Source organism: Pteronotus mesoamericanus, unplaced genomic scaffold, assembly GCF_021234165.1.
Source record: "Pteronotus mesoamericanus isolate MK-2021 breed Mesoamerican mustached bat unplaced genomic scaffold, CSHL_Meso_final scaffold_31, whole genome shotgun sequence".
NCBI lineage: Eukaryota > Metazoa > Chordata > Mammalia > Chiroptera > Mormoopidae > Pteronotus > Pteronotus mesoamericanus.
The window spans coordinates 22,852,052-22,996,230 of NW_026555312.1; the positions used below are offsets into that span (position 1 = coordinate 22,852,052).

The 144,179-nt window shown below is 40.0% G+C and overlaps 2 protein-coding genes across 4 annotated transcripts; both read left to right on the forward strand.

Annotated features, from left to right (window-relative positions):
- The first annotated feature begins 919 nt into the window (after positions 1-919).
- On the forward strand, positions 920-40,605 carry DSP (desmoplakin). Of its 2 annotated transcripts, none has more exons than XM_054591930.1 (24): positions 920-1,308; positions 12,838-12,940; positions 14,630-14,778; positions 15,494-15,668; positions 19,081-19,209; positions 20,130-20,180; positions 21,019-21,180; positions 21,767-21,871; positions 22,963-23,058; positions 23,350-23,475; positions 24,003-24,155; positions 25,140-25,294; positions 26,128-26,254; positions 26,860-27,061; positions 27,324-27,550; positions 28,238-28,404; positions 28,843-28,981; positions 29,547-29,740; positions 30,771-30,933; positions 31,423-31,506; positions 31,945-32,052; positions 32,635-32,733; positions 33,499-35,793; positions 36,947-40,605. In XM_054591930.1, the coding sequence occupies exons 1-24, from the start codon at positions 1,109-1,111 to the stop codon at positions 40,178-40,180; spliced, it is 8,643 nt and encodes a 2,880-aa protein (XP_054447905.1). In that variant the 5' UTR covers positions 920-1,108; the 3' UTR covers positions 40,181-40,605. The 2 variants fall into 2 exon arrangements, with proteins under 2 accessions (XP_054447905.1, XP_054447906.1); XM_054591931.1 differs by having other exon boundaries at positions 33,499-33,996.
- A 3,505-nt stretch (positions 40,606-44,110) lies between these two features.
- SNRNP48 (small nuclear ribonucleoprotein U11/U12 subunit 48) lies at positions 44,111-79,176 on the forward strand. 2 transcript variants are annotated; one of them, XM_054591933.1, is made up of 10 exons: positions 44,111-44,297; positions 46,468-46,581; positions 46,840-46,900; positions 47,752-47,826; positions 54,266-54,454; positions 54,893-55,014; positions 65,021-65,109; positions 65,453-65,617; positions 73,871-73,936; positions 78,418-79,176. In XM_054591933.1, exons 1-9 carry the CDS (start codon positions 44,142-44,144, stop codon positions 73,917-73,919), a joined length of 1,020 nt encoding a protein of 339 aa, XP_054447908.1. In that variant the 5' UTR covers positions 44,111-44,141; the 3' UTR covers positions 73,920-73,936; positions 78,418-79,176. The 2 variants fall into 2 exon arrangements, with proteins under 2 accessions (XP_054447908.1, XP_054447907.1); XM_054591932.1 differs by lacking the exon at positions 78,418-79,176 and having other exon boundaries at positions 73,871-77,083.
- Positions 79,177-144,179: the final 65,003 nt, after the last annotated feature.

A 144,179-nucleotide genomic window follows, 5' to 3' on the forward strand; every position in this document is an offset into this window, starting at 1 on the left:
ACGGCTCAGTCGAGGGAGAAGGTGCTCAAGGAAGTGCGAGACAGCTTTCCCACGGTTCCTCTACAAAATTTGGAAACTGGATCTAAAGGTGGAAGTCTTTGAAATTTCCAGTTTTCAATGACCACAAACGGGCAAAATGAAAAGAATTGCAATTTATATTTTCATGTTACTCCATAAAAATGGGGCATAGTGTTTCTATCTTTATGCCGAAGAAATTATTTGTTTATGGTGACATCTGCTCCGCAAAGTGGTAGTTCTGTGTAAAAAATCGTTTTATATGTCGGCAATTTTCTGGATTACTGGAAAAAAGAAAACTGAAAAAAAGCCCCCCAACAAAACCTCATCACCCAAAGCACTCTCCTCAATCATGTTTCTAGTCAAAACTTGGTTGGCACCGTTTCCAGAGATGAACAAAAGTAAATGTTTAATAAGAAAGTGTCCAAATGAACGTTCCTTACTTTTCATCTTATTTCCGCCTTGGGGACCGTAATATCGTCCAAAGCAAGGGCCGCGCTCTCTGGCCACTGCAGCCGGAGCGCTGCGCGCAGCGGCCCTTCAAATCGCACCCCGGGTAGCCGCGCCCTGGGCTCTCGAGGGTCTGGGGAACCCCGCCTCTCCTGGTGTTACTCAGGCCTCGGTGGCGCAGGGCGGAGCTGCGGGCCAGCAGGTGGGGAGGGGCGGCACCGCGCGTCGGGGACACCTGCGGGGGAGGGGGGAGGAGCGGCGGCCGTACCCCGCCCTGGAAAGAAACGGGCCAGGTGTGGCTCGGCGCCGGGTGCCAGCGGGGAGGAGACTCGCGCCCCACCGACCAACACCAACACCCAGCCGCGATCCGGCTCCTGTGCGCCCTTGCCGCCCTCCGAACCACAGCTCTTCCTCCCGCTCCGTCTCCCCGCCTTTCGCCGTCGCCAGCGTCGGTTCTCCGCCCGCCGCGCCACGCTTGCAGCGGCCGGAACGGCCCCGGTGGAGAGGGGCTTCCTCGCGACACTTCTGCCTCCCCACTCTAGTCTCCGGTTTTTGGCCTTTCATTTGAAGTCCTCCGCCCTTTCCGAGCCGGTCACCCTCGCTTATGCCTTGGCGCTGAGCGGCTCTCTGAGTGACCGCCAACATGAGCTGCAACGGAGGATCCCACCCGCGGATCAACACGCTGGGCCGTATGACCCGTGCGGAGTCCGGCCCTGACCTGCGCTACGAGATGACCTGCGGCGGCGGCGGCGGCGGCGGAGGCGGCGGCGGCGGCGGGGGCACCAGCAGGACGTTCTACTCCCGACGCTACACGGTCTACGACCAGAACTCGGACGGCTACGGGTGGGTATCGGAGCGCGCGGCGCACGCGGGGCTCCGGAGTCGGGCAGCGGGGTCTCCACACTCCCTTAGCAGAATCAATCCCGGCCCGTTGGGAAAAAGAGGAACAGTTCTCTCCGGACGTAGGAGGACACCCAGGTCCAGAAAGAGGAAAGTCTGTTTGCCCGAGGCCATGAAAGCATTTCCTGTTCTCTCTGGGGCAGGACCCAGGCGGCCGGACGCCAGCTGCGCGGCGCGTATCGCAGTGGGTGTGTGCGAGCGGGGACTCCCTCCAGCCTTTGTCCCTTACCGGACCCGGAGACCAGCCAGCGAGGGGTTCGGGCAGGGCGCGGTGGGCCGGGCTGTGGGGGTCTCGGCTGCTTCCAGGACTGTCCCTGGAAGGGCCAGCGCGGGCTGGCATCCCCTTTGTCCCGTCCGGCAGGTGGGGGGCGGAGGTGGGCAAGGCCGGCGGGGCGGCGACCACAAAACCCAACTTCTCTAACTGTAACCGAAGTAAAACGGCAAAGGGACGAGGGCTCCGGCCTCTGCAGTGGCCAGGGTCGGACTCGGCGCTCAGCTGCGTCTACTGGCTCATCACAAATTCCTGGTCACTCTGAGACTGCGTCCGCAGCCCCACGGCTTTTGTGTGGCGGTTGCGGGTCCGGGAGGCGCAGGGTCCCGCCCTCGCCCTCCTCGGCTGCTCCAGCGAAGCTGCCCGGCGGGGGCTGCCACCTGGCCTTTGGGTCGCAGCTCCGCGGGGAGGCGCTGGTCCCCGCTCAGTCAGCCGCACGGCAGCCCGGGCCGGAGAGCGCACCTGTAGCCCGCGTTTGAGTCCTTTGTTTCCCTCTTTTTACAAAGCATCCAAGAACGATCTCCTTGTCTTGGTCGCGGCGCTGGGTCCTGCACCTTTAGCCGGCGTGGGAGGGCGCCGCGTCCCACCTTTGCCCGGGGGCGACGTTGGGGGCAGCCTAGTCCAAGGTACCTCAGAGAGGCCCACTGGGAAGACGGGGTCCGTTTCTGGGGGTCATCGAGGACACCGACAGAGGGAGTCACTTGAGTGGGTGGAGGAAGATAATGAACCTGCATTTCCCGTGTCCCGGGTACTGGGCTCTGGATGCCCCTGTGAGCCGGGAGAATTTGCACTCCGCACCCTCCCCTACTCTTGCAAACTTCTAGTCCGCACGCCCTTCCGGCGTAGGGCTTTCGGGAAAGCCGCCTGATTTCCAGAACAGATTTTACCCTGCTTTGTGGCCTCAGGCTGGGGAGGAACAACCTGAATACACTTCAGGGGGGTTTTGTTTGGCCAACAGTTTTGAAGGCAGGGACGATTCGAGTTGCTGCCTGTTTTCTGCTTAGATTTATTTATTTACTTAACTCACTTATTTTTCCTGGAGCATCTTGGTAATTTATTTTGCGAGCTGTGAGTAAAGAATTGTCTCCATCTTGAGCTCTTTTTTTCTGAGCAGAATGCACCTGGGGATTTCCAGGAATAAAGTGCCAAGCAATAGGGAGAACGAGGAGAAACTTTTTCCATTTTCACTGTGGTTTTTAAGAATTTTTAAAAATTCGGCCAGCCATTTAAATCTGAAACTTTACTTTTCCCTCCCTGTGTTCCAGAATTTGGAAAGTACGTTTTTAATATTCGCAGATTTAAAGCCAACTCAGAATTCTTTTTTGCGGCATTTTATGAACCAAGGGGTTTTTTTTGTGTGTGTGTTTTTTTCTTTTAATATGCCTCTGTTATCCTAGAGTCCTTATTTTTAAAATTGAAAATAAACATTACTCTTAATTGAAATGTTACTTCCTTGGCTTCTTGTAGAAGAAACTGGTAGTTAATAGACTGGCTAAATAACTGTATAAACATATGTCGTTTATACAGATTCTTCACTGAAATATTAAATTTTGGGGAGTTTCCACGTTTTCTCATAGTATAGCGTCATTTTTTGTGTTCGGTTTTTCCAACCTAACGGCCGTTTATAAACCTGTCAAGTTCTACGTCTCTGAGAAGGGCAGACAGACCTAACGTGGAGATGGGTGTTTTTCTGCCTACTGATGTTATCAGCCTGAGCAGCCTGGCATCGGCCTAGGGCACTGGAGTCCGCAGGCGGTGGGTCATTATTTCGCGATCAGGTCGTGGAGTGTCCCCAGCCTGTCCGGCCTGCCCCGCTGCTACCGATCTTTGTGGAACTGAAGAATTAGCATATTACAGATTTGCCTGGAAATGCTAATTTCTGCTTTTAAAAATAGTGGCGACTGACAGAAGAGACAGGCCATGCCCCCGCGCCTGTTTTCCTGGAGGTTTTGTGGTTTCCTGCAGAGGGATTTGTTTGTCCATGGCATGTGCTTTGTGGAAGTAGGATGCCACCTGTGACCCCCTGCCCTCTGCTAAATGAATGATGATTGAAAATTTAATAAGTGCTTTTCTGTCTAAATGTGTTTCTAAATAAAGGTGTTTTGTTTTTAAAACACAAAACCAGCATGAAAACTACCAGGTGAATTTGAACTCATTTATTTTTAAAAATTGCTATTTTAATGGTTGAATTCGATTGGTGATTTTTGAAACAGTCGGTGTTTCTATTTAGCCCTTCCCTAGTAAACTAATTTGAGTGTGTAGAGAGCTTGATTCTTATTTTTTCAATTGAAATGACTTCGAAACATCTTTGCTTTGTCCTTTACATTAGTAACACTTGTCAATTTTTAGGACAGTATTATATCTAACTTGTAATGCTCCCTTCTTCCCTAACCTGTCTTTTGTGTCTTTATTTTAGGCTAGATGGAATTTGCCTCTACTTTATTTAACTTCTCTGCTCTACTTAATATTTTAAAGTTTGGTAAATATTATATGCTTGATAACATAATAGGTATATTTTTGAAAATATAAACTTTTGGATTTTTCTGGTCTAGGATGTTGCATTAATATTTTCAATTAAGGCAGAATTACTCCAGTTTTATTCCTATAGTTCAAAGAAATGAAAACTCTGTAGTGAAGTTTGGTGGCCGAGTGACAAAGCCCCTGCTGATCAAAGTGTGATTTTAAGGGATTAAAATCTGAATCATTAAGCATCAGAAATATGTGGTTATAATGCTACTGCTTTTCTCCAGAACTCATCACTTCAAAATCAAAATGCACATGATCACTTTTTGATATATATTTGAAGTTTGTTTTAAACTGCCTTTTAAAAGAAGCCTGTATTTTTTTTTCATGAAATAAACAGGTATATTTGCATTAAATTGGCATCAGAGGGAATACTAAGTAGTACAGAATCCTTACTTTTCCACTTTAGAGACAAGGAGATTAAGACTTGCCCCCAATCCCAGTCCACTGTTGGCGGAGTGGACTCGAGAACCCAAGGCCCCTCCTCTGTGCCCTCCTGTCATCTTGTGCCCTTAGAGAGTGTTCCTTGTGTATTGGACTGGACAGTCCTGTACTTACACAATGAAAGCATCTCAATTCCATTTCTTCATTCAGCAGGTATTTCCAGAACATCTGCTGTGTGTTGGGTGTCGGGGAATTTCAAAGCTGAAAATACGAAGGCTTCTTGAAAGGAGCGCATGCTCTTTAAAGGAAAATAGATACACAGTACTATAATATAAAAGGATAAGGGACAAGAAGGGTATAAATGACTCAGAGGCTTCATAAGGAAATAAGATAACATCTGTATAAGACTTTAGTAAGATTTCCTAAAGAAAAGTGGTGTTGAATTGGACTTTGGAGTATTTATTTCAGCTGGTAAAGGTGGGTGGACAGAGAGCATTCCAGGGGGAGAGAAGAGCTTGAGAACAGTCAGAGAGGTGGGAAACCAGAAGCAAAGTCAAGGCCTATGGAGTGATGTCTTTTCTGAGCATTCACTGTACTTGGGGAAGACTTAAGGAGGAAGGGTTGGTTGGGACCAGAGCCTGAGACACCTTGACTTTATGGTGGGAAATTTAGATAGGCAGAGGGGAGCCATTGCAGATTTTCATCGAAGCCAGTGAAAGTCTCCTGCATTGAAAAAAAAAAAAAGATGGTCATAAGTGAGCTTTTGGACTGTGTCTGTGGTCGCAGTGGGCAAGGTGGTATGAAGTGAGTGGAGCCTGCAGGAGGGAGTTGGCTTAAGGAAGCAGTTAGAGCAGTGAAGGAGGGAGGTGATAAAAGTCTGATCAGAGTTTGGTGGCAGTGGGTCAGGAAAGCAGATATTGCTAGGTGGAGTGGCAGTTTCAGCTAAGACAAGGTGTGACAGGCATAGAAGAATCTGAGGAAACATGCTGAGAGGTGGGTGATTTATAGAATCGACTTTCTAAATATATTTCTGGGAAATGATTGCAAAGTAAGATTCAGTTCAGTTTAATATGTGACAAATAACATTTACATGGTTATTAAGTTTGAGTAAGTTAGATATTTTATAAGAATATCAGATCAGTGGTTAATAATAGTTACTATCACCTGGCAAACACTTCTATGATGTACCAGGTATATTGTGTATTTATCTCAGGCCTCATGACAAACTTCCCATTTTACAGATGGCAAACTGAGTTCAAGCAGTTAAATGACTTGACCTTGGTCACACAGTGATTGAGCTGCATTGGAATTCAGGGTACCACAATGACTCAAGAAAAAAATCGAATTATCAATCGGTAGTGATTAGCATTCGTCTTTTCTGCTTGTAAACTCTTCTGAGTTTTTACTTCTTTTTAATTTGTTGCATTTCTGTGAACTGTTTATCCCATAACCATGGTGTTCTTTCATTAATATTCTTGCGGAGTTGCCATCTGCTTAGGAAAACGCAGTATGATGCTGTGCTAAGGCAACTAGTTGTTCGTCAGATCTACAAAACAGCTTTCAACAGTCATTAATTTTTTCTCTAAATATGGGCATAATTCATTGTTGTTCAGGTGATTGAAATGTCTTGGGAAAGAAGAAAAACTGCTGATGCCCCTAATGCCTCAATGCTGACTTCTTAGGGTGGAGCAAAGGAGGGCTCGGGTGTGACTTGAAGAGTCCAACTCAGTTCCCTGCTAACCAGTCTTTCCAGAAGAGGCGGTTCTAGAAGAGTGCTTCTTCAGTCTGCAGACATCAGTGCTTGGAGCACTGCCCCACCCTTTGTCTTTCTCTGTCTCTCTCTTACACTCGTGGGAAAGTAGTCAGGTGTGGTTCTGATGTTGATGTCATTGGCCCACAGACCCCAAGATTAAGCGAGCCACTCATTGGAAGCAACGTCCTGTAAAATGCTAGTGCAGCCCAAGTTACATTTTGGGCTGGAAGGGTCCAGGACCTTCAAAGACCTTATGAATGTGAAATCTACATTTCATGAAATTGACCACAGGTTAGGAAGAGGTCTAAGTTTTTGCTTGGAATTAAAAATTTGGACATGTAAACCTAATGTCCCTTGCTTCGCTGGCACTTGAAAAAAATTTTTAGAAAGTAGTTGACTTCTTGATGGATAATCTGATAACTTGTAAATGATTATTTTTAGAACTCAGAATGAATTTAAGTTTTCATATAAAGAAGTAATTCAAAATAGAAATCCCCATTTTGACATTGAATTTCTAAGGATCAAATATTCATATGTCATTCCTGCTTAATGAAAGAAAGGAACCCATCTTTTTCTGGATTTTCTTATCCCTTCAGTAAGTTTCTTTCATGTTCTTAAAATATATCATTCTTTCTGAATTGTCTTAAACTATTATTTTCAGGTCTTGTAGGTAATTTTAGGAACCTCTGCAATGTCTTATGCTTAATACTTAATCCATTTCTCTCTCTCTGCTTCTCAGTCCTCCCCCAATTTGCTGCTGGATATCCCTAAAATTATAAACTGTGGCAAAAGTTACAAAATGAAAAAGCAAAATGAAATCTGAGAACCACATCATAGCAGCAGCAGCAGCAGCAGCAGCAGTAGCAGCCGCCGTCACATGAGAGCTAGCTTGCAGTGAGGGTTCCGTTTTTTGCTGGGCACACATTAGTGGCTCAAGCATCAGGGCAACAGCAGGAGGTGGGTGTGCCTCCATGTTGCAGATGCAGAAACTCCAAGCCCAGTGAGTCTAGCTTGCTCTGTGTCAGACTGTACAACTGGAAGTGGCCGAGCAGGGAGTGGACTCCCAAGTCTGCCTTTCTCTTTTTGAAGTTAATGGTATGTGCTAAGTCAGCTTCCCACCCCTCCCCCACCCCATCCATCAAAAACAGTGCAAAAATAATAAACATGGAAAGGAAATGGACTTTTATTACAGTCCTGATTCCAAAGTTCCTGGGTGAGGACAAAATGAAGGATCAGAGGAGGACCTGTTTTAAAATTTATAGGAAAAAAAAACACCCCACCCTTTTTTGCTTATTGTCAGATTGAGAGTAGATGTGCTACCTGATTGAGCTTTGGAAATTGGGGTAATGAGGTGGGTGGTAACATCCTCATTATCAGTCTTTTACTTGACTTTGTTTTTTTTTTTTTCCCTACTTTACTAAACTAAACAAACATGCAATAAGTACCTTCTGTGTGCAAACTCTGTGTTGTTAGGTGCAGTCAGGAGCTGAAGGTGTGGGACTAAGATGTGGGACTTCAGTCTCCAGGAGTGGGGAATACAGGTGTGTAAATAACTGGCAGAAGGAGGGCAGAGGTGAGCGTGGGAAAGCTGAACAGAGGAGGCAGCATTTGCTCTGTAACTTCTGGAGGACAGTAGAGCGTTTAGTGCTCTTTGGAGCTGGGGTATTGTCCTTAAATAAAGAAGTAAGAATTTTTTTTTACAGATATCACATTTTTTTCTTTATACTTAAGATTCCGTAAAGAAACTCAAAATAATATATGTGAAAATGCTTTGAAAATTAAAAAGAGCTAAGCAAAGTGGTTTTAAGATCAATATTAATGCATTACATAATTATCACATTTTCAACAAATATTTATTGAGCTTTTCCAAGGATATTGTTTCATGAACCTGAATATAAAAGACGTAAGACACCGTTTTCTGGCACATGTGTGGGACCCTATGTTGATGAATGAACAAAAGAAAGACCAGAGATAGAGGCAAAGATAAAGGTAGAAGGAGGGAAAGGGGGACAGAAAGAGGTAGAGATGGAGGAAGGGAAAGAAGGAAGAAGAAATCCAATGGGACAGAAAGTATATACAAAAAGAAATACAGGGTTAGGTGGTATGGACCAAGAGTCTTATGAACAGAATAGATTATTATAAAATTACTTTTATAAAACAAGGAGACTAGTTATTATCATTTAAAAATATTTTTACCTTGTAATACTGCTTGCCTCTCTTCAAAATAATTATTTTTTTCATTCATAATATTCTTAGCAACAAGTGTTACACTAGTGCCTTAAGATAGCCGATTTTAGAGTCCTTTTTAAGAAAAGAGTGTTATGTAGAGGTGGTAAAATAAAACACAAAGCTCTGTAATATTGTTCACACATTCATGGGCTTCATCTTTGGATTTAAATCCAGAACGTGTTTTTCTTTTAGCCACTGGTGAAGGGATCTTTGAGCAAGCTGCTGGAAACATTACTTGTTTAAACAAGTTTTAGAAGGAACTTTAAAAAAGTTTGTGCAGGCAGGTTCTTTGTAGTATGAATCATTTGTCTTTGTGAGTTTGAAGGTAAAACAGAATTTGAGAAAGGTTAAAAACTTTTAAGAACTAACATTTTTTTTTTTTTGAGGACAACTATTAATTTTAGTTTGGAAGTCAATAGTTTTTTATTGATTTGGCCCAAATGGATTTTTCTTTTTCTTTTCTTTTAACATGACATCTTTTATCTTCCGTGTCACTGAAATGGGATTTAAAAGCTGAACTTAGAGCTTGTTAGTTGAAGTCTAATGTAGTTTAAAATCTCTGCACCTGTATGTACCAATATTGAAAATTTCTTTAAGGCTAGGGGTTTTTAAAATCCTTATATACTTATTCAATAAGTAAATTTATTTAAAATTATTTTTTCACACATGATAAGATTTTGCATTTTCCCAAAGTGCATTCATTATATGAATTGAAGTGGAAACTTATTACCATTGGACAGAACATGCTTTTGTATTATTTTCAAAGGAGAAATGAGTTTGGTGATTTTATAAAAATAGAGTTACAGAAAGCATGAGCTAGGGAAATCTTAGATACCACCCAGCCTAACAGATGGAAAACCAAGGTCTAGAAAATTCCTAAGATTAAAAAAAATCTATCTAAAATTGTTGTGTGGTCGATAAAGAACAGGATTTGACTTAAAAAATTTTCACACAATTAAAAAAAAAATACATGCATTCCCACAGCAAGCTCTGCTGGCTGTCACACTGGAGAATCCAGCTCTGCGCAGTGTTCAGTATTTGATGCTGGGTTGACAGAACGGGCCAAAACTCTTTCTATCTGCACTTACTCCTTGATTTGAATATAGCCAGTTCTGTGTGGATTCTTCCCTGGACTGAGCCAGCAAACTGAAATGTAAAGGTAGATTTTCTTTTCCCCAGTCATTAAACCTCAGGGCCTGAGTCTCCCTCCCTCCATTTCACTTTGATGGACTGAGTTCTTCAAAAGGTTCCCTTTTTCACCTAGGTCTGCCTCCAAAGAGTGTCCTTAGCCACACTCAAGCGGAAGTGAGAATCTTACAGATGAAAGATAGGAGAGGTAAATCTTGCTTTAAGGACCAGACGCAGATTGAAAAGTTATGTATAAGATGAGATTTGATTAGTCAGATCATACTTTCCTGTAGACAAATAGCAATGCCAAAGATTCTTCATTATTTGAACACTTTAACTTTTTCATTCTTTGACCCTTCAAGGGATTAGATGTTTATAAATTCCTCTTTCCTACATAGTTGTTACCCTATTTACTAAAATGTTAAGCAAAACTCATAGGATTTTAGTGGACATCAGGGGCCTGTATGATAAACACATACAAGTCCTTTAGTAAAGCATGGTGAATTCTTTTTAGTGTTAACAGCATTAGAAGTTCCCTGTTGTTTTTTTTGTTTGTTTGTTTGTTTTTTAAGTTCAGATGTCCAAAGGTAAGGGGAAGCAGATAAGGTGACTTATCTTAATAGAGATGTCAACTTCTCTCTCTAGAAGTAGGTATGCCTTCTGAAAGTAGGAGGGAACTACCCCCCAACCCCCCAAAATGCAAACTGTTTTCAGCCAACATTGAATTGTCTCATCTTTCTTTTTCCTGGATGCAGTTAATTTCTAAGCTTCCTATAACTAACTACTCTAGAAGTTGGGTAAAAAGAAGCTGGTGCGTTTTATATTTTGTTGTCAAATGAATTTACTCATAGACTGACCTTAAAAATACACTTTGGTATATTCATTCACAGCTGAGTTTGGCCTTTCTGTTTTTTTAAGTACATTTTTATTTTGGAATAATTTTAAATTTATATAAAAGTTGCAAAGATGCCAGAGAGTTCTCATATACTGCTCACTCAGTTTCTCCCTGTGCCTTTGCCTAAAAGCTCGGTGTGTGACAGTTTTTACAATAGCACACATTATTAAACCATTTAAGAAACTTGGACTTTCTAATGCTAAGAGATAGCTCTTTCACTTACCATATTTTGCCATGTATAATGCGTAACTACGGTTTTGTGTACATTATACGCAGGATTATTATACCCATGATGTGTAATCGTTATACCCATGTATAATGGGCATCCTTATTTCTTTCTCAAAAATTTGGGCAAAATTGCTCATGATACATCGCAAAATGCAGTATATCCTAGGGATTAGTATTCTTTATGGGAATTACCCTCTGAACCAAATAGCTGAACAGAATTACTAAATATTTCAGAATAAAGGAACTCTCATCTCCCTTCAATAAAAGAAAATAAATGTAATTACACAGGACCTTCCTAATCCCTTTTCCATCCTAGGGTTCTAAATGAGGTTTCTGTATTTCTGAATTTCTTTTCTCTCTTTTACAATAAGTACATGTTGGAAAGTGTTCTAAGTCAGTTGGAATTTTGCGCAAGTTTAGACTACTGATGCAGTCCTGTTTGTATCTCAGCAGGACAAGCAATGTGCCAGATTTCCTGTGGAGTTCTGAGTGGAAGAAAGGCTGACTGCATTCAGGAGGGGTGTGGGGACCTGGTTTTGATAGGTGGGCAGTGCAGGCGGCTCATTGCCTGGGCCTGCCTGGGGGAACCATGTCATCACCTGGGAGTGGTTTCCAGGGAAAGCTTGGTTCCTCACCCACATAAATTCAGCTAGTGCTGGCTTGTTGGGCAGGCTCACTTGCATGGAGGGACCATAAACGGGTGGCAGAGAGGCAGAGAGAGAGTCCGTGCTCCCCAGTGTGGAAATGCCACAGAGTCAGGCCTGGTGGGAGAAGTTCCCTGCTTTCTTGTGATTCTACCCCATCTATGCATAGTACAGCCTGTGTTTTTCAAACCTTTTTTTAAAAAAAATGGTATGTTCTTTCTATAAACACTTACAGACACCCCACCCACCCCTGACATAGACACAGGCACAAACATACATAAGAGACAGTCTGGTAAACAGTCATCAATCAGTTTTATCTGCAGGGGACCTGGCCCAAGAGCTAGGTGGCTCTGGGGTCCCATGAAGGACTCAGGCTTCATGGAGCCCATTGGTGAGACCTTTTCCTGATCATTACACAGTAATTTAATATGCTAAATCTCTCTTAAACTAACTGTAGTAGGCTGTGCTGTGGCTTAATGTATCCTGGCAAATTAAAAAGTAAGACTGTGTTATTATATCTTGCTCTTTTTATTTATATCTGGAGCAAATTAAATTCCTGTAATTGTTTTCTTTAAAATATGGAACATCTACAACATTCTTCTTAAACACCACTGTTGTGTTAAGGTTTTTGTCATATGTCTTCCAGAAAAGGGCTTCAGTTGAAATGTGCATGAGGATGAGCATCACTGTAGAGAAAAATATTCTAGGATCATCTTGAAAGGAAAAGTGGCTTGTTTTTGCATTAAAGGTGTTTAAATGCCCATCACTTTCTTCATACCATTATTTGTTTAACATTATTTTCTTTCTCTGTGGTTGCAGAAATAGTTCTGTCAAATAAGCTTTATTCTTTCTCCTACTTTTTTCCTTAGCCAGACTGGCCAGTATCACCTTTACGCTGTGAGGGACTTGGGGGCTGGGCAATGTGCTTGGGTGAAGCAAGGGCTGTATTATATAAGCTGCTAGAAATGTGTTTTTACAGCTCAAAAGAATATTTCTGGATTGGATCTTGGACATGGAAAAAAAAACTTGGTGTGAAAGTCATTATTGGGCTAATAAGTAAAACGTGAAAAAGTTCCATAGGGTAGAAACTAGTATTCAATCCATTTTAAATGTTCTGATTTGAGAATTATACTGTGGTTATATAATTGAATGTCTTTATTCTTAGGAAATACATGCTGAAGTGTTTTGGTTAAAGGGCCACAGTTATTCTCAAATAGTTAAGAAAAAATGTATAAATGCATTTACATACAGAGAAGGGGATAAAGGCAACTGGGCAGATGTTAACAGTTGGGGAATCTGGGCTAAGAGGGGACTACAGGAGTGTTTTTTCCTCATTTTTGCAACTTTTCTGAAAGTTTGAAATTATTTCAGAATAGGGAAAAAATTCATGCCTGCTTCTTTGTGTTTGTCTCATTAGTCAAACTGGAACGATGTCCAGGCAGCAGAACCAGAACACCATCCAGGAGCTTCTGCAGAACTGCGCGGATTGCCTGATGCGGGCTGAGCTGATTGTGCAGCCGGTAGGCCTTCTCGTTCTCAAGTATCACCCACGCCCGATTTTGTTCTCGTTTCACTTATACGCTCACTGCCCTCACCTATGCGTCCTTACTCCCTGCCTTCCTTCACTTAGTGTTTGGAGATTATCTTTTCAAAACAGACTAGATAGGGATGTACATCTTCTTAAACTACTTGTAACGTTGGTTTAACAATGGGAACCAGTTTTCACACAATTTTTTTCAACAGATGTTTACCTTGCAGATTACAACAAGCTGTTGGAATTGCAACACTCTTGTCATTTATTTTGAAATACTTTCTTTTCCTAGAAATGCTTTATGTCACTGGATTGTGATGTATACCATCAATTTAGTACTTTTTTTCAGGAAAAAATTACCATATTTTAAGAACAATTCTATTTGAGAAACAAAAAAATATGGAAAAATAAGCAATTGAAAATTGAGTAAAAAATGGTAGCATTTATGAAAGCCTCATGATAATTTCTTGACACTACTGAGAGAGCTTAGGATCTCATTTACACAGGCTTAGAAATGTCTTTTCTGTTTAAAGTTTTTATTTCAAAAGACTGTAGCATTCACATTTGCTCTGAGTTTGCTAAAACCAGACTAGAGAATGATGGGGTTATGGCTACTTTTTTTTATCCCGCCCCTAATTTATTGTATCTCTTTAGTCTCCTTGATGCTGACATTAATGGACGGGTCAAATCTGAAATCTGACTCATTGCAAAGTACCCCTGTTAAATAAAAAGAAGGATTTTAATCAAATGAATTTATGTATTCTGTTTGGAGACTATCTTAATGTTCTAATTTCTTAATTTTAGATATTGTGTAGGTTCTTATTCTGGTTTGTTAACTTTAACCCATGTAAAAAGATATTTGAGGCTCAGAAAACCAGCTGTATTTTAGTTCTGGTTATTTCAAGTCTCTGATTTGAAACAAAGTCCTCTAAATGTTCACATGATTCCTTTACATAAAGCTAAACATGATGCACTGGTGATTTCATGTTAAACACGTACACACCCAGTCCTGAGTGAATATTTGTAGTGGCTCTGGATATATTTTACATGTAGCTCCACACATTTACATGGCATTATATTTTCAGTTTATTTTTACTTACCTGCACTGAAGTGCAATGATGTCAGGGAAATGTACCATATTCACCAACATTTCTGTTTAGAGAAGTAAGTGGCATTTGGCTGAAGTCAAATGAAAGCAGTAATTCTAAAATTCTAGAGAAAGCTCACATATGGGACTGAAATAATTATAAATTCACAAGAAGTTGTAAAAATAGTACAGAGCCGTCTTGGGTTCCCATCACCCAGCTTCCTCCAAAGGTGAAGCTGGGTGATACATCTCACATAATTAATGTGTCATCAAAACAAGGAAATTAATTGTCCCAACATAGTGAATTAGATACTTATCTTTTTAAGAACTGAAAAATTATTTTCTCATAAGATGCAGGAAAAGCTCAGTTTGTGTGTAAAAGACCTTGGCCAGTATAATGGTATAGTATTCCTTCCACAGTAATATTCCCATTAGGTGAGAGTTCTGTGTAAATATGAATGATAGGCATTTAAGATACAGAAGAAGGGGAAAGATAAGCATTTGGTAAATAAACTTTTAAAAACCTGGTGAAAATTTAAAATACAGTCCACAAATTTTGGCTAGTGGACCTCCCTTTATTCTCTCTTTCAGGAATTGAAATACGGAGATGGAATACAGCTAGCTCGGAGCAGAGAACTGGAGGAGTATTTTGCTCAGGCCAGTGATCAGATGGAAATTACTGATAGCTTGATCAGAGAGATGCGGCAGATGGGTCAGCCTTGTGATGCTTATCAAAAAAGGTACTCCCCAGTTAGCGCCAATGTGGGAGAATGTCATATACCCAGTTACACTCAATCCCACAACCCAGTCCCTTGAGGGAAACACAGATACTCACAAGGTCCAGCTCGCTTACTTGGCACTTTGCAGCTTTATGTCTCTCTACTACAAGTTGACTTAAACCATTACCTTCATCTTTTGTGGACTCACAAAGCTGCCATGACAATTGAACAGACCTGCCCAAAGGAGCGGCTTATTTTGAAGGGTTCAGCTTGTTATGTTAACTGTAAGGCCTCGGGCCCAGCATCTGTCTTGTAAGAGTGTAATATCAAGTCAAACTCAATTTTGTTTAATGAAAACAAAATTGAGAATCTTTGAGTTGGAACTGCAGTTTAAAGCAGAAATGTGCAGTTTGATTTTGTTCACATTGCACCTGGAGTTTTGCTCTGAAATTCCCAGGGTAAAATTTCAAGAGAAAGCAAAAGGTGCGGCCACGCTAGGCAAAGCCAGCAGCACGTTCTATGATGCTTCAGGCTTTGAGCTTTGTAATATTTAAGTTTTTTGTGTGTGACTCAGAGTCACATAATGTGGTAAAGAAAAATATTTTTCAGAGAAAACATTTGTGACATCTCTACTGACACAAGATACCAGGAGACTCAGGAAAGGGGAAATTTACTCAGCACATGTTTTCACGGGCCGTTTTCTCATGCTGGTGTAATTGTTTTCCTTGCCTTTTAGACTGCTGCAGCTTCAGGAGCAAATGCGCGCCCTGTATAAAGCCATCAGTGTCCCTCGAGTCCGAAGGGCCAGCTCCAAGGGTGGCGGAGGGTACACCTGTCAGAGTGGCTCCGGGTGGGATGAGTTCACCAAGCGTGTCACCAGCGAATGTCTGGGGTGGATAAGGCAGCAGAGGGTAAGTAAGCAGCTTCCAGAGGGACAGGGCTGGTTCTCAAACATTCCAGGTCTGTGTTTGCCAGGTGTATGGAACAGGCAGGGTCGGCCCAGTGGTCAGGAACACAAAGCATGTCCTGGACCTCAGCTAGCAGGTCAGCTAGCAGCTAACTTACTGTTTTTGGAATTGTCCTCATATACAGTTTGAAAGTGGGCTTCTATTTTGAAATGAATGGAACTTGTTAGTTTCCTCCCCCCTTGTATTGCATAGAGAATCAGCCTCATTGCTTTATAATCATACTTTATCACACAGTTAATATTTAACAGGTATAATTTAAGTAGTAGATTTTGACTATCTACCTCTTACTGGCACAATAGCAAAATCTGTTGTGGGTCTTTATGTGCTAAAAAACTTCACTGTTCTACTTCAGTGGCAATTGATCCCGTCTGTGTTATTGATAGGTATTTAAAAAAAGAATGTTGTGAAAGTGCATTTAAAATGTTAACCAATTTGGAGGAGCTGGAAACATGCTAAAACAGGATATTCTGGTTGGGGCTCATTGGTTGCTTACCTTATATTTTTGAAGTGTCAGCTGTCTTGTGCAATCATTACGTCACTGGTGTGGGAGTTAAGTAATGACAAGAGGAGCATGGGTTGAGCCTTTCCCTAGAACCAGAGTTTCTGCAGAGTATTTGTCAATGTTAATTACTGTTTTGTTGTTTTATGTAGTAATTATGCGGTGTAATGAACAGGTGGCAGTAGAAATATGCTATAATCATGTAGATGGGAATTTAATCATGAAAACCCGACACTAATGAACCATCCTTGTCCTGAGAAGGTGCCTATGTCAGAATGATAAGTTGTGGAGAGATCATTTGTTTTGCAATATGGTTGTGGTTGTAAGAAATACTGGTTATTTATTTATTTATTTTAAATAAAGATTTTATTTATTTATTTTCAGAGAGAGGGGGAGGGAGGAGAAAGAGAGGGAGAGAAACATCAATGTGCCAGTGTGCAAGAGATACATTGATTGGTTGCCTCTTGCATGCCCCCTACTGGAGACCTGGTCTGCAGCCCAGGCATGTGCCCTGATGGGGAATTGAACCAGTGGCCTGTTGGTTCGCAGGCCAACACTCAGTCCACTGAGTCACGCAAGCCTGGGCTGAAATGCTGGTTTTATCATTTATTCTTACACCAGTTGAGCAGTGGTCCTAAAGTTTCTTGAGGAGTTAAAAAATTTTCTATGTGTATTTTCCTAAGTTGTGAGAGCGTATAGAAGTAAACATTCATTCCTTCAATCAACTTTTTCTCCCATTTATTATAAGAACTATATAGCACTATTACAGAAGGTAGGCTAAAAGTAAGTTATTAATCCCAGGTACCTAAATACAAACCTTTTTGCATGTTTTCAAATTCCCTTCTAATCTTTTTTTTTCAGTCAAGGTATAATTGACATGCAATATTGTATGAGTTTCAGATGTACAACATAGTGATTCAACATTTGTACACATTGTGAAATTCCTTTCTAATCTCCAAACATATTTTTAAAAAGCATTTATAAGTGTTGGTACCATGCTAGAAATCGAGAGTTCAAATATTCCATAGTCCTGAAAATGAATATTATTGAAGAAAACAAAATATACACATCCAAATGTCTAGTTTCTATGCAGAGCAGAGTGGGATTAAATACTATATTTGAGGAGTTACAGTGAACTCCTGCTCAGCTAGGACTGGGGAAGGGGGTGGTGCTTCAGTACCTGTGGAATGGAGACGTCAAAGGAAGGCCTGATCGGGCTTGAACTGCATCTTAAAGATCAGGGATGTTAGGTTAAACAGCCTTTGAACCAAATTATGAAACGCCAAATTCCCTAATTTCTTTTTAGTATCATAGTTATGTAAAATGACAACTCAGATTTTGTCATTTTTTGTACTCATGTTGCGTGTAGCTTTGTAAGAATTTCTTTGTAGTAAAGGCTCAACATTTTAAAATTTGGAAAATGGCATCATCACATGAACTCAGTTTTCTGTTGTGTTGGGGGCATTATCTAACAGTTGATGAGTGATGCTTTTCAGATCAGGTGGCCCCTATGGTTTCAAAAGAACTATGCAGTTTTATCACTTAGTGCTGGTTTGCTCTGGGATTCTTTTGGGCCCCTTTCTTATCCCTTCTTCCCCGAAGCATAGCTTGCATTCTTCCTCTGTTCCCGGGAGACTATGAGCTGCAGGGCCAGCTGATAAGAGAGCAATGTCCCCAGCAGCACAGTCACACATCCCCTGTGCCAGGTTTTTGTTTTGTTTCCCTGACTTCTGTTTCTGTTGATAGACCAGTCAGATACTATACATGTGGATGGTAATGAGGGGCTTGAGCGGGAGCCTGGCCATCTTCTTAATGTCCCAGTGCACTCACCTGTTTCTGTTAAAGCCGAAATGAGCTGTGGGAGAAAAGGGTCAAAGTCCTGGGTACATTTCAGTTGTCTGACTCTGAAATGGCTCCCCTTTTTGAAAGCCTGCCAAGTACATCAGAACATGGATGTGACTTAGAACAATATGTGTTATGTTCTTGCTGTAATATGAGACTGGAGTGTTTGCCCTTGGCATGTCTTGGAGATGACACAGGTGATTTGGAAATTTACATGAGCTCGTGCAAAAGAAAGAGCAGATGATAGTCTTGCCACAGCATATTTGTGGAATAACGCGTGTGATTCTTACTATGAGGCATTCTTAAATTTAAAGTAGTGGAGACAAAATAGGAAGTTAGATTTAATTTTTAAAAAGTTAATGTAAGTCCACAATTTCAGTGTTGCCAAATTAATCGAAGTTCAGGCACTGCATTTATGTTGTAACTTCTCTTTGAAATGGGCCATAGGAAGTTTTGCATGCTGAAAGGTAATAGTAAATGCTGGATTTAAAGAGTCAACAATTATATTAATCAAAACAATTTAAAGAAAAACAACAAGAGTACTTTTAGATTAGCTATGTAACTTGGGAAGTACTATATGATTGTTTCTGATGCCCATTTAAAAATGACTGACAATAGAAACTTACCAGTATTTTATACTATATGTTAGGTATAGCAAGTAGGTATGTCCACACACTGTACACATACATACCCATGCCACTTGCATGTGCACATGTAGGTTTTTCGTCTTCAGTGGACATGATTTAGGCTTCAAGAATCCATTTCTGAATCTCCTCTCAGCCCATCTTGGGCTGCGGTCACACAAGTTGAAGCGAGTTTTTGGCAACCCCCATTAACTGTTTGGAAATCCCAAGCCTTTAAAATATTTTTTTTGGCTTCAGCATTGAGTATTTACATCTTCAGTTGGATGTAAACGAAGGTGTGCATGTCTCTGGTACTCTGACCCCTAATGCGGTAGGTAAGATATGTCAGATGCACGGGATCAGAAACGAAGGCCTCTCTCTCCCTCGGCAGGCGGATATGGACTTGCTGTCCTGGGGCATGGACCCGACCTCGGTGGAGCAGAGCATCAACAGCCACAGGAGCACCCACAATGCCATTGAAGAATACCACTGGCATCTGGACAAAATTAAAGCTGACTTGGTACTTTGAAGTGTTTCATTTTAGAGTCTCCAAAAAGCATAGTGAAGGATTGTGTAACTACTTGGTCCCAGGCAGTTTTGTCTGAGACATTAGTCTGTGATTACTTTTCCAAATGACAGGAAATTTTTAAAAGTCCCAATTTTTAAATGGGGAAGTGGAATTCAATAGATCTACTGCAGATTATGTTAACACTGGGGTGGCGGGGGAGGGGGGCGGGGAGCAGTTAAACAAAAGGCTAAGGGCATACACTCATTTGTGTGTAGTTTGTAAATGAGTATTTTGGGGGTGGTAGTTCTTTTCTGCAGAACTCAGAGCATCACTTCAAACAGAAAATCCGACAGTCATAGCATTTTATGTCCTTGGTGGATTCTTTTCTATGTGGTAATTAAAATGTATCTCTACTGGGGACAATTAGGTCTCATCCTGATACATTTCCTTTGCTGAAAAGATTGACTTGAAGCTGGGTGGAGAATAACAACATAAAATATAAAATATTCATCTAATTTTAAGGACTCAGTTTCCTCCCAGATTTCTAGATTTTTTTTTTTTTTTAAACTCAGAACTACTCATCTTCCTTCTTCTGACTTGCTTTTTTGCCCTACTTTTGTCCCCTTGACTATCTGACCAATTTTCCCTAAGACCTAGGGAGTCCTAAATCATATTTTCAAACTTTCACAATTTTGTAACAAGTGATCCTGTAAGTGGCAGTGATCAGGCCTTTCCTTGTGGAGATGGAACCACCAGGCCAGTGAGGGTTTGCTTTCAGACCCAGAGGGGAAAGGTGAAATATTTCCTGGGAAAAACAGTCTTTCTCTCGAAGGGTGTAAAATACTGACAAAAAGGAGGTTTAGAGGGGCTGCTGTTTCTCTGCAAAACCACAAGGGGAATGAAATAATTTTCTGCTGTTTGTCACCTTCTAGCGCGAGAAATCTGCCATCTACCAATTGGAGGGGGAGTATGAAAACCTGCTGGTAAGCTGACTTATTTCTGAAGTCTCCACGTTCAGTTCAGTTCAGCTCCATAACTGTGGAGTGCCTCCTTGGGGTAAGGCACCTGCTAGGTGTTCCGCCTGATGACTTTGCAAGTACCTGGAAGTATGCTTAGGGGCCCGGAGGTGCTAAAAAGATGTTTTTCTGAAGACAGTACTGAGTGCTGGTCTATTTGCAAGTTAAGTGTCACATCAATAGCACTTGTTAAATACTTGCAGTTAAAGCAATAAAGCTTTTCCACTTGTGAATTACAGTCTTTTTATAAGGTAGAGATTTACCAGACCATATTGTGATAAACTCTGAATCAATTACTTGACTTAAAAGAAGAAATATTTGAATTCTTCTGCCTATTTGTATTATGCCATCTTTACTTTTTCAATATTTTCTTACTGACAGTGCTACTTTTTAAATAATGTAGCTACTAGTGACACAACAGTTTCCTATTAGGTGTGGGATTTGACAGATGGCATACTGAATTTTTGGGGCATGGGAGAGAGCAGAGAAAGCTTGCTTTATCTTTTTAAGAATCCCATTTCCCCCTTTACAGTCTAAAACTAATTACTGAACTCAAACATCAGTACCTGTATCAAGACTCTTCCGGATTAGGCTGTTTCACTGAATCTAAAATTGCTCCCTTGTTTACTGTAAGTTTGGATGAGTCCTATACCAGGTGGTCAGTGAATGCAAGAGGTTAACATTTTACTGATTCTAGTGCTTTTTTTGGTAAAAGGGACCATATGGGTATATCTGTGAAATCTTCAGAGAATACCTTTAATCTGCATATTGTTATCCTAATGCTGCTTTTGAACGTCCTGTGCAGAAAGCATCCTCTGAGAGAATGGAACACCTGCGACAGCTGCAGAACATCATCCTGGCCGCGTACCGAGAGATCATGTGGATCAATGACTGTGAGGAGGAGGAGCTGCTCTATGACTGGAGTGACAAGAACACCAACATCGCTCAGAAACAAGAGGCCTTCTCTGTAAGCTTGCTGCCCTCCCCCCTCAGTATTTGTAGATGCTTGTCTTGAAGCTGTTGCTTTAGAAGCCTAGGAGTTGGGGGTCAATGGACTTGTAGTAATTTATCTGCCAGTTGTAATTCAGCCAATATTAGAATGGTCATGAAAAACCAACCAGCATCAGCCACATACTGGATGATCTCAAATATCCTTTTCGGTTTTGAAAATGCTACGACTTGTTTTTTAAATAAATTTTTTTTCCAATGTTTATTTTTTATTAATCTTGGAGGGTGAGGAAAGAAAGTGAAAAACATTAAATTCTTGTTCCACTTATTTATCCAATCATTGGTTGCTTCTTGTATGTGCCTTGACTGGGGATCAAACCCACAACCTTGGCATATCAGGATGATACTATAACTAACTGAGCTACTTGATCAGGGCCAAAAAAAAAAAAAAAAAAAGAGGGGTAGGATTCTTGAGGAAAACATAACAAGATTCTTTGGTATTGTCCAGTTCCCAAATACAGTTTTGTATTTAACATCCAATGATGGAAATTCTGGAAGGCCAATAGTGGCTTACTCTGAAGGATTTGTTTTTCTTTCATTCACAGATACGCATGAGTCAACTGGAAGTTAAAGAAAAGGAGCTCAATAAGCTTAAACAAGAGAGTGACCAACTTGTTCTCAATCAGCATCCAGCTTCAGACAAAATTGAGGTAGGCTTCATGAGATCTACTTTTTTATTAGGAAAAAAGGGAAACTTTTCATAAAGTAAGCCTGTACAAATGAGTGATTCTCACCCATCACAAAGCCATGACAAGTTTATTTTATATTTTGGGATCAATACCCTAGACCAGGGCTTGACAGTCTTTTTCTGGAAAGAACTAAATAGTATTTTAGGTTTGCTGGCCATCTGGTCTCTGTTGAAATTATTTAACCCTGCCATTGCAGTGTGAAAACAACAATAGCAATATGTAAATGAGTGAGTGTGACCATGTTCCAGTAAGACTTTATGTATAAACGCAGGCCAGTGGGCCAGATGTGGCCCTTGGGGCTGTAGTTTGCTGACCTCTGTCTTAGGCTGCCATTTGTTAGCTGTGCATTAGCTATTGGCACTGGTATGATGACATTGGTTGTTAAAAAAATGTAAACATTTCCATATCAGTTGGGAAGAGTCATTGCCTTAAGCCCCTCAAGCCCTCCTCATGGGTGCCTTGGACCTTCCTGTGATCTAGGAACAGGCCTTGGTGCATTGGGGGATCCCTGTTCCAGTACTGTCCCCCAGTGTCTATCCTTTTTTTTTTTTTTTTTTTTAAAGATTTTATTTATTTGTTTTTAGAGAGAGGGGAAGAGAGGAAGAAAGAGAGGGAAACATAAATGCGTGGTTGCCTTTCATATGCCCCCTACTGGGGACCTGGCCCACAACCAGGCATACACCCTGATTGGGAATCGAACTGGTGACCCTTTGGTTTGTAGGCCAACACTCAATCCACTGAGCCACACCAGCCAGGGCCCCCAGAGTCTGTTCTGATTGGTCAGTAACTATCTCCTTTGGGTGAATATTTTAAGTAATATGCCTCATGGTATCTATTTGTTAAAACTGGTTTTAAAAATTTAGTTTCTACCATACTAAAAGTTTCCTGTTGGAAAATTATGTTTTTTAATGTTTGGGGGAAAATTTGCTTGATTTGGAATTAAATAAAAAATATTTCATAGATTCATTCAGGCTCACATATCTATTGAAAAATAGATGCCTGCCTCTATATGGCTGAGTGGTGGTGAGACAGCTGATGTTTTCTTGTTTCAGGCATACATGGATACTCTTCAGACACAGTGGAGCTGGATTCTTCAGATCACCAAATGCATCGATGTTCATCTAAAAGAAAATGCTGCCTACTTTCAGGTTTTTATACTTAGTAATAATTTATTTGTCTTTTAGGTCTTAATTCCTTATCTTTTAAATGTTTTTAAAAGTATTGAAAACAACCTTCAAAGTATTGCCTCAGTACGATTTTTTGGTTTTTAGTTTAGAGGAACATAGATTGGTAGGTTAATATATTTTCTGCTCTAATCTTTTCTTTAGCCACCTATCAAAGAGACTCTTAGGGAAGATAGTCCTTGAAATAAAAATAGTAGATGATATTGCCTATTGAGTTGCTTTTCATTGACACAAGATCACTCTTATTCTTTATAGTTTTTTGAAGAGGCCCAATCGACGGAAGCCTACCTGAAGGGTCTTCAAGACTCCATCAGGAAGAAGTACCCTTGTGACAAGAATATGCCCCTGCAGCGCCTGTTGGACCAGATCAAGGACCTAGAGGTATCATCTCCGACCCAGGCCCTTGGCAGCCTTACACAGGGGAGATAAAATGCCCCCACCTGACGCGGCACAGGCTGCTGATTGGCATTGTTGTATAGACAATGTATGCCCAAAGCTCACACAAGCATCTTATTCATCTCTCTGTGGCTTTTCTCAAAATAAATTTATTTACAGGCTCATCTATTGTTGAAAATTGCTTTTGCTAAAGTAATTACTATTGTTCACAATGAATAGAGAGAATAACATGAAAATTCCTTTGGAAAAGCATACTTCAAGTTTTATCAATGTCCTTTACACAATGATATGCTTTCCTGCCCACTTAATCCACAGCTGTGTAGCTTCTGGAGTTGCTTATTATGAAAAGTTCCCATAGTCTCTGAAGATAGATAACTTTGTGGCTTTTTACAGCAAATACAATAGCAATATCTCATTTGTAATGTCATAGTAGCTATATTAATGTTATTTGAAGATCTTATTAAAAATTCAGAGTATCTATGTTTAAGGTATGATTTTATCTGCAATTGTAGAAAGAACGAGAGAAAATCCGTGAATATAAACGTCAGGTACAGAACTTGGTGAACAAGTCCAAGAAGATTGTGCAGCTGAAGCCACGGAACCCAGACTACAGAAGCAGTAAACCCATTATTCTCAGGGCTCTGTGTGACTACAAACAAGACCAGGTGTGTACTCACATACGCAGAGTGACACCAAAGCTTTCCCTTCCTTTGTACGTAGATTTTTGTCAATCAAGAGAGCAGAATTTAATGTAGGTTTCTGTGAGCACCATGCTAAATGTCTTTAGTATACAAAACAGCAAGTGCTGAACAAGCAGCAGCTTGTTCTGAATCCCATGATACTAGTCAGGGGTGAAAACAGGGCTTATTTTTAAACTCTTCTAAGTCTTCATACTTCTTTTCTTCTAATGTGCAAAACTTATTTATCTATGATCACTCTTATCTTTAAACTTCTAACATAGAAGAAATGAGGCGTGTGATCTTTCTGCTGCATATGAAATGAATGTCAGTGCAGATTTCATGCAGCATTGAGCATATCTCTTCCCCAGGCTTTGTGGCAAATACAAAGTGAAAAGTAAGTTGAAATGGAGGTTGAAGTACATACATATCAAGCTCATTACATTTCACTAGTTAAGATAGTTGTCACATTTTAAGTATCCATTTTAAGAAGCTATATAGAGTTAATTTAGAAAAGAAGCCATTTAGGTGCTGGAATTAATTTAGAAAGTTAATTTTCTGAGGACCTGACACCAGAACTTTTATATTTAAACAATTTTATGAGCAAATGAATGAGACAAGTGACTCCCACACACTAAAATCTAATACATAAAACATGAAGTCACAAAGAAAAGCTATGTGATGAGGTTTTGCTTTTACAAAAGGATTTCTCACTTTATCAATAGGTTCTCCAGGCTATCTTTTGAAAATTATTTCACCTACTTCACTTTATATGCACCTTTCAGGCTCATGGGTATTATGTAAAGCATCCGTGTGGTTGGGCTGTGTAAAGATTATCTTTGCTTGAGGAGAAACTAATAGATAAAAGCTCAAATAGTTTCTACATTTTCATCTCTGTTTCTGTCTTTGAGAAAAAAGATAAAAATGTGTACTCATGAATAAAGCCAAAACCCAGGGTTGCTTGCCTTACAGAAAATTGTGCACAAAGGTGATGAGTGCATCCTGAAGGACAACAATGAGCGCAGCAAGTGGTACGTGACAGGCCCGGGAGGTGTGGACATGCTTGTACCCTCTGTCAGTCTGATTATTCCTCCTCCGAATCCTCTGGCTGTGGACCTTGCTGGCAAGTAAGTGGGTGAAGTTCCTCGGAGCCATGACACGAATGGGAGTGGGGAGAAATGGGGCAAATGCTTATGCAGGAAACTTAGATGCACCGTTTGTTACTATAATTCCACCCTCCCAAAGGAACCTCATGAAGGTCCCCTTACATTGTCTTTTAATTTTGTGTTGAAGATACTATAGTTACCATGGGAAGATGGAAAATAATGTTTGACTCTAAGAGGCCTAGAGTATGTAATTGTCATATGTTTAAAAGGCATCGTTTCAAAGTTCTTCCCTTCTTAGACAATCAGTAATTTTGCACATAGCCGCAAATATAAAATGTCCTTAAGATCAATATTTACTCATCAATAGATGGAAGATTCATTTTACAAACTGTCCATGGCAGATACGCCTAAATCGCTAGCTGTGGAAATCTTCAGCACCCTCAGAATAGGGAGAGCAGCGTAATGAGCCGCATATGCTCACTTCCAAGCTCCAGCAGCCATCAGTGTTCGGTGACTGCGGTCTCCCTGTAGTCTCACCCAGTGTTAGACCTTGGACAGTTAAAAAGTGTGTTCTGCAAACAGTGTACAACGAAAAGTCGCACTGTATGTTCTGATCAAAATGATTCACACTATCTACTAATGTAGATGACTGAGAATGCACTTTTGGAGAGTAAATTAGGCCAAATGCATTGCAACGTGAAATGTTTTCAACATAATCCATTCGCCCATGTACGAGAACTAACTGTCTGTTAGTTCTTTAGTTTTTTGTGCAGTCAGGCAAGCATAGCCAAGTTTCCCCCGTGGGATAAAGCTTGAAAGCCAGGCTCAGCGTGTTTTACCCTTGTGCTTCCTAGGATCGAGCAATACTATGAAGCCATCTGGGCTCTGTGGAACCAACTCTACATCAACATGAAGAGCCTGGTGTCCTGGCACTATTGCATGATTGACATTGAGAAAATCAGGGCCATGACTATTGCCAAGGTATGTCCCCAGGACCACCCAGGCTGCAAGTTACCTGACAGACCAGTAGTGCCCATGGAAAAGGCGCATGGTCCTTTAATATTCTGGATCCTAGCCTTCCTAGATGTAATGGAAAGTTAGGTCATCGATCGTTGACTGGGTATCACAGAAGTAAAAGTTGGAATAGAATTCTTGGAAGAACATCAAAGCATTAGTTACTCAAGATCAGTGGTTTTCAAATTGGGGTCTAAGAATTCCAGGTGACTGGGTCCTCTTGGGATGACTGTGAGGACCGTAAGGAGAGGAACATGAAATGGGTAATTTTTGGCTTCCCTTAACCTTTTCCCTTTTTAGTCAGAACAGCTTTGCTATGACTTGCTTTACATTTGGGGCTCCTGAATAATATTTCCTTTGAAGAACAAAATTCTGTAGGAAAAAGTAATCAACAACCCATTGCTATGTTTCTTAGGAGCAATATCCACGCCCTTAAAGACCTTTTCTATCTTAATGGGCCTGTGATAAGCAATACCGCCAGCCCCATCTCACACAGAATATTTTTCAGCAGACTTTTTCTTGGTCACATAGTGGCGACAACCATATATCACTTCTACCTGGTTTCCTTCCAGCTGAGAACAATGCGGCAGGAAGATTACCAGAAGACACTAAATGACCTTGAGTCCCATTACCAAGAGTTCATCACAAACAGCCAAGGCTCAGAGATGTTTGGAGATGACGACAAACGGAAAATGCAGACGCAGTTCACAGATGCCCAGAAGCACTACCAGACACTGGTCATTCAGCTCCCTGGCCACCACCAGCACCAGACAGGTTGGTTTGGAGCATCTTTCTGTATCCACCATACATGTTTTCCAAAGAAAGTAGTAGGCATAAAACTAGTTTCAGAATCATTCCTTTGAAAAATAATATACTAAAATTCATTTATATGCTAAATTTTCAGAATCAAAACAAATGAAGTAGATACACTTTTATGCAGTATGGGTTTTCTGCTTTTTGTTTTTGTTTTTTTGAGGCCTAGCATCCTTCTAACTAGGAATTCTCTGATTTTTGTGGTCCAAACATATTTTTACAGTAACCACAACTGAAATCACTCATGTTGGCTCCTGCCAAGATGTCAACCATAATAAAGTAATTGAAACCAACAGAGAAAATGACAAGCAGGAAACGTGGATGCTGATGGAGCTCCAGAAGATTCGTAGGCAGATGGAGCTTTGCGAGGGCAGGATCACTCTTAAAAACATCCTTCTGGAGGACCAAGCGTCTTCTCACCATATCACATTGAAAATAAATGAGCTAAAGGTAGGTATCCATTAATATTTTTGCCTGATTCCAGGTATGTTTATATTTATCTGTGACCTAACAAAAAAAAAACTCACCTGGTTTACATATTCATAGGCAGTAAACATTAATTTTTGATAAAACAGTTTCTAGCATGATTTTTTTTCTTTCCCGTGCTTCCAAATTTGTAGATGTCTGTCGGGCTGGGAATTCAGACACCTTTCCTGTGAGTTTGTGGGTTACGGAATCAGGCTACAGTGTTTTTCCTCTGTGCCATTTAGTACTTCGTTCGTTTCAAAAGTTTTCACAAACATTAATTTGGCTTCTGCCTAAAACAGCCTATACTAGGGGCTAGACAGGTGGAACTATCTTATTTACAGACAGGAAATGGGCACTGAGGGAGTTGGCTGGTGGAGTAAAAGCTCAAAGCCACTGATGCGGCAGGGACCACAGCCCAGGTGTTTTAGCTTGAGTCTGAGTTATCTTCCCTGCCAGCCACAGCTGGGCACTACTTTGGATCATCCAAGGTCTACATTCTAAGTAAGGGGTTACAGTTACACAGTGCTGATAGGGCCTCCCTGAAAAAGGAAGCAAAAGGTCAAGTCAGTCTCTTTCTTGAATCCTTTACACTTAATGAGCTTTTTAAAGACAAAAACGATCACAAGAATCACACAGCTAAATCAAAAGAGCGTGCCTTCTTTTTGACAGAGTGTGCAGAATGATTCTCAAGCAATCGCTGAAGTTCTCAACCAGCTTAAAGATATGCTGGCTAACTTCAGAGGTTCGGAAAAATATTGCTATCTACAGAATGAGATATTTGGGCTGTTTCAGAAACTGGAAAATATCAATGGCGTTACAGATGGCTACTTAAATAGGTAATCACAACTAACGCTTACCTCAGAACTTTTGGTTTGGTCAAGCTTTACTTTGTCAGACTTCATTTGCTTTATATGCTTGGCTTGCTGAATCTGTTGCCTTACAGTTTCTATTTTCCCTACAGGCTTACTTAACAGTCTTCTGTGCTTTTGAGGGAGGGTCCTTTAAATAAGGGTGTTAATTCCACTGTTTTGAGATCTAGTGTATGTTAAATTTAAGGTATACTCTAAGTGCCAGAATTTGGAATTCTCCAGTTAGTGCAAAATGGTGGTCTGAAGCATGGGGATCAGGAGTGTATTGCTCCTGCAGCTTTTAAACTAGGCAAAAGAAATTATCTGCTTTAATATTGTTCTCTTTCATTAATGGTGGCAGGAGCCAGATGTTCAGAGTTGAATGACGTCACCAGCATGACCATTTGCCTCTTTTGCTCCTTACAGCTTATGTGTAGTGCGAGCATTACTCCAGGCCATTCTCCAAACAGAAGACATGTTAAAGGTTTATGAAGCCAGACTCACTGAAGAGGAAACTGTCTACCTGGATCTGGACAAAGTGGAAGCGTACCGCTGCGGGCTGAAGGTGATGTGAAGGGATGTAACAGTGGTCCAACTTACAGGAAGTAATTCAGGATTCAATCCCCAATGATAACATTTCACTAAATTTTCATGAGTTTTGAGGATTACCAGGTTTCATTGGCCATACATGGCGATATTAATTGTTATCTCTAGTGCATTGTTTTCCAGAATGTGTTAGAGGAACTATGTGAGAAAGTAATTTGTGGTGAGACTAGTCTGGGGAATGCTTAGATAAATGTAAACTGGTTTCTTTACTATAGAACTTCTCAGAACCATTAATACATTAATATATGTTATAATTACTCAGGAATGGAATGGAGTGTAATGTTTAGCATTTCTCAAACGAATTTACACATTTAATCTTTTTTAACGGGGTAGTACAAGGAACTAAATCACTGACACAAATATTGGGAAATGCAATCCATAAATATATATTCCTGAATTGATTATGATGTAAAAATATGAATATTCTAAAGAGTTTTATAATTTTTTTTAATTTGGTGATTTGCAGTGAGGCATGAAGTAGGAGATGAGATGTATTTGTACTCTTTTTTTTTCTCTGATGGCAGAAAATTAAAAATGACTTGAACTTGAAAAAGTCTTTGTTGGCCACCATGAAGACAGAACTGCAGAAAGCCCAGCAGATCTACTCCCAGACTTCACAGCAATATCCACTTTATGACCTGGACCTGGGCAAGTTCAGCTTAAAAGTCACACAGCTGACAGATCGCTGGCAGAAAATAGACAAACAGATAGACTACAGGTGTGCCAACCTTCTTCCGTATTTTCTTCCCATTTGTTTGTTCCTAAGATAGTGTCACTTGAAATAATCACAATAAAAAATAATGGTTCTGATTTGTATGTAAGTTAGTCAGTAGAGGTGTTCTAATTATGGATTGCCTATAGACAGCTCTGTTGGAAATAGAAAGACAGTGCATCACAATAGCCAAGCTTGGCCTACTCGTGCCAGGTGCCATCCATGTTCTTCGGGAAATGGTAGAAGACATTGATCATGCTCTTTTGTGCCCTATAAACAAGCTCTTGTCATGATTATTGGAGGAAGCAGATGCTTTTTCACTAAAAATTTGTGAAAATTAAACCTTAACAAAAAAGAAAATGCCTTACGGCACATGAGGGTTTAAAAATATCTGCTGAATCCTGCTTGTAGTTCATTTTACTAGTAGTGCTTTTTAAAAACATCTTTATTGATATGTAATTCCCATCATTCAATTCACCCATTTAATGTGTACAATTCAGTGGTTTTTAGTATATTCAGAATTGTGTAACCATCACCGCAATCTAAGTTCAGAACATTTTCATCATCCCCAAAAAGAAACCCTGTACCCACCAGGCATCACTGCCTCACAGCTTTCTGTCTGTATAGATTTGTCTGTTCAGGACATTTCATATAAATGGAATCATACAATATATGGTCATTCGTAACTGGCTTTTTTCACTTAGCATAGTGTTTCCAAGGTTCATACATGGTGTAGCATGTGTCAGTACTCCATTTCTTTTTATTGGCTGCATCATATTTTATATATGGACATATACCACATTTTGTTTATCCTTTCATCAGTTGATGGTTATTGGCGTTGTTTTCAATTTTAGACTATCATGAAAAATGCTGCTATGAACATTCGTGTATAACTTTTTGTGTGGATGTATGTTTTCATTTCTCTTAGGTATATGCCAAGTGGAATTGCTTGGTCACATGGCAACTTTATGTTAAATACTTTGAGGGACAAAAGAAGTGCTCTAACAATTTTAATAATTTTATCTGTTTTCCCTAGATTATGGGACCTGGAAAAACAAATCAAGCAACTGAGGAATTATCGTGATAACTATCAGGCTTTCTGCAAGTGGCTGTATGATGCCAAGCGCCGCCAGGATTCCTTGGAATCCATGAAGTTTGGAGATTCCAACACAGTCATGCGATTTTTGAATGAGCAGAAGGTAAAAGACAACTTGTTATCCCACAACTGTTTTGAAATTATTCGGGTGTAAGCTGTATTTTCCTCTGGTTTTCATAGCAGTGTCTGGGTTTGAAACGATTAATATTGCAAGCCTATTTTGTGAATGCTTAAAGAGTGCCCAGAGGGAAACAATTGAGACATTTACAAAAATGGCAGTTATGAATACAGAAATAATGTAATGTACTAAAGTATTTTTATAAATTGAGGTGAAAGGACCAGAAAAGAATTCTGACTAGAAAGTAACCTTTTAGGTAGATAATAAGAAGTTGAGGAACTTTGTTCTCATTTCTGAATAGAACATATGCTCGTCTCCTAAAGCTGAACTGTGAGAATGTGAGGTCAGTAGATGCAGTGATAAACTGAGAGAAAAAAAACAAAAGAAGTAACAGTGGTTAAGAGTGAAATAACATTTATTTTAAAATATGCATATACTTTAACACTTGTAAATAATATTTTATTTTTTATATAGAACTTGCATAATGAAATTTCTGGCAAACGAGACAAAGCAGAAGAAGTACAAAAAATTGCCGAACTCTGTGCAAATTCAATTAAGGTATGCTGGTTTTACAAAGGATGTTGGTATTTCATCAAGAATATTATTAGCTGCATTATTTTATGGTTCACTTTCAAGATTATAAACTACTTGAGGATAACAATTATGGATTTTATATATTCTCTCCAGAGCATACCGTAAAAATTTGTTATCCGTTAACTTGAATTCATTACACACTGGCAGCATTTGTGGGAACGATCTGGTCTTCACTCTTTAGACTGGCTGCATGTGCAAAATTCTCCAGTTAGCATATAAAGATATATATTACTTGGTTTAATAATGCACTATTTGTTGCTTGGGCATTAGCTGCACAATGAGAGCCTTCGGGGTTGGTCATTAGAAATATAGTTTGATGATTTGAAACTGTGGAATTGTAGCTGACAGTAACTCCTTTTAAGTTCAATAAGTATGTTTTTCTTAAATTCAATTATTCTGCAGGATTATGAACTCCAGCTGGCATCATACACCTCAGGCCTGGAAACTCTACTGAACATACCTATTAAGAGGACCATGGTTCAATCTCCCTCTGGGGTAATTCTGCAAGAGGTATGTATGTCATTACATATCTCTTAGGGCCTGCCCTTCTTCCTGCCTCAACCCTCTTTCCTGTCCTCTTCCTGTCTTGCCTACAGTCCCTAAACTCATCCCTTGTTATAGAGTATCCACTCAGAAAGACCCAATAATAGGTTATGCTCCTTCTAGTGTGAGTCATCAATATGTGATGCATTTTAGGAAATGATCAGTAGAAGTCTGAATCTGTTGTCCACATGTTAGAATCTTTGCAGAAATTAGGCTTAAATTCTGGATTTAATGAGGGAGACTTTTAAAATAAAAAATACTTTGTGGATTTTTAAAAGACAACTTTTTCCCAAAGATGTCAGAGAACGTCACCCATCAGGAGGCTTAAGGGAAACACCCTGGAGTGATGAGGATGGACCACGATGTTTTTAGGCGTTTATTTTGATGTACTGCTAGAATTTGGCATTAGCACGCATGAAAGAAGGGAATTCGCTCTTTAAATTAGAATTTTACTATTTCATTGTTTTAGAAAACAAAACTGGTCAACTTGCATACAACTTTTTTTGGAATGTAATACCTTTTTTCCTTCTTTCACTCCTTCTCTCCAAGGCTGCAGATATGTATTCTCGGTACATAGAATTACTTACAAAGTCTGGAGACTATTACAGATTCTTAAGTGAGATGCTGAAGAGTTTGGAAGATCTGAAGGTAATTTACTTATTTTCCTTGAAGCATCAAAAAATAAAATAGAGTAGAACTTATTTTCACCTCTTCCTTATAGCATGGATTTGGACATACTTACTGGTAAAACTGTTTTCCCTACACAATTAGTATAATACAGTTTGCTTATAAACCTGGCATTAGTCCCATGTTCCAGTATGCTGCTTAAAATGCCTTAGTTAATATTTGCAAAATTATAGCTATTTTACCTTGCCCAAAACCAGTCATTTTATTTATAGTTTGGTCAAGGAGTTTGCTTTATTTCTTTGTATTAAATTAAGCCGAGAACATCCCATGTGAGCTGTATTTGAATTTTTTTCATGTTGAGCGATTGTTTCATTTACTCCTTATTTCAAATACTTGAATTGAGTATGTATGGAAACTTACTTTTTACCTTGAAATAAAGACAACATGATTTATAAAATCAAAAGCTTTTCATCTTAGAAGAAATGACCTCATTTACAGATGAGGAGGCTGAAACTCAAATGTATATCATTTGATAAGATCATACAGGCAGTTGATAGAGGAATTATAAGGAAAATACAGATTTGTTGAACTTTTGTCAAGTAGTTTCTGTCTTATACCACTCTGTGTGTGTGCTGTGTATGCACATCTGTGTGCTTGTATGTGTGTGTTGACGAGTGTGTAAAGAGAAATGAAAATGTACATTGGCCTGAGAGGGGAAAGGTACTGCTTCTTTCTTGTGATATGAGGTGTTTTTGTTTCAACATATTTCTGATTTTACTTTTATAGCTGAAAAATACCAAGATTGAAGTTTTGGAAGAAGAGCTCAGACTGGCCCGAGATGCCAACTCTGAAAACTGCAATAAGAACAAATTCCTGGATCAGAACCTACAGAAATACCAGACAGAGTGTTCCCAGGCCAAAGCAAAGCTTGTGAGCCTGGAGGAACTAAAGAGACAAGCTGAGCTGGATGGAAAGGCAGCAAAGCAAAATCTAGACAGGTGTTATGGTCAAATAAAAGAACTCAATGAGAAGATCACCAGACTTACTTATGAGATCGAAGATGAAAAGAGAAGAAGAAAGGCTGTGGAAGACAGATTAGATCAACAGAAGAGTGACTATGACCAACTGCAGAAAGCCAGGCAGTGTGAAAAGGAGAGCCTTGGTTGGCAAAAAATAGAGTCTGAAAAAGCCGTCAAAGAGAAGGAGTGCGAGATAGAAAGGTTGAGGATTCTTCTGCAGGAGGAGAGTGCCCGGAAGAGAGAATATGAAAATGAGCTGGCAAAGGTAAGAAACCACTATAATGAGGAGATCAGTAATTTAAGGAACAAGTTTGAAACAGAGATTAACATTACGAAGACCACCATCAAGGAGATATCCATGCAAAAAGAGGATGATTCCAAAAATCTTAGAAACCAGCTTGAAAGACTCTCAAGGGAAAATCGAGATCTGAAGGATGAAATCGTTAGGCTGAATGACAGCATTCTACAGACCACTGAGCAGCGAAGGCGGGCTGAAGAAAATGCCCTTCAGCAAAAAGCCTGTGGGTCTGAGATGATGCAAAAGAAACAACATCTGGAGATGGAGCTAAAGCAGGTAATCCAGCAGCGCTCTGAGGACAATGCAAGACACAAACAGTCCCTGGAGGAGGCTGCAAAGACTATTCAGGACAAAAATAAGGAGATTGAAAGACTTAAAGCTGACTTTCAGGAGGAAGCCAAGCGCCGCTGGGAATACGAAAATGAACTGGCTAAGGTAAGAAACAATTACGATGAGGAAATCATTAGCTTAAAAAACCAGTTTGAGACAGAGATCAACATCACCAAGACGACCATCCACCAGCTCACCATGCAGAAGGAAGAAGACACCAGTGGCTACCGAGCTCAGATAGACAACCTCACCAGAGAAAACAGGAACCTATGTGAAGAAATAAAGAGGCTGAAGAACACATTAGCCCAGACCACGGAGAATCTCCGGAGGGTTGAAGAGAACATCCAACAGCAGAAGGCCACTGGCTTGGAGGCATCTCAGAGAAAGCAGCAGCTGGAGGTCGAGCTGAGACAGGTCACTCAGATGCGAACAGAGGAGAGCCTGAGATACAAGCAGTCTCTTGATGATGCTGCCAAGACGATCCAAGATAAAAACAAGGAGATAGAAAGGTTGAAAAAACTTGTAGAAACAGAAACAAATGAACGCAAATGCTTGGAAGATGAAAAGGCTAAATTACAAAGGGCCCAGTATGATCTGCAGAAAGCGAATAACAGTGCAACAGAGATGATAAGCAAATTGAAGGTTCAGGAGAAAGAACTAACACGACTGAAAATTGACTATGAAAGGATTTCCCAGGAGAGGATCGTGAAGGAGCAGGACATCACAAGATTCCAGAATTCTCTGAAAGACTTGCAGCAGCAGAAGCAGATAGTGGAAGAGGAGCTGAATCGGCTGAAGAGGACAGCCTCAGAAGACTCCTCCAAAAGGAAGCAGCTGGAGGAGGAGCTGGAAGGCATGAGGAGGTCTTTGAAGGAGCAAGCAATAAAAATCACCAGCTTGACCCAGCAGCTGGAACAGGCATCCATTGTTAAGAAAAGGAGTGAGGATGACCTTCGGCAGCAGAGGGACGTGCTGGATGGCCACCTGAGGGAGAAGCAGAGGACCCAGGAAGAGCTGAGGAGGCTCTCCTTGGAGGTAGAGGCCCTGCAGCGGCAATTGCTCCAGGAACAAGAAAATGTCAAACAGGCTCACTTGAGGAATGAGCATTTCCAGAAGGCGATAGAAGATAAAAGCAGAAGCTTAAATGAAAGCAAAATAGAAATCGAGAGGCTCCAGTCTCTCACAGAGAACTTGACCAAGGACCACTTGATGTTGGAGGAAGAACTACGGAACCTGCGGCTGGAATACGATGAACTCAGGAGGGGCCGAAGTGAAGCAGACAGTGATAAAAACGCAACCATCTCTGAATTAAGGAGCCAGCTGCAGATCAGCAACAACCGGACCCTGGAACTGCAGGGACTGATTAATGATTTACAGAGAGAGAGGGAAAATTTGAGACAGGAAATTGAGAAATTCCAAAAGCAGGCTTTAGAGGTATTCACAAATACTTGATCACAGCTCCACTGTCTCTCAAATAATTCACTCCATTATCATCTTACCTGCACTGTGCTCTCGCTACTGAGATGGATTCTTGTAGAGAGTCTAATTTTCTTTTTTTATTACTGAACTGCTATCTGTAATCATCCAGACAAGTGCTTTACAGTAACTTCAGTGCTCTTTGTCTTTCTATTCTGTCACTGCATCAGTGCCAGTTTGTGTGTTACCTGTGTCTGGCCTTGCTTTTACAACTTCAGCATGGGGATAACATCTGAGATCACTTTCTCTGAGTGTTGCACTCTGTTTTCTGGAAGACAGCTCCTACTTAGTGAACTATGACCTACATTTTTAATTTAAAATTTTTTAAAAATAAAATCCTTGTCATAGGCATTTTCTGCACAATATTTAAATCACCTTTTCTTTCTTGCATACATTAATTTTTCTGCATGCATTATTTTCCTCTCTTGATCATGGCCTTGTTTGTTTGGCTTTTATTTTTTTAACCCCTAATTTAAAAATAACTTTTTAAATTCTAATACATTTGACTTCTATAGACAATATTTGTGTGGGGCTGGGTGTGGGGTATGTATATATCCAAAGATTTTTATTGCTTTTTAAAACATATTAGTATAGCTGTAACAGGTGAGATGTAGGTATAGCAGGTGTAATTACCTGGAACAGAACTCCTTGTATTTTTTCAAAACATAATTGTGGTTAAGAATAAGAGATGACTACAATTTCTCCTAGTTCCTCTTATGGAAAAAAAATAGTATAATGCCATTTCTCAAAGTGAAAACATATAGCTACAGAAGGTGAGATGTAGGTATAGCAGGTGTAATTATCTGGAACAGAATTCCCTGTATTTTTTCAAAACATAATTACCATTAAGAATAAGACAGGACTACAACCTCTAGTTCTTTTTATGGGAAAAATAGTAAGTATGAAGCCATTTTTCAAAGTGGCAACATATAGCTACAGAATTTTTTTCACAAATGTGTAAGGTGACAAAATAACATTATAGCCAGGGAAAACAAAGAAAGGGTAAATAAGTAAACAAGTATTTCTCTTTAAAAATGTAGGAAAAGAGGTTGAATTGTGTTAGTCATATGATCCAAACTTTTTTTTCCATTTCTTTCTTTTTAAATTCTAGGCATCTAATAGGATTCAGGAATCAAAGAGTCAGTGCACTCAGGTGGTGCAGGAAAGAGAGAGCCTTCTGGTGAAAATCAAAGTCCTGGAGCAAGACAAGATCAGGCTGCAGAGGCTGGAGGATGAGCTGAACCGCATGAAAGCGACTCTAGAGGCAGAAGGTAGGGTGAAACAGCACCTTGAGTGTGAGAAACAACAAATCCAGAATGACCTGAATCAGTGGAAAACTCAATATTCCCGCAAAGAAGAGGCTATTCGAAAGATAGAATCAGAAAGAGAAAAGAGCGAGAGAGAGAAGAACAGCCTTAAGTGTGAGATTGAAAGACTCCAAGCAGAAATCAAGAGGATTGAAGAGAGGTGCAGGCGAAAGCTGGAGGATTCTACTAGGGAGACACAGTCACAGTTGGAAACAGAACGCTCTAGACTTCAGAGAGAAATTGACAAACTCAGACAACGCCCATATGGGTCCCATCGGGAGACCCAGACTGAGTATGAATGGACCGTTGACTCCTCCAAGCTGGTGTTTGATGGACTGAGGAAGAAGGTGACAGCGATGCAACTCTACGAGTGCCAGCTGATTGACAAAACAACCTTAGACAAACTGCTGAAGGGGAAAAAGTCAGTGGAAGAAGTTGCTTCTGAAATCCAGCCTTTCCTTCGGGGTGCAGGAGCCATCGCTGGAGCATCTGTTTCCCCTAAGGAAAAGTACTCTTTGGTAGAGGCCAAGAGAAAGAAACTAATCACCCCAGAATCTGCAGTCATGCTTCTGGAGGCCCAGGCAGCTACAGGTGGTATAATTGATCCCCATAGGAATGAGAAGCTGACTGTTGACAATGCAATAGCTCGGGACCTCATTGACTTCGATGACCGTCAACAGATATATACAGCAGAAAAAGCTATCACTGGTTTTGATGATCCATTTTCAGGCAAGACAGTATCTCTTTCTGAAGCCATCAAGAAAAATTTGATTGACAGAGAAACCGGAATGCGTCTGCTGGAAGCCCAGATTGCTTCAGGGGGGATAGTGGACCCCGTGAACAGTGTCTTTTTGCCAAAAGATATAGCCTTGGCTCGCGGGCTGATTGACAGAGATTTGTATCGGTCCCTGAATGATCCCCGAGATAGTCAGAAAAAGTTTGTTGATCCAGTCACCCAGAAGAAGGTCAGTTATGTGCAGCTGAGGGAACGGTGCAGAATCGAACCTCACACCGGTCTGCTCTTGCTGTCAGTACAGAAGAGAAGTATGTCCTTCCAAGGAATCAGACAACCTGTGACCGTTTCTGAGCTAGTAGATTCTGGTATATTGGGACTCAGCACTGTAAATGAGCTGGAGTCGGGTCGAATTTCTTATGATGAGGTTGGTGAGAGAATTAAGGACTTCCTTCAGGGTTCAAGCTGCATAGCAGGCATTTATAATGAGACCACAAAACAGAAGCTTGGCATTTATGAGGCCATGAAAATTGGCTTGGTTCGACCTGGTACTGCTCTGGAGTTGCTGGAAGCTCAAGCAGCTACTGGCTTTATAGTGGATCCTGTTAGCAACTTGAGGTTAACAGTAGAAGAAGCCTATAAAAGAGGTCTGGTGGGTATTGAGTTCAAAGAGAAGCTCCTGTCTGCAGAACGAGCTGTCACTGGGTATAATGATCCTGAAACAGGAAACATCATCTCTTTGTTCCAAGCCATGAACAAGGAACTCATCGAGAAGGGCCATGGCATTCGATTATTAGAAGCACAGATTGCAACTGGTGGGATCATCGACCCAAAGGAGAGCCATCGGTTACCAGTTGACATTGCATACAAAAGGGGCTACTTTAATGAGGAGCTCAGTGAGATTCTCTCAGATCCAACTGATGATACAAAAGGATTTTTTGATCCAAACACTGAAGAAAATCTTACCTATCTACAGCTAAAAGAAAGATGCATCAAGGATGAGGAAACAGGGCTCTGTCTCCTACCACTGAGAGAAAAGAAGAAACAGGTCCAAACATCACAGAAGAATACCCTGAGAAAGCGTAGAGTGGTCATCGTGGACCCAGAAACCAACAAGGAGATGTCTGTTCAGGAGGCTTACAGGAAGGGCCTTATTGATTATGAAACCTTTAAAGAACTGTGTGAGCAGGAGTGTGAGTGGGAAGAAATAACCATCACCGGATCTGACGGATCCACCAGGGTGGTCCTGGTAGATAGAAAGACAGGCAGTCAGTATGATATTCAAGATGCTATTGACAAGGGCCTTGTTGACAGGAAGTTCTTTGATCAGTACCGATCTGGCAGTCTCAGCCTCACTCAGTTTGCTGATATGATCTCCTTGAAAAATGGTGTTGGCAACAGCATTGGCATGAGTGGTGGTGTCAATGATGATGTTTTTAGCAACTCCCGACATGAGTCGGTAACTAAGATTTCTACCGTATCCAGTGTCAGGAATTTAACCATCAAGAGCAGCTCTCTGTCTGACCCACTGGAAGAATCGAGCCCTATTGCAGCCATCTTCGACACAGAAAATCTGGAGAAAATCTCCATTGCAGAAGGTATCGAGCGGGGCATCGTGGATAGCATCACTGGCCAGAGGCTTCTGGAGGCTCAGGCCTGCACAGGTGGCATCATCCACCCAACCACTGGTCAGAAGCTGTCACTGCAGGATGCCCTCTCCCAGGGTCTGATTGACCAAGAAATGGCCACCAGGCTAAAGCCTTCTCAGAAAGCCTTCATTGGCTTTGAAGGTGTGAAGGGAAAGAAGATGTCGGCAGCAGAGGCAGTGAAAGAAAAATGGCTTCCCTATGAGGCTGGTCAGCGCTTCATGGAGTTCCAGTACCTCACTGGAGGCCTAGTTGACCCAGAAGTGCACGGGAGGATAAGCATGGAAGAAGCCATCAGAAAGGGGTTCATTGATGGCCGAGCAGCTCAGAGGCTACAGGACACCAACAGCTATGCCAAAATTCTGACCTGCCCCAAAACCAAATTAAAAATATCCTATAAGGATGCTATGAATCGCTCCATGGTGGAAGATGTCACTGGCTTGCGCCTTCTGGAGGCCGCCTCTGTCTCCTCGAAGGGCTTGCCCAGCCCTTATAATGTGTCTTCTGCCCCAGGCTCCCGCTCTGGCTCCCGCTCAGGGTCTCGCTCTGGCTCCCGCTCTGGTTCCCGCAGTGGGTCCCGGAGAGGAAGCTTTGATGCAACTGGGAATTCTTCCTACTCTTACTCCTACTCCTTTAGCAGTAGCTCTATTGGGCACTAGTAATGAGTTGGAAATGGTTGCTATACCTTGACTTCATTCATATGAATTTTCACTTTATTAAATAAGAAAACTGGTGCTTGCAGTTTAGTGATAGGATTTTCTGTGCTTAAGGAAACATAGCCTAGGTTGAAATCAAATAGTAAAGGCTGTTCAGGCTTTTTATCTTCTTAGCTCCCTTAACTAATATAATACACTGGATGTAGTGTATATGAAGTGCTAATCAGTTGTAAGGTTAATACAAACTTAGAATTTATTTCTTCTGTGTTTAGATTTTTGATTGATTCTTCTTGAACTTCTTTTGGCCTATAATACAGATTTCTGTTCTTGGAGATGAAAAGTAAATGGATCATTAATATTTTAGTCATTTTGTTTCTTATCTGAATATTTCCATTTTCTGTATCAGGAGATTACCCCCCCCCCGCCACAACCCCCTTCCCCCTCACAACTCCACCCAAACCTAAGCATTTTGTAATGAGTCTACTTCAGTTTTAGAATGTGGATTGTATGACTCCATACACTCTTATGTATCTGTTTGGTTTGGTATTAATTTGATTGTATGTGCATGATAGCAGCAACCTTTGCTTTTCTTTGGTCAAAGTTTTCTGTCTATTTTGCTTGTCATTTTCACTGTACTTTAAAAATCTGTCTATGAAGTTTGCTATTCTGGCAATAAACTTTTGGACTTTTGAATTTTTTGTGTTTTGACTTAATATGTTTATACACACAAGGGCATTTAGCAGCAGCTTTTTGCAAAATACAGATTAAGAGATACCATTTATAAACCACTTTAGTTCTGAATTCTTGTTAGAATTTGGTCTTTGAAGAGAGTTTTTTCAACACTTCTCGAGTGCCTGTTGTGTATCAGAGAGAGTCCTTGGAAATAAGCCTGTGTGGCGGCCAGGGCAGAGGTCAGTACCCACTTTTAATTTATTCTGGACAATGAGTACCAAGTAGCACGGGCAAAAGTCATCATCATAACATTTAAAAAACATAAGGTGGCCAAGATTCTATTTTGAGTATGCTCAAAATGCATGGTATTTCATTTTGTCCCCTAAAAGAATTGTCCTTGAATCAATGAGATAGAAACCTATTCTTTTCATCAAAGAAAAACTTGAAATTCAGACATTTGTCATTAATGTGACTTTACTGAGTACCTATTTTGTGCATACTGTTGAGACAGGTACTATGAGGATTCCATTGAATTTAGAAGGCCCCTGACTTCAGGCCTTCATAGTCTGCATGGGGACAGAAGATAACATGTGAATCAGTCAGTGGGACAACTTGCATATATCAGTAGTATATTTTAATACAATCAAATGAGTCTTATAGTACAGATAGAAAAAAAGGAAAGCAAATACATGCTAATTGTGTAGAACAAAAAAGATCATAATTAACAAATTTATTGGGACTTTTGGTACTTTAGGTGAAAACAACATTCATGTCTTACCTCTTTTCTTGCCCTTTTCCCCCAACTCCCCAATCTGGAAGACTTACCATTAGTTTCATTCACTAAATACTGAGTTCTTTGTGCCACATGTTGTGCCAGAAACTGTAGATCCCGTGGTAGGAATACATTGGCACAAAAAATAGTTCTTGTAATATGAAAGGAAGAAAAACATAGTACGTGATCAATGCTGTTGGGGTAAATAGGGGTTCCTTATGCTAGAGATGGGAGACTGTTAGCTCAGGCTGCCATAAAAAGATAACTAAGGATGGCATAAACGAATTTATTTTCTCATAGTTCTGAAGGTTAGAATTCCAAGACAAATTTGCAGTCCAGGGTTGGTTTCTGGTGACAAGTCTTCCAGGTTTTTAAGCAGTGATGGGTATGGAGGGAGCTCTGGTGTCTTCATTTTATGAGGATACTAGTTCTATCACATTAAGGCCCCATTCATATAACCTCATTTAGCCTTAATTACCTCATTTAAAGACCCTATCCAAATACTGTCATTGGGGGTTAGGGATTAGACATGTATTTCGGGGCGGGGGGCAGGGATGACGCAAGTCAGCCCATTAGGAAGCCTAACCCAGAATGGGGCAGGAGACTGCTCTAGGGAAATGATCAAATAGATTAACAAGCAGCAGTGTAGAGCAGTTCCTAAGGTTGAAACAGCGCACCCACTCCAAGCTGCTGCCAAAGCTGTCATTAAGCTCTGAGATGAGATAGGGCTGTGCCCTGGGAGAGTGGACATTCTTGACCTGCACTAGTTTTGATTTCATTCACATACACAGTGCATCTACTGAAAAGGGAAATATATAACTTTTCAGTGAAAATCATCTCACATCCAAATAGCCTCACATTTTCCAGGCTGCTGGGCTAAACAGTAAAGGTGAATAAAAAGTAAAGATGCTGTGGGCAGAGTGAATAAACTGCTTCTAGAACACATCCCTTACCCCACAGTTGCTCGCAGTTACTGGCTTGTTTCTGCATTTTCTGGTACTGCATTTTTACAGTCATCACCTTTTTTTTTTTTTTTTTGGTGAGAGTATTGTGCTATTTGCCTTTGGAAACAGCTGTTCACAAAAATTTCCTTCACATTCGTTTCCTCATCTGGTGGATGCAAGTACAAAGGAAAGCAAAGATTTGGCATCAGCCTTGACTAAAATAAAAATAATATAAAAGGGATTAGATTCTGGGAGTTAAAGCCATCTGGGGAAACTAACACTTGGGTTAGTGGGTATAAGGAAGTAAGTACTCGGGACTAATTCCCATCAAAGAGACATGGGTTGGTTTAAAGTGGCTCCCACAGGTCAAATTTGAGACAATTTGAGCATCAGTAAGAATTATTATGGTAATAGAGTAGTAACAATGAATTTAAAAAATTATTGTCAATACTTAAAAACCTTGGTTCTATAGTAAAAACAATAAAATGAAGTTATGGTAAGAATGTTTGCTAATAAATGTACAAGCCATTAAATAATGTAAGTGTTAAAGAATCACAGTTCTTAACATAATAACATGCAGTGAAGGATTATGTGATATTCTTGGGTGGGGAACAAGACATTCATATGACCTCAAGATACCCCACAGATTACCAATTACCAAGACACAATGTGCTATTAAAATGGAGAGATATAGCTACCACCTTTACCAAGTAATCAAATTTCATTTTACTAGTAGAGAATCTAAAATATATGTCCCCTATGAGATGTAATAAAGTGGTACACACATCTCCTTGCAAAAACGCTTCAACTGAATCTAACCAGAAAGGAAAAAAATCTGACAAACCCAAAAAGGGACATTCTGCAAGACAAGTGGTTGGGGCTCCTGACAAAATTCAATGACTTAATTTTAACAGGAGAGAAGGGGAGACTGTTGTAGATTAAAGGAGACAGTAAATCAATGATAGCTTATCAGTTGAAAAAATAAGGAATTTGGGGGGCAACTGGGAAAATTTGAATATGAACTATATGTTAGACGATATTTTGAAATGATTTTCTTAGGTTTGATCATTTATTGTGGTTATGTAGGTATATGTCTTCATTCTTAAAAGATTCATACGGACATTTGGGGTGAAGTATCTGCAGCCTATTCAATACTTTCAAATAATTCAGCAAAAATTGTGTGTGGGGCTGTGTAGGTGGATAGAGCGGGAGAAAGCAAACGAACGTGGCCAGATGTTAACAGCTAATGAGCTGAAGGACAGCTACGCGAATGCTTACTGTACAGAATAAATTTATTCTTTAAACTTCTCTTTAGATGTAAACTGCTCTTTTAAAAAGTATGTGGCGGTTGGTAATGCCGGTCACGCAAGGCCAGGAGCAAATGAATCCAGGAGCAGTGGGACTAAAACAGCGATATTTGAAAGAGCTAGGAAAACACCTCTCAAAATGACAGCTGAGGGCCGGTCCCTATAGGCGGTTCTAGTCACGTGTCGGAGTGACCCCGCCCATAACTCCCAGAAGCCCTAGCGGGCCGCCGACAGTTCAGCCGCAGCTTCTTAGCCGATGGGGTGCGGCCATGGACGGCGAGCCTCCACCCGTGGAGGAACGGCGGCGGCTGCAGGAGGAACTGTCCGAGTTCGTGGAGAGCTGCTGTCGGAGGCTGGAGGAGGTGACGACGTCCCTGGGCTGGAGCCTGGATCGGCTGGACCCCGGGAAGGAGGAAGCGGCAGAGGTGAGCGGTGCGGAGTCCCTTTGGGGGCCCTGAGCCTGCGATCTTCTCTGACGGTCGAGGGAGCCACGCTGGGGCCACGAAGGAGAGGACATGGGAGCCCCCGCCTGTGAGCAGAGCCGCGGCGGGCTTCCGGGACAGGCTGGGAGCGCCCCTGACTCCCCGGACCGCGGGCTGGGCGCGCGAGGGCCCCCGGAGCGCTCCTCAACCCCCTCATGTGCGGCGCGCCTCCCCGGCAACTTCGGGTTTAAAGAAAACGTGAAAATGCTCTGGGTGAGGAGGGAATGGCAAATCTGGTGTTCATGTAGAAAATACCTGAGTGGGTCTCAAGGTACTGCTAGCAGAGGAGGTGGTGGTTTGCTTTGTCATCTGTCACATGGATTCCGCTGTGGCGCCGGATTCCGTGTAGGGAGAGCTTGATAGTTCAGCTCACCTTTCTCTGCATAAAATTGTGCACTTCTGACTGGGAGAGCGCCCAATTCTAGATTCTAGAATTATTCAAGTATATCACTAAGAGACGGTGACGCAACTCTTCTGAGAGTTAAATTTTTTTGAAAAAATGTCGGCACGTGTATTAGAGTGACCAATTCTGATTTTTCTTAAAGGTGTGTGAGGAAGGAAAGTGTTCCAATGTGGAACAATTCATGACCTCTAAATTCTTTTTGCTTTACTATGCTGCAATAATTTCTGTCAGGTTTAAATTACATAACTGACTGCCCAGAGGCATTTTACGTATATTTGATTTATATATTGGATTGGCAAAAAAAGTCTGTTTAGGTTCTGTAAAATAAAAGACACATTTTTCATTTTCTCCAATAGCTTTATTGATTTGCCTATTTTGAGTATGTTGGCTACCTCCCGCGCGGTAAAAAGTTGATTGTTCTCAATTAATGGTTAGATTTTATCCGCTATCAACTTGAACTGGTCTACCTGGCCATGGAGCGTCATCCAGCAGGAACCGAGAAATCTCCAGCAGGAAACATCACGAGTCACTTTGGACACGTTCTATCAGTCATGGCACTTTCTTTATAATCTTTTTTTAATGTTTCAGTTGTGTTTTTACCTTCCTTGAAATAATAATGCATAATACACAAAAAATGTTGGGTATTTTCTTCCATTTTCAATATTAAAATGGCTGCACAAAAATTCACCAATTTTTTTAAATGCACACTGGTAAGACAGCTGTCACAATACAATCTAACAAAATTGTTTCGAATGAACTTAAAGGCAACTAAGCACTATTAGAGCCATTGTACAGAAAAACATAAGGGACTTTTTGGCCAACCCAATAAATTTTGGTAGTTTTCACTATATAGTGAAAATTGAAGCCATAAGTTCTTCCAGTAAGTATATATCAAATGGCAGAAGGCTACTGGCTAGACCTACATGAAACACCAGTATTTAAAGGGGGACAGGTAGTGGTATATATACACAATGGAATATTATTCCGCAGTAAAAAAGAAGGAAATCCTCCCATTTGCGACAACATGGATGGACCTTGAGGGAATTATGCTAAGTGAAGTAAGTCAGATGCAGACAAATAGTATATGACTTCACTTATGTAGAATCTTACAAAAAACAAAAAACAAAACGAATAAACAAAACAGAAACAGACTCATAGAACAAGCTAATGGCTGCCATAAATTCAAAAAACAAAAGTATATGTGTATCCCAGGTGTACATGGTCCTTCTGGAAAAAAAAAGTAAAGGGGGATAGGTAGAACAAAGAAGACAGCTTTAGGGGAGACCAGGTAGAAGGAACCAGAGAGGGAGAAGGAACATAAAAAGTCTCAGAATGACAGGAATAGACAATTGGATTGTGACCTTTTGAGCATTCAAATATTTTAAGGACTATGACATGTGCTTTGGCTGTAATAGTAAGAAGATTGTTAGTAACCTACTTACTGGTAGGTGAGGTTGTTGAGGCAGTGACTGTGAACAAATCTTTCAGAGTTGGGCTTTGATGGGGTGGTGGGAAGGGACAGAGGCTATAAGGGGAAGGTTTTTAAAAATTTTATGCACATACGCTCAAACAGGGTATTGGGAGAGGCCTGCAGAAGAGGACATAACTGGACAGTACCACTTAATTAAGTGGTAAACATTTAATGGTATAATTATTTAAATCTTTAAGTATTATATATCTCTTTTCTTTGATTCCGTTTGGTTTTTATAGGATGAAGTTGTGATATGCCCTTATGATTCCAACCATCACATGCCTAAGTCATCTTTAGCAAAGCACATGGTATCGTGTAGGTTGAGGAAACTGGGCTACACGAGAGAAGAAGAGGTACCATATATTTATTATGTATATGTCATGTAATTCATGCATTAATAAATTCACAATATACAGAAGGTATATAGTGAAGTTTTCTGACATAAAATAATAGTCATTTGTAGGGTAGAATGGTACTAGCCTAATTTTGCAAGTTATTGCAAGAGATATTTAAATGATACTAATATACTGCTGATTTATGTCAAATCTTAAAATAAGTTAATCATTTGATCCTTAAGAACACTAAGTTTTGTTTTATTTTTGACTGTTTAGGATGAAATGTATAATTCTGAATTTTTCTATGAGAATGTAAAGATACCTTCAATCACTTTGAGTAAGTATTAACTTAATAGATTATAATTTTAAAATACCTTACTATATATATATATATACACACACACACGCATATCTACGTATTGATAATTCATTTTTGAATTATCAGAATAATGGAATTTGTAAGTATGCTTATGATTAAGGTCATTTTGTACTTTATGAGAATGTAGAATTGATTAATGTGTGGTGAAACTAGTTTTTGTAATCTGAAATTTAGAGACCAGGCTTATATTAATAGTCAGTGAAAACCCTGCAAAGCCTTGTGCATTCAGACAGACACATTTCTTCTTGGTTATAACAAAAATCTGGCCACACACACAGTTTGAAGATAGGACTGAAGATGGAAATGTGTTCCAATAGGGTGAAAACTTGGGCTCTAAAATCAGAAGGCCCTGATTCAGCTTTTGGTTTTGTCACTAACAGATGTGGGACTTTCAGCAAAGTTATTAACCTGTTTGTTGCCTAAATTTCTTTATAAAATTTAGAAAGGAGATGATGGTAATAGCACTTTTGTGAGGATTAAATATGACGTGTGTAATACTCTTAAAATAGTGCCTGACCCTTACCTAGGATTCAAGAAATGCTAAGTATTATTGGTTGCTAAAATTTGTAGCAGCTACTGTTATGTGCCTGATTATAATGTTTTCTGAACCACCTGAACCCTGGTTACTTATTGGGATCTACATAGATCCGAAAGAGTTCTGCATTTATATTACCTAGGTGGTGATTTGGGTATTTTCTCTTAAGATTCTCAAAGATTTGTTGATGTGTCTAAATTGGATTGGAAACCAGTTGATAATCTAATTGTGGACAATGATGATTCATATTTAGTATTTATGGATTTTTTGACAGATAAGGACTCACAATTCCAGATAATTAAACAAGCTAGAACCACAGTTGGAAAAGATGGTGATTCTTATAATCAAAGTAAGTGGCATCATATTTTGAGCTAATTAAACAGTCAAACTATTTTTCTCCCATAAGCACATTAGTAATTTTGAAGAAAAATCTTGTGAAAACAATTAGATGTGAAAGGTTAAGTTTTACATTTAACATTAGACTACTGTGCTTGGTGTCACCTTCATTTGTTAGATATTTTCTGCTCAAATGCACGAGTTTCACTAGGACAGTCTTCAGCTAGGGCTTCATGCTTTGGAATTACCCAAGAGGTGAGATTGCCTTGTAGATAATTTTTAAAATTGTGATTGTTTAGTAAATAAATCCCATTTGGTGCGACTGTTTCTCCCTGAGATTTCCCCTCTCTCTTGAGAATTAACCCATTGTTAAATGTAAGAATATTGAAATGCAGTATAAAAGGAAGACTTAGGCTAAAAGAGATTAGTCTCCACAGCTGCCCCTAAGAATAAAGCACAAACACCAAGTGTTACACACGATTTCAGAGGGTTTGTGGATCCCTTCATGCCCAGCTTTGGAGTTGGGTTAGGAGTTTATGCCTGGGACTGACTTTACAGAGACTAGATTAGAATATTTAAGTGTGAGCTTTTAGGAAATTGAAAGAAAACTTAACCCATCAAAAACATAGAAGTAAACGAGTAAATAGAGTTAATAGAGTTTTGAACCTAGACATAAAATCTAACCTAAGCATGACTGGCGACTTTTATAAGGATCTGAGTATTCTTATGAACCTTCTGAAGGTGGCTTTCCCTGGACATCTTATCTTTTTTTTCCTCACTCTTCTTTCTAACTGAATTATATTCACCAGCCCATTATTATGATTTGTTTTCTCCCTTGTTGAAGGTCAGGGTCTTAACCCATATTTCTAAGCCAATATCTGGGGTTGATTTCTCTCTGAGTTGCACTGTGGCTTTGGAAAGAGGAAGTCCCTTGCCCTTAGTCTACCTTACATTGGTTTCTTACAACAGCCAGATGTACATTTCCTGTTTTGAAGCTCCTATTTTTATGTATTTTTGTGCTAAATTCCAGGTTTTTCTCTTTGAGGGAGACATTTGACTTTTGTTTTATTGAAGAGATAATAAGCTGTGATCAGTCAAGCCTTTTTTGGGCCCCTATTATTGGTTCTACTCATTGCCCCTGTTTAGTTAATCAACCGATTAAAAAACAGACGTTTTTTGTTTGTGTATGTTTGAATGGATTGTTAAAGGACTTTTTTTTACCTTACCTAGTTTGGTAGATATAGTGAATTTATATGAGAGTTTAAAAACTAGATGATCATTTAATCTAGTGTTTGCTTTTTATAGATAAGGGAACAAACTCCATAGAAAAGATAAGGTTCTGGTGTATTTATTCTAGAGGTCCTCAATACTTTTATATTTTAAAAGAGATTTTTTTTCAGAGCTCTGTTGTATGTTTTATTACTCCTTCACAACAAACTTGTGATAGGATGGATGAGTGTTTTCCCTTCCATAGTAGGTGAGACAGTAGAGGGACACCTGAGAGAATTAACACTCCTTTGCTGGATAATAGCAAAGCTGGATCAAGAGCCAAGTTCTGAATTTTGGCACAAACCTTGCATTGAGTTACTCTGCATTCTGTTAGAAATTCTACATTTAGTGATATTTGTGGCTTCTAGATTTGCTTAAATGCATTCATTATTTATTATGTCCATCATGATTAAGTAGAAGAATATCACAAACTTCAAATCTGTACATAGTACTATTAGTACTGTTCATTGTGTATTTTCCTTTGGGTAAGCTTATTTTAAAGAAATAAATAAGCTGCTTGGCCTTGTACAAAGGGCAGCTTTTCTGAGTTTTTGCTCCCTTATCTGTAATATAAAACTACCTCTGGTGTTTTTAGAGCAATAGAGAAAATGAATGCTAAACTGGCCTTAACTAATGATTGGTAGCTGTTATTGTCTAAGCAATTTAATTTCTAAGCAAATTAATGTATAGTCAGCAATATTAAGATAGTGAAATGGGTGAGAATTTATATATATATATATATATGAGTAATTTTCTAGAACATTTTCTAATATTCTGAATTATTTATTTATATAACTGAGTAATAAGGCAGATTCGGACATTGAGTTTAGTTCTTCACCAAAGCAACGAATTACTTTGAATCAATACCTCAAATAATAATTAAGAGGAACTTTGATTTGATGTTGAATTTTTACACTAGCTGAAAGTAAGATTTAATTGTTAGGAATAACCTTTTATATGATCTATAACCCTCTTTTTAAAACCATTTTTCATCTTGTATAGAGTTCTGCAATTTCTCAACAGAGATTATTTTTTGTGTCTTACTTATGTCTTAGACATTTTACCATAATACAAAAGTGATGTATTTATTTTGAAGGAAGATGACTAACATAACAGTTTTACATTTTCCCATAAAATTAACATTTTGTTTGTGATTCATTAAATTATAAGTGTTTTGATTAGGTTATATTTGTTTTCATTTCGTCAGTTTTATTAAGTCTCAATTCATCTATGTGAAAGCTTAAATAACCATTAGATCTATTTATTTTTGGATATAATTACTTTGTTTAATTTTATAACCAAAATATTAATTTCAATCATAAACAATGATTTTATATTTAGTGGTTTATCATTTTTCTTCAGTATTAAAGATTCAAGTTGCTGGACCTCAGTTTCATGACATACAATTGACACTTGAACAAAATGGATTTGAACTGTACAGGCCCACTAATACGTGGATTTTTTTTTCAATAAATACAGTTGGCCCTCTCTATCTGTGGGTTTCACATCCACAGGTTTGGTATCCTAGGAGGATCCTACTTGGATACCAAACCAATATTTTCAATCCACGGTTGGGAATCCAGAGATGTGACGGACCAACTGTCTACATTGTTCTACACCAATTTTTATAAAGCTCTTGAATGTCCACAGATTTTGGTATCCGTGGAGTTTCTTGGCATCAGACCCCCTCAGATACTGAGGGCTGACTCTAGTTAAGTTTTTAAGGAGTTAAGTTATCTGAGGATTTTCGACTGCATGGGGAAAAGGGGGGTTAGTACCCCTAACTACTGCTTTGTTCAAGAGTCACCTGTATTTGAGTCATGGCCGTGATTTGAAGATCAGTGTACTATGGCTAAAGAACCCTAAAGGGACAGCATTATAGTGAGTCTAGAGCTGATCTGTTCTTACCGCTTGTGAGACTTTGGCAAGTCATTTTGCTTCTGTGGGCTGTAATTTCTTTATCTCCAATGTTAAGAAATTGACTCTGTATGAATTCTCCCTAAAATTCTAAACTTGTATCTTGGAAACAATACCTCTTGTTAATATTTAATACTGTATCTCATATGTTTAAGATGCCCTATGATGGCAAAAGTGACTAATAAGGAAGAATTGAGAATTAGAGTTGTTAAAAAGTTTCAATTTGGGGTGATGAAAAGTTATGGAGACAGAAAGAAGTGATAGTTGCACAACGTGAATACACCAATGTCAATGAAGTATACACTTAAAAATGGATAAAATAGTAAATTTTATGTGTATTTTACCAAAATTTTTTTAAAAAAACTACTGTCCGAAAGAGTAGCTAGAATGGTGCAGAATTTGTATGATGACAGCACGTGGAGATGTACCCCTAAATCATAGAAACTTATGTTTGAAAATTTACATTTTATGGAAATGTAAGCTTATGTAAGTGTGTTTACCCATTTTTTTGTCAGAAATATCTATGTTCTGAACAATTCAAATGCAGTTTGTTGTTTAACTTTTCCTGTACTTTTTCTTTTTCAGTAATTGGGGTGAGTATAAAGAGGAATTAGGAACCTGAATGTACTCCTTATTTAAAGATATGCAGTATCCTTTTGCAAATGATATCCTTTTAAAAGTATCATTCAAATTTCTAAACTTTATCTTAGTCACTGTCACAATATTATAGTCTTGATTTGGAATTTTAGTTGAATTTTAAGGAATTTAAGTATCAGTCTTCACCATAGAGAAAGTTAAGATGAGCAATGAAAAACCCCGGTATATTTCAAGGAGGAAATTATATTTCTTTGTTTGAAATTAACAAGCAAAGGTTTATGTGGAGCTTGTTTAGAATACAGTCATGCACTGCATAATGACGTTTTGGTGTACAACAAGCTGCATACAACAGTGATCTATAAGATTATAATGGATTTTAAGTGGGTTTGTTTGCGACATTGAAAGAAAAGGCTGGACCCGACTAAGATGTTGAATTTACTGCTAGCTCTGGATGCTTTAAATAGAAGGGAGCCTCAGTATATTGTCTACCTGCCTGCCCTGCACCCTGCCCCTGGCTGGAGTCTACAGTTATTGACAGAGTGAAGGGAGCCTGCTGAGGAGGAGGGGAGCCCAGGGGTTCCCTGGTCCACCTCACATCCATCCCTACGCACACACTCCAGCACACAAACTCATTTCCCTTTATCCCTTTCTCTTTTATCTCTCTTTCCTCCCAGGGCCATTTAAAAAACCAACCCCCTCACTCTTCGACCCCTTCTCTCTCTCCCTTCCTCTCTCCTCCCCCTTTTATTCTCATCTCAAGCTTTCTCTGTGTCTTTTTAGATCTCTACTTCTGCTTCCCTTTCTCTCCCTTTCCCTTTCTTCTATTTCTCCCTTCTTTCCTCCCTCTTCCTGATGTCTACATCCTCTCCCATGGTGCCTCCCTACACGGCCCTCTCTCCATGCCTCCTTAAGCCACACGCCCACACATAACATTTTACCATTTATACAGTATTTTAACTCCACCTTTTTTAGGTTTAGCTATGTTTAGATACATAAATACTTACCATTGAGTTACAATTGCCTGCAGTATTGTACAATAATAACATGCTGTACAGGCCAATAGCCTAGGAGCAATAGGGTGTATTATATAGCCTAGGTATGTAGTAGGCTATACACCCTAGGTTTGTGTAGGTGCACTCTTACGATAGTCTTACAATGATGAAATTGCCTAATGAGGCATTTGTCAGAACATATCTCCATCATTAAGTGGTGCATGACTGTACATCTAGGTTTTCTAATCTTTTCTCATTTTTCTCCCAAACTTTTATAACCTATATTCAAAAATATTAGGTTTATCAAGGCTAACTCATTTTTATATAATATAATGAAATGTTTTAACATCTGGCTGCACAAAAGGGCTTTTCCTAGTGTCTATCAGAAGTACAGTAAAATTAATTGACTTGAAAGGGAACTCTTCTTCCCCAAATTCAAAATCCTCTGACTAGTACAAATTGCCATGTATTGTTATCTATAGCTGTTAAACACAGACTCAGATTCAGTGTAGCTATCCTCTTAATTTGTAGACAAATATAAAGTAATCTTGTGTGTGTGTTGTAATGCTTGGTTCATAGTATGCTTTGACTTGATTTTTTTTTTTTTCCATCTTAGGAAGCCAACAAGATTAAGCTTTATCAAATATAAGTATCTAAAAAAAGCTACTGATTTTACATTGTTCTATGAGCCAGAGTTAGGTTACTGTGGGGCAATCTAGCAAATATTTTTACATTGTTCTATTAGCCAGAGTTATTACTGTAGGGTAACCTAGCAAATATTAAAAGGATTTATTTAGTAGCTCATATTCTTAGCATTGGTGAACACCAAGTTCTGGGACTATCGTTTTAAATTGTTTTATTTACAGTTACAATAATTTTTTTTATTTCTTTGAGAACATTTGAATCTCAAAAATTTTCTTCAATGTTTAATACATCATATCAAGGTATTGTATTTACTTTTTTTCATTAATGAGCAGATTTTAGAAAATTCTGTAACTATTGTGGGGGCACTGCTGTTAACCTTTCATCTTCAGAAAATCAAAACAAGTTTAGGCTCAATTTAGTCTTTCTTTCTCTGGTCTAAAGAAGTGTGGGATTTCTGCTACTTAATTGTTTTTTGGTCCCTAGCTCTGAGTCATTGCACAAATGGGATGTATTTTGAATATGGAACAACTAGCTTGATGTTTCACATAAAAAAGATGTTTCTTTACTGTGTTTTTCATATTTCCATAGTTTATTTTCAAAAGAACTATAATGTTTGTTACCTATTAAAGTTTCCCCGTCAGCTTTTATGGGGGGAAAAGACATATAAACAGAAATGAAGTTAATATCTACTTTTATAATGTGGCTAGCCTTTTAAAAATTGTTACCCAAAAAATTTTCTTACGAGTAAATTGTCTTATGGTAATTGTTTCCTGCCTTCACAAGATCTGTCTTAACATTGTTGGAGAGAATAGCACATATCCACAATATATCCTTTATGTGGATGTAGCATTCATGATAGAGTCATTGTTTATCATTTACCACACACATTGTTATTTTGTAATTTAGGGATTACTATGAAAAAAATTGTGTTAACACTGCATTATTATAGCGCATGTTTCAAGATTAGTAGTACATTTTAAGTCTACATTACTTCATGTATTGTTTATTCTTGTGGTTTTATTTTTACTTTAGGGATTTATTCTACATTACCTGTTGAAGTTCCTCTGAATCACAAACGGTTTGTTTGTGATCTGACCCAAGCTGATCGTCTTGCCCTCTATGATTTTGTAATTGAGGAGACAAAGAAACAGCGCTCTGATTCTCAAATTATCGAAAATGACAGTGATCTCTTTGTAGACTTGGCTGCAAAAGTCAATCAAGGTTTGAGATGAATACCATGGTTTTATATTTCTTAACTGTCATTCCATTCTTTCAGTATTAAGATGATTGTTCAGGCCACTTTGAGTAGGACTAGGATGGTTTTGTATTATTTGATATTCACATGAAAAAATGTTTATTCAGTACATGAAATTTTGCTCTCTGATTTTTATATTAAGCATCACTTCCTTCTGTAGGAATCTCACTTACAGCTGTGGTGTTGCTTTCTTTAATCTATGTACCTAAACAGTTATGTTTAATGGCTAGAAAAAAATGAATGGTATGAAAGTTAAGCTCACTTATATAATGTAGAATTTTTAGAGTATTTTTGTGTCCTACATTGAAACATGTTGAAATATGATTGCAGTGTTCCTTCCTGCTAATTTATAAAAATTTAAAAGTTTCTAAGGATATAATAATTTTGCTTTATTCTTTTATTAGATAATAGTCGAAAAAGTCCAAAATCTTATCTTGAAATCCTGGCAGAAGTGAGGGATTATAAAAGAAGACGCCAGTCCTATAGAGCCAAGAATGTTCACATAACCAAGAAGTCATATACTGAGGTAAGCTTTACATAATCTTGTAGAGATTTGTTGAGAACAGACATTTCTCTTAGGTAGTTTTCTAAGTCTGTTCTGTGGATTTCCACAGTTCCTTAGATATTTTCTGAAAAGAAGTGTCTTCAAGCTGGCCACACCTACTTTGCATTTGTTCCATCACTTTCAGACCCGCCCTCTAACCAAAGTTTTTTTAAGGTACAAAAACTTTATATAAATACCTACTTTTGAGAAAGTAGTAAGAGGATTTTGGCTTTCAGCAGACCTGGGCTTAAGTTTTGATTCTGCTGTTTATCATTGGCTGTTTGACTTAGGCAAGCTATTTGAGCTTTTTAAGAATTATTTTTTAGTCCTAGCTGGTGTGGCTCACTTGGTTGGAGCATTGTCCAGTGACCCAAAAGTTTGCGGTTCGATTCATGGTCAGGGCACATGCCTGGGTTGTGGGCCCAGTCCCCAGCTGGGGCACACATTAGAGGGAACCAATAGATGTTTCTCTCTCACATAGATATTTCTCTCCCACTCTGTCTTCCTCCCTTCCCCTCTTTCTAAAAGCAGTAGCCATGTCCTCAGGTGAGGATTTAAAAAAAAGGAATCTTTTTTTTTTTCATTTTATCACAATATAGGAATTGATTGAGATTATAAATGTGGATACAAATTGCTCAATAAATCGCTTTTTTTTTTTGCAGAAATTTTAGTATGCTTTTATGTACTCTAGTAAATATTTGGGCGTAAGAAATGAATGTCTTGGTTTAAATTATTTATAATTTATATAATTTAATAATGTGTATTTTAAAATTTTATAATTAGTTACAGTAATCTCTTGTATATCTAGATTTATTTTCAGATGTCATTTATTGGATAGTTAGAGTTGATGAATTTTTTGGTACATGAATTACCGTGCCCAGATGCTAAATAATTTCCTCATTGAATCCCTAATTGTTTCCACATTATTTCTTGCTTCTCTCCATGATTTCAAAGATTTTCCACCATCTGGCCTCACTCTACCAAGCATTTTTTTTTTTTGCTTTAGTCAAGCATGTCTCTTAAACTGTGTCTGATTACACAGCTTTAGTCTCACCTACATGTCCTAATACATGTTGTTTTCTCATCAGAAATGTTCCTTGTTTTGCTGTTCAAATCTTTCTTTCTATTATGTAAGTCCCAGGTGTACAACTATACTTTGACCATCTATAGACACTACAAGTGATCACCGCCAAAAGCCCAGCTCCTATCATCACCATACAATTGACCCCTTTCCACCTTTCACTCACTGCCCAACCCCCTTCCCCTCAGCAACCACCAGTCTGTTCTCTGTAACAATGAATTTGTTTTTGTTTTTTGTTTATTTGTTGTTGGTTTTTAAAAGGTTTCACTTATGCGTGAAACCATATGGTATTTGTCTTTCTCTTCCTGACTTATTTCACTTATACCCCCAACGTCCATTCATAATGTCACAAATGGCAAGGTCTCATTTCTTTTTATGGCTCAGTAGGATTGTGCATTTGTGACATCTTTATTCATTCATCCATTCGTGGACACTTGGTTGTTTCTATATCTTGGCTATACTGCAATGAGCATAGTAGTGCACATTTCTTTTCAAATTAGTGTTTTCATATTCTTAGGATAAATACTCAGAAGTAGAATAGGTGGGTAATATGATAGTTCTATTCTTAATTTTTTGAGGACTCTCCATGCTGTTGTCCATAGTGGCTACACCAGTTTATAGTCTCACCAACAGCATGTGAGGTTTAACCTTTTTTCCACATCCTCTCTAGCACTTGTTATTTCTTGCCTTTTTGATAGTAGTCATTCTGATAGGTGTGAAGTGATATCTCATTGTAGTTTTGATTTGTATCTCCCTAGTAATTAGTGATGTTGAACATGTTCCCCTGTACCTGTTGGCCATCTATATGTCTTTGGTAAAATGTCCAGACTTTCTGCCCATTTTTTAATTGGGTGGTTTGTTTTCTGTTGTTGAGTTGTGTGCGTTTTTAGTATATTTTGGATATTAACCTCTTATCAGATATAGGATTTGCAAATATTTTCTCCTATTCAGTAAATTGCCTTTTCTTTTTAATGTTGGTTTCCTTCACTGTGCAAAACTTTTTAGTTTGATGTAGTCCCATTGGTTTATTTTTTGCTTTTGTTTCCCTTGCCTTTGGAGTGAGAGTCACAAAAGTGTGTTTGGAAGGGTTCTTTTCTTTTTAGTTTTTTAGAAGAGTTTGAGAGGGATAGGTATTAAATCTTGAACATTTGGAAGTATTCATCAGTGAAGCCATGTGGTCCTGGACTTTGATTTGTTGGGAGGTTTTGGTTATTGATTCAATCTCTTTACTAGTAATTGGTCTATTCCTTGACATTTGTAAGACCAGTATTAAGAAACTTACCGCATGTGTTTTCTTCTAGGAATTCTATGGTTACAGGTCTTACATTCAAATTAAATCCATTTAGAGTTAAATTTTTGTGCATGGTATAAAATAGTTGTCTAGTTTCATTATTTTGCAAGTGGCTATCCAATTTTCAAAACACCATTTATTAAAGAGACTGTTCATTCTTTATTCTATTTTCTTGGCTCCTTTGTCATAAATTAATTGTGTATATGTGTGCGTATGTACACACACACACACACACACATCTACGAATTTATTTCTGGGCTTTCAGTTCTCATTGGTCTGTGTGTCTATGTGCCAATACCATATACTGTTTCGATACTACAGTTTTGTAGTATCGTTTGAAATCAGGGAGCATGATACCTCCAGGTTTGTTCTAATTTCACAAGATTGCTTTGGTTATTCAGGGCCTTTTGTGCTTCATACACATTTTAAAATTATTTGTCCTAGTTCTGTGAAATAGGCCATTGGAATTTTGATAGGGATTCTATTGAATCTGCAGATTGCTTTGGGTAGTATTGACATTTTAATGATACTAGTTTTTCAAATCCATTTATTTGTGTCTTCATATTCTTTCACCAGTGTCTATTATTTTCATTGTACAGGTCTTTCACCTCCTTGATTAAATTTATTCCTAGGTATTTTCTTTTTGATGAAGTTGTAAAGTGAATTGTTTTCTTAATTTATCTTTCTGATAGTTTGTTATCAGTGTATAGAAATGCTACAGATTCTGTATGTTGATTTTATATTCTGCACTTTTACTGAATTCAGTTACTAGTTATAACAGTTTTTTTGGTGGAGTCTTTAAGGTTTTTTATATGTAGTATTATGTCATGTACAAATACAGTTTTACTTCTTCCTTTCTGATTTGTGTGCCTTTTATTTCTTTTTCTTGTCTAATTACTGGGGCTAGGACTTCCTATATACTATGTTAAATAAAAACGGTGAAAGTGGTCATCATTGTCTTGTCCCAGTCTTAGAGGAAAAATTTTCACCTTATCACCATTGAGTATATTAGCTGTTTGTCATATGTAAGCTTTATTAGGTTGAGATACTTTTCCTATGTATTCACTTTGTCAAGAGTTTTTATCATAAATGGATGTTAATTTGTCAAGTGCTCTTTCTGCATCTATTGAGATGATTATATGATTTTTATTCTTCATTTTGTTAACGTGGTGCGTCATGTTGATTGATTTATGGATGTTGAACCATCCTTACATACCAGGAGTAAGTCCCACTTTACTGTGGTGTGGGATCTTTTAATTTATTGTTGAATTCAGTTTGCTAATATTTTCTTGAGGATTTTGCGTCTATGTTCATCAAGGATGTTGGCCTGTACCTTTCTTTTTTTGTGGTGTCCTCATCTGGTTTTGGTATAGATAATGCTAGCCTTGTAAAATGTGTTCAGAAGGGTTCCTTTCTTTTCAGTTTTTCAGAAGAATTTAGAGGAATAGATATTAAATCTTGAACATTTGGAAGAATGCATCAGTGAAACCATGTGGTCCTGGACTTCTATTTGTTGAGAGGTTTTGGTTATTGATTCAATCTCTTTACTAGTAATTGGTCTATTCAGATTTTCTTTTTCTTCGTGATTCAGTCTTGGAAGAGTGTATGTTTCTAGGAAGTTATCCATTTATTCTAGCTCGCGGATTTTTTTCGTATATAATAGTTCATAGTAGTCTCTTATCCTTTGCATTTCTGTGGTATCAGTTATAACAACTTCTCCTACATTTTCAATTTATTTGAGCTTTTCTTTTTTTCTTGGTCAGTCTAGCTAAGGTTTTATTCATTTTATTTATTTCTTCAGATAACCAAATCTTAGTGTCTTTGATTTTTTTCTTCTTTTTTTTCTTGTCTCTATTATATTTGTTTTCCCTCTGATCTTTATTATTTCCATAGTCCTATTAACTTTGGGTTCCTTTTATCATCTTTTAGTTTCTTTAGGTGTAAAGTTAGATAGTTTATTTGGCATTTTTCTGTTTCTTGAGTTAGGCCTGTATTATGAACTTCCTCTTAGAACTGCTTTTGTTCTGTTTCTCATATTTTGATATGTCATATTTCTGTTTTCATTTGTCTCCAGGTATTTTTTAATTTCATCTTTGATTTGTTTGATGTTTCACTGGTTGTTTCTTAGCATGCTATTTTTGATATCCAGGTTTTTGTGGTTTTTTCCATTATCTTCTTGTAATTGATTTATGAGTTTCATACCATTGTGGTCAGAAATGATGCTTGATATGATATCAGTCTTGAATTTACTGAGACTTTTTGGGGGCCTAACCTGATTTATCCTGGAGAATATGTACACTTGAGAAGAATGTAATCTGCTGCTTTTGGATGGAATATTCTGAATATATCGGTTATGTCCATCTCGTCTAATGTGTCATTTATGGCTAATGTTTCCTTATTGATTTTTTTGTCTAGACAGATGACCTATCCATTACTCTAAGCAGGGTGTTAAGGTCCCCTACTATTATTGTATTGCTTTTGATTTCTTCCTTCAGGTCCGTTAATGTTTGCATTTATATCTCAGTTCTCCTGTACTGGGTGCGTATGTATTTTTCAATGTTATATCCTCATGCTGGATTGACTTCTTTACCCTTAAATAGTGCTCTTCTTTGTCTTATTACAGTCTTTGTTTTAAAGTCTATTTTGTCTGTGTATAGCAACACCAGCTTTATGTTTGTTTCTGTTTGCATGAAATATTTTCTTCCATCCTTTCACATTCAGTCTGTGTGTGTCCTCACTTCTGAGGTGAATCTCTTGCAGGCAGCATATAGATGGGTCTTATTTTACCCATTCAGCCACTCTTGTGTCTTTTGATTGCTGCATTTAGTTCATTTACATTTAAAGTAATGATTGATAAGTGTACTTATTCCCACTTTGTTAATTGTTTTCTAGGTGCTTTTACATTTCTTCTCTAGTCCTTTCTGGCTTTCGTTAGTCTTTTGTTTAGAGTCCTTTCTCATTTTCTTTTGTGTTTTTACTGTTATGTTTTTTCTTTGTGGTTACCATGAGGATCACTTTGAATATCCTGTGTATACAATAGTCTCTTTTAAGTTGATAGCAACTTAATTTTGAACACATTCCAAAGCTTTACATTGTCCACCCATGTTTTATATTTTTAATGACACATTTTATATCGTTTTATGTTTTCCTTAATTAATTATTGTAATTTTAGTTAATTTTACTTCTTTTGTCTTTTAACCTTAACATTCACTTTATACATGATTGATCTGCTACCTCTACTGTGTACTTACCTTTTCAAGTGATAATTTTACATATGTACATTTTCTTATCTATTAGTGCCTTTTTCACTTAGAAAACTTCCTTTAACATTTCTTGTAAGTGTGACTTAGCGGTAATGAACTCTTTAAGCTTTTGCTTATCTGGAAAACTCTTAATCTCTCCTTCAAATGTTAATTTTAACCTCGCTGGGCAGAAAATTCTTGGTTGGAAGTTTTTTTTCTTTCAGCACTTTGAATATGTCATGCCACACCCTTTGGCTTATAAGTTTCTGATGAAAAAAAATCTTCAATAGCCTTATGGGATTTGCCTTATATGTAATAAGCTGTTTTTCTCTTGATGCTCTTAAGATCCTCTTTATACTTTACCATTTGAATTATAATTTGTTTTGATGTGGTACTCTTTGGGTTCATCTTATCTGGAACTCTCTGGGCTTCCTGGATGTAGGATCTGTTTCCTTTGTCAGATCAGGGAAATTTTTTACCAACTTCTCTTTAAAAAACCTTTTATTATTATTATATATTTTAATTCTCACCTGAGAATATACGTATTGATTTTAGAGAGATGAGGCAGGGAGGGGAGAGAGAAAGAGAAACATTGATCAGTTACCTCCTGTATGCATCCCAACTGGGGACCGAACCTGCAACCCAGGTATGTGCCCTCACCAGTGATCAAACCTGCAACCTTTTGGTGCATGGGATGATGCTCCCACCAACTGAGCCTCCCAGCCTGGGGCCCTTTAAATAGTTTTTATGGTCCTTTCTCTCTTCTCCTATTGGGGACTGCTAAAATGTGAATGTTATTCCACTTGATGTTGTCCCAAAGATCGCTTAAGGGTCTCCACTTTTTAAAATTTTGTTTTCATTTTGTTGCTCTGTCTGGGTCTGTTTCATTGCTTTTTTGTCCTATTTACTGAGTTTTATTTCTACTTCATCTAGTTTGCTCTTGAACCCCTCTAGTGTATTGTCCAGTTCAGTTACAACTTCTGTTTGGTATTCTTATATTTTCTATCTCTTAATGTTCTCACTATGGTCATCCACAGTTCAGTGAGCAATTTTATGATTATTACTTTGAACTCTTTATCAGGTAGGTTGCATATCTCTGTTTAATTAAATTTTTCTGGGTTTGGTTTTTTCTTTGGTTTGAAACATTTGTTTCCTCATTTTACCTGACTCCTTGTATTTGTCTATGTATTAGACAAACCTCTCCCAGTCCTGAAGGGGTGTGGCCTTATATAGGAGATGGATGATCTGTGGGGCCCAGAAGCACCATCTCCTCTTCCTACCAGAGCGAGGCACTCAAGGTGCATCCTTTGTGTGGGCTGTACTTACTCTTGGCCTGTGGCAGGGCCAGCTGCGGTATGAGGTGGGCTGGTTGCAGGGTACTCTTCTGGTCAGGCTGTGGTGCAGCAGCTGCATGGGTAGGATGGGCCATAGTGTGCTTGCCTGACTGGTTATAGTGTGGCTACTGGTTGGGGTAGGCAAGGCATGGCTGTTTACCTGGCCTGATAGTAGCATGGAGTGGGAAGAGCATTCTACCTGTGCTTGCAGGCCAGAGGAATGGCACCAAAAATGGCACATACCAGTTCTGTCACTAACAATTTGGAATGAGATTGCAAAAATGATGTTAACCAGTGCTTCTGCCCCTGGGGAAAGTCTTAGCAGGCTCTTGCCTCTCTGGCACTCAATTTAAGTTTTGTGAGTGGGTCTCCCTCATGTTCTAAGCCCTTTCAAACTATTGCTTTGGTGCTGGATCTCAGGGTGAGTGGGTCTGCACATGATCCCTTTAAGAGCAGGTTCTCTATTCCTTACTATTTTGTGTTTCTCCTGGACTTAATCCCCATTGATTTTCAAAACCAGACATTTGGGGGCTAGTTTTTCTGGTTCCAGATCCCAGGGTTGGGCTGCCTGATGTGGGCTGTAATCCCTTTACTATTCAAAGGAGATTTCCATATTTTTTTTGGATTCCTTCTATTTGTAGCTAGGTCACCATGCCTGGGGTGGGGACCCAGGGAAGCCTGTGTCTCTGCCTCTCTCCTACCCGTCTCAATGCATCTCTTTTACCTTTGCTGTGGAGTTGCTGTTCCTCTAACTCCCAGGTCCTCTTCTGGGGACAATTATTCTATGTGTAGCGATAAGTTTGTTGTATCCAGGGTCTTCCAATGCCTCTGTCCTGAGCCAGAATCTTCACTGTTTTAAATCTTGATATGCACTGTTTCCATGAGGTGCTAGTTGACTCTGAGCCATCTACTAGCTTATTGCACTTATGATCTGTACCACATCTTAACACTTAATTTTATGCTGTTCTTTTTGCAATTAAGTTGTCTGTTTTAGACTTATCTCTCCCAGTTGAGGCCTGGAACCATGTTATGCTACCATACTGATTCTTACAGTCCCTTAAATACTTGGTTGTACATCATTTGTTTCTTCTCTAATCTCATACCTTGTGATCAAGTTTGTGTTGCTGCTAGTGTTCTGTACAATTTTATGGTTTAACATTTTATTATGGAAATATTCAAATATATACTAAAGTGGATGGAATAGTCTAAGGAACCCTTATGTACCATAACCTCGCTTCAACAATTATCAGCGTATGATCTCCTTGTTTTAATTATATTCCCATCTTTCTCCCCTGCCCTGTTCCTTGGTAATTCTGGAAACAGATCCCAAATATCTTTCATCTATAAGTACTTCAGTGTTTACAATTCTTTATTGATTTATATCTGATCAGGAATTTTTAACATTTTATCTATTCCTAGTTTCATTTATATCATATACTTTTTGTTTGCTCTAAAGTAGAACCTGAACTTTGACAAATTTCAGTAAATATTTATTACATAATGTAGTTACTAGGCATAGCAAACTCCTCTGGGGTATGTAAAGATAAATGCACACAAACCCCACTCTTAAGGAGCATATTACAGTTTAACAGGTAAGAAAAGACCTTTCAAAATACATATTGTGGTTAAGTGCTAACATAAGGTGAGATCCAAGTATGTGGGAGGAGGGATCAATTTTTTTTTTTTGTAAGGGAAGATTGGTATAGGCTTCATAGAAAAGATAGTGTTTGAGAGAAGGGGAGAAGCAGCCAAAGGGGTAAAGGAATGCCTGTGTATTGGCACTTTCTATGTGACTCTATGGATACCACATCCAGTGACATTTGGGCTTCACAGAGTTCACATAGAGCTACTAGTCAGAGAGTCAAGTAGGGAAGTGCTAGGGCTGGAATTGGAATTCAAGTGTGTGTGACTCACGTAACTCCCTGAATTAGACCTTGGCCTGCCTTAGATTTTCCACTAGATAATATAGTAGAGGAGGGGAAATAGTGGATAAGGACTTTCCAGGTGGAGGGACTAGAGTTCCTAAAAATAAATAAAAGTATAGGAGTTTTTTAGAGACCCATTTGGGATCCAGGGTGGCTACAACTTAGGGATTTTGAAGAAGTATCCAGTAGGAGATAATGCTGGCTTCTACTATGTGGTATAATAAAATCATGGAAGGCTTCAAAGGCTCTATTAAGGAGTTTGGATATTGTTATCTTTTATTTCAGGAGCTGTTGAAAATTTCTTAGAGATGAGGAGAAATGTAGTCAGACCTGAAGTAGTGTGTGTCGCCTAGATTGCCCCATGTTTCCCATACCTTTCTTCTTAAAACTTTCCTAATTAGACATGAGGGAAACAATTATAACTTTCTATTTAAGTTTCATCTAAATAGTGACCAGCCCTGTGTTTAAGGATGCCATAGAATAAATAGGGGGAAAAAAGTTTTAAATGCTTCTTAGGTGAGTGATTCGTAGTCTTGCTGGGAAAGTATTTGTGAAGTGACTATAATGTTTCATGTTTTGTATGCCATCTTGACTTAATTATGAGGGCCTTTTTAAAAGAGTTTTATTTGTAAACAATCTCAAATGTACAAATAAATTGCAAAACTAAAAATAGTCCAAAGAATTCCTGTGTCTTTTATACAGATCACCTATTTTCAATATTTTTCTCCATTTGCTTATCATTCGTACTCTATCATTACATTTTTTGCTCTCTCTTTCTCTATCTGTACATGAATTTTTTTTCTTAACCATTTAAAGGTTCCATACATCACGATCCTTTATCTCTCAATACTTTGTATGTATTTCTTAAGAACAGGGATATTTTCTTACACAATCATAGTATAGTTATCAACCAGCAAATTTAACATTGATATAATTTCATCTACTAGTCATATTCCAATTTGACTATTGTCTTTTTTATGTTTTCTTAACTGTACACATTCCACAGTCCATTGTATCGTAGCTTTTAATAAATATTTGATTGTTAGCAGTAATTTTTTTTCTAGCATTATAGTCTTAATTTTTTGAATAGCTTTCTTATCTGAAATTCTCCTCAGGTGATTCGGGATGTGATAAATGTGCACATGGAAGAACTCAGTAACCATTGGCAGGAAGAGCAGGAAAGAGCAGAGGATGATGCTGAAAAGTATGTCATTGTGTTTATTGGTAAAAAACACTCTCTTTTGAAACTGTTACCTACAACTGTTGAACTGAATTTTAGCATTTCCAAGGCCATTGGTAGCACAGTATAATTCATCAGAATGCTTATTGTTTCTTGCCACTGCTCAAGGTTATTAATACCAGAGTTGTAAAACATTTTATAAAAACTTTGTTTCATTGATTGCCCTCTTCAAAGGAATGTAAGATTATACATATTTATTTAGACACTGTCTATCATTGTTCTGAAACAGAATATTGGACTTCAGGCTGGTCCATACTGAAGATGAGTGGTTAAAACTACTTGATTAATGTTCCTTTCTATGCTTCAGGAATGAAGAAAGGCGATCAGCTTCAGTAGACTCACGACAATCTGGTGGAAGCTATTTGGATGCTGAGTGTTCACGACACAGAAGGGATCGGAGTAGGAGCCCACATAAACGAAGAAGAAATAAAGATAAAGATAAAAACTGGGACTCAAGAAGAAGAAAAGAGAGGTAATCTATCACAGTATCATCCAACACTGACTTGTTTACTTTTGAAGAGTAGACAGTTTATTCTCTTATAGACAATGTTTAAAAAAAGAGACTATAAGAGTAAATTATGGTAAGGAAAGTAAATAGTCCTATTTCAGTTCACATAAACATAGCTGTGGTGACATAGTTCTCTGTATGCCTGACTGGATATGGGTTTCCCTGTTTTCTTACTTTCTAACTAGGGCATATGACAGTCATGTCTAGGTAGAAAGTTACCTGTGTTAAAAAGGTGTTTGCTTTTTTTCCTGCTAGCCCCTCCTTCCCTCCCTCCCTTCCATCCTACCTCTCTTTATCCTTTCTTTTTTCCTTAATTCCTCAGGTAAAAGGTATATAGTGTCAGAGGGAAGATCCAAACTTTAATCAGTCAGGTTTGCCCTTATTAGTATCCCTGATAAAATTTTGATAGCTGAGAGATACAAATTAACACTAAAATAATAAATTTAAAGCAGTTGAGGTCTATTCCTACATTTCAGCTGCCTCCTGGACATCTGCCGAGATCTCAAGTTCAGCAAAGCTATAACTGAACTTAACTTTTTCTCAGTCTGCTCCTTTTTCCCCGGTTTTTTTTGGCCCGGTTAATGGATGATCATCATTTGTTCATTTAAACCAGAGTATTCATGTCAGATACTCCTTTTTTTATTCCTTAACATCTCGTCTTAATTGCCATCAGTTCCACGTGAAGATACCTCATATACAAATTCTCCGCCTCTGTCATTATTGCTGTCCATCTGGAAAACGATGGTGGTTTTCCTAATTGTTCTACCGGTCTCAAAGCTTGTCCCTTACGGATTTAGCCCTTCCCTACAGCTGGAGTGAATTTCCACCTCTTAAAATTCTTCAGTGGCAAAATTCACTTTCCTTAGCATGGCTCTCAAGACCTCCAGGATCAGGGCATCTGCCTGCCTATCATTCTCTTTTGCCACTACCCATGAAATGCATATCTTACGCTTTCCCCAGCCTGAATTATACAGATCCTCATCCATGTTGTGCTATGTTTGTACCTTTCCGTGTCATGTTCTGCTGCCTAATTTTTTTTTTTTTAAACCTGCTCGGTAAACTCATCTTTTGAGACCCAGCATAGTCATTCCCATGAAGCCTTTTTTTCAGTACACTCAAATAGAGCTGATCTTTACTCTTTTCTTACCTGTCTACCTGGCACGTGCTTTTTTTTTTTTTCCAGTAGAATTTTATTTTCTTATTTTTTTATTTTTTTTTAATTTATTTACTTTTTAAATACATTTGTCTCTGCCTCCCCCCACTCCTTTTCCCTTGCCCCCTCCTCCCTTCCCTCCCTCAGCTCTTCCCCTTTGGTTTTGTCCATGAGTCCTTGCTATATGTTCCTTGACTTTCCCCTTCCCTTCCCTTTCCCTGCCCCCCCCTTCCCTCTTGTCTCTGTTGATTTCTTTTCCTTTCAGTGTTGCTGGTCATATTTTCCTTGCATCTTTGCATTGTTGGTTAGGTTCTGCTTATAGGTGAGATCATATGGTATTTGTCTTTCGCCCCCTGGCTTATTTCGCTTAGCATGATGCTCTCCAGTTCCGTCCATGCTGTCGCGAAGTTTAGTAGTTCTTTTTTTCTTTCTGCTGCGTAGTATTCCATTGTGTATATGTACCATAATTTTTTGATCCACTCATCTACTGATGGGCATTTATGTTGCTTCCAACACTTGGCTATTGTAAATTGTGCTGCTATGAACATTGGGGTGCATAGGTTCTTTTTTATTGGCGTTTTGGTGTTCTCAGGGTATAGTCCCAGCAGGGGAATCGCTGGATCAGAAGGCAGTTCCATTTTCAGCTTTCTAAGGAAATTCCACACTGCTTTCCATAGTGGCTGCACCAGTCTGCATTCCCACCAACAGTGTAATAGGGTTCCCTTTTCTCCACAGCCTCGCCAGCACCTGTTGTTTGTGATCTGTTTATGATGGCCATTCTGACCGGTGTGAGGTGGTACCCCATGGTGGTTTTGATCTGCATTTCTCTGATGGCTAGTGATGCTGAGCATCCTTTCAAATGCCTCTGGGCCCTCTGTATCTCCTCCTTAGAAAAGCATCTGCCCAGGTCCTTTGCCCATTTTTTGATTGGATCGTTTGTCTTCTTGGAGTGGAGTCGAGTGAGTTCTTTATACATCTTGGAGATCAAACCTCTATCTGATGTATCATTAGCAAATATATTTTCCCATACGGTTGGCTCCCTTTTCATTTTGCTTATGTTTTCTTTCGCCGTGCAGAAGCTTCTTATTTTGATGAGGTCCCACTTGTTTATTCTTTCCTTTATGTCCCTTGCTTTAGGAGACATATTGGTGAAAAAATTGCTGTGTGGGATATCTGAGAGTTTCCTGCCAATGTTTTCCTCTAGGACTTTGATGGTGTTGTGACTTATATTTAAGTCTTTTATCCATCTTGAGTTTATTTTTGTGTATGGTGTCAGCTGATGATCCAATTTCAATTTTTTGCATGTAGCCGTCCAGCTCTCCCAACACCATTTGTTGAAGAGGCTGTTATTGCTCCATTTTATGCTTCTGCCCCCTGGTCAAATATTAGATGCCCATAGAGACCTGGGCTTATTTCTGGGCTTTCTATTCTGGTCCACTGGTCTATGGGTCTGTTCTTGTGCCAGTACCAGATTGTTTTGAGTATGGTGGCTTTGTAGTAGAGTTTGATGTCCGGTATTGTGATCCCTCCTACTTTGTGTTTCTTTCTCAAAATTGCTGCGGCTATTCGGGGTCGTTTATGGTTCCATATAAATTTTTGAAATGTCTGTTCTATTTCTGTGAAATACGTCATTGGTATCTTAATAGGGATTGCGTTGAATGTATAAATTGCTTTGGGTAGTATGGACATTTTGAGGATATTAATTCTTCCAATCCATGAGCACGGTATATGCTTCCATTTATTTGTGTCTTCCTTAATTTCTTTTTTCAATGTTGTATAGTTTTCTGCATACAGGTCTTTTGTGTCTTTGGTTAAATTTATGCCTAGGTACTTTATCTTTTTTCTTGCTATATCGAATGGTATTTTTTTTCTGATTTATTCTTCTTCTATTGCATTGCTGGTGTACAAAAACGCCTTTGATTTCTGAATGTTGACTTTGTGTCCTGCTGTTTTGCCAAATTCACTTATTAGGTTGAGGAGTTTTTTGGTAGAGTCTGCAGGGTTCTCTATGTACACTATCATGTCATCTGCAAACAATGATAGTTTTACTTCCTCCTTTCCTATTTGGATGCCTTTTATCTCTTTCTCTTGTCTGACCTCTGTGGCTAGGACTTCCAATATGATGTTGAAAAGAAGCGGTGAGAGCGGACATCCTTGGCGTGTTCCCGATCTTAGTGGGAAAGCTTTCAGTTTTTGGCCATTGAGTATGATATTGGCTGTAGGTTTTTCATATATGGCCTTTATTATGTTGAGGAATACCCCATTTATTCCCATTTTGCTGAGTGTTTTGCTCATAAATGGGTGCTGTACCTTATCAAATGCTTTTTCTGCATGTATCGAGATGATCATGTGGTTTTTGTCTTTTCTTTTATTTATGTGATGTATCACGTTTACTGATTTGTGTATATTGAACCATCCCTGCATCGCTGGGATGAATCCCACTTGATCGTGGTGGATAATCTTTTTAATGTATTGCTGGATGCGGTTTGCCAATATTTTGTTGAGGATTTTAGCATCTATGTTCATCAGCGAAATTGGCCTGTAGTTTTCTTTCTTTGTAGGGTCTTTATCTGGTTTTGGGATCAGGGTGATGCTGGCCTCATAGAAGGAGTCTGGGAGTCTTCCCTCCTCTTGGATTTTTTGGAATAGTCTGAGAAGGACAGGGGTCCTTAAATGTTTTGTAAAATTCTCCTGGGAAACCGTCTGGCCCTGGGCTTTTGTGTGCTGGGAGTTTCTTGATTACTGCTTCAATATCCCCAGCTGTTATCGGTCTGTTCAAGCTTTCTGTTTCTTCCTCCTTCAGTGTTGGAAGATTATACTTTTCTAAAAATTTGTCCATTTCATCAAGATTTTCAAATTTCTTGGCATATAATTGTTCATAATAGTTTCTGATGATCATTTGTATTTCTGTGGTATCAGTTGTTATTTCTCCTCTTTCATTTCTGATATTATTAATTTGGGTCCTCTCCCTTTTGTTCTTGATGAGTCTGCTTAAAGGCTTGTCAATTTTATTAATCTTTTCAAAGAACCAGCTTCTGGATTGGTTGATCCTCTGAATTGTTCTTTTTGTTTCTGTGTCATTCCGTTCTGCTCTAATCTTGACTATTTCCTTCCTTGTACTTGCTCTGGGATTTATTTGTTGTTATTTCTCCAGTTCTTGAAGTTGTAGTGTTAGGTCTTTTATTTGAAATGTTTCTGTCTTTTTTAGGTAAGCCTGTATTGCTATGAACTTCCCTCTCAGGACCACCTTTGCTGTGTCCCATAGGTTTTGGACAGTTGTCTGTTCATTTTCATTTGTTTCCAGAAATTTTTTGATTTCTTCTCTTATCTCATTATTGACCCATTCATTGTTTAATAGTGTTCTGTTCAGTCTCCATGAGTTTGCAAGTTTTTGAAGTTTCTCTTTGAGGTTGATTTCGAGTTTCAAGGCCTTGTGGTCTGGCAAAAAGTTTGGTATTATTTCAATTTTCCTGAATTTGCTGAGGCTTGCTTTGTGTCCTGTCATGTGGTCTATCTTTGAAAAACTGCCATGAGCATTTGAAAAGAATGTGTATTTTTCTTCTTTGGGATGTAAGGTTCTATATATGTCAGTTAAGTCTCTTTGATTAAGTGTGTCATTCAGCGCCACGATATGTTTATTAATGTTTTGTTTGGAAGATCTGTCCATTTTTGACAGTGGGGTGTTGAAATCCCCTACTATCAGTGTGTTGCTGTCTATATCTTTTTTGAAGTCATCCAACAATTTCCTTTTAAACTTGGGGGCTCCTATACTGGGAGCATATAAGTTTACAACGTTGATGTCTTCTTGATAGATTCTTCCTTTAAGTATGATAAAGTACCCCTCTGGGTCTCTCTTTATGGCCTTTGTTTTGAAATCTACTTTGTCTGATACAAGTATGGCAACGCCAGCCTTTTTCTCATGCTCATTTTCTTGGAATATTATTTTCCATCCCTTTACTTTCAATCTGTGTAGGTCTCTTGCTCTGAGGTGGGTCTCTTGTAGGCAGCATATGTGTGGGTCATGTTTTCTTATCCATTCAGCTACCTTGTGTCTTTTGATTGGGGCATTTAGTCCATTCACATTGAGAGATATTACTGATAGAAACTTACTCATCTTTTCTCTTTGTACTTGGGTTCCTCTCTGTCTCATTCTTTTCCTTCATCTGCTTAAACCAGTCCCTTAGCATATCTTGGAGTGCTGGTTTGGTAGAGATGTATTCTTTTAGCCTTCTTTTGTCTGGGAAACTCTGTATTTCTCCTTTTATTTTAATGGAGAGCCTACCTGGGTAGAGCAGCCTTGGCTGTAGGCCCTTGCTTTTCATGGCTTGGAATATTTGTTGCCATTCCCTTCTGGCTTGTAGTGTTTCTGTGGAGAAGTCAGCTCCTAGGCGTATCGGGGCCCCCTTGTATGTTACTTTCTCCTTCTCCCTTGCTGCCTTGAGGATTCTCTCTTTGTCTTTGACATTTGCCATTTTAATGATGATGTGTCTTGGAGTGGACCTCCTTGAGTCCCTCTTGAGTGGGGTCCTCTGTGCCTCCTGGGTCCATGAGAGCCTTTCTCTCCTCAAATTAGGGAAATTTTCCATCATTACTTTTTCGAGGAGGTTCTCTATTCCTTGCTCCTCTTCTTCTCCTTCTGGTATCCCTGTTATACGGATATTATTGCGTTTCAGGTTGTCCTGCCTTTCCCTAAATGCCTCTTCATTCTTTTTGAGCCGTTTTTCCATTTCTTGTTCTTTCTGGGAGCTTTTTTCTACCTTGTCCTCCATCTCACTGATTCGGTCCTCGGCTTCATCTAGCCTGCTTTGGATTCCTTCTACTGTGTTCTTCAATTCAGAAATGGTATTCTTCATATCCTCTTGTGTCTTCTTGATAGTTTCTATGTCCTTTTCCAGGCTGATATAGTTCGCTGTAAGATCCTGATAGTTTCTCTGCAGTTTCTCATAGTTCTCTTTGAGCTGGCTGAGCTCATTGAGCTTCCTTAGAACCATTGTTTTGAATTCCATATCTGATAGTTCCCTTGCCTCTATTTCATTTAGCGCTCTCTGTGGGGAGTCCCCTTTTCCACTCATTTGAGGGGAACTTCTTTTTCTTCCCATTTTTGTGAGAGTCTGTTAAGTATTTTTGTCCTTTACTTTTCTTTCTGGGCTTGCCTCTGATGATGTCAGTTGTTGACTGTATAGGGCCTTGGGTTGGTTGTTTGAGCCTTTCAGGAGTCTAATGCCTATGCCTGACTCCTGCTTGGAGCAGCTCTGTGACCCCTTTGGTCAGGGCTGGGCTATTTTTTGGGATCTCTCTGCACTCTCACGGGGGCTCCTTGAGCGCGTTCCCAGCGCGGCAGGGTCCCCCACCTGTCTGGGCTCGCATGTGCTTGCCCCACACCAGGGGGCTTATTCGCGACCTCGCGTACTCATCTGGCCCCCCTGGCACGCGAGCTTCGCGGCACTGGTCAGTTTAGGGTTTTCTCTTGTGTATTTTCCCAGCTTTTGGCTCTTTGGGTGCGTTGCTTGCCCTTGCCAAATGGGGACTACGGAAATGGGAGGAAATCAGCTCTAGGACTCTCCGGTTAATCCTGTTTCTGGTCTCTCCTCCAGGGACTCTGGGCAGCTCTACTTATTTTGTGGGCCGCTCCGCAATCACCGTGGGCAGGTCAATTTACGCCTGCCCTTGCCCCTCTGTGCACTCCTTCGCAGGCCGTATGGGTGCCAGTCTTTGTGAGGCCTTGCCGGCAGGTGCAAGCGTTCGCCAGCCCGCGTGGGTCACACACACGCTCGCCAGCCCTCGCCGGTCACTCGACGCAAGTGTGCGCGCCTGCTCTGGGTGTTTTGGGGGTGTCTATGTTTGCTTTTCAGCTTTTGGCTCTTTGGGGGTGTGGCCTGGCATGTGCTTTTAATTGAACTTAATTATTACTCTCCCTACTAGGCTGTGAGTTCTTTCAGGGGAGGCCCATGTCTTATTTAGTATTATGTGCACAGTGCTTGTCTAATAAGGGGCTGTCAAACAATGTTTTGTCTCTCCTGTGCCACTGGTGATCAAGAATTAGTAAGGCTTATTGGTTTAATAATTTTGCTCAACTTTACTATATTCAGTTCATAGGTTTAAAACTAGCAATAATTTAGTCCTCTTATAAAAATGAAATACTTGCTCGGTAATCCCTTTTGATTTATATAATGAATGATATAATAATTTTTTACAAATTAACTCTTGATTCGCTATCAGAAATCATACTCCTTAACTTCTTTCTAGTTTGTTTGTGCTTCTTCCAATTAAATAAATTTTGACATGTCTGATCAATCCCTGTGACTTAAATACATTAGACAGCCTCAAAATCTAAGCACAGATAATTTTCTTTTAGAGAAGATAAACTGAGTATTATCAGGAAATATTTCTCAATAGGCTAATCTTTGTTATTCCCCTTAAGATGGAATGAATTGTGGGAAGTTGAGATAGGAGCCAGGATAAGGACGGCAGACGGTTTCTGAATTTCTTCTATGATTTTAGTATTCTATTTGAAATGAATTCTCTGGTCATCAACCGTTTACATATATTCAAAGTTAATTTTAGACCTCACTGGTGTAGCCAGTGGGTTGGGCATTATTCTGCCAACTAAAAGTTCACCGTTTGATTCCCTGTCAGGGCACATGCCTGGGTTGCAGGCATGTGAGGAGCAGCCAATCAATGTTTCTCTTGCACAACACCAGTGTTTCTTTCTTTCCCACAACACCAGTGTTTCTTTCTCTCCCTTTCTTTCTCCCTTCCTTGCTCTCTTAAAATAGGTGAATAAAATCTTAAAAGAGAAAAAAGCTAATTTTAAAGTGGAATGCTGAAGTGCAGTTTTGAAAAAAATACATTTTGTTTTTCTCCATCTCAATTTTGTCCCTTAGATTTCAATGATGCATTTTCCATGTTTACTCTTAAAAAATCACTGTTTAGTTCTAAATGCATGTTTTAATTTGTTCTGGTTTATATCTGATGTGGGTATACTACTGAAGAATTATTATTTTACAGCTCTTCTATTAAAATGTCCATCATTTATGATAGTTTTTTCACCCCTTTCATTTCAGGGATGGGGAAAGACATCATAGTCATAAAAGAAGAAAGCAAAAAGTATAAATGAAATATTTGTGCAGGTATTAATTATGCTGATATCATGATAACCAGGATACTGATATTTTCATTGTAATTGCTTTGAGTAGGAGAATGTATTTATATGAACTGTTTAGTGCTCAGATCATTATTTTTAGTAAATGCTTATGTCTCAAACCATGAGTACTATTATATCCCATAACTTTGTTTTCCTTATATTTTAATAGATGATTGTTTCCTATTACTCATGGGTTTTTTTTTTTTTAATTTCTTGATAATTATGTAGCAAAAAATCCTTTCGTTAAAGTCAGTACTTGAATTATATAAATAATACATGACTACATCCTCATTGTAAAAAATCCAACCTTCCAGCCCTGGCTGGCATGGCTCAGTTGGTTGGGAATCATCCTGCAAAGCAAAGTGTCACCAGTTTGATTCCCAGTCAGGGCACGTGCCTGGGTTGCGGGCCAGTCCCTTGTTGGGGCTCGTGTAAAGGACAACCAATCAATGTTTCTCTCCCTCTTTTTCTCCCTCCCTTACCCTCTCTCTAAAAATGAATAAATAAAATCTTCCAAAAAAATTAAGCCTTACAGTGAAGGCTAAACTTCCCTTGGAACACCATATGCAATCTCTAGGGATACCCCAGTGGTAACTACTATTTATCACTACACACGTGACTTGCAACAGGGAAAAACAACCTAAATATTTGGCAGGAGAGGGAAAGGTCTGGCTAAATAAAATATAGTCCTATAATAGATTACTGTATTGGATTTAAAAGAAATAAACTTTATATTAACATGGATAGATCTCAGAAACATAATGTTAAGTGAAAATAGCAAGTTGCAGAAAGATATGTACAAGTTATATCTTTGTACAACACAATACTGTATGTTTTCAGTGGCTATGTGTATATGTAAATATATTTTTAAAGGTTCAGAAGAACCCATACCAAATGCACAACAGTGATTTTGGGGGGAGATAGTATAATTGGGATAGATAAGGGGTGGCAGTGAGGATTGGGGGGGTGGTCAAAGGAAACTAGTTTTATCCATAATACATTAATTTTTTTAAAATAATATGTTCATGTTTTACTTGTTAATTAAAAATTGTCATTTTCTTTTTTAAAATGAATTTAAAATACTGTGATTTTGTTTTTGTAAACTAAGTGTATTGAGGTACTGTTTCTATAAACTAAAACGCATCCATTTTAAGTGTACATGTCATTGAGCTTTGATCGTCTTGTATTCCCTATATGACTATCCCCTCAGTCAATATAGAGGACATTTCTATCACCCCAAAAAGTTCCCTTAAACCCCTTTCTACACTCTTTTCCTCTACCCCTAGCTGCAGGCAACCACAGAGCTGCTTTTTGTTATTGTTGCTTAGATATATCTTTTCTAGAATTTATATAAATGGAATACTGCAATATCTACTCTGCCTTCCTCCATTCCACATATTTTTGAGACTGATGCATGTTGTTGTGTCACTAGTCAGTCCCTTTTTGTTGCTAGCAGTATATTCTGTCATATGGTAGACCATCCAGTGAAACTTTAGCTTTAAATGTTAAGCATCTCATACCTGAATAGCAATATCATGAATATTGGTAACCTAGCTTAACGATCCCAAACTAGGTTTCAGATAGAAATGAAACCTTAATTATTTCAATATGTAACTGACAAAGATAGAAAGGTTGACTTGATTTAGATCAGGTTGGCTGGTAGGCTTCAGGTATAGAAAATAGCTCTCAGATTTATGAGTTGGAAAGAGGTCACTGCACTGGCCAATGTGAAGTTGTACTGCTGCTATTGTACTTAATTTCTAAATATCTAAAATTCAGATTTAAAAATCTTAACAACAAGGACTTTGGAGTTACCGCAATGTTGAGGTATATGAAGTGGCAGCTTTTGTAGATCAAAATGATTTGAATGATCAACAGTTTGCTGTAGTGTAACTTAACTTACAATTTTGGTTTTTATCATGATTTTAATGATTTCACTAACTGGAAGAAACTAAAGAGTAAAAATAAAAGACACATTTGGGTTCTTAGTAGAAGAAAAGTCAGTGGAAAGGGGGAGTAGAATGGTAGGATTGGGGAAAAATAGCATAGTATGGAAAAAGGAGATGATCTAAAATGTAAGCAGAGTTCTTTAAAGTCCAAAATTTTAAGTATTGTAACTACTGCAAACTAACCAATAGAATGTAGAATTAGGTAAGAGGTATTTGTTGGAACCTTGAACATATTAATTTTCCATGCTTAGCTATTTATGTTTCAGACTTCTTCATCAATATAACCCACATGTCTAGCATATAATAGTTGTTAACTTGTTATTTTAAATTTTGACAAGAGCTTTTGCAGACCCTTGTCGCATAATATCTAAGTATTTATAAAATGCTGATACTAGTAATTACTGTACAACTGCTGTCCATCTTACCCATCCACTAAATCCGAGCTCAGATGATATCTTCTGACCTACATTTCTGATCTACTGACTGTACATTTTAAAAATTTTATTTATTTATTTACTTCTAGAGAGAGGGGGAGGGAGGGAGAAAGAGAGGGAGAGAAACATCAATGTGGGGTTGCCTCTTGAGAGCCCCCTACTGGGATCCCTGTCCACAACCCAGGCATGTGCCCTGACTAGGGATTGAACCAGTGATCCTTTGGTTCACAGGCTGGTGCCCAATCCACTGGGCCACACCAGCCAGGGCTCTCTTGAACTCTTTTAAAAGCACTAAGGATAGTTAGCGTTTATCAAGCACTTACTATGTGGCAGACTCTGTTCTGAGCTTTTTATATTGTAAAATATACATAAAATTTAACATTTTCACCATTTTTAGGTGTATAATTCAGTGGCACTAAGTACCTTCACATTGTTGTACAACCACCACTACTGTCCATCTTTGGAATGTTTTTATCTTCCCCAACTGAAACTCTGTAGCTATTAAACAGCTCTCCATTTACTCCTTCTCCGAGCCCCCGTAACCATCATTCTACTTTGTGTCTATGAATTTGACTATTCTAGGTACCACATATAAGTAAAATTACAGAATATATTTTTATGCCTCACTTATTTCCCTTGGCATACTGTTTCCAAGGCACACCCATGCTGTAGCATATGTCAGAATTTCTTTTTTAAAGCTAAATAATATTTTATTGGGGGTGTGTGTGTGTGTGTGTGTCGGGGGGTGTGCGTGCGTGTGTGACATTTTGTATACCTGTTTATCCATGGATGAACTTGTGCTGCTTCTACTTTTTGGTTATTGTGATTAATGCTGGTGTGAACATGGGTGTAAAACATCTGTTTGGCTCCTTGCTTTCAGTTCTTGTGAGCGTATGCCATATTTTGTCATGTATAATGTGCACTTTTTTGCCCAAACTTCTGAGGGAAAAATAAGGACGTGCATTATATGTGGGTAGTACTAATTCTGTATCTATATAAATGTTTTTAATTCTTTTATTTATGCTTATGCATTAAAAGTGTACCTCTAGAAAGCAATAATGATATCCATAGGCACAATAATACCCTAGAATATGATAATTGGTTTTGTAACTAAATATAAATAAATAATTGGATTTTAAAAATTAAACGAAAAGATTTTTTTCCTGAAAGTTTGGGCCAAAAACATGGGTGAACATTATACATGACAAAATACGGTACCTAGAATTCTGTGTAATTGCTGTGTCATAAGTCAATTTAATTTTTTAAGAAACCACCAAACTGTTTTCCACAGTGTTTGTATGTTGCTATACTTCTGTCAGCAATGCCCCAGGGATCCGGTTTCTCTACATCCTTGGCAATACTTGTTATTTCCTGGTGTTATTTTGTTTTTGATAATAATCATCCTAATGGGTGGGAAGTGGTATCTCACTGTGATTTTGATGAGCTCTTCATATTAAACTTACTTAATTCTCATGAAACACCACTCTGAGATGTAAGTACTATTATCACCATTTTAGAAATGAGGAAACTAAAGCTCATGAGTTAAAACTTGCTCTACTTCTTGAAGAAAGTTGTGAAGCTAGAATTCCAATCCAGGCAGTCTTGCTCCAGGGTGTACTTTCATTTTTGTCCCCTTATATTATAATTATGTATTGTTTCTTATGTATAAGTTTTGCCCTCAACTAGGTTTTTTAATTTTTTTAGTGTAAAATACATGATGATTGTCTTTGCATTCCCAGAGTGCTTAATATAATTCTTAAATGATGGAGGTGACAGGTGTTTATGGATGAGGAAATTTAGGCAAACAGATGCTTAGTTTTTCCCCTCAACATACAAGTCAACAAAAGTTGGAATTAGAGTCCCTGCTCTTAACTGCTATATACACCACTTTATTAACTGTGAACCCGCTTTAATGTTCTGACATGGGAGGTAGTATCTGTCTTCATGGCCGTCTCTTCATATCCACCAGAGTTCTCTGAGCTCCTTTATAAAATCCAAGAATATTGAACATCTTATCACTTCCTATTCTGTTAAACTCAAACTGATCCATAAATAAACTTGCATTGTATCTTGATACCATTTAGTTATGTACCAAAGTTGGTTGCATTGATCAACTTTACATATCAAGATTTCACGTGAAGGCATGGAAGTATCTCTCAGCCTCTCCTAAAATTAAGACTGCTGGACAGTTAAATGCCAGGTTCCTGGATGAATCTCAATCAACATAAGGAAGTTGGAATCAGCTGAGGAACAACTCAGATCAGGTTTATCTTCTTGTCCACTTCATCCCATCTCCTGCTCATCCTGAGGAAGAGGATGGGGGTGTGGTTTCCATCTACCATCGGAAAACTGCTTATTGAAGTTCAAGAGAGGAGGCATTTGTGAGCAAAAGAAATTAAGGGAGCTTTTCAGATACTTAGGCTGACATTTGTTCTTAAATTGATACATTAAGGCAGCTGCTATGCAGCACTCAGGGCACTGATTATGTTCAGTAAGAAATTGAACTCATTCGATTTTACATATGATCAGTGATCTCCAAGTATTTGCCACTTTTGATTAAGGCTGATTGGATAATCTTAAACCTTTTAGTGATAATGGTTATCAAATGGTATATTTGAGATAAAATATTTTAAATTGGCATTGAAAAATATTTTTTAAAGTTAAATAATATCACCCATGTATTCTATAGTATGGGAATATTAATACTATAAAACTGTGCATAGGGTCTACTGAGTATGCCTTTTTTTTTTTTCTTTTTTTAATGTTTAGTGAGTTTGTAAAGGCCCAAGGGTTTTGGTGTAAAGCTTTGTTAAATTCCAAGAGTAAAAAAAATAAAGTCCATTCATAGATGAATATGTTTATGAGGCCAGTTTCTTTTTGTGTATTTTGCTTTTGAGTCGCCATACTTAAGCCAGCAGGTGTATTACTTATTAAACAAAAGCTCTTTTAAACCACACTGTTTTATTACCTTAGTGATTGTACTTCCTACTCTGGTAACAGATTTGGGAGTTTGGTGTTATAGAAAGTCCTCACAGGTTCTGGATATTTTGATTGGGACCAGTAATTTTTAGTGTTCCTTTTTGGAAAATAAAAAAATATATTTTGTCAGACTTAAAAAGCTGCAAACTGGATTCATCCTTACTGATCAAGCTGAGTCACTTTCCCATTCAAAAGACAAGGCCACCTAAGAGAAAAGATGATGCCTGAAAAGAGAATGTAAACTCTTCATTTTATTTTTAATTCTTTAGTTTAATGACACAAGGCAGGAGCCACTTCCTGTTTAAAGAGTTGCTACAAATACCATCTGGACAATATTGAATTAGGAAAGACTGCAGGCTCTGGGAGTCCTGCCTTATAATGACCACACCTTGTGGCACCAATTAATGGTTTTGGAAATGGGTTGATTGAGTGCTATATATTTAATTTATTAAGCCAACTTTCCACAATCATGGGCTTCAAGCCACAATTCCTCTTCTAGACTGAGAAAGGTAATTAATGGAGCTTTTAGAAATATAGAGAGAGATGAGGCATGAGCCTGGGCTTTATTTGGTATTGCTGACACTGTTTAATACAAACAAAACACTTTTAAATAATACTTTTTTCACACATTGGAAGGAATAGCCTTGATCAAAGAGGGCAGTGGGATGAGTCGTAGATACAATACAGGTATGTCTCTACTGTGTGACCGTGGACAAATTCTTGTTCTTGCCATACCTCCTACTCATCATCTGTACGTTGAGAATAACAGTGCACTCTCAAAGGGTTGAGGTGAAGTTTAGAGATAATGAATGTGAATTGCTGCACATAGTGTCTGATAGAAGGCAAGTACTAAATACCTGCCATTATGACTTGTAACAAACTTGTAAGCTCTTTTCTTTCTGCTGTGCTTCCTGTGTTTGCCTTTGCTGATGTGTCAGCCTAGAAACCTCTTCTTGTGTCCCCAGAGAATTCTCTCACACTGTATTAGCAAACGTGCCATACATTATCACAAACGCCATAGGAAGTATTGTATAGGCAGTATTTCACATTACTTACCTCTAGGGAATATACACAGCTGGTATGCACCTGAATGGCCAACCAGTGTTAAAATACTGAAATACTTCTTAGTAAAGAAACGCTTTGTAAATGGCTGCTGTCCTGAGCCTCTCCTCCCTTCTCCCTATCTTTGCCCTGAGAATACCTGATCCTCTCCTAGATACTACCATGTAAATAAAAGGATAGTGTTCGGTGTGACTTGGGACCTTGGAGCAGACTGCTCCAGGGCTAAAGCTGGTTGGTGGTGGTTCTGATTAATTGGTTACTATGCAGTCAGTCTCTCCCTAAATAATAATAATAATATTACTACTATTCCCTTTCTCTCTTTGCCCCTATATGGTGATCCTCTGTCCTGTGTTGTCTGAATACTGATCATGGACATAGTTACACACACTTGAATCAGCCAAAGATGTGGACAACAGTAGCACAAAGTGTGGAAGGGGAATTAGAAGTATACTGTTGTGATGTTCTCACTATACATAAGAGTCGTGTATTATTTGAAGATAGACTATGGTAATTAAAAGTGTATATTATAAACCCTAGAGAAGCCATTAAGTAAATAAAAGAGAAATATAGCTAATAAGCCATAGCAGAAAGGTAAGGGAATCATTAAAAACAGTCTAAAAGAAAACAAGAAAAGAGGGAAAAAGGAACAGGAACATATAGGACAAATAAAAAACAAATAGCAAGAAGGTAGATTTTAAGCACACCATATTGACCATATTAAACATTAAATGTAAGTGTTCTAAAAACTTGAATTAAAAGACAAAGATTGTCAAGTTGAATAAAAAAGCAAGATCTAGCTATATGTTGTTTATAAGAAACCCACCTTAAACATAAAGACAAAAATAGGTTAAAAATAAAAAGATGGCAAAAATGTATTTCATTAACACTAATCAAAAGAAAGGTATTTTACTATCATATAAAGTAGACTTCAGAACAATGAATATTAGCAGGGATAAAGAAGAATATTTCAAAATATATAGAGCTCAATTCATTGACAGGACACAACAATCCTAAATTTGTATGCACCTGGTAAGAGAGGTTCAAATACATGAAACAAAGACTGTTTTGTGATTGAAAGGAGAAATAGACAAATTTACAGTTTATAGGTGGAGATTTCAACAATTGGCCCTTAATAAATCATAGCACCAAGTAAACAGCACATCAGTAAAAAGATAGAAGACCTGAACAACACTATCGACCAACTTGGCCTAACTGCCATTTATAGAACATTCCACCCAACAATGAGCAGAATACATGTTTTTCAAGTGTACTTGTGGTATTCACCAAGAGAGCCCCTGCTCTGGGCCACAAAACAACTCTCAATATGTTTGAGAGGATTGAAATCATTCAAAGTATGTGCTCTGACCACAACAGAAAAAAACTAGATAGCAGTAACATCCATATCTGGAAAATCCTCAAACGTTTAGAAATTAAGTAGCATACTTCTAAATAACCCATGGGTCAAAAGTAAATCATAAGACAAATCAGGAAATATTTTAAACTGAATCAAAATTTAAAAACAACAGATTTCCAGCCAAGATGGAGGTGTAGGTAGATACACTTTGCCTCCTCGCACAACCAAAAGAAGGACAACAAATATAAAAACAAAAAATAAGTAGACCTGCCAGAAAATCGAATTGTATGGAAGTCTGACCACCAAGGAGCTAAAGAAGAAACATCCAGACCTGTAGGAGGGGCGTAGACGGACAGCGGACAGCGGACAGCTGGGGCAGAGAGGATGCGAAGCAAGGCGGCAGCTGGCAGAGGGGCAGTCCCACATTTGCATGTGGATAAACCAGGAGGAAAAGCTGGGGAGCAAGACAAAAGGCACAATTCAGGGCTCCAGTATGGGAAAAGAAAGCCTCAAAAGCTCTGGAGGTAAAAACTTGTGGGGGTTGTGGCAGCAGGAGAAACTCCCAGCTACACTGGAGAGTCTGATGGAGAGACCCACAAGGTCCTAGAACGTAAACAAACCCCCCCACCCTGGAATCAGCACTAGAGGGGCCCAATTTGCTTGCGTGTAGCGGGAGAAGTGACTGAAAGCCCACTGAGAGCCAAGCAAGCGGCATTGTTCCCTCTTGGACACCTCCCCCACATACAGTGTCACAATGCAGTTACCTGATTAGCCCTGCCCTGGCAAATACCTAAGGCTTTGCCCCTCCCAACATAACAGGTGCACTGAGACAAGAAAATATGGCCCAAATGAAAGGACAGATCAAAGCTCCAAAAATAAGCAATGAACAGATAGCCAACCTACCAGATGCCCAGTTCAAAACACTGATAATCAGGATGCTCACAGAATTGGTGGAGTATGTCACAAAATGGAGGAAAAAGTGAGGGCTGTGCAAGGTGAGATAAAGAAAAATATACAGGGAACCAACAGCAAAGAGAAGGAAACTGGGACTCAAATCAATGATTTGGAGCAAAAGGAAGAGATAAACATTCAACCAGAAGAGAATGAAGAAATGAGAGGGTACCCCATCCTGCAGAGTCCCTGCCAGCTGCCATGGATGAAGAAATAAGTTGTTCCAGAGTTGTTCTCGGTCTGCCAGGAAGAGGGGGTGGTGATTCCCTCTAGTGAAGAATGCCCCAAGCCCTTCTCTGAAATGGCTTTTATTGAGAACGATATGTGTAGGGGTATACAGCATATGTGCATGCAAAGCTTATCCATCTACTTCAGAGGGCTATAGATAATAACAAAAGGAACACATAGATCAGCCTTGGGTTAGGGTCTGTCAGACATACAGATGCCAGAGAGTGATTAAGCCAAGGTTCAGGGGTTCAGGAATCTTCCCCCCTGCTTTGAGACTCAGCACTCGGTTTTTCTTTATCAGGACAGTGCAAAGCAGAGCAAGCTTCAGTGGATACAATGCACAGTTTTGCAGGGCTACAGTTCCCGATATACAAAATGGTCCCCAACAAAGAAACAAAAATTAAAAAAACTGAGGAGAGGTTTAAGAACCTCTGGGACAACTTTAAACAGTCCAACATCCAAATCATAGGAGTGCCAGAAGGAGAAGAGGAAGAGCAAGAAATTGAAATCTTATTTGAAAAAATAATGAAGGAGAACTTCCCCAATCTGGCCAAGGAAATGGACTTCCTTGAGATTCAGGAAGCTCAGAGAGTCACAAGGAAGTTGGCTCCAAGGAAGCACTCACCAAGGCACATCACAATTACATTACCCAAGATTAAAGATAAGGAGAGAATCTTAATAGCAGCAAGAGAAAAGGAGACAGTTACCTACAAAGGAGTTTCTATAAGACTATCAGCCGATTTTTCAAAAGAAACCTTCCAGGCAAGAAGTATTCAAAGTCATGAAAGGCAAGGACCTACATCCAATATTACTCTATCCAGCAAAGCTATCATTTAGAATGGAAGGGCCAATAAAGTGCTTCCCAGATAAGGTCAAATTAAAGGAGTTCATCATCAAGCTCTTATTATATGAAATGTTATAGGGACTTATCTAAGAAAAAGATGAAGATCAAAAAGTATGAACAGTAAAATGACCACAAACTCACAATTATCGACAACTGAACTTAAAAAAACAAAACCAAAAACAAGCTAAGCAAACAACTAGAACAGGAACAGAATCATAGAAATGGAGATCAGCAGGGAGGGGGAGAGGGAAGAATGCGGGAAAAGGTACAGGGAATAAGCAGCATAAATAGTAGGTACAAAATAGGCAAGGGGTGGTTGAGAATAGTATAGGAAATGCAGAAGCCAAAGAACTTATATGTATGACCCATGGACATGAACTAAGGAGGCGGAATGCTGTGAGGAGGGGTGGTGCAGGGTGGAGGGGAATAAAGGGGAGGAAAAAATATGGGACAACTGTAATAGCATAATCTATAAAATATATATTAAAAAAATTAAACAACAACATATCAAATTTGAGGGGACCCAACTAAAGCTGTACAGTTGTACCACAGTACTTGTGATTAATTTGTTCCAGAACTCGTGTCAAGTGCCAAAACTGATGAGCACTGAGCAAGCATCAAGTGCTGAAGTATTTTTTTCTTGTCAAATTGCAACAAGTACCTGGTTTGATGAGTTCTGAAGCTGATGGGTACCGAGGTATGACTGTACTTAGAAAAAAATTTATAGCACTAAATGCTTACCAAAAAGAGAAAGGTCTCACATTAATGACTAAGTTTCACCCTAAAATATCAGATATAGAAAATTGGATTAAGCCTAAATTAAGCAGAAGGAAGGAAACAATAAAAAACAGAAATCAATGAAATACAAAAGTATAAAGCAATAGAGAAAAAGAAATGACACTAAAAGATTTTCTTCAAAAGTTGAATAAAAATGATAAGTCTTTAGGCAGATGGATCTATGAACATGGAGATGTTACTATAGAATCCACAGTCTTTAAAATGATAAAAAAAAATGGTATATTATGAACAACAGTATGCCAATGAATTCAAGAAGTTAGGCAAAATGGATAAATTCCTTAAACTACCCAAATCACCTAAAAGAAAAATAACTTGTATTCAATGTATTGAATTAACAGTTTAAAACTTTCCCACAAAGAAAACTTCAGTTCTAGATGACTTCACTAGTAAATTCTATCAAATATTTAAGGAGGAATAATATCAATTTTTCACAAACTCAGGCAATGAAAGAAAGTTTCCCAGCCCTGATTACCCTGATACCTAAACCAGGCAGACATTACAAGAAAACTACGGACCAACATCTCTCATAAACAAAAATATGGCAAAACTTTGCAAACAAATTATTCTAGCAATACATTTGGAAAAAAATAACCTTATGACCAACTGAGTCTTACTGAGGGAATGTAAAGTTTGTATAACATTGAAATTTGATCAATGTAATTCATCATTTTGACAGACTAAAGAAAAATCACATGATCTTGCATAGATGTAGAAAAAGCTTGGATAAAATTTAATACCTACTCATGGTTAAAACAAACAAACAAAAGCCATTCTTAGCAAACTAGAAATGGAAGGGAATCTCCTCCACCAGGTAAAGGACATCTACAAAAAACCTAAAGCTAACAATGGTGAAAGATTGAGTTTATTCCTACCATTGGGAGCAAGGCAAAAAACATGCTCTTGTCACTTCTATCCAGCATTGTACTGAGGTCCTAATTGGTGTATTAATTCAATAAAAAGAAATAAATTGTATACAGATTGGACAGGATGAAGTAATACTGTCTTTATTCACAAATGACATAATCATCTATATAGAAAGTCCTGAGAAAATGACAAAAAAAAAAAAAAAAGAAGAAGAAGAAGAAGAAGAAGCTTTTAGACCAAATAAATTTAGCAAGGTAATAGGATACATAGCTAATATACAAAAATCTATTATAATTTTAATATGCCAGAGGTATAAATTGGAAATAGCATCAAAAAACATAAAATACATAGGGATCAACTTAACAAAATATGTGCAAGACCTGTGCACTGAAAACTAAATCTTGCTGAGAGAAAATAAAGAAGACTTAAATAAAGAAATATACCACACTTACAATCAGAAGACAATATTTTTTAACATACCATTCTCTCTAGATTAAACAACAGATTCAATGTAGTTGAAATAAAGACCAAGCAGGCTCTTTTTTAAGCATAATACATTTTTAATTTTGATAAATATACATAACATGAAATTTTCCATTTTAACCATTTTAAGCGTACAGTTCTGTAACAGTAAATACATTCACATGGTTGTGCAATAATCAACACCATCCATTTCCAGGATTTTTTTTATCTTCCCAAACTGAAACTCTGTCCATTAAACAATAACTCTCTGTTCCCACTTCTCCAGCCTCCAGCAGCCGCCCAGTATTCTGTTGCTATGAATTTGACTGCTCTACATACCCCATACAAGTGGAATCATACTTTTTGTGTGTGGATTATTTCACTCAGCATAACGTCCTCAAGTTTCATCCATTTTGTAGCATGACAGCAGGCTTTCTTGGTTGCTTTCTTTCTCTCTATCATAGGAATTGACAGGCTGATTTAAAATTTTATATGGAAATTCAGTGGATCTAAAATAGGACATTTTATGGAGGAAAAACTGACAAAGTTGGAATGCTTATACTACCTGATTTCAAGATTTATTATGAAGTGACAGTCACCAAGACAGAGGGGTGCTGGCTTGAGGATAGACATGAGTAGAACAAAAGAGCCAATCCAGAAATAAATACATGAATATGTGATCAACTGATTTTTGACAAGCTCCCAAGATAATTTAATGAGAAAAGAATAATACTTTCAGTAAAGGGGCTGTAAAAACAGGATGTATGGAATATAATGAACCTTAAATTTTACCTCACACAATATACAAACATCAGCCCGAAGTGAATCATTAATTTGAGCTAAAATGTATATTTTCTAAAATAAAAAAAAATAACATAAATTCTTTGAGACCTTGGGTTAGGCAAAGATTTCTTAAATAAAGGGCCCTGACTGATGTGCCTCAAGTCGTTGGGTGTCTTCCCACAGCGCGAAAGGTCACCAGTTCGTTTTCTGTGTTAGAAGCAACTGATGTGATGTCCCTCTTTTTCTCCCTCCCTTCCCCTCTCTCTAGAAATAAATAAAATCTTTTTAAAAAAAGATTTCTTAAATAGGACACATAAGACACAAACTCTATAAGAGTAAATCACTAAGTTGGATTTCATCAAATTAAACTTCTGCTTGTCAAAAGATACTGTTGAGAAAATTAAAAGGCAATCCAGAAAATGGGAGTATTCACAAAGCATATTGCAGACGAAGGACTTGTATCCAGGATATGTAAAAAATACTTGAAACAAATAACCTCCCAAAAATGGACAAAAGATTTAAGTAGACTCTTCACAAAAGAAGATATATGAATGTATATTAGCACATAAAAAATGCACAACATCAAATTAAAACCGCAATGAAATAACACCACGCACCTTAGGATGGTTGAAATTAAAAGACTGATATTACCAAAAACTCTCATTTATTACTGACGGGACTGTTTAATTGTATAATCATTTCAGAAAACTGTTTGCCAGAGTTGTTTTTTTTTTAAGTTAAACATACACTTATACAATCTAGCAATTTTTCTCCTAGATTACTCCTAGATTATTCCTATATTACTAAAGATTAAAGAAAACTTGTTCACACTAAGATTTGTCTACAAATATTCTGAGCTACTTTATTCATAGTAGCCCCAAACTAGAAACAACTCAAATGTTCATCCAACGATGAAAAGATAGACAAATTGTCTATTAATGCAACAGGCTACTACTCAGCCATAAAAAGAAATGAGCTACTGATACATGCAACAATGTGGATGAATCTCAAAAGCATGGTAAGTGAACGAAGAAATCATACATAAAAGATTATATACTATATGATTACATTCATATAAAATTATAGATAAGGTAAAACTATAGTGATAAAAGGAAGATCCGTGGTTGTCAGGGACTGGGGGTGGGGGAAGGGGACTACAAAGTAGCATGAAGATTTTTGGAACAATAGAAATGTTTTCTATTATTTTGGGGTGTTGATTACATGATTGAACACATGTATTAAAACATCAAATTATCCTCTTAAATTGGTGGATTTTGTTGTATACAAACTATACCTCAGCAATGAAAAAAAAAAAAGAATATGATAGCCTCTCCCCTCCAGGAGATTCCCAGTCTACCTAACAAGTCCATACAGCCTTCTGGAAAAAATGTATGGCAATGTTTGATTAGGAATCAGGTGTGGTTCAGTGCTATACTACTGGAAAGCTGAGAGTAAGGATGAATAAATAAAAAGACTAAATTAGAAAATTTGGGTATTCCATACAAAGAACATTTGTGGGCATATCCCTGAGGGTCATGGGTTTTGAGTCTCTTGGAGATGAAGTACCAAACTTAATAGTTCTGATAATAAGCCCAATAAAGCAGAAAGAAAAGAACTCTAAAGGCAGCAAAGGAGAAGAGGTGGCACCTGAGATGGATGCTGAGTCCTGGAAAGGCAAAAGGAAAGAAAAGAGTTTTTTTCCCTGTTACAGGAGATGAATGTGGACAACCCATTTGAAAAACAAACAGCAATAACAACCCCATCTCCCAAAGAACATTGTTACAGATGGAAATAATTTATTTAATTTCTTTGGAGAAAAAGTTAAATTTGAAGCTACGAGGCAAAATTATACCTTTGTGGAATAATGGTTTATCAAGAATAGGTACGTTTCCCATAATTTTTTGCCAGGTTAGAATGCAACTGTATACACAGGCAAGTTATTCTGTGAGGTTTATGAAAAAAAGAGCCTGTCCCTTTAGATTGTTCCTTTTATTGGAGGTGCTAATTATAAAAGATTATTAAGGGGAATGCTGGCAGTGGGGGGGTTTGGGTGCAGGGGCAGGGGATATGTGGAAACTCTCTGTACCTTTGCTCAATTTGGCTGTCAACCTAAAACTGTTCTAAACAATGAAGTTTTTTTTTTTTTTTTTAAGATGATTAGCAAAAATGGTTTTGTTTGATGGGAAGAATTGAGATTTTGGATTTTTAAAAAACATTCTAGGGGATGAGAGGCTTCTGGGTAATATGTAAACATGAATGGAATAATTTGCCATACTTTTCTGACTCCAATCTGCTTTTTCTTTTTTTTTTTTTAATGAAATCACCATTTAAAAGTCAAAATGGAGAAACAAGTCTAAATTCAGAGCATTGGGCCTTCTGAGCTGGGAAGACTTGGTTAGCTGGATCCTCTGACGAAGGGAAATAGCTGCTCCCAGGCCCCTACGTGCGGGGCCTGTGGCCCAGCCAGACCACTGGTCGTGGTGGAATAACACCAAAAGCAACAAGCATAATGACTGTCACTCAGTGGGTGCTTGTTCTTAGTACAATACATCTAATATGCATTATTTCATTTAATCCCACCATACCTTGTGAGGAAGGAGCTATCATTCTCATTTTACAGATAAGGAAACAAAGACTTAAAGAGTTCCAGCAATTTTCCCAGGACTGCACTGCAATGGATCCGAAATGGATCCAAAACCCAGGAGGGTCTGTCTTTGGAACCTCTGTTCCTAATGTCAGCACTTACTGCTTCCCTGCTGCAATCATCTGAAAGTGAGCCCATGCTTTGTTTCAGTCCAGAGTCAACGGAGATTGTGGTCTAAGGGGACTGGCCCAGGGCGAGAGCTCAGGGGTCAGGCAGGGCCTTGGGGTGAGGTGCCCCTGTCAATGCAGGTGGGCCGGGTGCAGCTGATTAGAGAAGTTCCCTGCTCAAAGCCATATACTTTGCCTCCGCTTCTTCCAAATTCCTGCCTTCCTCACATGGTCTTAAAGAAAAAATGGTTTGCAGGTGTGCAGTTGATTCACACATATTTTAAAATAGTATACGTGGAAATAGGCAGTTATCATACTCCACTTTTTGTACCCCTGTTGTTCAAAGCCTTTCCCGTTTGGAACTGAACCTCCTCTGGGCATCATAAATGTGAGGAGTACAGCAAATCCTGCTACAGAAGGAAGAACTGGTTTACAATAATGACACTAGAACCCACTAGAATATAAGCTCCGTGAGTGCAGGAATTTTGTTCTACTTGTCAAAATAACTACAGAATCTAAAACATATAAGATGTGTCGAATAAATGTGTTTAATGATGATGATGAGTAGAAGGATGATGATAAATAATGTGTATTTAACACTTTTTATTTTTAATTTCTTAATTTTATTTTTAAATCATGTTTATTCTATTACAGTTGTCTCAGTTTTCCCCCTTTGCCCCCCTCCACTCATCCCACCCCACCCCTCGCTCCCACAGTCAGTTCCCACTCTGTTGTCCGTGTCCATGGGTCATTCATACATGTTCTTTGTCTAGTCCCTTCTCCTTCTTTCCACCATTGTCCTCCTTCCCCATCCCCTCTGGTCACTTTCAGTCTGCTCCATGTTTCCATGCTTGTGGTTTATTTTGTTCATTAGTTTATTTTGTTAAATAGATTCCACTCATAGGTGAGATCATATGGTATTTGACTTTCACCACCTGGCTTATTTCACTTAGCATAACATTCTCCAGTTCCATCCATGTTGTTGCAAAAGGTAGGAGTTCCATCTCTCTCTCTTTCTTTTTCTCTCTTTCTTAAATGCAGATTAATTTTATCTATTTTTTAAATGTCAAAGTTAATTATAAAATATTTAAAAATTTTAAATACATTATAAAGTCTCAGCAATTAAACCAACATGATACCAGCAGAGAAATAATCAAGTAGATCAATGAAATATAATGGGCATTCTAGAGACAAACATATATATCTAACAATGTAATATATGATTAAGTTGGTATTTCAAATCAATGGGGAAAATAAGGCTTATTCAACAAATAAGGTGCATGGACCACTATTACTTTAAATAAAACAAATATATAGCCCTATTTCACACATTATACAAGAAATACTCATGTGAGTTAAAAATCAATATGTAGAATCTAACGAGTTTTAGGAGAAAATACAAAATTATATTTTTCTCACCCTAAAGTAAGATATTTAAACCCAGAAGCTATAAAGTAAAATATTGACAATATTACTATATTAAACATTTAAGACTGTACAGTAATATACATATAAAAAAGTTAAAAGGACAAGTAATATAATAGGAAAGTATTTGCAACACATCAAAAAAGGGTTAATGGTTTGTTTTTTGGGGGAAAAAATTCTACAAACATTTAATCAAAAATGGATAAAGAATACCAAAAAGTCATTTAAGCTTTTTTTTAAATAATAGAAATAGGCAAGAAATATACAAAGTTTTCAAATAATAATAAAGGAATAATTAAAATAACATATCATTGTCACAATCAGATTAATATGTATTAAAAAATAGTGGTAATATCAAGTACTGGAAACTGTGAAAGGAACTGGGTATTCATAGACTCTTTTTCTTCATCTTCTTAAAGCAGTCCCTTTAGCATATTTTGCAATGCTGGTTTGGTGGAGGTGTATTCTTTCAGCCTTCTTTTGTCTGGGAAACTCCTTATTTCCCCTTCCATTTTAATTGAGAACCTTGCTGGGTAGAACAATCTTGGTTGCAGGCCTTTGCTTTTCAATACTTGGAATATTTCTTGCCATTCCCTTCTGGCTTGCAGTGTTTCTGTTGAGAAGTCAGATGCTAGCCGTATTGGGGCTCCCTTATATGTTATTACCTTTTTCTCCCTTGCTGTCTTTAGGATTCTCTGTTTGTCTTTGATGTTTGCCATTTTAATGATGATGTATCTTGGAGTGGGCCTCATTGGGTTCCTGTTGACTGGGACCCTCTGTGCTTCCTGGACTTGTGAGACTTCTTCTCTCCTCCAATTAGGGAAGTTTTCCATCATGACTTTTTCAAACAGATTCTCTATCCTTTACTCCTCCTCTTCTCCTTCTGGTATCCCTATTATACAGATAGTATTATGTTTCGGGTTGTCCTGCATTTCCCTAAATGTCTCTTCATTCTTTTTGAGTCTTTTTTCATTTTCTTGCTCTTTCTGCGAGCTTTTTGCTACCTTGTCCTCCAGCTCGCTGATTCAGTCCTCAGCTTCATCTAGCCTGCTTTTGATTCCTTCTACTGTGCTCTTCAATTCAGAAATCGTATTCTTCATTTCCTCTTGTCTCTTATTGATAGTTTCTATGTCCTTTTTCATGCTGATATAGTTTGCAGTAAGTTCCTCGTAGTTTCCCTATAGTTTTTGGTAATTCTCTCTGAGATCACTGAGCTCACTGAGCTTCCTTAGAACCGTTGTTTGGAACAAAATATCTGATACTTTACTTGCCTCTTTTATTTAGTTCTCTTTCTGGGGATTCCTCCTTTCCCTTTGAGTGGGGGGTATTTCTTTGTCTTCCCATTATTTGTGAGACTCTTCTCTTTTGTTTCTGCTTCTTAAATTGATCTTTCTTGATATCCTGACTTTGTGGTGTTAACTTCTATGGTAGGAGACCAGTGTTTTTACTTTCTGGATCTGCCTCTGATGATGTCAGATATCGTCCCTGTCTGACCTTAGGCAGTCTGTTTGAGACTTCCAGTAATCTACTGTCTGTGGTTGTCTCCTTCAGCTGTTAATCTTGTCACTCTGCACTCAGCGGGCCGCCTTAGACAGCTCAGGGCAGGGTAGATTCCCTTCTGGGGGCCGGATTATTCGGTCCTCTCTCCCATGCAGCTGCATGGGGGAGGAGTCAGTACTGAGATCCTGCCTGCTACTCTCCATTCTCTCCCCAAAGCCTCCATCCTCAGTCTCTCCTCAAGTGTCTCCAGACCTCTCTGTGCCCTCTTTAGCCAGGTATTTATTGTCTGTGGCTGCCACTCTGCACTCAGCAGGCAGCTTAGACAGCACAGTGTGGGGTGGAATCCCACCTGGGGGTGGGGCTATTGGGTCCTCTGACATTGATGCTGTTCAGGGGGAGTGGTCTCTGCCTGAGCAAGATGTCTGCTGCCACATGAGAGATGAGATAGCACTGAGATTCCGCTGGCTACTCTCTCAGCTCTCTCTCCAAAGCCTCCTTCCCCCGTCTCTCCTCAGGCATCTCTAGTCCACTCTGCCCCTGTCTTTGCCAGAGACCAGAGTAAGTGGCTGCAAATAAAAATTTTGCTTTAGCCCTTTGAAAGGCTCTTTGTGTCTCCAGCTGCCTGTCTCTGGCAGAGAACAACCCTGCCACTTTTTGCAGCTGGCTGTTTTCTGTGTACTTTTTGGGCTCTGGTGCTGTGGGCTAGAGATCCCCGCTTTTGGTTTAGACCCTGCTCTTCTCTGGGGGATCCAACTGGCTGTTCCAATATCCTTCTGGTGCTGCCTCCCGTGGGTGCCCTGCCTGCCTTCTGAGGTCTGTACTGCACTCCTTACCAGTTAGATTGCACTAAAGCCGATTCTTCTGTCTCCGAAGTTACAAGGCTCCTCTATCACTACTGTTCAGTTGTTTGTTCCAGGTGATTTCTCCACAATTTAGTTGTAATTCTAGGTTGTTCCTGGGAGGAGGTCAGTGTGAATTCCACTCACTCCTCCTCCATCTTGATTCTGTATTTAACTCTTTAAAGTACTAGCTTATTTATACAGTTCTTGAGCAGGAAGGAAAACTCCCATCCTCATTAATGAAAGGGGTGAGAAAAATGAGTCTCAGGAGTTTAAGTGGGTTATCTTGGGTCAAATAGCTAATTTGGAGTAGAAATAGACTGGAGCTCAGCTCTCTCAGTGTCTACTCTAAGCTCTTCCTTACCATTATTGGTCTTATAGGAATATGTTATTTCTAGCCATAGTAGGTTATGCTTTTATTGCAGTGATTTCTACTTTGGAACTACCAGCATGAGGTTCACAGGAAACCTGGTCATTTTCTGTGGTTGGTTTTGACTACGGTGAACCACACAGGTGATGATGGGAGCTACCGCCACTGCAGAAGGACAGCGGGCCAAGCTCATGTTTTTGTGAACACAATAACGCCCTCCTTCACTGATTCTAACACACACACCTTTCTTTCTCATTTTAGTATCTCTAAAATCTGAACAGGTTACAATCACTATTGACAAGAATAGAAGTTGAGTTTTTCCAGAGAGAATTTGTGCTTGCTTCTGCTAGTCCCCTAGGTGTCCCATTCTGTGGCGAGGGTGTCCTTTGGTTGGTGTCCCAGCTCCATTTGGGTGTCTCTCACTAGACTTCTTAGTGCTCTCTCTTTCTTAGTACTACATAAAATAATGGACTCTTAAGATTGAGATCTCTAAGACTCGATGACATCTGGTAGCTTCCCTTTATTCATGGGGAAGTTTGCATCTTAAGTCAGGTTGCTTGTGAACAGTCTCTGAACTGAGATTTGATACAGGAAGTTCATTGGGAAGTGCTCTCAAAATCTGCACCTGGGATGGGAAAGACCAAAGGGAGAATTTAACTACAATGCAGTCAGGGCAGAGCGCTTATCTGATCTAGAGTGGGAGCAGGTCCTGGGACTGAGATGATCCTTCAGAGGTGTCCTCAGTTGAAGCAAGTGTAGAGCAGGCCTTTTACTCCTACATCAACTGTCATTGGATACAAGCTCCCCTCCGTACTTAACGGGCTGTTAATGAGTGGGCTGTAACCTTGGGTGGGGACTCCGTCTGACAAAGGGCAATTTGGGGGATCATCTCAGATGGAAGTTGTCATCAGCCATTGCTGGGGAAAAGCACCTGCATTCTATGGGGAGATCTGGGTGGCATACCTCAGTGAGCATTGCAATCTATTATCCACTCTTCACTCTGTGCGAGGTTCCATCCTTGCAAACCCCCATTATGAAGACGAGCAAACTGAAGCTTGGAGAGATTGAGCAGCTCATAGGAGATCTCACTACTAGTTGCAGAGGATTCAAATCCAATCCTGACATCAAGACCCAGCTCTTAGTTATGGAGCTTTGCTGCCAGCACCTGGGGCATGGATTCCGGACATTTAGCATTTATATTATGTTCTTAAGTAAGAAAGAAAGTGGGCAATGTACAGTTTCCAGCCATAGCAAGCATTTTTCTATTGGAGCGAGAAAAAAGCAGTAAGAATAGCATTTTACAAAAAAAAAATGCTGAGGAGATAGCAAGGTTTGAGACTTCTGTGCTGCAGCAGGGGATGGGGGGGCGAGCAGCAGGGGGGACAAGGCAGACCAGCTTACTGCTTTAAAATGTGTACAGCCTACACCTATGTTTTATGATCCATGTGAGGTTGGTAGAAAAACAGGCTTAGTTGCATTTTAGAGATCAGAACATTGAGGCCTGAGAGAATAGTTTGCTCAAGATCATGCAAATGGGTTACTTGAGGACCAGAGCACGGATATGTCACTTCACCCCTGTGCTCCCCACTCGTATCCCAGGAGGCACATAACAGAAGGGTGGGTTGCCATCCCCCTTTAACATGGAGGTGAGCAGGGCAGGTGTTGGTCAGATGGATCGTTCTCTTGAAAAAATAAATATCATCAGTCTTGAAACTGTTCATGAAAAGCAAGGAGTAACACACTTCAGAAAATTCCTGAAAGGTCTAGGGCTTTGTTGGGTTCATTAATCATTAAGGAAGAACAATATATTTTCAAGAAAAAATGGTTTTGCAAGGAATCTACAACAAGAGCCATAAAAGGCAGCTGTCTTAGTTGAAGAGGACTTACTTTTGCTTGCTTCATCAAGGAATTTCACCGTCTCAGCTACTTTGCAAATCTGCTACTTCAAAAAAATCATCTGTATTCTTTTTGTATAGATAACAGTGGGAGGCATTCCTGTTTGGAGACAAAAGTCACCCACAGAAAAAGAAGCAGTTTAGCCTTCCCCTTTTCTTTGATACTTTCCTACCTTATGTCAGAAAACACGTACCATTTTTCATGTTGTTTTTCCAGCTGGAACTGTATCAAGCACTTCATAGGTGACAAGCACAGGGCTAGGTTTTTAGTTCCCTGGGTTGTGTGCTGGATTGGCACTCATCCTACCCTCCTCCTCAGTTGCTTTTCTAGGCTTAGAGGCTGGAGGCCAAAAGCAGCGTTTCTGGGTTCCATCACAACAAGCATTTACGGTGAGATGGAGGGCTACGCAGTCAGATGAACTGGTGGGCCATCTGGCAGGAAGAAGTGAAATTGTAATGGGTGTGGAACAAGGTTCAGAGCAGGGTGCAGGCTGAGAGGCTCCAGAGCCCCAATACGAGCCTAACTTGGGGGCTGGGAAAAGCAGCAACACAGGGATTGAAAGTTATTTTGCATATCAATAACAACAGGCTGGCTCCTGGTCTGCGTGGATCCAAGGAGTTGGGCATGACTTTGACCCGTTACGTAGCTGGGAGGCAGCTGCTGCACCCCTGCCCTTACAGAACTTGAGCAGGAGCTTGGAGATGGTTGCTCCACGCCTCGGGGCCTGCAGGCCTGGATGATCTATGGCAGCCAAGAAAGGCACAGAATAGGGGAGTGCTAGCAGGTGTAGATGATTGTGGGAGGGGTCGAAAGTGGGGTTATGGAGGAGGTTCTAGGCTGGGATCTAAACCGAAAGGCAGGCTGCCAAGTGGGACAATGGCAGACAATGTGGGACCATGAGGGACAAAAGGGGCGAAAGGACTCACTGGCAGGTCGTGAGGAGGTGCCATGTGATTTTGGCTTAAGAACTGCAGATCACGGCGACACAGCAGATGGTGCTGGAGACTGTGGGAGACCTGCCTGCCGAGCACGGATTACTGGGAGGAACCACGGGAAGAGAGCTCCAGACTTCTGTTTTTTCTTCTGGAAGGTGGTACTTCTGACTGGCATGCTTTGAGACTGTAACAGGGCACATCCAGGGCCCCCCCTCCCCAAAGGGTATTTGTGACGGTCCAGAAAATGGGGTGTCCAAGAAAAATATATTCTCCTCACCCCAGGGCGGGCCGCCATGGGAGATGGGAGCCTTGAGCAGGGCCATTGAGAATCATTTTGCATGTCAATAACAGGATAGCTTCATTCCTCATATGCAAAGAGGGTTATTTTGCGTATCACCAAAGCTAATCAGGAAGGTTTAAAAGACTTAATACAGAAAGTAACTGGGAGAGGGCCCCTGTCTGTGGGAGGGACAAAGGGAGGCAGACTCTGGGGAACTGTGTGAAGACCACGCGGGAAGCAAGAGGGGAGAAAGGACTCTTGCTAGTGGGCCAGGAGAAGGTGCCGCATGGTTATGGATTGAGAGTTGGAGACCACGGCGATGCAGCAGATGGTGCTGAGATCCGCGAGAGGCCTGCCTAGCCAAACCCCGGACTTCTGTTCTTTTTCTTCTGAAGGACGGTACCTCTGACTGGCCTGACTGGGCAAAGGGGGGAAGGCAGGACTGTGTGTGTGCTGGTGATTGTTTTAAGGGGATTTTGAGATATAAGAGCAATATTTAGCCATTAATCAAAACTGTATAACTTTTGAATAAATAGTTCCTTTCCTCTTCACCAAACTCTGCCATTCAGAGCCATAATTCCAAGGGCGGCGGGCAAAGGACCTACAACCGAGGGGTCCCGGGGAAGGGGGGGTCGTTGTTTCAGTAATAGCATCTGCGCACCACCCCACCCCCAATGGGTCCATTTGTTCGGTAACAAGACTGGCCTGATTGGGCAAAGGGGGAGGGCAAGGCTGTTTGTTTGTGGGCCTATCTTTGTTTCTAAAAGGAGTGAGATTTAATGGCAGAATTCCACTTTTATTCTAAACTGGTATAACTTTAAATAGTTCCTTTCCTTTTTACCAAACTCTAGCATTGAGAACCACAATTCCTACTGGTGGTGGGCCAAGGAGAACCATAGTACAGAAAGACCCGGGGTCGGAGGGTTTTGTTGCTGTAACAAAATGGGGAACCTTGCTTCTGTCTCCGCTACCACTGTTGGTAAGCAAATGGAAAGTGTTTTTCTTCAGCAGATTGAACAGACATCCCAAGCAGGAAGCGGGATATGTAAGTTTGCAGATGGGAGTTCTTGGGGAGAATTCCTGGTCCTCTTTGACCCGAGGGCATTTGTCCCTGGAGCCCCGGTGGTAGTGGTTTATTGTTGGATCTTTGCTAAGCTGCGTGACTCTGGGTTTTTGTCATTCGACAGTTTCCTGATCCCCCAGTTCCTGTTTAGGGCAGAGGTGGCAGTTCTTTTCATGGGCCAGCTCTGGGGTGTTGTTCTGGGAGTTATTTCTGAAAACCCTGGTCGGGACCACTCTTCAATGATTTTGTAAGCCCCTAATCCCTCAATTAACATACATTATCTTAGCCCATTCAGGCTGTGGTAACAGAATATCATTTACGGGGTGGTTTAAACAAGAAATATTTATTTTTCACACTTTTACATGGTAACAAGTTCAATATCAGGCGCTAGCAGATTCAGTGTCTAGTGAGAGCCCACTTCCTGGTTCATGGACAGACAGTGGTCTTCTTGCTGTGCTTTCACATGGTGGAAGGAGTGAGGGAGCTCTCTGGGGCCTCTAAGGGCACTAATCCTGTTACGAGGCTCTGCTTTCTTGACCTAATTGCCTCCCGAAGGTCCAGTTCCTAATACCATCACACCGGGGTAAGGTTTCAACAAATGAGTGGGGTTGGGGGTGGTGAAGGAGCACAAATGTTCAGTCTATACATGCATCTTATGATGATGCCTTTTAGACTTGAAATATGGTAGTTCCCCTTAAGTGTTTTCTATTAATGGAGGTACTTTGCATTGATGTCTTGAGTTAGGTTCCCTGAGGAATAGTCTACTTAAAAGAGGGAGAGTGGCTTTTTTGGTCAGCATCTGATTGGGAGCTAGTGTACGGCTGTATTTGACCCTTGCAACCAGCATGAGAGGCCAGCATCACTGGGCCCAGTTCACAGCTGCAGCAGCAGAACTTGAACTTAGGTGACCTGCCCAAGGCAACCAGCATGTCTGTGGGGATGTAGGTAGTAAACCTAGGCATGTTCCCTATGCACTGTGTCCCACTATCTGGAAAACTTGCGTGGGCTACACGGTCACCCAGATATTTGCTGATCCTGTGGGCCCACTCCACCGTTTCTGGTAAACATATTTGTGAGAGGAAAAATAACAGTAAATTCATCTTCCCAATTACTTCATTTTATATTTTCATTTGAAAAGTATCTTTTAAATGTCATTTCTTCTTAGTTTCCTGTTATAAGCATCTGGTCTCTGAAATCTTCCACAAATACATTATATTCATTTCTTCTTGACTTAAATTTGTCTTTCCTTTCAACTAAGTGATCCTCATTCTTTAAGTGCCATTCTGAAGATTTCCCTAGTTATTCCAACTCTCACTTTTCACTGAAACCTTAAAACACCACCTCTATTATCTAAATAAACACTTAATGGATGTTTTTATGTTTATGTTTTTTTCCTAGACTGTAAGCCATTTGAGTAAAGGAACCATTATATCAGTAATGATAACAATAATAGAATTAGCATCATTACAGGGCACCAGTTTTTACCAAGCAGCCATGTGTGTTATTTATACTTCTCATAACAACACTGCACAGTATGTATTATCTTGTTATTTTGTCACTTGGAATTTTTAATCTTATAGGAAGGGGTCTTTCAGACTTAAACAGGTTTTTGTCAAACATCAACTGTCAGAACCTCCTGATCACATCCCCCTTCTCTGCACTCTGAGGATATCCACACTCACGACTTGTTTTTATGCCTATCTTTCCCTACTTTTACGCCAAACATGTGCTCTCAACACACATGGTTGGTCTCGTCTTCATCCTCTATGTTTCCTCGGTCACTCGGTTGCTCACTCAGCAGTATGGGAGGTGCAGCCTTGTTCCCCTGGGTCTCCGCTGCTCCTTTCACTCCTGTTCTGGTCCTAGTCTCTGCACCTCCACACCTACTCTGCCCTCCTGCTCAGGGACGTTTTGGTGCTCCTGGTGTTTGCAGTTACAAATCGCTTTCCTAGAACATTCCCCACTGTCTTCTGGAACACGTGGGAGCCTTTCTCCAGAGCTGGACCTCTGGAATCACAAGTCACAGGACAGACTTTCCGATTCTGCTTGCCAGAAATCAGAGTATCCCTCCTCTGTCTGTGAACGTCCAGAGGGCACGGGAATCATGCCCTGCTTAGCCCACGGCCTGAGCTGAATGTCTGCACTCAGGGGCCCGGGGGTAGTGGGGAAGGGGCAGAGGAGGTGGGGAGCAGTGACTCGTGAAGGATGTGGCGGCAGCCAGGGAAACTGAGTCCAGGGCTGCAGAGGGAAGGCGGCGCCCACGCTTGCTCTCAGGCGAGGGTGTGGGGAAGGAGCGCCTCTGGAGGGTGGGAACTTGCACTATAGATAGATGGTGACATCAGGGAATCCACTGTGAGGTCACTACTGGGCTGCGGGACATGGAATCCAGCAGGGGGTGGTGTCACTCAGAGCTGCTTTTATCTCGGTCCCACCACTGAACTGCAGGAAGGAAAGCTGTGGTGGTCCTGGGCCCACTCCACCGTCCTGCTCTGGCTCCTGTTCAGCGGGGTCCCAGGTTGCTGCCTCCGGCCCCAATGTCACAGCAGCCACAGGAGCTCCAGCCCTGGCCACCTGCTGCTCCACCGCTGCCCGATGCTCCCCTAGGGCCTCGGAGAGGTGGCTGTCCTTCCAGCCTGTGGTGGCCGTGACTGCACGGTGCCAGGCTGGCTGGGACAATCCTTAAGGCAGAGTGGCCTGCTGTCTGTCACTGGCAGAGCCTGGGTGGGCTGTGTAACCCCCCTGGCGGGAAAGGGCCAGTCTACCTCGGGGAATTGGTTCCGTGAGGACAGGAGGCCAGTTGGCTGTCCCTTGACGGAGTGGTCCCGTGGCTGCTCAGCCTGTGTCCTTCTGTCCCTTCTGGGGGGCCAGCCAAAGGAAGGATCCCTGCCCTGTGATGAGGGGCTCTGTTTTCTCCCCGTTCTTCTCTTCTTCGCCTGCACCCCTGGCTTCCACCCCATTTGCTCCTGTCCGAGTCCCTCTGCAAGGATGAGACAAGGCTCCCTCTTCTGGGCCTCCAGCTGTTTCCACAGTACCGGCTGGTGTCTTTGCTCCTGCAATAGCCACATGGTGGGACGCTGAGGACCTGCTGGCCACTCCTCCCCTGCTGTGCTAGCCTCCTCTTCTTGCCTAGGGGTGGGGTTGGGGACAGGGGACAGGGGACACGACACACTTATGTCCTGGCTGCACTTGCCTCCTGACCTCACAGGCTTGGAGGTGGCTGTGCTCACAGAACGGGCTGCAGGGACTGTTGTGACACCTGCTGCTGCTCCTTTGGCAAACTTGGTGACTGGAGGAGTGAATGAGGGGTGGCCTGGCTGGGCATTTCATGAGCAGATTGAGTGGGGGCATATAGAGTCCCTTCCCCCTCATTCTCTTCCCCAGCATAGCCAGAAGGGGTGGCCTTAGTCACCTGCAGGAGCATGGGACTTCCATGCCCCCACCATGGAGCTGTTGGCTACTCCCCAGGGGAGGAGAAAGAAATGAGGTAGAGAAGACAGAAAGCAGCGAGGCCAGAAGCATCTCCATATTGAGAGCATATAAGGGAGGTCCTTTGAGGTTAAGGGCATTCATTGTCTTTGAGGAGAAGCTGAGTTTGCTACCCCAAAACATGCCTCTTAGGGGATATTGAGTATTTGAAGCTGGCTAGTTTCAAGAAGCAAAAGGCCAACAAAACAAACAAAATGCTTTGACCTTCCTCTAACGGCATAAAAGAATTTAGAGGTTCTGTTCCAGGAAAGGAGCTAGTATCATAGATACCTATAGTTTAAAGATTTTATTTATTTACTTTTAGAGAAGGGAAGGGAAGGGAAAGAGGGAGAGAAACATCAATGTGTGGTTGCCTCTTGAGCACCCCCTTCTGGGGACCTGGCCTGCAACCCTGGCATGTGCCCTGACTGGGATTCAAACCAGTGACCCTTTTGTTCACAGGCCAGCACTCAATTCACTGAGCCACAGTGGCCAGGGCAGATACCTATAGTTTAATATAAACTAATGTGATGGACAAGGCCTTCTCTGTGTCCCATTGTTAAAAAATGACCCAGCAAACAGTCGTTTACCAAACATTTGCTTTTCCATCTCCATGTAAATTGCCTTCCTGCCCTTTGAAGTCCCAACACATTATTCTCTACCTTCTCCTTAGCTCAATATGACATATAAACTTGCAGTGCCCAATTTGTCGTCAGGTCTCATATTAATATGTTTATACATATTAAATTTGGTAATTTTCTCTTGTTAATCTGTCTCATGACAATTTGATTATTAGACCAGCCAGAAGAACTTAGGAGGGTAAAGGAAAACTATTTTTTCTCCCCTACACCTGTTTAATATAGGGGTCCCTCTACAATATCTGCTCGTTCAGGTCCTGCTTGAACAGCAGAACAGCATGATTACAATTCCCTATGAAAACTGCTGGCTGGTGCTGGCTGGTGCTGGCTGATATGGCTCAGTGAATTGAGCAAGAGCCTGTGGTCCAAAGGGTTGCTGGTTTGATTCCTGGTCAGGGCACATACCTGGGTTCCAGGCCAGGTCCCCAGTTGGGGGCGTGTAAGAGGCAATCTATCAACATTTCCCTCATACATCAATGTGTCTCTTCTTTCTCTCTCCTTTCCTCTCTCTAAAAATAAATAAATAACTAATCTTTAAAACAAAGTTTAAAAAAAGAAAACTGTGGCTGCCTCTATTTTACACACTCTGACATCTTTCTTTGGACGCATTCCTAGAAGTGAGACTGCCAGTCAAGGGATATGTGCATGTTACATTTTGATGGCATGCACGCTACTAATTCACACAAAAGTTGGTGCATAGCAGTCATAGGCAGAGTGTGGCTCAAACAAAGGAAGGGCTTTCTCATGGTTAAAAATATTCCACAACAGCTGAGACTGAGTTGGGACAGTACGTGTTCAAGAAGAGCATGGATGACCGGGGTGTTGAGGATATGACTTCGGGGAATGAGATTAGAGCAGCTGGGAAGTTCAGCTTTGTGGTCCACTCTGGAGGAGCTGTATGACACTCTCCAAAGGACAAAGTCAAACATGGGTGTGAACATGAGCATGTCAGTCTTTCCTGCACAGTGTTGCTAAAGGTCCCTGAGGAGGTGCTAAGCATACCTACCACACTATTGCCAGGACTGCCTGGAGTGGCAGCACCCACCCACTGCTCAGGGCTATCTGTTTCCAAAACTGTTCTGCTACTGGCCTTGCTCTTCCTGTAGGGGTGAAACACCCCAGCCCCAGCAGGAGGTCTGTGGGAGCTGCCCATCTCCTTCTGGGGCCTTGACTCCACTCTGGCTATGCTTACCTTCTACTGCCTTCTGTGACCTGTCACATCACACCCCTTTGCCTCAGCCCCCAGCAGCTGCCTCCTCAAGACAGTCACGATCCTTCCCTCTAAAATGCATCATCACCTGCACAGGGATGAGCCCACCTCATAAGAGATGAATGCAAGAGTGAGGTGGACAGCAATATATTATCTCCACCTATTTGATAAGAAAATTGGGGTACAGAGCCACAGCCTTTCTACCTATGTATCTTCATGTTCTAGATCTCCAGGTAGAACCTGAATTTCCTACAAGGGGGCTGGAGGGGTTTGGCTGGCATAGCTCTGATCCTACTGTAACTGCACAGAAACTTCATTTCTTTCATATGATCTCTTCTCCTTTCCCTTTGATTCAAACTGACCTCATCCAGCATCCTGACTCACCTGCTTCTTTCTCCCTTGCATGTCCACTCCCTTGAGCATTAAGCCCTGATTGGCATCAAATAATTGTAGGAATAAAGCCTCTGATCTATTGACCACAGAGACAGTTTCAACCTAGAAATGACCTCTAGGCTTCAGTTGTGTGTTTCAGCTCCAGGTTCAGAAAAGCATCAAAACCAGAGAAAAGGATGCTGTGGCTGACATCAAGCCCAGAGGCCCTAATTTCTCACTGCCTACCCTAGTCAGACCAATCAGCAGAGACATGGCCCTAACTCCCTAGCCAGCATGATTAACGATTTTTCCCCTATATGACCCTTCCCCTGGAAGCCACCGGAAAGCCAGGTCTTTAAGTATTAGCCTATCTGTCTCTGGCATGGTAAAAACAAACCGTTACCTTTTTTTGCTGCAAGCTCCTTTAGATCTTATAGACTTTTAATATGTGTTAGGCAAATGGACCCCTTTAGTTCAGTAACACTATTGTGGGGTTGTTAGTAAATACTTTATGAATGACCTTTGGTCATTATATTGTTGTGACCTCATGTGTTATGGTAGAGGAAAGCCAGTATCATCTTAGGGTCCTTGTCCCTGAAAGTTGGGCCTATGTGATTTGTACCACTTCCCAAACATTAGTAAAGGAACCTATACTGGGGGCCCTTGTGAGGGTTGACACTTGACCTCTGACCACCCTCATGCATGAAAGAGTGTAACACTAGAAACAATCATGACAATAGGTCAAAAAAGAGGTTGTGGGAGAAAGGAAAAATCATTATTGTATTTTTGCTTTTTGAACGAGAGTCTCTACATTTTCATTTTGCATAGGGTCCTCCAAATTATGTAGCCTCTCCTCTCTTAGGGCTCATAGCGTAATAGTTGTATTAATAACTACAAGAAGCCATTTGTTTATATTAGAGAATGTGAACACATAAAAAAGGAGATAAATTACTCTGTCTTTGCTTTTTTATTTCCACTTCCAGTATTAGCATTTTAAAACAATCTCTTTTTTTATGTATTAACATTCTTTAATATTTATTTGGCAATGAAACAAGAACTTCTTTCAGGAGTTAAAGGCTAACATGGTCAATACTATGAATTTTCCTTTTGGTGCAGAGTTTAGCAAACTTACAGATATTTAGTAGATGATCTTTCCATTTAAAGATGGCCAAGTGTTATGAGTTTGCTATTTTTTCCCTTAATCCTCATTTGAGGGTATGCAGATATATTTCATTGATTAGAGAGAGATGAGAGATGTGAGAGAGAAACATCGATCAGCTGTTTCCCGACTGGGGATTGAACCTGAAACCTTTTGGTGAACAGGATGGCACTCCAACCAACTGAGCCACCTAGCCAGAAAGAATTTGTTATTTTGAAGAAAAAATAAAGAGGTGAAAAAAAAATCACTTTTAATTAAATGAACTATTTATAACTTGAATGGCAATTATTCTTTAATAATGTTTTTGATATCACAGATCAAACTGAGTGCCCCACACTGGAGCATAGCATATTTATATAAATAAGCCCCCAGAATCTCATTGTCACAAAGCCCCAGCTCATCCTGATGAACTGGTCTGGTCTAGTTTCTACAGGATGGATGACTGCTGTGGTACATTGGCTTAAAACAATCAGATTTTTACACCTTTCATCCTCCCTCAGGGTTCTTAAAAAAATTCTGATCTTCAAGACAATTGTTTGACTAGGGGTTGGGAAAGATGAGGAAAGAATTTTCTTAAAAAAATATTATTTCCTTTATTCCTCAGAGCAGAAGAGGTGTGTAATGAGCAGAGATTTCTTTTGATGAAAGACATAGATGAGTAGCAAGGGTATGTTTGTGTTTTATCAGACAACATTGGTGTGTTCAGGATAGTATGGCTGTAGATGGTATACTTGTGTTTTTTAAAAATACACATTTTGATAACTTAATCTTAAATTATTTTAATATTGAGTTTTACTTTTACATTTTTATTCTTTGATCTTCCTAGGAAGAAAGCAATGATTCTTGAGGACTCTTGGTTATTCTTGATTATTAGGCAATTCAAGATCTTATTAGCCAATTTACAGTTGGAATCCGTTTCCTGCCTCTCCTCCCACAACGTAGTTTACTCTCGTTAGCATCTCCATCATAAGTAGGAGCAAGGGATTAGAAATGGAATACAGGCACATTCATTGTTGCTTTGATCGGCTGAGAGCATAATTTTGAGGTGCACTTAATGTACTCAATGCCCTTGTTGTTAATGCTTTCTCACTTTCAAATAAAATGCAAACCAAAACCCATAATTGGACGACAGTCAATCACCCTCTAGTGAAAGTTTGCATGAATGTATTCCCTCTGTTGGGTTTTGAAACTTTGAAACATCTCTCTCGTCATAAAAGGAAAGAATTTATTTTCCTTAAAGAAACTGATAATCTAAGAGCACCAATGATAGTAGAGGAATCTTTGATGGGGAGGGTTCTGATATCATAGCAACCATAACTGCCCTTGCGCAGGCTGCCCCAAGCCTGCTGTCATCATTCTGCGGTATCTAAGAATGGAGGGGGGACTGCGGTTTCTTCTCTCAGTCATCAGTCTGCTTCTGTGAAAGCACTAGGATGAACCTGGGAGCTGACTTGGCTGCTGGAGCATCAGGAAGTAGAGAGCTCTTCTCAGAGGTATTGGGGACCTAAAACCTGCCTTGTCTGAGCATGAAGGTCCCCTCCTACCTTCACGATTCCTAGGCTCTAAGAGCCTATGGTGAGGCCGGCCTTCTATCATTCCTGAAGCTGAGCCTGGATCCTGTTCTCACCCTATGCCCAAGGGTGGAAATTGTGACCTTTTTTGATGTACAGGCCAGATGGGGCTGGTGGATGGAGGTTGGGGGGTGGTACCCGATGTGACCAAGAGAAGCTTAGCTTTGGGCCCTGGGGGTGGGACTGCAGGCAACTCTGAATTGGGGGAGCCAAGCCCCTCCAAAACTGGGTGTTAGCTATATGGCATTAAGAGATACTGTTGTTTACTATAAGATGTACTGGTCAAACAGCAGACTCAAGTTGTTATCCGAATTCTTTTAACTAACTAGTTGAGGCTTTAGGCAAATAATGTAACTTCAGTGAATCTTTCTTTATCTGTAAAAACAGGGAATGTCTGAGACTCTTCTCAATAATAAAAAACTTAAGTGCATAATCCTATGAGGAAAACAGTCATTATTATTACTGATTAGAAATACTGTAGAATTAACAGAGCATTTAAAAAAAAAAACCAACGTGGTTTTGTTTATGTGGTATAATAAAGATTATATCTGGTTTTTATCCTCAGTTCCTGGCACAGAGCTCCAAAAACGCTTGGAATTTCCTGAGTGACCAGAGGGTCTTTGTTATGCTAACAAATGGCTTCTGGTGTGTCCCTGGATAGTTTGGCTGCGGGGGGAGCATGAGGTGCTGGCCACCAGAAAGACCAGCTGTGTGATTAGATAGTTGGAACTTTGGGCCAGCCTGACCTCCATGAATGGAGGGGGACTGGAGATTGACTTCAGTCATGTGGCCAATGATTTTTTCAGTCATGCCCATGCAATGAAACCCCAGTAAAATCTGCACACTGAGATTTGGTGGTGCGTGCTGTGAGGCGGCACATCCAGATTCCACGCAGGGAGGGCATGGAAGCTCTCTATCCCTCTCTACCCACCAGGCCTTGCCCTGTGCATCTCTTCATTTGGCTGTTCCTTAGTTGTATACTCTATAAGAAACTGAACTCATAAGTAAAGTTTTAAGTTAGCCCTGAGTCATTCTAGTAAATTACTCATCCTGCAGACGTTATGGGGCCCTCCAACTATGTAGCTGGTTGATCCGAAGTGCAGATGGGGAGCTCACTTGGGGCTAGTGCCTGAAGAGTAGGCAGTCTTGTTGTGGTCTGAGCCTGTGGATTGTGATGCAAACCCCAGGTAGTTAGTGTCAGAACTGTGTTGCAAGATACCCACTTGGTGTCAGAGAGTTAGTGTCAGATCACTGTTTGCCTAGAATGAATTATAATTTAAATGGACTTCCCATCCTTTATGTTTTATGAGCATGGAGCCAAATAATAATTGTATTTGTTTGAATATGTCAACTTATATTACTGAATATATAATTATTTGATTATACTTTCAGCCTCTGTTCATGGAACCTGACCTTTACAGTTTATTACTTATTTCGGTCACTTACTCACATGGTACGTTCATGACTTAGGGGGAAAAAAACAACAAAGCAAATAAAACTGAAGGAGTGCTGATGTTTCTTCTTTTTATTATTATTTCTTTTTGCTTTAAAAAAATCAATAAATAATCAAGTATAAATGTAAAATTATTTTTATTAAGATTTTATTTATTTATTTTTAGACAGAGGGGAAGGGAGGGAGAAAGAGAGGGGAAGAAACATCAATGTGTGGTTGCCTCTTGCACGCCCCTTTCTGGGGACCTGGCTTGCAACCCAGGCATGTGCCCTGACTGGGAATTGAACCAACAACGCTTTGTTTCACAGGTTGGTGCTCAATCCACTGAGCCACACCAGCCAGGGCTAAATGTAAAATTATTGATTGATAATTCAGATGCCAGATATCAATGCAGAACTAGAATCTAAAAATGCTTGGTAAAGGATCCAGATTCTGGTGATCTGAGAAGCAAAATATTTACAATAGAGGCTAGATTAGCTTACCATATCCATTTTCCTCTACTTCCTGGGCATGTGGGAAGACTTCCCAGATCTACTGCAGTTATGTTAGAGCCATATGAGTAGTTCTGGCCAATAGGCTCTGAGCAGAAGTAACAAGCATCTCTTCTAATCAGAGGCACTTATGAGCAAGCATGAATGCTCCCTGTCATACCAATCACTGAAGCTGTGTGATATGGGGCATCATTAGATGGTGGAGCCTCTGTCAGCCTGGGTGCCTGAGTGTTTGCAGAGCCTTCTACTGACTCACATTGGATGCGCAACATGAGGAAAAAATAAATCTTTATGTTAAGCTACTGAGAGTGCAGGAATAATTTGTTATCACAACTCATCCTATGTTATCTTCATTAATATAGTGACTTCAGGTGTTTTTTATTATGGCATTAAATACCTGTTCTGGCCTGGGCTCTTGAATGAATCCAGATGACTCTTGAGATTCTTGTGGAAGATCTGAGCTGGTGTAAATGAACACAGAGGCAAATCCTATTACATGCTTATGTTAAAAATAAGGAGCACTACTTAGCCAGGGTTTCATATTGGTTTACCACATAGTGACTGGGTATTTGAGCTGCAAGGACCCCGAGAGATCATTCAGGTCATTGAACAGAGACCACTAGTTCCTTTCTAAATTCATTCCTCATTCTTTCTTGCTTACAGGTCCCATGTGCTCAGGGGAAAGGACTCCCTGGGCTCAGAGAAGAATCCTCAGTGGTCTAAGCTAATCATATGATCTTATCCCCCTTGCCAGTGGTTGCCTTATGAGTGGCCATGTGACACAGTTCTGGCCAATGTTACATGAGCAGTAGTCTCCTAGAGACTCCTGGGAAAGGATTTTCTTGCTCTTAAAAAAAGATATCTTGGGAAAACATCCACTTATGTACCTTAGCACATAGCTGTGTGAAGTGTGATGCTTGGACCTCTGAGGGCCATTTGTGATCATGAATGGAACCAACACAAGATGAAGCATGAGAACATGGTGAAGCGTGAGACATGGAGAACTTTGCTCCTGAAAATAGGGACACTGAATGAACCAATCCTAGAAAAGCCAGGGCATCTGGACTTCTTAACATGTGAGATAAGATGTCCTTATTGTTAAGTCATTGTTACTTGCTGCTTAAACATCCTAACTCATGTGCCTACTTCCCTCCTTTTACATTTTACAGGTAGAATCTGCCATGTGTTGACTTTGACTTTGTTTCATCATTTATAAATTCTAGAAAAAAATCTGTATATAAAATTTTATCACTGCTTTTTAAAAAAACAGCTCTCTTGATAAAATTCAATAATATTCATTTTACCCATTTAAAGCATACAGTTCAATGGCTTTTAGTATATTCACGGAGTTGTGTTCCATCACCATAATGAATTATAGTACGTTTTATTACTCCAGAAAGAAACCTTACACTCATTAGCAGTCCCTCCTGTTATAGTTTGCTTGGCCTGCCATAACAAAATACCATGGACTGGTGGCTTAAGGAGAGAAACTCATTTCTCATAGTTCTGGAGGCTGGGAAGTCCAAGATCAAGGTGCTGGCAAGGTAGGTTTCCTTGTGAGGGCTTCTCTCTTGGCTTATAGGCGGTCACCTTCGCACTGTGTGCTCACATGACCTCTTCTTTGTGCATGCTCAGGAATGAAGATAGAGCAACTTCCCTGGTGTCTTCTAAGGGCACTGATTTTACCATATAAGGGATCCTGCTGATAACCTCATTTAACCTTACCTCCTTTATTCAAATACAGTCACATTGGGGGTAGTGCTTCCACCTATGAATTTTTGGGGGGCACAGTTTAGTCCACAGTGCTCTCCATTCTTCCCTTCCCTGAATCCTTGACAACCACCAACTTTCTGTTGTTATGGATTTCCCTGTTCTGGACAGTTCACATAAATGGAATTACCAATTAGTGGCCCTTTGTGTCTGCTTTCTTTCATTTAGCATAATGCTTTCAATGTTCATCCATGGCACAGCCTGTATTAATACATCATTCCTTTCCATTGCTGAATAATATTCGATTGTGTGGATATGCTACATTTGATTTATCCTTTCATCAGTTGATGTGCTTTTGAACTGTTTTCCTGGTTGTTATGAATAATGTTACTATGAACATTTGTGTACACATTTTTGTGTAGACATACCTTCTCATTTCTCTTGGGTATATACCTGGGAGTGGAATTGCTGGGTCATAAGGTAACGCTGTGTTTAACTCTTTGAGGAACTGCCGGATTTTTCCACAGTGGCCATGCCATTTTGTAATCCTTTGTTTCATAATTCTGTGATGTATGATGTCCCTGTTCTCCACCCCAATTCAGAGACAACGACAAGCCAGAGGGTCCAGAAGGAGAGCTAAGGTTAGCTTTATTAATGCTAAAGCTCTTGAAAAATGCTGCTGAGGTATTAGGGACACCGCTGTCCATCCCCTGAATCCGCTAGGCTTGCCTCCCCACTGTCGGCACAGCGGGGCGAATGCAACCCTGCTGCTCTGGCTCGGTTTCTGTGTAGCGGAGGCAAACGGCACACTGGCTTTGTACAGGCTGAGAATCCTCAGGTTGTCTTCGCAAACTCACCCGTCAAACAGTTCTGTTCTCCGCGGGGAGAGCAGGAGGCCAGAGGGGGCAGGAGAACCTGCTGCGGTGTCTTCACAGGAAGGAAACATCAGGCTGTGATTGGGAAATGACAATTTCAGTTTTAGAATATCTCATTTGTCCTGAATTGAAGTCATTTTAAAACTTTCTGGCCATGTCACTGTAACATTTTTCCTGGGAGTGGTTTGAAATCTCCCTACCTAAAGTTACGAGTACATTTCAATCTGTGCCCAGGCCCTCTTCCTTTGCTGCCTTTGGGGTCCAGGATACAGGAATCTATCTCTTTCTCCCCATGACGTCATCAGCCAACGGTTTAAATTCTGTTCAGAGACACAGGTTTTTTTCCCTGGCGCTCGGTTCTGAGAGATCCTAGTGCCGGGAGGAGGGGCAGCAACTCGCCACACCCACTGCTTTTGCGAGCTCCGTCCCAGCAGGCGTCCAAATGGGTGAGGTCCTCATTCCTGCTTTACCTTGTTCCCGGGTGGGTTAAGAAAAACCAGTCCTGTGGCTGATCTCCGATGACTGGAGGAAAACCCAGAGCTGAAAGCGGCGCTGCCCAATCTAACGCAGCCCATCAGGTTTATTTTTTCTGCCTATATACTCCCACCGGCACATAGTTACTACCCAGGTCGATCCTACCCTGGTCATGGGATGTAACTTGGCATAACATTGTATAAATTTAAGGTGTACAATGTATTGATTCCATGCATTCATATATTACAAAATGATTATCACCATAGCATTAGCTAATACCTCCTTTTCATTATCATTTCCTTTTTGTGATGAGAACATTTAAGTTTTACTGTCTTAGCACTCTCAAATATGTAATTCATTATTATTAGCTATAATCACTATGCTGTACATTAGATCCCCAGAACTTGTTAGTCTTGTAACTGGAAGTTTGTACCTTTTGGCCAATATATCCCATTTCCCCCCACCCCCACCCCAGCCCCTGTTAACCATCATTCTTGTCCCTTTTTCTCTGCAAAGCTGAATGATTTCTCTATTACTTGTACATTCCCTTCTTATATACATATATATTTATATTATTATTACATTATAATATTAATACATTATATATTATTATTTATATATTTACCTTATATATTGGACTATGTTTGTATATTTAAATATATACATATATAATCATGGCATTATAATGTAAAAAGTTTTTTTACCAGCCTGTCCCAGCTCTGCGGAGAACAAGCAAGGACCTCGGTGGTCCCGAAGCGGCAGGCACAGGGCAGTGTGGACAGTGATGCCTGAGGGGAAAGGTTTTTAAGGAACACCTGAAACTTGTAAGAGGTGCAGTTGTCCAGTCACCTGATCCAAGGAAGTCTTCCTTCAGAAGTTCCTGGGTTATCAGAACAGTGGGGTTCCCATGTATACTGATAAAAACATTTGTTCAAAACAATGTGCTTAGACTAAGTTAATTACAATTATTCCAGTCCCATGACATCTTGCCACTTTGGAGAGCCACAGAACACACCAGGCTTCGGCAAGCTCAGAGCATGGGGAACTTCTGCGCCCTCATGAGCTGTGAGGTTACGCTGACAGTCCTTCAGTTTCTCACCATCTGGTCCAGTATCAGATGAAACAGCGATCACCTGTTTTTAAAAAAGATTTTCAGTAAATCTCCATCAACGTCTGCCCTCCTGCCTAGAGTGTAGTTAATATTTGGCTGATAAGTCATCAAATCAACCAAGAATGTTAATGGTTGGCTATGTTTGAGAATACTGAGATCAGTTTGTGGGAAGAGTCATCAATCTTTGCGTCCAGACGACTGAAGAGCAGACAAATGACCAGCAAAGTCTTAGGAAGCCTGGCCCTTCTCTGCTTGCGGGCGGGCGTCTTGCCTCCCTTACCCCAGCGCTGCCACGGTCGGTCGCTGTGCTGCAGTGGCAGATGAAAGATGCCTCGGGCGGCAGGTGAAACGCAGCAGAGTCACACCCAGCGGGAGGCAAACCTCTGGGCATTTTTCATTTGAGAAAAACTTTTTCCCACATAAAAGATGGTTTTGGGAACATAGTAAATGCTCAGATTTTACCCTAATGATATTAAAAAAGTAGGAAATAAATGAGACTTCCAGTTTGGCAAAAATGATAACATTGATTTCACGTCTCAAGAAATTGAATTGTTAGGTTGTAAATCCATGGTTTCTTTTGTGCTTCTCAGAAAGATCGAGTGCCTTACAAGACAATATTGATTGTATTTTATGAGCATCTACTATTTAAACAGGCAAAAATGGAACCCATCATTGGAACACTGCATAACCAGATGGAACTGGTCAATTCCAATCGTTTTTGCTCTCCGGTCGGGAGAGCCACCCCTGAGGGTGGCAGTGCTGTGCTGGTGGTGAGCGCCTTTACTCGGGCATCTGGCTCCTGTGGCTGCGTTACCCCATGTCCATTTTGGTGGGAATAACCAATTGACATGCCAGGGTGAAAGAATGAAAGAGAAAGGCGAAGCCAAAAAGAGGTGACAGGCAAGAGTGACATTTATCAGGCTCTGAGGAAATAATTTTCAGTAACAGTCCACCACAGCCTGGCTCTTGTGAAAGTGACCTCCAAAGCCTGCCATGGCCTCCCTTTTGGCATCTCTTACTTGATGTTTTCCATTTGCCCCAGAGCCATGGACACACACGCAGGGCGAATGTTTTCCATCCTCTGAACATCTGGGCTATTTGAGGTCATTCAGTGGTTAAGGCTGATTGGAACGGGCAGTAATAGGAAATTTGCTTTTTAAAAATGGGGGAAACCTATGATATGGAAACAGCAAATGTAACTGAGTAGCTCCGTTCTGTCTGGTGAATCTCCCTAGAAGTGAACAGTCCTGGGATCCACGTTGAAATGGAAATGGTGGCCCACACAGTCAGAGTGATTCAAGATCAGGGTCGGAACTTGTGCCCCAGGGCTGCTCAGGAAGAGCTTTCAATCATCTTGGTACACGAGAAACACTTTAAGAAACTTATTTTCTTTAACTCATTAGTATTACCCAATCTTTCACTAAATTCATGAGCACTCCCCCTCCCCCACCCCCCCCATGTGCTCTTAATTAATGCTCTATCTATGTTAGGATGGAAAACTCCATTATTGTGTTGGCTGGCATCAGAATCCTCTTAGGAAAGGCACAGAAGAATTTCACCTGAGCTCACACAGCTCTTGGCCTGTACTTTTCAAAGTTTTTAAAACATTGTGGTAAAATAAAACAGAATTCATTAATCATTTTTAAAGTACACAGTTCAGTGGCATTAAGTACATTTACATTGTTGTGCAACCATCACCACCATCCATTTCCAGAACTTTTTTTAAATCTTCACCTGATGATATGTTTATTGCTCTTAGAGAGAGAGGAAGTGGGTTAGGGAGTGGGGGAGAAAGAAACATCAATGAGTGAGAAATATCGGTCAATTGCGTCCTGTACACAATCAAACCTGCAACCTAGGTATGTGCCAGGATTGGGCATCAAACCCACAAGCCTTTGTTGTACGGAATGATGCTCCACCCAACTAAGCCTCCCAGCCAAAGCTCCAACATTTTTTTCATCTTACAAAACTGAAATTCTGTACCCATTGAACAGTAACTCCCCATCCCTTTTTCCCCCAGCCTCTGGCAACCACCATTCTAATTTCTGCCTTTATAAAATTGACTACTCTAGGGACCTCATATAAGTGGAATCATATAGTATTTATCCTTTTGTGTTTGGTTTAATTTAATTAGCTTAATGTCCTCAAGTGTCATCTGTTTTGTACCATGTGTCAGAACTTCTTTTCTGAGTAACATTCTATTGTATGCATATACTGCATTTTGGCTATACTTTTAAAAAAATGAGGTATGATTCACATTAATATTAGTTTCAGGTTTATAACATAGGAATGATTTGATATACAGTATGTATATATTGCAAAATGATCACCACAATGTCTAGTTAACATGCGTCACCACACATAGTTACAATGTTTTTTATTTTTGTATAAGACCTTTTAAGATCTACTCTTGTAGCAACTTCCAAATGTACAATATAGCACTCTTAAGTATAATCACAGTACATTGCATTCCCAGGACTTACTTATTTTACATCTGGAAGTTTGTATCTTTTGACCGCCTTTACCCATTTTGCCCCACCCCTACTCCCACCTTTCGCAACGACCTATCTGTTCTCTGTATCTATGAGTTTGGTTAAAGAGATTTTTTTTTTTTTTTTTAGATTTCACTTAAAAGTGACATCATATAATATTTTATTTTTATGTCTAACTTATTTCATTTAGCATAATGCCCTCAAGGTTTAGTCATGTTGTCACAAATGGCAGAATTTCCTTCTTTTTTTATGGCTTAGTATAGTATTCCATTGTCTATGTGTGTGTTTAACAACAACAAAAAAACCCCCAATAAACCCCCCCCAGAATTATCTTCTGGAGGGCTGGGCCCTTGTAGTACAGGTTTGTCGTGAATGATGTTTTTTATTCCCCAGGATGAAAAAAGTCTTCAAAGAGAAACTTTTTGCTCATGTGGAAGAGGTGTAACAAAAAATGACAGAAGCACTAAAAGGCATCAAAATTGCTAAGTTCAAAAACTGTTTTCAGCAAAGGAAAAAAACATCTCAATAGGTGTATTGTATCAAATAGAGAGTACTTTGAAGGTGACTGAAACATTTAAACATGTAAGAATAAATACACAATTTTTTTATAAGTAAATTAATCCATTCATTCATTGATGGACACTTCGATTGTTTTCATGTACTGCTTATTGTAAATAATGCTGCAACAAACATAGTGGTCCAGATACCCTTTCTAGTTAGTGTTTTCGTTTCCAGAAGTGAAATTACTGGATCATATGGTAGTTCCATTTTTAATTTTTTGAGGAAACTCCATACTGTTTTCCCTAGTGTGTACATCAATTTACATTTCTATTAACAGTGCACAAGGGTTTCCTTTTCTCCACATCCTCTCCAGTGCATCTATTTCCTGTCTTTCTGGTAGTAGCCATTCTAACAGGCGTGAGCTGATATCTCATTGTGGTTTTGGTTTGCATTTTCATGGCTTATATTTTTGATACAGCACTTACTAGCTATTGTTTCCTTTAGCCTATGAACTGCATGGGGACAAAAAGAAATCAAGGATTTATGCTGTGAATCTATTCAACTTGGTATGTGTCAGAGTATTCAGCATAGAAGTACGTGTTCCCCCGCCCACAGCTTAAACTCAATGTGGGAGGTGGGGCATGATAACTGAGCTTAAGTTAGAAAAACAGGGAGATGAGTTTCTAAGTCTAGTCATAATCCATTCTTGAAATTTTCTCTTTGCTTTAGATTTTGCTTCTGTTTCTGTTTTGGAAAGTAGTAGCTTAGGTTGCATTTTAGACTAATTAGAATTGTTTTGCTAAAGATCTAGTAAATGGGGCCAGATTTATGAAATCTATTCATGAATTTGTCGATCTAAAGAATGCTGGAGTTCTGCGCAGTGACTGGATTCATAGAGGTGCTTGCAGATATTCAGGATAAACAAATTAATTGTGGGACATAGTGAACTGAAGATAATTGTGCCTTTCATAACTTTTTGTTGAAAAATATTGCTAATTTTTAATTATTTGTTTTTCAGACATAAGAAAACTATCTGTTGCTAAAAGCAGTTTGGTAAAGTATACTTTCATAAGCGATATTAAGGCATTTATGTTTTTCCCTCCTGATCCCTCTGGAATTTGGAACCTCTTAATGGGTATTATTCTTTCCATGGCAATATGTTTGTTTGCATAAATCTAGTAGGAATCTGATTTCTTCATAAAAGGGTGCATAAAGCCAGTTTCCAGTTGTGATTTTTATTAACCAAGTCTTTGACTGGAATGTGATGCCTGAAGGAGGCACGCCTGGACACTGGTTGTTACCAGAAAACCTTGAGGTCCACTTTTGAAGCCAATAAAAGCCCACTGGAGAAATGGCTTAATACTGTGTTTAGTCATGTGGTTCATGGCAGTCTTTCCAGGTAAGGAATGAAGTTTATTTTTCTGAAAAATGGCAAGGAAGAACCTTAAGATGTGATGGAAACCTCAGGGACTTGAGGAATGTAGGTTTTTACTGCAGCAAAGCCTGAAGGCAGGCATGTGTGGGCTGACTACAGCTCAATCTAAAAGTTCCTTGTGCAAGTTCCAAGGCAGTCCTGTAACCGAGCAAACTGGGGCTCCTCCACATGGTGCCTTGATGCATGACCCAACAATTAGTGTTGAAGGAAACAGGATTTTGTTTACAGGATTTCTACCTTGGGCGGCTGAGAGCACTCCTGCTCAGAACCCTGTTCTCCCAGGAGACCCAGCACTTCCCTTGCTCCCCACCAGGCACAAACAGTCCTCCATCCCCTCTGGAAGGTGCACTTGTGGGTTTCAGAGTCACCGTCCTTTCTCAGCAGATCTCTCCTTCAGGATCTAGGGTATGTTGTCCTCAGCCTCCAGGTAGTGGCTCAGGGAAACATGTGCCATGTTACACTGGGTCATGTGGAGTCCAATAAGGCATACGTCCCCAGAGAGTCCCTTCTTCGTATGTCCTTCAGAGAAGCAGGAGTCTGTAGCTCAACAGTCCCAGTTCAGCTCCAAGCACCTACCATGAACCTGTGCTTGGTTAAGCAGGTCCCCACGCAGCTCCATTAGCTCTGCCAGGTCTCTGCACAGCTTCCTCAGCTCTCTCCTTACACCCTTTCCTCCTGCATGGCTTCTATTCCTCATGGTGGAATTTCTTCCTACACCAGGCTGCATGGCAAAATCCCCTTTGGTTTCAGCCCACCCTTATTTTAAATGCTCGATCTGGAATTTTCTAAATGACCTCATCCCTGGCCCCTCCTATAATGTGCCACTTTTGCCAGTTCCCTGTATCTTTTATCATCTTTTGGCTGCCATCTTTAGTCAGGGCAAGAGTTCATGGTGACACAGGGGCATCTGGCTCCTGCCTCTCCTGTGGGTGCTGAATAAGCTCCCCGACCTCACCACGGCTATGTCACCTGTCCCTGATGCCCCCAAAGTCACAGACACATTTTGCCAGGGGCAGCAGCACACCTATTAACTTGCCATGGTTATGCAAAGTATTTTAAACTGGTATCATTTACTCCCTCTTCCTTCAGTCAAGGTTTGTGAGGAATATGCTGCTATTTTGGGGATGGGGGGACCCCCCAGCACCCCATTAGAGTCTTAAAGAGCCTATATGATTGAGTGCTATTCCGGTTGTGTTTATGCAAGTAATCAGGCCAAATTGAAACTGGACTTAATGCAATAAACGAATTGGTCTTGATTTGGCTCTTTGATGAAAAAGAGTGTGATTTTAGGGGAAAAATTATGCTGCATTAAAATCTATTACACACAATTAAGGAAAGCAGAGTCTAATTCAGTGAATTGTCTATAAAATTTTATTTCTCACCTATTAACTACACTGGATCCTGCATTTCTTTAGTTTTCTTTCACACTACTGTTTAATTTTTCCTTCATCCTTTGAATTATTGAGAACTACTGACACAGTGTCAACCATGCAGCCTTTACCTGAGCACCTGATGATATCACCAGAGACGTTTAAACTACAGATAAAAAGGATCTATCAGATTGTCTCTGCTTGATTTCATTCCAGCAAAAAATTTTGCATTTGGAAGTCTCATCTGATACTCTTGCAAACTCAGAAACTGGCTTATGATTTGCTGTGTTCATTAACCTTTGTGTTCTTTTTGTTTTCAAAGAATGTGTACTATGGCCTTGTTTACCTCGTTTCTCTGTCATATTCTTGGGGGTTGTCTTGTTGGATTTGCAGAAGCAACACCTCTCCCCAATGGGGAGGAATGCTGGTTGCTGAGAACTACGTCTAGACAGTTGGGTCTGCGCAGAGTTCCTGACCCAACGATACCTCTTCTATGCTTCTGCCGACCTGCCGTGGTGGATTCACCCTGAGAACCAGACATGTTGGGACTGGCTGTGAGGCTGGAAGGCTTCTGACCCCGTCTTCAAACAGATACATGAGGTGTTTTCCCTTGTGAGAGAGCAGGCTAACTGCAGGAAGCCATAGCTCACTTATACAGTTTGGAACTGTGGGGGCGGGGGGAGGGCGGCTGTCAGCATTACAGACAGAAGTACAACAGCCTGTACCCATATGTACTGAACACAGGAAGGGACTGCAATGAACCTGTGCAGCTCATGGGGTGGACAGCAGCAATCCTGTGCAATAAGATTATGGTACTGACTGCTACAGACTGTTGATGACATTCCCTCCTCCTAGGTCTCTTTGGCTTTTGTCTTGCACTTTGAGTCTTGGGGTGTAGCTTTTACTGTGTCTGTGGTATATGGATACAATGTGCCAGCATGCTCACCACACAGGTTCCCCTATCGGAAGAATAAACACAAAGGATGTGAGGTGGAAGAGCAATGTTGGGGTGGACTGGCGGGGGTCCGTGGGCGTGGCCCTTCCCCCTCCTGTGACTGTGGGCTGGTCAGACAGCCCCTGGCCAGAAGGAATGTGTGTTGTTTTGGGAATGGATCGCAACTCCCTCCTTATCTCCTTTGGGGAGCAGCTTCTTGGTTTATGCCTGCTTCTTGACCTTTTACACACTGAGGTAATGAAGTTTAGAGTCACGCGTAGGACATGTGCCTCCTTTATCTGGGACCCCTTATAACGAGCCTCAGACTAGAGATGGTGTGGTTGCTCTTGCACCGGCCTGCTGCCATCGGTGCCCTCCCCTGTCATGTGAGTAACTCACATCTGCGAGTCCCCCGGGTGGTTTTCTCTGAATATCACAAACACTTAAGCAGCCCTTTGGTTTGGGGCTCTTGTGCTGCAATGACCGAGTCCACAATGCAGATGTCTTCAGGTTGTTTCTGACCACAAGGGGGGAAACTAAAAAATAACTTTTCATATAAATATATAATTACAAGCCGTGCTAAGAACTAGGAGAGAAAACGATTGATAGGCTGCTGTATGAGATACAAAAGAAATTCTCCTAATGAGATTTTTAAATGAAAAGTAAACATAGTTATCAGGTCTCTGACCTCTGATTTAAATTGACAGATGGAAGTCCAATCTCAAAACCTTTCTTCCTCCAGAAACTACCAGTGTGAACATCCAAAGAGTGGCAGTCAGCAAAATCCACCAGCTGTGACAAAGGAAAGGCTGATGTCAATAACAAAGTAAGAAATGAATATCCAAGAGGCAGGTCAGCAGCTCCATCTAGTTCCCCACGAAGCCTAACTCCACCCTCCACAGAAACACCCTCTTGGAGAAATGAGCCCATGAAATGCTGACAAATTGCACAAATGACCTCCAGACTGCAGAGAGGCAGAAGAGTGAGAAGCTGCTCAGGTAGATTGTATAAGCAACAGGTGACTGAGCGGACCCAGCAAGACAGTGGAGGGGGAAGGGCTGGGCTGGGCAGAAAGCACCACTTAGAGGTCAACTGGTGAATTGGGGGCCGGCAAAGAGGAAGAGTGGCCAGGGAAGAGGGGGGAAAACCAGGCATTGTCAACCAGGCAAGAGAAGAGAGTGTGATAAGAGGAAGGCTCCATCTGCATTGAAGGGTGTTATTGAGTGATTCTGTTGGGTGAGCCCTGAATAGAGTCATTGGATCTGGCAAAATGGACATGATAAGTTCTTTCCCATGAGCAATTACTCTAGCTAATGACAGGCCCCTTGAAAGTCTCTTTGATCAGTTGGATCCCACTGCTGTCAATAAACAGTGGGTGGCAGAGTTATCCAGTGACTATCCATTGAGATAGTCACATACCACAATTCACATTCATTGCCAAGAAAGTAGAATTGGAGGATGAGCCACCTGACACTACATTAGGCTTCTTCATCATCAGTGGGCATATAGTTTCTTCTCCCAAAGTTTTCTCAATGTCTCCATCTGAGTCTAGAGTAGAAGCTAGAATCTTTGTTGCATAAAAAAGTGAAAAATCTGCCCTGGCTGGTGTGGCTCAGTGTATTGACTGCTGGCCTGAGAACCAAAGGGTCACTGGTTCGATTCCCAGTCAGGGCACATGCCTGGGTTTCAGGCCAGGTCCTCAGTGGGGGATGTGTGAGAGGCAACCACACATCAATGTTTCCCTCTCTGTCTCCTTCCCTTCCCCTCTAAAAAAATAAATAAAATTTTTAAAAAAAGCTAAAGATCTGAGATTAAAAAAAGGACGTGTTGATAGGGTAGAAAAGCCCCAAAGCCCAGCCCAGTCTGCTGCTGGTGTCAGGGATGACCTGCCCCCCTGCCCCCAGCCCACCACCTTTCTAAAAGTGTGTCTCTTGGTCTCACATTTTCCCCTCTGCTTCAACCAGGCCTGTGAGCCTGTGAGCTTTGAGCTTTGTCTCTCATGTGAAGGGTGTTCACTGATTCTGGGTGAAAAGTTTAAAGGACACTCAGGGAGCTAGAAGGTCCCCTTGAGAGGTATCTCTATCTCTGGCAGGCAGAATGTAAGTTGGCAGTTGATGCTCTTTTCATTTGGCATCAATATTTCCAGTAGTTTTGTATGTTTATTTCATCAATTTTTAAAAACATGAATTATTATTAACCATGTTACAAACATTATAGGTAAAATAATTTTTGTTGTATTAATCCATGTTTTTCTTTCTCTTCTCCAAATGAAGTAGCTAACACCTCACTTAGGTGGGAAGTGAAAGTTATCTTCAAGCATTTTTGCCTGATTTCCATTTACAAATCTCTTTGGGAACTGCATCCTGCTTCTCCTACAGGTGACAGTGCCTCAGGAGTGAACAGGGTGCAGGATCTCTACTTTGTCAAACATTCCTGTACCCCAAGAAGTTCATAAGAATATCAGGGGTGCTTGACATTTGGAACTACTTGGGCCAATAGGGGCCTCCTGTCAAAAATCCTCTGAGATTGGTAGAAATACCTTAGTGACTCTCTAGCAGAGCCAAGTGATCTCAGGACTGGTCAGCCGGTGTCCCAGAGGTGCCAATGGCCGACAGCTCTAGGCCCCAATCCTTTGTCTTAGTCCAGGCAAAACCTTGGCACCTTTTTACTTCTCTGGAGACAGAGAGAAGACCATAAGGATGATTGAGGCTCAGTGTTCCTCCAGTCCAGGGAATGTGGGCACCAAGTCAAAATTAATTTGATAGCAAGAAAATGTAACAAATACCTTTTTCTGGCATGTTTGAAGCTGAAGTCTAAGAATAGTTATGCCTGTCTCATATTACATTAATTTGAAGAAGTCTAAGTATAATCACTTCTTCATAGGAGGGAGGAAAGGGAGGAGGAGGAAGAGAGAAACATTAATTTGCTGTCCCACTTATTTGTGCATTCATTGGTTGATTCTTTGTACGTGCCCTGACCAGCATCAAACCCACAACCTTGATGCATTGGGAAGACACTGACCAACTGAGTTACTCAGTCAGGGTGGCTTTTCCATCTTTAAAGCTTTTTTTGAGAGTTGATTTTTATTAAATCACAGAATGGTTTTTTTCCCTCTTTTTCCCCCTTTCTCTGGTAAATTAAAAATCAGATACAGCCACTTTGGAAAACAGCTGGGCAATTTCTTATAAAGTTAAATATACACCCACACATAATCTGGCAATCCCACTCCTTGGGTATTTACCCAAAAGAAATGAAAATGTATTTCTCAAAGACCTCTACTTAAATGTTCATAGCAACTCGATTTGTAACAGACACAAACTGGAAACAATCCAAATGTCCAGTTGATAAATGGATCCCAAATTTGGCATATCCATACAGTGGAACACTACTCAGCAAATTGAATGAAAAATTATGGACACATGCAACTGTATGGATGAAGCTCAAAAGTATAATGCTAAGTGAAAGCAGCTAAACACAAAAGAGCACATACCATATAATTCCACCTCTAAGAAATCCTCTATAAAGCAAAACTACAGAAAGTAGGGTTAGTTGCCAAGGGCCAGGGTACAGAGGGGATTGATTGCAAAGGGGCCCAAGCTTTTTGGAACTTTTTGAAGGTTTTGGGAGCACTGGAAATTTCTGCATCATAATCGTGATTGGTAACACGGCTGTGCATTGTTGAAACTCGTCAAATGGTGTATTTAAAATTGCTGCATTCTATTTGTAAATTGTGCCTCAGAAAAACTGACAGAAATCATAAGGAAGGAAGGAATAAAGATGAAAGTGATGAATGTATTGAATAACTAGTTTCTGATCACTTGAGAGACATGAGTAAAGGACCTACCTACCAGGTTGCTTATGCCAATTTTTCTTTAATGCTTTTGATTTGCATATTGCACACTTCCTCCCTCTACCTACTCCTCCCCAATGCTTCAGTCACAGGAGACCCTCCAGCTTCTCCAACAGCTCTTTCACTGGTGAGTGGCCAAGCTCTCTTTGGCTCAACACTACTAACTTGTATCTGGCTCAAAGTACAGTAGAAGCCAGCATCCACCCTTCCCACATCTTCCTCTGTAGGAGACAGAGGGGCACATGCAGAGCTTTTCCTTTGGCCTCTGCCTTTTTCCTTTGGCCTCACTCTCATAGCTTTATTGCTTCCCTTGGGCAGTAGTTATCACATGTGCATTAGTCAGGGTTCTCCAGAGAAAGAGACCAACAGAGATCGATCTATCTATCTATCATCTATCTATCATCATTTGCCTACCTGCCTAGAGAGAGAAATTAATATTTTATGGAATTGGCTCCTGTAAGTATTGGGGCCAGCAAGTCTGAAATGTGCAGGGCAGACCAGGGGCTGAAAATTCAGTTAAGAATTGATGCAGTCTTGGGTCTGAAGGCTGAACACTTAAACAGAATTTCTATGTTGTAATCTAGAGAAAAAATTCCTTCTTTGGAGGGGGGAAAACCTCAGTATTTGCTCTTAAGGCCTCCAATTGATAGGATGAGACCCATCCACTTTATGGGGGGTTTTCTGCTCTATCCAAAGTATACTGATTTAAATGTTAATTACATCAAAAAATGCCTTTTTTATGGTAACACCTCAACTGGTATTTGACTAAACAACTGGATACCATAATCCAGCTAAATTGTCACATAAAATTAACCATCACAAATGGATACATGCAACCTCATTAGCTTCCCTCCCCACCTTTGCCCCCATTTAAAGGTGTTAAAAGTCTAAGTTTAAACTTGAGCTTTGCCATTAGCTAGCTTTGTTACCTGGGGAAAGCTACTTGTCTCTCTGGGCCTCCATCACCCCAATGCAAACCAAGGGCAAGAGTAGGATTGTTGTATAAGGATTAAGTGTGTTAATATAAAAAAATTAATATATTCAAAGTGCCTAGAAGAGTACCCAGAACATAAAATCTAATTACTATTTGCCAGACACTATTTTAAATTTTACATATATTCACAAATTTCTGAGAAAAAATTTCTTTTGATCTTAAAATTAATTTATAAGTAATGACCCCCCGAAACACCCCTCAATCAGGGCCCATATATAGCTTGAATCAAGAAGGGGGAAGGGGAACCATATGTTTCACATAAATTGGACCCTGATAAAAGACAAAGAGTTTCGAACTTAAATGCTTGAAAAAATGTCCCTGAATCTTTGCCTACTTGCTTCCTTATCAATATTTAATCAAGTCCTACCATGTCAGATAATTTTTTAAAAACTTCTTGCTCAATGATATTCTTGTTTCGCTGATTTATTTAACTGCTCGTATGGCAAAAGCCTTAAGGTTTTTTTTTTTGTAGTGTATAAAAAGGCTCTCTTATACATTATACTTTAAACATGCTTTGGTGGGCTGGTGGGAACCCAGTCGCCACTGATCATATTTCTATGGGAAAATGTATTCCAAGATCCACACTAATGACTTACAAACAAACTTTTAGTAAACAATCTATCTCTAATTTGCTGACTGTCTCCTTTAAGTACAGACAATATAATCGAGTGGTTAGGGACGGGGGCTTTGGAGCTCTCCGGCAGCTATGCACGCCTCCCAGCCTGGGCGCTGCAGCAGTGTCCCCGTGGGCGCGTGGTTACACCCCCACAGCACCAGCCCCTCACCTTGGAAATGAAGATTATAAATACTACTTCATACATTCATTGTGAAAATTAAATAAGTTTCTCTAGCATATAAAAAATTTCAATAAATGGAATTATTCCACTTTAAAAATCATCTCATAATATTTATAACCTCATTTATTTGATAACAAATATTCTTATATCTTGCCTTCCAAATGAGAAAAAGTGGGCATAGATATTAATAATTACTCTTTTAAACTCTCTATGTGTATGGATTTATCTACATTTCTCCAAGAAGTATTTGTTTCTAATTCAAGATCTTCCTGTAACTGACTGTCAGCTGGCTTCAGCAAGCACCACCAAGATCAACCATGATTTCTGCATCATCAGGTCCAAAGGACACTTGACATCTTTAAATTGCTGGGTTTCTGTGTGATGTTTGATGGATCAAACCCATTGTGATGGGCTGTATTTTTGGCCCCCAAGCTCTTATGTTGAAGAACTAATCCCTGGTACTTCAGCATATGACTGCATTCATTTGACGACAGGGCCTTTAAAGAGGTAATAAAGTTAAAATGAGGTAATTAGGGTGGGTCTGAATCCAGTGTGACTGGTATCTTTATGAGAAGAGAGAGGACACAGACACACACTGAGCAAAGACAGGGAGAAGATGGACGTCTGCAAGCCAAGGAGAGAGGCCTCAGGAGGAACCAACTCTGGCAACACCCTTATCTTGGACTTCTAGCTTCCAGTGCTGTGAAAAATTACATTTCTGTTGTTTAAGCCACTCTGTTCAAGGCATGTGATTATGGCAGCCCTGGCAAACTAGCACAGCCTCCCTTTAGAAACTCACCATTGTCTGGATTCCCACAGTGCCACATTCTCCTGGTTCTTCACGCTTTTCTGGCTGTTCTTTCTGGATGGCCTACTTGTCCTTTGCTCATTCTTTAATATTGATGATTCTCACGCTTGCTATCCTTTTTCATTCTATGTGTTCTGCCCAGCAGATTATCACCCGCTCTTATGTTTGAACTATGTTGACAGTAACCAATTCTCTTGCATTTTGACTGTGTTGAAAATAACCAATTCAATGACTTCAGCCTAGTTCTCTTCTCCAAGTATATATATTTCTGTAAAATTGCACATTTCCCTGAAGCTCTCCACATACTTCAGAATCCACAGTCTGAAACGGTGGTCATCCCCTCTTCCCACACCAGCTCTGCCTCCCGAGTTCTTGTCCCCATATTAGGGGCATGTCATCATTTTCCCGTTCACTCATTCTAGGGACCCAAGAGCCAGTTTTGATTTCTCCCTGCCCTTTACTGTTATACAGAATCTGCTAAGTGTGTGTTAAGCCCATCTTGTCCTTCTCTTATTTGCTCTCCTGCTCTAGCCTCTTGCTCAGACTCTGTATTCACCCCCTAGTTGCCCCTTCTGCCTTCATCCTCATTCTTAATTCAGTACTGGTTGTAGTTGCTTAGGTAGTGGCCTGGACTCCCTCCCCCATGCTCTTCTCAGGATGGCACTACACATCCTAGGAGAATCTGGTCAGGTGTTACCTCCTCTAGAAAGCCTTGGGGACATACTTTGAGAAGTCAGACGAGGAAGGACTGACTGAGAAGATACTATTTAAGATAAAGCCAGAAGGACGAGGAGGCACCAGTGTGGTCCTTCAGAACACCTGTTGGGTCTTTAAAAAATTCAAAATCTGCTTTGGCTTTGTTCTTTTTTCCCAGGTATTAAGGGTTGTTTGGTTTATATAAAGTTGTCTACTGCCACCTTATGGCAAAATGTTAAAAAGACATTCCCACAAATAAAATGTTAACTTCTAAAGGCCTGGACGGCTCTCGTGTTACAGTGGATGAATTATTCTGTGCTCTATCTAAGGACACCACCTCTTCTTACGCACTAGAACTGTCCTTTCACTCACTCAAAGAGGTGTGTTTGTCATATTTCCCACTATCTTGCATCATCAATTTTGCTGTCTTTTTTGACTTATTCCCATCAGCACTCAAACCTGCTGGTAGATCATGAGTTTTAAAACAAAACGAAACAAACAATAACAAGAAAACCCCAGATACTTTACCTTAACTCAACACTGCTCTCTAGTTACCACCCATTTATCTTCTCTTTTTTACAGTAAATCTCTCCAAAAGGGTTTTCTGTATTCACTGTCCTCACTTCCTTTTTTTCTTCCTCTTAGGTTGTTGCCTCTAACAGTCCACCCAAACTGCTGGATCACTGCCAAAAATGACGCTCACATTTCCAAACCAAATGAGCAAGTCTCAGTCCTCATCTTGACACAATGTTGACATCGTTGCTGAGTCCCTTCTTGAAAGACTTTCCTCACTGCCTGGACTCCACTGTCTCCTGGTTCTCCCTTCTTCTCTGGCCATTCCTTTTTGGTATGCAATGCTGGTTCCTCGTTTGATCACTGAGCTATAGATGTTGGAATGCTCATGGCTCAATCTTCCAACCCCTTCTCTATTTACATTCGTGTCCCAGGCCATCTCATCCAGTCCCTCCACGTTATTAATTAATTAATTATAGTTTAATGTATTTTTTTCTTTTCTCGAATATCATAAATTTAATTTTATATATGATCTTGAAGATGTCAAAACCTACTTTTCTAGGGAATTTTATCACTTAATAATAGAATGAACTATGGTAAGAAAAAAATAGAGCTTGCACATTGGCTCAAAACCACTAGGAGTTGGTCTCTCGCGCAGACATAGAATGAGGGTGATGTTCTTGGTCAGCTAGCAGTTTCCCACGTGGTCCCTTGGGGAAGCAGCTTCCTTCTGTGACTCTACCATACTCTGGGCCAATAGTTCAAGCCGGAGGTTCTCCACTGTATGGTTCCAGGACCAGGAGCATCAGCATCACCCAAGACCTTATTAGAAATGCAAATTCTTGTACCCCACCCTAATCCTTCTGAATTAGAAACTCTAGGGCTATGGTCTAGCAATCAGCAATTTTAAATGCCCACCAGGTGATTCTGAAGCAGGGCAAAATTTGAGAACCACTGCTCTAAGCCTGCATTCTTGTGTTGTTTGCATTCAGTGGATGGATGGCAAAATGGAACACCTGTTTCTTTTTTTCTTTTTCTTTCTTAAATGCAGATTGATTTTATTTATTTTTTTAAATGTCAAGGTTAATTATAAAATATTTAAAAAAATTAAAACCATTATAAAGTCTCAGCAATTAAACCAAAATGACACCAGCACAGAAATAATCAAGTAGATCAATGAGATATGATGAGTATTCTAGAGACAAACGTATATATCTGTCTAACAATATATGATTAAGCTGATTTTTCAAATCAATGGGTAAAATAAGGCTTATTCAACAAATAAGGTGAATGGACCACTATTACTTGAAATAAAACAAACACAGAGCCCTATTTCACACATTGTACAAAAAATATTCAGGTGAGTTAAAAATCAATATGTAGAATCTAAGGAGTTTTAGAAGAAAATAGAACTAATATTTTTTATGACCTGAAGCAAAATATTCAAACCCAGAAGCTATAAAGTAAATATTAACAATATGACTATACTAAACATTTAACTATATAGTAATATACATATAAAAAATTAAAGGACAAGGAATAGAAGAGAAAAGTATTTGCAACATGTCTAAAACATAGTTAATAGGTTTTTGTTTTGTTTTTTGTTTTTTTTAGGGAAAAAAGTTCTACAAGCCTTTAATCAATAAATGGATAAAGAATACCAAAAAGTCATTTAAAGCTTGTTTTTTTTTTAAATAATAGAAATAGGCAAGAAATATACTAAAACAGGTTTAGTTTCAATAGTAAAGGAACAATTAAAATAACATCAGTGTCACAATCAGATTAATGAGTATTAAAAAATATTGGTAATATCAAGTATTGGAAACTGTGAAAGGACCTGGGTATTCATAGAAACTTTTCATCTTAAAGCAGCCCATTTAGCATATATTGCAGTGCTGGTTTGGTGGAGGTGTATTCTTTCAGCCTTCTTTTGTCTGGGAAACTCCTTATTTCCCCTTCCATTTTAATTGAGAGCCTTCTAGGGTAGAGCAGTCTTGGTTGTAGGCCTTTGCTTTTCAATACTTGGAATATTTCTTGCCATTCCCTTCTGGCTTGCAGTGTTTCGTTGAGAAGTCAGATGCTAGCCGTATTGGGGTTCCCTTATATGTTACTACCTCTTTCTCCCTTGCTGTCTTTAGGATTCTCTGTTTGTCTTTGATATTTGCCATTTTAATGATGATATATCTTGGAGTGGGCCTCATTGGGTTCCTCTTGACTGGGACCCTCTGTGCTTCCTGGACTTGTGAGACTTTTTCTCTCCTCCAATTAGGGAAGTTTTCCATCATGACTTTTTCAAACAGATTCTCCATCCCTTCCTCTTCCTCTTCTCCTTCTAGTGTCCCTATTATACGGATAGTATTACGTTTCGGGTTGTCCTGCATTTCCCTAAATGCCTCTTCATTCTTTTTGAGTCTTTTTTCATTTTCTTGCTCTTTCTGCGAGCTTTTTGCTACCTTGTCCTCCAGCTCGCTGATTTGGTCCTCAGCTTCATCTAACCTGCTTTTGATTCCTTCTACTGTGCTCTTCAATTCAGAAATTGTATTCTTCATTTCCTTTTGTCTCTTACTGATAGTTTCTGTGTCCTTTTTCAGGCTGACATAGTTTGCAGTAAGTTCCTCATAGTTTCCTGGTAGTTTTTGGTAATTCTCTCTCAGCTCACTAAGCTCACTGAGCTTCCTTAGAACCGTTGTTTGGAACTCAATATCTAATAGTTCACTTGCCTCTATTTCATTTAGTTCTCTCTGGGGATTCCTCCTTTCCGTTTGAATGGGGCATATTTCTTTGTCTTCCCATTATGTGTGAGACTCTTCTCTTTTACTTCTGATTCTTAAGTTGATGTGTCTTGATTTCCTGACTTTGTGGTGTTAACTTCTATGGTAGGAGACCACTGTTTTTACTTTCTGGATCTGCCTGTGATGATGTCAGATGTTGACCCTATCTGACCGTAGGCAGTCTGTTTGAGACTTCCGGTAATCTACTGTCTGTGGCTATCTCCTTCAGCTGTTAAATCTAGTGACTGTGCACTCAGTAGGCCACCTTAGACAGCTCAGGGCAGGGTGGATTCCCTCCTGGGGGCGTGGTTATTGGGTCCTCTCACCCTGCTGTGTATGGGGGAGGAGTCCGCACTGGGATTCCACCAGCTACTCTCCCCATTCTCTCCCCAAAGCCTCCATCAGCAGCTTCTCCTCAGGCATCTCTAGCCCACTCTGCCCCTGTATTTGCTGGAGACCAGGGTAAGTGGCTGCAAATAAAGTTTATGCGTTGGCCCCCTAAACAGTTCTTTGTGTCTCCTGCCGCCTATTTCTGGCAGAGAGCAAACCTGCCGCTTTTCACAGCTGGCTGTTTTCTGTGTACTTTTTGGGCTCTGGTGCTGTGGGCTGGAGATCCCTGCTTTTGGTTTAGACCCCACTCTTCTCTGGGGGATCCAACTGGACGTTTCAGTATCCTTCTGGTGCTGCCGCCCGTGGGCGCCCTGTCTGCCTTCTCGAGTCTCTATCGCACTCCTTACCAGTTAGGTTGCACTAAAGCCTATTCTTCTGTCTCCAAAGTTACAAGGCTTCTCTCTCACTATTGTTCAATTGTTTGTTCAAGGTGATTTCTCCACAATTTAGTTGTAATTCCAGGTTGTTCCTGGGAGGAGGTCAGTGTGACTTCCACTCACTCCTCCACCATCTTGATTCTCCCCAATCTTAATGGTTTTATATAATGTTTTACCATTTCTTACCACCAAGACTACCATCAGCCCAGTCTAAACTGACAATACCCTCAGATTATTATTGGGTTAGCCAAAAAGTTCATTTGGTTTTTTCCTTAAGGTGGCTCTAGTATCATTTAGTTGCCTTTAACTTCATTTGAAACAATTTTTTAGATATTGTAACAGCTGTCATGTCAGTGTGCATTTATTTATTTGTTTGTTTGTTTGTTTGTTGTTTAAATACATTTGTCTCCATTTTCCCGTCTCCACTTTCCCCTCACCCTCCCACCCGCTCTTCCCACCTTCAATCCTTCCCCACTTTGGCTTTGTCCATGGGTCCTTTAGACATACTCCTTGATTGACCCTTCCCCTTTTTTCCCCATTACCCCCCATCCCTCCTTTCTCTCATTACTGTCAGTCTGTTTTTTCTTTCAATGTTGCTGGTTTTATTTTTCTTGCTTGTTTGTTTTGTTGAGTAGGTTCCATTTATAGGTGAGATCATATGGTATTTGTCTTTCACCCCCTGGCTTATTTTACTTAGCATAATGCTCTCCAGTTCCATCCATTCTGTCGCAAAGGGTAGTAGCTCTTCCCTTCTTTCTGTTGCATAGTAGTTCATTGATTTCATTGTGTAAAAGTATCGTTGTTTTTTGATCCACTCATTTACTGATGGGCACTTAGGTTGCTTCCAGCACTTGCCTATCGTCAATTCTGCTGCTACAAACATCGGGGTGCATAGGTTCTTTTGAATTGGTATTTGGGCTTTCTTAGGGTATCATCCCAGAAGTGGAACCATTGGGTCAAAAGGCAGTTCCATTTTTAGCTTTTTGAGGAAATTCCACACTGCTTTCCACAGTGGCTGCACCAGTCTGCATTCCCACGAACAGTGTACTAGGGTTCCCTTTCCCCCCACAACCTCACCAGCAATTGTTGTTTGTTGATCTGTTTATGATGGCCATTCTGACCGGTGTGAAGTGGTATCTTACTGTGGTTTTAATTTGCATTTCTCTGATGCACAGTGATGCTAAGCATCCTTTCATAAGTCTCTGGGACCTGTGTATGTTCTCCTCAAAGAAGTGTCTGTTCCCAGTCCTTTGCCCATTTTTTAATTGGATTATCTGTCTTTCTGGAGTGGAGTCATCTGAGTTCTTTATGTATTTTGGAGCACAAACCCCTGTCTGAGGTATCATTGGCAAATATATTTTACCATATGCTTAGTTCCCTTTTCATTTTGCTGATGTTTTCTTTAGCTCTGAAGAAGCTTCTTATTTTGATGAAATCCCATTTGTTTATTCTTTTCTTTATGTCCCTTGTTCTTGGGGACACATTGGTGAAAATATTATGTATGGGATATCTGAGAGTTTCCTGCCTATGTTCTCCTCTAGAACTTTTATGGTGTCGTTACTTATATTTAAGTCTTTTATCCATCTTGAGTTTATTTTAGTGTATGGTGTAAGTTGGTGGATGTAGGATGTAGCTGTCAAGCTCTCCCAACACTATTTGTTGGAAAGGCTATTTTTACTCTTGTTTATGCTTCTTCTCCCTTTGTTGAATATTAATTGACCATAGAGGCACGAGTTTATTTCTGGGCTCTCTATTCTGTTCCATTGACCTATGTGTCTGTTCTTATGCCAGCACCAGACTGTTTTGATTACAGTGTCCTTGTAATATAGTTTGATGTCAGGTATTGTGATCCCTCCCACTTTGTTCTTCTTTCTCAAAATCGCTGCAGCTATTTGGGGTCATTTATGGTTCCATATAACTTTTTGAAATGCTTGTTCTATATCTGTGAAATATGTCATTGGTATTTTAACAAGGACTGCATCGAATCTATAAATTGCTTTGGGTAGTATGGACATTTTGATGATGTCAATTCTTCCAATCCATGAACATGGTATATGCTTCCATTTACTTGTGTCTCTCTTAATTTCTTTCTTCAGCGTTGTGTAGTTTTCTGAGTACAGGTCTTTTACCTCCTTGGTTAAGTTTATTCCTAGGTACTTTATTTTTCATATTGCTATAGCAATTGGGATTTTCCCCCCAGATTTCTGATTTTGATATTTCATTGAGGGTGTACATAAATGCCTTCAATTTCTGAATATTGTCTCTGTATCCTGTTGTTTTTGCCAAATTCACTTATTATGTTGAGTAGGTTTTTGGTGGAGTCTATAGAGTTTTCTATGTACACTATCATGTCATCTGCAAGCAATGAGTTTTACTTCCTCCTTTCCAATTTGGATGCCTTTTACCTCTTCTAGTCTGACCACTGTGGCAAGGACTTGCAATACTATGTTGAAAAGAAGTGGTGAAAGCAGACAACCTTGTCTTGTTCCTGATCTTCTGGGAAAGCTTTTAATTTTTTGCCCGTTGAGTATGATGTTGACTGTAGGTTTTTTCATATATGGCCTTTATTATGTTGAGGTATGCTCTCTTTATTCCCACTTTGCTGAACATTTTTATCATACATGTGTTTTGCACCTTATCAAGTGCTTTTCCCACATCTATTGATATGATCATGTGATTTTTGTCTTTCCTTTTGTTTATGTGATGTATTATGCTTATTGATTTGTGAATATTGAACCATCTCTGCATCCCTGGGATGAATCTCACTTGATCATGGTGGATGATCGTTTTAATGTATTGCTGGATGCGGTTTGCCAATATTTTGTTGACGATTTTGGCGTCCATGTTCATCAGCAATATTGGCCTGTAGTTTTCCTTCCTTGCTGTGTCTTTGATCCGGTTTTGGGATTAGGATGACGCTGGTCTCATGAAAAGAGTTTGGGAGCCTTCCCTCTTCTTGGAGTTTTTGGAATAGTCTGAGAAGGACAGGGGTTATCTCTTCCTCAAATGTTTTTGTAAAATTCTCCTGTGAAGCTGTGCAGTCCAGAGCTTTTGTGTGCTGGGAGTTTTTTGATTACTGCTTCAATTTGACCAGCTGTTACAGGTCTGTTGAGGCTTTCCACTTCTTCTTCATTCCATGTTGGAAGGTCATATTTTTCTAGAAATGTGTCCATTTCACCCAGGTTTTCAAGTTTCTTGGCATATATATAATTGTTCATAGCAATTTCTTACAATCCTTTGTATTTCTGTGGTATCAGTTGTAATTTCTCCTCTTTCATTTCTGATATTATTTATTTGGGTCCTCTCCTTTTTCTTCTTGATGAGTGTGCTTAAAGGCTTGTCGATTTTGTTCATCTTTTCAAGGGACCAGCTCCTGGATTTGTTGATCCTTTGAAGTGTTCTTTTAGTCTCTATGTCATTCAGTTCTGCTCTGATCTTGATTATTTCCTTCCTTCTACTTGCTCTGGGCCTTGTTTGTTGTTGTTTCTCCAGTTCTTGAAGCTGTAGGGTTGGGTCGTGTATTTGAAATGTTTCTGTCTTTTTTAGGTAGGCCTCTATTGCTATTAACTGCCCTCTCAGGACTGCCTTCACTGTGTCCCATAGGTTTTTGGACTGCCGTGTGTTTGTTTTCATTTGTTTCCAGAAACTTTGATTTCTTCTTTGATCTCATTATTGACCCATTCATTGTTTAATAGCATGCTATTCAGTCTCCGTGGGTTTGAATGTTTTTGAGTTTTTTTCCTTGAGGTTGGTTTCTAGTTTCAAGACTTTGTGGTCTGAGAATATGCTTGTTATGATTTCAATTTTCTTGAATTTGTTGGGGCTTGATTTGTGTCCTATAGTGCTGTCTATCTTTGAAAATGTTCCATGTGCATTTGAAAAGACTGTGTATTTTGCTTCTTTGTGATGAAAGGTTCTACATATATCAGTTAAGTCCATTAGATCTAATGCATCCTCAGTTCCACAATATCCTTGTTGATGTTTTGTTTGGAAGATCTATCCATTGTTGACAGTGGGTGCTAAAATCCCCTACTATCCGTGTGTTGCTGTCTATACCTTCCTTGAAGTCCTCCAGGAATTTCCCTCTCTATTTGGGTGCTCCTATGTGGGGTGCATATAGGTTTACAGTGTTTATGTCTTCTTGATGGATTCTTCCTTTGAATATTATGAAGTGTCCATCTGGGTCTCTTTTTATGGCCTTTGTTCTGAAATCTATTTTGTCTGATATATAAGTATTGCTACCCCTGCTTTTTTTCCCTGTCCATTTGCTTGGCATATTTTTTCCCATCCCTTTACTTTCAGAGTGTGTAGGTCGTTTGTTCTGAGGTGGGTCTCTTGCAGGCAGCATATGTGTGGGTCATGTTTTCTTATCCATTCAGCTATCCTATGTGTTTTGATTGGGGCATTTAATCTGTTTACATTTAAAGTTATTATTGAGAGGTACTTATTCATTCTTTCCCTTTGTACCTGAGTTCCTCTCTTTTTCACTCTTTTTCTTGTTCTTCTTAAAGGAGTTCCTTTAGCATATCTTGCAGTGCTGATTTGGAGGAGGTGTATTCTTTTAGCCTTGTTTTGTCTGGGAAACTCCTTGTTTTGCCTTTCATTTTAACTGAGACCCTTGCTGTGCGGAGCAGGCTTGGTTGCAGGTCCGTGCTTTTCATTCCTTGGAATATTTCTTGCCATTCCCTTCTGGCTTGCAGTGTTTCGTTGAGAAGTCAGCGGCTAGTTGTATTGGGGTTCCCTTGTATGTTACTACCTGTTTCTCCCTTGCTGCTTTTAGGATTCTCTCTTTGTCTTTGATATTTGCCGTTTTCACAATGATGTGTCTTGGAGTGGGCCTCATGGGGTTCCTCTTGAATGGGGCCCTCTGTCCTTCCTGGGCTTGCATGACTTTTTCTCTCCTACAATTAGGAAAGTTTTCCATCATTAGTTTTTCAAATAGGTTCTTTGTCCCTTGCTCCTTTTCTTCTCTTTCTGGTATTCTTATTATACAGATATTCCATTTCAGGGCGTCCTGCATTTCTCTAAATGCCTGTTCATTCTTTTTGAGTCTTTCTGCATTTTCTTGTTCCTTCTGGGAGCCTCTTTTCTACCTTGTTCTCCAGCTTGCTGATTGGATCCTCTGCTTTATCTAGCCTGCTTTTGATTCCTTCTACTGTGCTCTTCAATCCAGAAATTGTATTCTTCGTTTCTCCTTGCCTCTTATTGATAGTTTCTATGTCCTTTCTCATGCTGACATAGTTTGCAGTAAGTTCCTCCTAGTTTCCCTGTAGTTTTTGGTAATTCTCTTTGACGTCACTGAGTTCACTGAGGTTCTTTAGAACCATTGTTTTGAACTCAATATCTATAGTTTACTTGCCTCTATTTCATTTTGTTCTCTTTGTGGGGATATTTTCTTTCCCTTCAACTTGGGTTTTTTTCTTTGTCTTGCCATTATTTGTGAGACTTCTGCTTCTGCTTCTTAAATCGATCTGTCTTGACTTCCTGACTTTGTGGGGTGAAGTTTTATGGTAGGAGACTGCTTTTTTTTTCTTTTTCTTTCTCGATCTTCCTCTGATGATTTCAGCTGTTGACCCCAACTGACGTTAGTCAGTCTCTTAGAGACCAGGAATCTACTGTCTGTGGCTCTGTCCTTCAGTTCTTAATCTAGTCACTCTGCTCTCAGCAGTCATGCTTAGGCACCATAGGGTGGGGCTGAGTCCCTCTTGTGTGGGTGGTTATTGTGTCCTCTAATGCTGATGCTGCTCAGGGACGTGGTCTGCCTCAGCAAGATGGCTGCTGCCATTTGGGGGAGGAGTCAGCACCAGGTTCCCGCTGGCTACTCCCTCAGTTCTCTCCCCAAAGCCTCCTTCCCCAGTGTCTCATCAAGTGGCTTCAGCCTACTCTGTCCCTGCCTTTGCTGGAACCCAGGGTAAGTGGTTCTATGCCAATACAAATCCATGTGTTGGCTCTTTAAACAGCTCTTTGCATCTCCTGCCACCTGTCTCTGGCAGAGAGCAACCCTGCTGCTTTTTGAAGCTGGTTGTTATCTATGTACTTTATGGGCTCTGATGTTGTAGGCTGTTGTATGCAGGAGATCCCCACCTATGGTTCAGACCCCACTCTTCTCAGGGGGATCCAACTGTCCGTTTAAACATCCCTCTGGAACTGCCACCAGGGGAGCCCAGCCCACCTTCTCAAGTCTCTACTGCACTCCTTACCAGTTAGGTTGTGCTAAAGCTGATTCCTCTGTACTTCCGAGGTTTTAAGTCTCCTCTTTTGCTATTGTTCATTTGTTTTCCAGGTGATTTCTCCACAATTTAGTTGTAATTCCAGATTGGTCCTGGAGGAGGTCAGTGTGTCTTCCACTCACTCCTCCACCATCTTGAAGTCATCTCTTATGACTATTTTTTAGAGAAATTTTATGTTCATGGCAAAATTGAGTGGAAGGTACAGAGATTTCCTATATACTCACTGCCCTCCCACATTTATAGCCTCTCCCATTTCAACATCCTTCATCAGATGAGTGGTACCTCTGTTACAATTGATGAACCTACATTTACATTCCATAGTCACCCATAATCACATCAGGGTTCACTCTTGTTCTTGTACATTCTATAGGTTTGGAGAAATGTATAATGACTATACATGTATACATGTATCCATCATTATAATATCACACAAAAATCCCCTGTGCTCTGTTTATTAATCCCTGCTCCCTAACCCCTGTCAACCACTGATCTTACTATCTCCATAGTTTTGTCTGTTCCATAATGTCATGTAGTTAGAAGCATACAGTATGTAGCCTAGTCAGATTGGCTTCTTTCACTTAGTAACATGTATTTAAGGTTCCTCCATGTCTTTTCATGGTTTGATAGCTCATTTCTTTTTAGTGCTGAATAATATTTCATTTTCTGGATGACCTAGAGTTTATTTATTCATTCACCTATTGAAGGACATCTTGGTTGCTTCCAAGTTTTGGCAATTATAAATAAAGCTGCTATAAACATCTGTATGCAGATTTTTGTGTGAACATAACTTTACAACTCCTTTGGGTAAATACCAAGGAGCGGGATTGCTGATTGTATAGTAACACTATATTTAACTTTGTGAGAAATTACCAAACTGTTTTCTAAAGTGACTATATCATTTTGCACCTCCATCAGCAATGAATGAGAGTTCCTATGGTTCCACATCTTCACCAGCATTTGGTGTTGTCCATGTTTCAGATTTTTCCATTCTAATAGGTGTTTATTTGTATCTTTTTGTTTTAATTTGCAATTCCCTGATGACATATTATGTGTACCATCTTTTCATATGCTCAGGTGCAATCTGGATATATTCTTTGGTGAGGTATCTGATATGATCTTTGGCCTATTTTTTAATTGGGTTGCTTATTTTCTAATTGTTGAGTTTTAATATTTAATCAATTTTTAGGGTTTTTTTTTTAGAGAAACTGTCATAGTTAGTTGTTTCTCTGTCTAGATGAAGACAGCAAATCTGATTTTCTCTGTTCTAGGAAGAGTCAGGTGAGCCCTCTGATTTTATAAATGGACATCAAGCCATGTCTGGTGGGGGGTGGGGCAGGGCCTTTTTGGTGACTTTATTGAGGCTACTCATTTCTTCCTCTATTCACAAGAGAGTAGAAAGATGAGGAATTTTCTGTGAGGAAAGACACAGAAATTCCAGTCTTTTCCCTTTTGAGATTGGATGTTATTTGAACCAATGCAGACTGAAGTGGTTCCTGCTAAGAAAGGTCAACAGAAAGAAGGAACCTCCAAGGTCTTCCTCAGGCCACTGGCCAAGAGAGAAGGGGAAGTCTGGCCTGGTGACCTGGACTCAATGGGCGTTAAGAGGGGAAAACACGTTTCTGGAGTGGTATTGGCCGGTGACCCCTATCTGCCTGATATGGGGTGTGTGTTTGCAGTAGGACTTTGGGAGTCTGGGATGGCTTGGGTGTGGAACTTCCTGGGTAGAAGTACCCTCGGAAAGTGGGATTCTGCTGCCTTGAAGAATCACCGTATCTTGAAGCCCACAGCAGCACCACTGATTTTTTTGATTCAGTCAAGATGAGTACTTAATTGCAGTTCTCGTGGTCCTCTCTGCCTGGCCAGGCAGCTAATTCTGGAGCAGTCATGTTCTGGGTGTGGCTGTGGTTTCCTTCAGCCCCAAGGGCATCTGTCTCAGTTTTGCTTCATGTGACTGGCTTTGGAGACACTAATAAGCATATGGGGTTTTTGGACAATGCTAAGAAGTTGGCATTGTTGAACTTCCCGCTAATCATCAGGCATGTTGCAGCCTGAGCTGTATTTGGTTTGAGAAATACAGCTCAGTAATGCTATCTTCCTTGTGTCCTAAGCTGGTGGGGTGGCTAACTAGTTATGTGACAATCTGGTGTCCTCTAAGAAGCAAGCAGGGTGTAACACTCCTGCCATCTGCTTCTATCTGTCACATTGCCCACTCTCTTGCTATGTCCCTGGTTCCGATGGCCTTTCACCCAGTCTAGAACTAGACTTTCACCCAGTCTAGACTAATCCAAGTCTTTCTCTCTGTTTCAACCCCAGTGTCCTGCAGAACACCACAAGCCCCTAGCCTTGTTGCCATTACAGGAATATGGGTCCTAAACACTGCTCCTATCCCTCTAACTTCCCTCTGTCTCCACATCTTTGCTTTCCTCAAAATGACAGCTTGACCACTTCTCTCAATCCAAAAACTGCAACCAACAGAAACTTCTTCCACCTCCCCGCCCAAAGCTGTTCCCTTATTAATGTTAACAGCTGATGTGCAGGGTTGCCCTAAATGCTTCACTTGCTAACTCATTTCATCTATGGTTTGTCCTGTTTTACTTAAACAGACGGTAACACCAAAACCAAAAGCCAAGGCACAGAGAGAGTAAGTAACTTAACTGAGCTTGAACAACTAATAAGAGGCAGAAGTGGGGTGTGAACTCAGTCAAAGTGACTCCGGGGGACCTCACACCTGTTCTGGCTTTGTGCCTGGAACACATCAGCACAGAGGTGCTGAGTACTAATGTGTGGAATGAATCAATGCATGAATAAATGAATCTGCAAAAACAAGGAGGTCAAACTTCAGCTATAGATTAGCATGCTAGTCACTTACTATCAAACACAATGGGAAAAGAACAATGATTTTGGTGGGAAGTGGTGAAGCAGTAAATTTGTATTTAAATTTTATTTTTTTAATATGAATATAATACTTATGAATCAAAGAATATATAAAAAATTCAGAAAGGTATAAAGCACAAAAATGGAACCCCAAGAAAATTCATTCCCACTTGAAATGATCTCTGGAAAAAAGATCTCTGGAAAAAAGAATACAACAGACCCTTGTCATTTACGCCTTTTTCTATGTAATTTCAGATCTCTGGAAAAAAGAATACAACAGGCCCTTGTCATTTACGCCTTTTTCTATGTAATTTCAGGTCTTTTAAAAAAATTGAATATAATAAATGCCTAAGGTTAAAAATGTCAGCTGCTTGTCCCTCTCCTCTCCCTAACTGATAAAGAAAAAATTCAAGGGGCCCAGGTGAGAATTGTAAAAATTTAGTTTATTAATAGCAAAAGAACAAGTGTCCCCTGACCCTCAGAGTGCCTGGCCCTGCAAAACCAGATTGGAGGATGTACCTGGACCTCCCATATCTTCCTCCAAATTGAAGCTGTGTGAACTGAAGAATTAAATTACATAGGTGTGAGTGAATAGAGAGAGAGAGAGAGAGAGAGAGAGAGAGAGAGCGACTGATTTGTTTGAAGGAATTGGATTATGTGATTATGAAGGCTGTCAAGTCCAAAATCTACAGGGTGGGCTGGCAGGCCGAAGACTGGGGAGAGCTGGTGTTGCAATTCAAGTCAGAAGGCCATCTGCTGGCAGCATTCCTTCTTGTTCATGGGAGGTCAGTCTTTTTGTTCTCTTCAGGCCTTCGCTTCATTACATGAGGCCCACTCACATTATCGAGAGTAATCTGCTTTACTCAACCTACTAATTTAAATGTTAAATCTCATCCAAAAGCACCCTCACAGAAACATCCAGAATAATATTTGACCATATATCTGGGCACTGTGGCCCGGCCAAGTGGACACATAAAGTTAACCATTACACTCACCTAGTTCAGATGTCATCTGGGGAATGACCCCCGCCCCTTCCCCAATAAGAAGCTGAGTTGGTAGGGAGGAGGCTACCCTATGGAAGCTGGAGGTGGAGAGCTGTTCACTGTCCTTGAACTCAGGAGGTCCAAAGGAGTCAAAGGTAAAAGGCTCTGCCAGACAAGAAAGGTACTACCTGGAGCATATTAAACAGATTTGTAGGGGTGGGGGCAGGTCCCATTTTTTTTTTTTAGCCCTTTTACAGTAAAAATTACAAAATTAGGTACCAGGTCTTGATAGGGGCCCTGAGGCAACAGCTTCATTTCCTCATAGCAAGTCATCTGTGAGGAAGAGCTCAGGTGAAACAGAAGGAAGACAGAGGTCACTTCCCCAGCATGCCTGGAGCAGGTAGTATTTGTATGGCAGTAGGCGGCTGGAGGATTGAAACTTAAATGGTGTACATTGAGTGAACATTAGGAAGAAGATTCAGCCACCAGGGGCTTGCTCTGTCTCTAAATATAACTCACTACCTTCGTGGAAGCACAGCTATTTGAGCCTGTCCATCTTCAGATTTCTTTCCTCTAAGTCAGGGGTTGGGAACCTTTCTCTGCAAAAGGCCAGGGGGTAAATATTTTGGGCTTTGTGGGCCATGTGGTTTCTGTCACAACTACTCAACTCAGCTCTTGTAGCACAAAGCAGCCGTAGACAATAGATAAATGAATGAGCATGGCTGGGTTCCAGGATGCTAATTTTATTTACAAAAATAGTGATGGGCCAGATTTTGTCCCCAGGCTGTAGTTTGCTGACCTTTGCTCTCGATTACAGGTTTTTGTCATCTTTAAAAACAGAATCTTTTCTTTAAGTAACATTTTCAACAATGCCCAACCTGTAAAGCTGGCAAAAGCAGCTACTCTAGTCAAAGTTTGGGTAGGTGGGAAGCAGCCTGGGGCCTGGTCCTCCTCATGGTGGCCCCACAGAAACCTCCACTGAGCCTCTTGGGCCTGAGGAACCCAGAGTGAAATTTACCATGCACCTTAGCACCCTCAGCAATGACCCTGATGACATTTGCTGTAATGTTATTTATTGTCTCCACAAGTACATTGTAAGATCCTTGAGAACTTGACCATGGCCTTTTCATTCCTGTTCCCTCTCCATGGCATCTGGCATTATCAGAGGCTCAGACACAGCTGTTTAACATAGTATATTGGGGGAACTTGGTCTAACATAACTCAGCCAGATGCTGAACTATCGAATGCTAGAGTTGAAAGAGGACAAGGGTTCATCTTCTTCCAAGACTGACCCTTTCCTCTAATTTGTCAGGTGAGAGAATGAGGCCCATCTGTTCATTATGTAATTTACTGGTACTTCTGAGCTTTCCCCTTGCCCTGGCCAGGATTGTACTTTCTCACAGGTATTAAGTTCGGTGTGTCCCTGATGTTTTTAGAAATAGCCTTTCAAGTTTTTTTGTGGGAGTTGTTAGGAGAAAGGAGGCTGGAGTTGTTAGTGTGTGTGTGAGTATGAGGGGGGAAGCAGGACGGGGAGAGGGCAGACTCATGCTGAGTGTGTACTCTTCCTTCAATAGAAAAGAAACTATATGCTCCAGATGAAGGGAATACAACCATCAAAGGTGCTATGATGGTTAATATTATATAACAACTTGCCTGAGCCATGGGGTGCCTAGATATCTGGTTAAACTTTATTTCTGGGTGTGTCTGTGAGGGTGTTTCCAAATGAGATTAGCATTTGAATCAGAGGACTGGGTAAAGCCGATTATACTCCCCAATGTGGATGGGCCTCATCCAGTCTATGAGGGTTTGAATGAACAAAAAGCTGGAGGAAGAGAGAGTTCACTCTTTCTGTCTGACTCCTTGAGGTGGGACATTGGTCTTCTTCCCTTGGACTGAGGCTTATGTCACTGGTTTTCCTGGGTCTCCAGCTTGCAGAAATCAGATCATAGAATGTAACCTCCATCATCACATGAGTCAGTTCCTCATAATAAATATCACACACCACACACACACACACACACACACACACACACACAGACAAAGAGTCATAGAGAGACAGAAAGAGACAAAGAGAAAGAGAAAGGATATATGTATTATCCTGTTTCTCTGGAGAAACCTGACTAATACAGTGCCTTATCTTTATTGGGTGGATTAAATGGAATGGTGGGCTCAAGGAGTTCTCATTACGATCCTCATTTTCTGAGTTCCTCAAGTTATAGAGTTGCACAGAACACAAAAATATACACAACATGAAAATATTAAGTAATGGATTGGCCACATATAAAATCTTTGGCTGCTCAAACATCTGTCCCAGATACCAAATTTCTCTGATTAGAGTCTGGTGTTACAAACACTTGATAATATCATGCCAAAACAAAGGGACTGCATAATGACAATGCAGATTTGGCAAAAGAGGGAGGATTTTTCATGAAGTTGATGAAAATGATGGTGGATCACTGCCCAGATCTTGTGCAAAGCCATCAGTTTACAAGAAAAGAAAGTTTACAAGAAAAGCAGGATAGATTCTTCTAGAGGGGGTGACTTAAACATCAAAGGATTGAGAGAAACCCTTGGGAGAATGGATGACATCTGTAAATATTTTTTATAAAAATGACTGCTGTAAAAAAAATGGAGACTATATTACATAATCATAGAATTTTATCAGAAAAATTATCCTCCTTCCTAAAAGCCTGGTTTATTTCTTGTTCATTTTGCAAATTAGTTAATAGTTGAAATTATAATAAAAATGTTGTTAGATATAATATAAAAACACATTTAATTTTATTTTTCCAGATAAATTTCAACCCCAACTTTGCTTTCATTACTTTCTTAGTACCAATTATCCTTGGAAAGTGAGGACTGTTTTCCATAATATTGCAGTGGGAAAAATCATCCTAAGCAAGACACAAAATGCCAAAGGAAAGACTGTCAGAATTGTCTACTAGAAATTTAATAGTTTTGTATGACAGGCTAAAAATGGACAAACAACTTATTGGATAAAAAATTTTTGTGTAACATACATAATCACTAAATGTTCGTAGTCATGATATGGAGAAATCAAATGCAAATCAATAAGAAAAGAGAAAAGTAACCTAGTGGCAAAACAGGCAAAAACCATGGTTGGTGTGTTCACAGAAGAAGAAAAAGGGGGACGGGGTGGGAAGTAGCTTACCAACCTCTGAAAGGATATGCACCCCGCCTGGTAATCAGGGATGTGCAGAATAAAACATCCAAACTCCGTTTCAACCCACAGATTGCCTAAGACTCAGAGGTAGCAACCAGTAGTGGTGCCGATACAAATAAATGCACTCTCACACATTTTCTCTCTTTTGGAGACACACTTTAGTAGGGTCTAGGAAAATTAAAATGCTTTTTAACATAGCAATTCTGCTTCTAGGAACAGAAATCTATTCCACAGAAATACTCACATATGTTTACACAGAACTATCTACAAGTTATGTGCTAAAATATTATAACAGAAAAATTGGAAATACTGCTATTACTATGAGTAATAGCCAATACTTATAATTATATAAGGCTGTCTCTGGGTCTTTTCTAAGCATTTTACACAAATGAACTCAATCCTCCATGACAACCTTGTAAGTGCTTTTACTATCCCTGTTATATATTTAGATGAAGGACCTGAGACACAAAAATGGTGACAAAACAGTTTATTCAAGGTCTCACAGCTAGCAGGCGGCAGGATTGTGATGTGATATGACCTCAGGCAGCCTGGCATGAGTCTGTGCTCTACATCACTTGTTATACAATGTACATCCAGTATAAGATTGGTTAAGTAAATCATAGAAAATCCTTGCAAGGAATACCAAGGCATATTGTAAAATGAAACATATGGGTGGCAGTGTAATTCCATTTATAATATATGAACTATGTATACATGCTGTATGTGTGGTGTAG

Bases quoted from the DNA above. Each gene is read 5' to 3' on its own strand.
- DSP (XM_054591930.1), top strand. From the start codon at position 1,109: ATGAGCTGCAACGGAGGATCCCACCCGCGGATCAACACGCTGGGCCGT. The intron at 28,405-28,842 runs GTAATCACAACT...TGCTCCTTACAG, and splicing joins ACAGATGGCTACTTAAATAG to CTTATGTGTAGTGCGAGCAT. The intron at 28,982-29,546 runs GTGATGTGAAGG...CTCTGATGGCAG, and splicing joins CGTACCGCTGCGGGCTGAAG to AAAATTAAAAATGACTTGAA.
- SNRNP48 (XM_054591933.1), top strand. From the start codon at position 44,142: ATGGACGGCGAGCCTCCACCCGTGGAGGAACGGCGGCGGCTGCAGGAG. The intron at 46,582-46,839 runs GTACCATATATT...TTGACTGTTTAG, and splicing joins GCTACACGAGAGAAGAAGAG to GATGAAATGTATAATTCTGA. The intron at 54,455-54,892 runs GTTTGAGATGAA...TTCTTTTATTAG, and splicing joins GGCTGCAAAAGTCAATCAAG to ATAATAGTCGAAAAAGTCCA.